Source organism: Pristis pectinata, chromosome 9 (genome assembly GCF_009764475.1).
Source record: "Pristis pectinata isolate sPriPec2 chromosome 9, sPriPec2.1.pri, whole genome shotgun sequence".
Taxonomy (NCBI): Eukaryota; Metazoa; Chordata; class Chondrichthyes; order Rhinopristiformes; family Pristidae; genus Pristis; species Pristis pectinata.
Window position 1 is genome coordinate 63,570,025 of NC_067413.1, and position 144,179 is coordinate 63,714,203.

The following is a 144,179-nucleotide window of genomic DNA, read 5'->3' on the forward strand; positions in this document are numbered from 1 at the left end:
GATATCCACTTTGATCTTTGAGGGGCCCTATTCCCTCTCTAGTTACTCTTTTTCAGTTATAAAATCTCTTTGGTATACATGGACTATAGCAAGGCTTTTGGCAAGGTTCCACATGGTAGGCTAGTCCAGGCAGCACAGTAGCATAGCGGTTAGCGCGACGCTATTACAGCGCCAGCGATCGGGGTTCAATTCCCCTCGCTGTCTGTAAGGAGTTTGTACATTCTCCCGTGTCCACGTGGGTTTCATCCGGGTGCTCCGGTTTCCTCCCACATTGCAAAGATGTATGGGTAGGTTAATTTGGGTTGAAAATGGGCAGCGCGGACTCGTTGGGCCGGAAGGGCCTGTTACAATGCTGTAAATAAAATTTTAAAAAAAGATTAAAGCACCTAGCATCTGAGATGGTTTGGCAAACTGGATCCAAAATTGGCTTGGTGGTAGGAGGCAGAAGGTAGTGGTGGAGGTTGTTTTTCTGACTGGAAGTCTGTAACCCAGTGGTGCACTGCAAGGATCGGTGCAGGGGCCTTTTTTGTTTGACATAGATGTAAGTGACTCAGATGAGAATATACGTGGGCTGATTAGTAACTTTGCTAATGACACATAAATTGGTAGAGTTGTAGATAGTGAATAAGGCTGTCTAAGGATACAGAAGGATGTAGATCAGCTGGACTCACAGCTTCCAAGTAATAAGTGACCTCCCTCTTCTTTTTACCAAAATGTACTATCTCCCACTTTATCTCTGTTATTTGCTTTTGATTCCAAAGTATTTGGGAAAATTGTGAGCAGCAGGGAACAGCAGGAATCCCAGCACTGATCCCTGTGGAACACCACGACCCACCTTCTTCAACTGCCACCCTTTACTCCCACTCTTTTATCAAAGAAGGCAAGTGAGGACTCCCTGGTGTCCTGAACCACAGGTATACCTGAGACAATATTACTGAACTATCACATTTCTTTTTCACTATCTTGTTCTGCGCAAATTGATTGTTGCATGCCTTAAAATAGTGACTTCACTTCAAAAGTATGTCTTTAGCTGCAAAGCACTCTGGGATGTCCTGGCAATGTGAATAGTGCCACACAAGTGCAATTCTTTTATATAGTTGTTAGCATTTTTGCTGCAACAAACAAAAATTCACAGCAGAAAGAGTGAAGGAAGCCCTCAGTAGGCCCAGCAGAATCTGTGAGGAGAAGCAGTTGACATTTCAAGTCAAAGGACCTTATTGAGAACAGGACGATAAGAAAACAAGTGTGCTTTAAGAGGCAAAGAAGGGGGAGGGTGGAGAGAACAGAGGGAGCATCTATGAAGGTTTGGAGATCAAAATTGTCAAGGTAACAACTGCTTTAAAAACTGGCAGCTAGAAACAAGAAAAACAAGAAATAAGTTAAAATGGAAAAGTGCAATAGCATATGTGGAGAGAGCTAAAAAAGGGAATGGTTACCTGAAGTTGTTAAATTCAATATTGAGTCCTCAGTGCTGGCAACATGCTCAGACAGAAGACGAGGTGCTGGTTTTCCAGCTTATGTTGGCATTGTTGGAGCAATGTAGGTGACTGAAGACAAGAGTGGTCAGTGGGATGGAGAATCAAAGTGACAGGGGACTTGGTGTTTGGGTCATCCCTTGGGGACTGAAAAGCAGTCACCCAATCTGCATTCGGTTTTTCTAATGTAGAGGAAGTTATATCAGGAGCACCAAATGCTATACACTAAATTAGAAGAAGTGCAAGTGATTTTCTGTTTCATCTCAAAGGACTTTTAAGGTCACTGGATGGTACGAAGGAAAGAGATAAAAAGGCAGGCAATGCATCTCTTCCATTATATAGGAGAGTACCAAGAAAAAGGGAGTGATTGGTGAAGATGGAAGAGTGTACCAGGAAGTCATAAAGAGGACGGTCCCTTCTCAATTTGTTTTCTTTTCTCATTGTTTCTAACTGCTGATTTTTAAAGTAGTTGTTACTTTGTAAGTTTTGGTCTACATCCTAACACAGACATTTCCTCTAATCTTTTCACAGACATCTCCTCTGATCTCTCCACCTGTCCTCATCTCTGCAATTTAAAGCAATCTGTTTTCACACTTATCCACTTCTGATGAAGGTACTTGACCTGAATTGTTAATTTTGTTCCTTCTCCCCTGAAGGTTGCTTGATCTGCAGAGTGTTTTCAGCATTCTCTGTTTCTGTTTCAGATTTGCAGCATCTGCAATCCTTTGCTCCAACACTAAAAACATGTCTTGATAGCTTTATAGGAGAGTGCCCAGATTCTCAAATGGAGCAGTGATCAATTTCACAGACCCCGACTACTGTGATCAATCAAAACAGAACAGAAGCAGATATGAGACCAATGATGTGATCTTTTCTGGTCCATCCTGGACTAACCATTTTCCTCCTGAACTCTGGGCGAGGACCAAGAGTTGTCTCTGTTCTTGTTTCATTGTTATTCAATCATTTTTAAACTAAAACAATTACTGTAGAGTTTATTTAAATTTGTCCTGAATTATTATTTGGAATAGAAATGCTCCATTATCAAACTATCTTGTGATTTCTTAAAAATAAAGCAGTAAGTTATGAATGTGGAAAGAAATATCTAAATTGCTGTCAGCAGACATCAAATGTGAATTCTGCACGGAGTGACATGGAGATCATATGTTACTGGTCTTACATTTCTCTCTTATCCAGACTGGTTTAAAATATGCCAGTGATTTATCTGAGTACCTGTCACAAATCTATCTAATGAGTTGCTTAACAAGTCTTTGTCTGAAAATAGCGCGGAACATTTGAGCCTTTATAGTCTAATCCTTGTAGCTCATTGGATAAATGAACATTCTGGGTGGAATGTTCCTACTGCTCTATTTTTTTCCGCTCACCATTTTTCCTATCCCCTCTACCTAGAAATGACAGCAACTTGCTATGTTACAGTTCATTGGGCACTGGTTGCCTTTAGCTCCATTCTCCAAAGGTCTATTTTAGTTAACAGTGAGTGTTGGTATGATACAATGTCTAGAGGTCACAGCCAACCTCAATGCTGTCCTCATGTGATCGATGTATGAGCATATAGAGCAATGGTTGCTTGTTTCTTCTTTAACCGAGGGATACTGAGGACAATTATATCTCAATATCAACAGATCTGGCAAAGTTCAGTATGGATCGGGATCAGAACTGGGATCTTTCTGACGTGAGCATAGCAACTGAATTCAATGATAAGCTCAGTGAACCATGAGGAAAAAGTTCTCTTCTTGTTCCTTTTTGAAGCTATAAGCCAACCAATACATATGTAGTCGGTATCATTGTTGTGTAATTTCAGGAAAGAAATATTATACTGTTAATGTATTTACAGACTATTTGAGTTTTAAGTTTTTCTGAGTTGGCAGCTATCTGTGTATTACTTATCTTTAAAGATCAGTATTAAAACTCTTATGGGGAAAGTTCATCATGGACAACGCTATATCTTGCACTATGGAAGATTAGTTTGCATCAATATTAAAACTGAATTCTCAAGATTAGGGTGATAACAATTCCTTCCCAAGTGATCTACTGTAGAAATGTCAGCAATAGAATATTAAATAGAAGGATGAAGGCATCATAAGAAATCATACCTCATCTACTCGATTCCTTGTGCTATGACACCTCTTTATCTTTTGTGGGATATTGAGAATAAATGGGATGCTTAATTTTATTATTTGTATCTTAATTGTATCTTTTCCTATTTCTGTTGAATTGGCCTGAAATGTCAACTGCACAGATACTGCCTGACCTGTTGAGCATTTTCTGTTTTCCTTTCACACAAAGGTTAATAATCATAACATATAGGTTACATGGGAAAGCCATTAAAGCATTTAGCACATATAAACTCAATAGCTAACAAAATCATTTTCTAGAGAAAAGGTATGGAAGTCCCAAAATAATAGCTTAACATATTTCCATGTGTTGTTGCCACTACTTGAATGAAGAGTTATCGATTTAGTTTAAAAGGAATTAGTTTATGGACAGAGCTTTCTTGATCTACTAACTAAGCACCAAGTAAAGATACCTTTAGATAGCTATTATCATTGGTGAAACAGGCTAATGTCAGTGGCAGCATCTAAATGTGAAAGAGGGAGCACATCAAGGTGTTTACTTAACAGAGCAATTAGAGAGTTTAAGGATGGCTTTAACACAAAGGATGAAGCAGTCTGTAGCCTGTGCTGCCCACAAGGTTTATTTGGACTTGTTATGAATAGAGAACATCAGCTGCTGATATTCTCACTGACAGCTGCAGTCACAAGGACAAATATACTGCATATAGAATAGCTAAGATATATTGAAATATTAGATACTGGTGAAGAAGTAAAAAGTAACAGTGAATCTTAGAAGTCAAATGCTAATTAAAATCTGATCAAAGTTCCTCTCACTGTTGTGGCCTATAAAGCACAAACTAGCATTAGCACAGTATTGTTCACTACCTTAGAACATCATGAGGTGTTCTAAATCCATTTTTTATCTTTGCTGTGCAATCACTGTTGTAATGTCTCCATTATACTTAATATAATTCAACAATTAATTTAAAATAAAGTTTACCCACCTGTGATAAAAATAAACACTAAACAAATTAGGAAGGATTCACAAGAATTTCAAGATGTTGCTAAAATTATTTTAAAAAGTCTTTTAAAAATGTGGTACAAATGAATTGCCAACACATTATCTTGAATTGGATGAGTACATGGAAAGTTACAAGCAGAAACCAAGTAATATCTCTGACCACTGTGGATGGGAATGATAGCACCAATTGTTAGGATTAAAATAGATTCCGGGAGACATTTGCCTATCATTGTAATTTATTATACTGTGCAGCAGGAACCATTAGATCACAACCTTCATCATACTGTGCTGGGAATGTGGCAGTGCTGGAAACAACACATTTTTGGCATGTAGCAGTGTGTCTGCAGATGAGTAAACCCAAACAGTTTAATCTGTGTTTATAGGAATCTTAATAACCTTCTGGTTTATTTTTAGGAAATGGAAAAAGGAAGGTGGAGTAAGAGAGGAGAAGAAGAAAGAAAACATAAATTAATGCATGTCCTACCTATTTTCTTTTGTATCTTAGTTATCTTTAACTTTGTATTTTAGGTACATGCTTTTCTGCCGTAGTTACCACAAAATCGCAACTGTAAAAATATCTGTCAATGAATTTCTAATAATTGCACAAAGGACTTTCTATAGAAATTATTCCTCTCTCTTAATGTGCCACTTCATTTATTAAGTTCAAGAGAGTACCACTTTCATTTCCTGGTACTTGCCTAGTTAAAACTGGCTGCAATTTGTGCAAGTGGGCTGGAAGATGCGCCTCGGCATCTCTGAGTTCAGGAAAATGTTATGCAAACTTTCAACTCCTGGCCATTATCTGTGCTGGAAATGAAGAAAAGATTAGGTTTGATCATGATAACCTGAAAAATTATGCATTTTTTTTGGGATCACCCCATCATCAAATAGAAAGCGGTTTCTCCAAAATCATTATTAAATGGCAGTAATACAATACTTATGTTTACAAATCTGTTATTGATAATATGTGAGATGCACTGCTTAAGAATTGTAACTGAGTACATCTTTATGGTGCAAGTATTGATGTGTTCACAGCTGGAGAAACATTCTAAAATTACATATCATAGCAACCATATGCAAAAGACCCTTGCTCCAACACGTCAGTATGACTCTGGTTGCCAGCATACCTTCTTTAAGGAGAGATCACCACCTGTCATTTAGTGTCAGTCTTGTCATTAAAAGCCTAATTTAGTGGATAATCTGCATGAATTTGCTTCCAAAATTTCTGTTGATTATCAGGATTTCTCAGTTTATTTTTCAATATGGCTAAATCAGCACAGATTAATACCATATAATGTAATAACCAGTCTTATTTACTTGGTTGAGTGAGGGAGATTGGCAAGGGGGCTATTGTAGCTAAGGGAGAGAGGGCATGAGACGAAGACAAAAGTGTTAAGGATTTTTTTCACTAGATTGTTATCATGCATCACCTGTAGGTTGTTCAAGGGCAGTACTGGAGCTGACTTAATGGTTTTATAAATCATAACAAAAAGAAAAGAGAATTAATAGCCACTCATGGTGAGTGTGACCTTCTGCCTTTGTTTCTGAAGGACTTGGTTGTGGAAGGTTTGGTAGGTGTAGGCATGCTCTTCCACTGAAAAAAGTCTGCTCCAGCAGATTTCTCTCAGTGGAAATCAAACTTCAGTGTGTGACTACAGGCCGAGTTCTTAGTGTTGCTTCCATGAACATGCCTCTGTAAATTTTGTAGTTCTAGTTAGGCATTGTTGCTCTTCAAAGCTTTGTTGCAATGTATAAACATGATAACCAAATGGTGATGGGATATCCTTCAAGTACATTTTCTTCATGGAGCACTGGCTTCCTCTCCCTAGTGCTGTTTCATCTGTGACTTAACTTTGTGTTGTTGTCATGAAAGCCAGAATGATTAAGGTACCCATGGAGGGATCAGAAGTCTACACAAATAGTTTTACTGAGGTGAGCCTCATTCTGGGTCCATCTTGGCACTTCTGGTTGTAGCAGATGCTCTCTGCATATCTTCCAACTTTAAACTCAATACTGATTGAAAAAAATTTCTACCCAATTTCATCCACTGATTCAGATCTTTCCCAGTCAGGCTTGTTGCTCCCTGGCTGCAGAAGATATAACATGAATTTTGATTTAAATTTTGGTTGCTTTGCTATTTTTCATAGCTTTTACTGTTATTATTTTTGTTAACTTTTTGAGTACCAAGTTTAACGTACATGGAACAAAATTCACCAGTGGTTATACCAGCTGTGCTCTTCTTTCCAACCATATCATCAGCTCAGCCCTTTCCGAAGATTTAAATGATGTGAGGGGGAGGTTAATTCACTTTCAAGGCATAAGATAGTAATGCAAAAAAATAAGAACTGTGAATTTTCTACTTCAGAGATGTGGTGCTCCCATGTCCACTTCATTCTCACCTGGTCAAAATTCCAAACTTGAACCTCCAAGTTTCTCTTTCAGCCTTTTAATATGGTTGCTGTCATTCATCTTCCCTGCACCTGATCTATCTGTCTGGTAATCATATTCATATTTGCTTCATACCCCAGCTTTAATAAAAGGTGATGTATGTTGATAGAGGGACATTTGTAATCCACAAGGAGGAAATAACAGACATGCAGGAGAAAGAAAAAGGGGGCAGCAGCAAAGGCTTAGGAACTGAATTGTATTCCTTACCAGCCATTTTTGAGAAGTTTTAGAGGCTTAAAATTTGCCTGTAGAGCAAGTGTGCACTGGTGACATGAGCTGCACCAAACAACAAACCATGAGTGGTTCCATGTATGCAATGAATTTCCTCAGGAAATATATAGAACAGGCAAATCATGCTGTCAATTGCTATCCAATACAGATTTGATGTCAGTGCTGCTATTTTGGAGCTCAACTTTCCACCTAATGCTCTTTCTTAAATATGAATGGCTGAATGTGGTTCAGCTGCAGAAAAGAACGGCTCCACCAAAGCTTTTCAAAAGAATCAACTACTACCAACAGATTAGGATGTTGGTTGATTTCTTCTTCCTTTTGCAATTATTCTACAGCAGAAAGGTGTCTTCTAGAGTTTATTCAGTTTTCAGATGTTCCACAGTGAAGAACTTTTGCTGACTTCCAGCTCCTGTTCAAATCATTATTCACAATCATGAATGCAATAAGAGGCTTTCCCTTGCAAATACAGGACGTCTGGAAATGAATAGAGGGCACACCTAATTGCAGCCATTGCTATCTCAGGAAAGGGCAACACCCAAACTATATTCTTTGCCCTCACTGATACTTTTTGACCTCCCACAACCTTATATGCAACCTCACATTTGTGCTTTTTTATTTTGCCTTTAGAGATAATAGTCGCTCTCGGCATCCTAGCCTCAGGATTATTTCAGGCTACTGCTACTAATCTCTGTCACATTTTACAGTTACTGCTCACTTCTGCATAACAAGGTTCAATCACTTCAACTCCATACTCAAGAAGAAGAGATTTTTGGCTATTTTCCTTTCAGCCCACAGGAACAGGCAGAGTGAGCACAGGCATTTGCCTACATTGCCAGCTTACCAGAGTGCAGGCATTCAGAAATTGCACTCATGACCTTACAAAGGCCTCCCAGGCCACTTGCTGCCACGAGCACCTGGGTGTAGCTCTGAAGGATCTCCATGGCTCACATGCCCAAAGAGCATGTGTCCTGCAGGCACTCTTCTTCATCAACCTGTTCAGATCCCTTTGAGAACTCTGTCCTTCCATCATTTCAGCATCAACTCTTTCAGTAACAACATTTTCCTGTTACTGGTATTGCAGTAAGTCCCTTTAAGAGTTGCTTGCAAAGATCACAGCTGCAAGCTGAGAGCTGTGGGAACTTGCAGCAGACCAGGAGGGAACACTGAGCTGCAACTGACACTGCCCATTTCATTGCTTGCTTACACAGGAAGCATGACAACTCTGTTACATGAGTTTTGCAATTGAAGTTCCTGTTTTTATGTGACAAACCACCTTGGGTTGACCCACAAAGCTGTTTTAATGCCAAAAGATATGTTTAGAGTTATTTCTAGGCAGTTATTTCTGTGCTTGAATGAGTACAACTCTTTTCATGCTGTTTGGTGGCAACTGTGATGTACAAAATTTATCTACTCTTGGGATCATGACAATTAATCCTGAGATACTGATTCAAATGATTCAACATTAAACCTGCATTGATGACAGCAATCATACTTTATTGTAAGCAACATAGAACATAACACCACAGTACAGGCCCTTCAGGCCACAATGTTGTGCCGACATTTTATCTTGCTCTAATATCTATCTAACCCTTCCCTCCCACATAGCTCCCCATTTCTCTATCATTCACATGGCTATCTAAGAGTCTCCTAAATGTCCCTAATGCATTTGCCCCAACAACCTCTGCTGACTACTCTCTGTGCAAAATCACCTCAAAAGGAATGAATGGGATCATCATGCTTAAGGCTCATGGCGGATCTAAAAAGAGAATGGATGGAGCTATTGCAGATTTGATATCAGCCTTATTGCTATTCCAAAGGTAGCTGGGTATGTTTCACCCTGACAAAAATCTTGACATTAACTTTTCCAAAGAGTAGATGGACTGCACTAGACCTTGTGGAGGCAGAAGCTTTTCCTGCCTTGTCTGCTAAGATTTTACAAAGAACCATGACTCGGGGCTTCTCCAAGCACAGTGGTAGCCAGAATGACCAAAATGCATTACTCTGGGCTAATCCTGAGCTTGCAGTTGTCTGTCATTTTAATTCTCCATCCCACTCCCACTTTGAACTTTATATATTTGGCCTACTCCAACAAAGTTCAAATAAGCTTGAGGAATGGCACCTTATTTCTGACTTGGTTTATTACAGCCTTCAGGACTCAATACTGAAGTCAACAATCCCCAAATTATCATGAACTCCAGTCTTACATCTCACATTCTCAGCATGCCTCATTCCTTCTTTTCTCTTTCCATTCCAGTATTTTGGATTTTATTCATGTCCTATTTACTTCCCTTTTTCAGATGGCACCATCATTACTTGTATTATTCAATCTTTCCTGTTCTCACTTTTTCACATTTGAAAATGAAGAAAACTGAAGTTACTGGAAATCTGAAATCCTGGAAATAAAATAGAAAACGTTGGAAATGCTTAACAGTTCAGGCAGCATCTGTAAAAAGAGTTAATGTTTCAGGTCAAAGACTTCTCATCAGAACTAGAAAACTAGTTAGTTTTAAGTTGTGGAGAGGATGGGGGAGGGATGAATAGGAATATCTCTGACAGGGTGATGCCAGTGTTGCCATAGTGATAAGTGGTTGGTTATGTCAATAGGGTGAGTCCACGGTTGCAGTAGTGATAATACCTTCAGCAAGACGCTGCCACCAGGTACACCCTCCCTCCCCCAGGCTTTCAGCATTCCGAAGGGACCATCCCTTTGTGACTCATTGACCCTGTCTTCTCTCTCCACCAATCACTTCCCTTCTCATGTCACTTTCCCACACAATCATAGGAGAGGCAACATGCAGCCTTTTGCCTCTTTCCTTGTCACCATTCAGGGACCCAGACAGTCCCTCCAGGTGAGAAAGCAATTCAGGTGCACTTTTTCCAGTCTATTATAATGCATTTGGTGTTCACAATGTGTTCTCCTCTATAATGAAGAAATCAAATGCAAAATAGGTGACCATTTCATGGAGTACCCACGTTTTGTCCACAGAGGCAGCTACCCACATTTTGTCCATGGAGGCAGCCCTGAGCTTCCCGTTGCCTGCCATTTTAATTATACTTCCAACTCCCACTCTGACCTGTCTGTCTCTTGTCTCAAGCAAAGTGGAAATGAGGCCCAGCGTTAGCTTGAGCAACAGCACTTAATCTCCCATCTGGGCACATTGCATCCTTCTGAACTCAGTACTGAATTCAACAACTTCAGGTAACTCACTTTTCTCTGTGGAATCTCTATGATGGTTATCAAAGGGAAGTGATTACACACTCTCTTATTGGACATAGTTATTGTTTGGCACTTTTATAGCATGAATGTTACTTATCACTTATCCACTGATTTTACTTTATAATAGCAAATAGAATGGAACATTGTGTGATCATCAGTGAATATCTCCATCTGGAACGTGAAACCTGAGCGGTTAGTGTAATGCTATTACTGTGCCAGCAATCGGGGTTCAATTCCTGTGGCTGTCTGTAAGGAGTTTGTATGTTAAACCCTGTGTGGGTTTCCTCCAGACGCTCTGGTTTCCTCCCACATTCCAAAGACATATGGGTTAGTAGGTTAACATGGGTGTAATTGGGCAGTGTGGGCTCATTGGCTGGAAGGGCCTGTTACCGTGCTGTATAAATAAAGAAAAGATGCTGTCTGACCTGATGAGTATTCCCAGCATATTATTTATTTATTTCAGATTTTCACCATCTGCAGTATTTTCACTTAGATTTAGAAGTGTATGCAGTAAGCTAAGTCTCACTGGTTTTACAAAAACTACAAAGGTGGCAAAAGCAAATCGATTTTCTAAGGTTGCAAGAAGTATGCAGCTTCAAAGATCACAAGATTGCTTAACAAGATGAAACTTGAGGACTTTGAGTACCAGGTTCCTAACGATATTTTCCTGAATGTAAATATTTCTGAGAAATACTGAAGGAAAATGAGCACTAAAACAAATTATTTAAAATGCTTAAACTCTGTTAAAAATAGAGAATACTGGAAATAGCAGGGGGTCAGGCAGCATCTGTTGAGAGTGTAACAGCATTAACATTTCAGGTCAAAGACCTTTCATTAGTTCTCAGAATACTTAGAGATAGATCAAGTATAGAAGACGCAGACAAAGTGGGAAGGTAAGACAGAACAAAAGGGAAAGTCTAATATGATGTGAAACAGGAGAGATTACATAACTGGATGATGGTGCAAGATGAAAGAAAATGATGAAAAAGAACATACTGTAAGTCTAGAAGAGGTGTAAATGCAGTCTATACTTATCAGAGAAGTAATTTCATGGTAGTTAATATTCTGTACTTATTGGCAAGTTAAAGGAATTTTATAGAAGTAAGATTTGAAAAAGTAATCAGTTTGTTGTATGCTATAGATTAGGCTTCCTTAATGCTGCAACTTTAAGTAGGTGCTGGCATACTGATTATGTTTCAGCAATTTGTCCAGCTTTCCTTCTGAGAACATTCCTACTGCTGAGTCTCTGCCACTCAAGCAACATTAACTCAAAGGTCAGATGGGAGACGTTTCATATTAACACTGGTGAGCCCTTCCAGGTATGTTCATCTTCCACTAGACATGGGGTGAATTTTTTCAAATTACCTCACTTATTGCTTCTTACAATTAACCTATTTTCTTCTACTCTTTCCTGTTTTTTTCATGCACAAATGACTTTATTGATTGGGCATGCTTTCAAAGACTGGAGTCTATGGAAATTAGAATGGTAATTGGGGCGTGTGTCACTTCTGTTAATAGACTATTGAAAATGTTTTTATTTACCTATCACTTTATGGATGATATTTGATTTTATTGTGTGGGCACTAATCTGACAGATAAGGTCACCCAGCCATTATGAAACCAAGCTGAATTTTAATTCCATTAGTGGTATAAACAATCAATAGAACACTTTTAAATGGCTTGCAAGGTAATATTAAGAACATCATCCAGCTACTACAAAGAAGGACAAGATATGAGAATGCCTTCACCAGCGAATGCCTTCACCAGCAAGGTTCTCCTCAATGCGCTAGCCACCCATTATTTCAGGTTGATGACATCATGGGAGGACTATCATCAAAAAGATTACAACAGTTGTAGAGGAAGCCCGTTACCACCTTCTTAGGGCAATAAATGCACATTTTTGAGTGTAACAAATTTTAAAAGGACAGGAAAGCCGAGTAATACTTGAAGTGGAGACCTTAGTTATGCGTCATAAGTACAGAAGTATCAGCTCTCATTAATGACTCTAGCGCTGCCAAGATTTTCAGGTTCACGATCTTAAGTTATAATCAGAATCAACTTCCATTTATTTGGAGTTGATTACCAGCAATCTTAAAGGAGGAACTCCAGTAGTTTGTGCGTGCCATTGTTTCCTGCTCAAATAAATCAATGAGGTTAAAGTCCCTACAAAGCCTTTTATTTAATGGTATAGAAGAAGACATTTGTAATTTATTTCAGTGGCAGTGAAATGATATTTAATACAATAATGATAGATCAGGTCTATGAGAGAAGAATCCTGGCATGAGGAACTCTGTGAGATATTATCGGGGCTACATCTGGAAGCACATTGCCCCCATAGCTTGTCAACTCTACAGCTCCAACTACTGTTGGGAATAGAGAGGAGTGCAGCACAGACACAACTAGCAATAGGAACCAGTTAGTGCCATCAAAACACATTAAGCAGGTCTATTACTACAACTGCACAATAAGATTAAATGAATCATTGATTATGCAAAAACAAAGCAATAACCAGTGAAGGTGTTTGATTCCAGAGTTGCTGATTTCATTTGTTAGAAAGTCCTATGGCATTAATGTGTTTTACCTTCACTATCATTGCTTGATCACTGAGTGCCTCTTAATGTCTCTGCAACTCCACGTCCTCTTCATCTCTTCATAGACAGTCCCTTAGGGATAAAAATGATTTGCCACAGATTTGGGTATTCCAAGATGACTTGTGAGTTCTATGTGGGATTGGCAGATTGCCACTAGTGGGGTAAGAGGAACTTAACAAAGCAAATCAATGGGTTATTTGGATTGCTGTGCTTCATTATTTTTGCTGGACCTTCTCACATTCTTGTTGGAGAGACTAAATGTGCTTGTCTCCTTCCCAGATTATTTTCTACCAGTTTGAGTGGTCATCAGCAGGGGTTGGTCAATTTCCTTATGAATGTTTTGAGAACATCCCTGAAGCCTTTTCTCTGTCACCCTGAAATTGCTTGCCATGACAGAACTCAGAACATAATGCTTGTTTCAGGAGTCTGGTGTCAGGCATGCAGTGGATGTTGTTTGAGCATGATCAGAGCCTCAGTGCTGGGGATGTTGGCCTAGGAGAAGAGGGTGACATTGGCTTGCATATCTTTCCAGAGGATTTGGATGATTTAGCAGAGACAGTACTGGTGTTACTTCTCCAGTGCTTTGAGGTGCCTACTGTAAATTGCTCATGTCTGGCATATACAGGAGGTGGGGATCTCTGCTGTTTGATAGATCATGAGCTTTGTGCCTGGCTTGACAACTTTTAAAACTTGTTTCCTCATCCAACCGGAACATTGGAGTCAGTAGTGGATTTTGTCATCAGTGTCTCATTGAAGGACCTTTGTCCTCTGGATGTTTAGTGTAAGGCCAATGCACTCATGTGCTTCATTGAAGGAATCAAGTATGACTTGGAGGTCAGAGGAAAATAGTCAGACATCAAGTATTGCCTGCAAATTACAGCTCAATGATTGAGCTGGAGTGGAAGCAACGAAGGCTGAACAGTTTCCCATCATCCTGTCGACTAGCTCCATTCCAGGGAGGAGTTGGTTGGAGTTGAGGTGGAATAATCCAGCAAAATGATTGAGAAGAGGGTTGGTACATTGATTTGATCCCAGTCTGCACTGAGATTACGTCTGAGATGCGTTTGTTGTGAGGATCACAACTTGCATGTTATCATGGAGCAGACAGGCAATTTAAAAAGTATCCTCCATAATGCCTCTCGGTTGACAGAGTCAAAGACCTCTGGTGAGGCTGAAAAAGGCCATAGAAGTTGATATTGGTTCCAATGTTTTTCTTTGATTTTTCTTGAGCAGTAAAAATCATGCACATTGTACCTCTTGATGGGCTCTGGGCAGAGCTCTTTGGCCACTGGAAGAATTGGTCGTAGAAGATTCTGGTAACGACTTTCCCAGAGGCAGGCAGTAAGGAGACCCCCCTGTAATTACCACAATCAGATTTCAGAATCAGAATTAGATTTATTATCACTGACTCATGACGAGAAATTTGTTGTTTTGCGGCAGCAGTACAGAGCAAAGACATAAAATTACTATAAATTAAAAATAAATAAGTAGTGAAAAAAAAATAATGAGGTAGTGTTCATGGGTTCATGGACCATTCAGAAATCTGATTACGAAGGGGAAGAAGCTGTTTCTAAATCATTGAGTGTGGGTCTTCAGGCTCCTGTACCTCCTCCCCGATGGTAGTAATGAGAAGAGGGCATATCCCAGATGGTGAGGGTTCTTAGTGATGGATGCTGCCTTCTTGAGGCACTGCCTCTCGAAGATGTCCTTGATGGTGGGGAGGGTTGGGCCTGTGATGGAGTTGGCAATCTCTGCAACCAGCTTTATCTCATTTATCTCATTCCTTGAAAGTGGTCACGATTACTACGTCTTTGAGATCCATTGAATTTATAAAAATAAAATTTCAGGATCAGGCTATTGCTGGCAGGGACATTTATTGCCCATCCCCAGTTACCCTTGAGAAGCTGGTAATGAGCTGCCTTCTTGAACTGCTGCAGTAATTTGGTGAAGGTACATCCACCATACCTTAGGGTAGGGAGTTCCAGGATTTAACCCCTGCAGCAATGAAAAACTGTTGATTAGCCTAACAACCAGCATGTCCTTGGAATTGGAGAGGAAATCGGGGCACCTAGGGAAAATCCATAGGACCACAGGGAGGACATGCAAACTCTGCACAGGCAGCTCTAAGAGTGAAATCAAACCCATGTTGCTGCAGCTTAAAAGCAGCTGCATTACCTGCAGTGCTATTGTGCCACAGTATTTAAAACTATTAAATTTGCTTTGAATAATTGAAAAAAAAATCACCAATACTTATAAAAGAAAATAGGAAGGTAAAGAGGAGCCACAAACTTTCAGTGGCAGATAGTATTAAGGAAAATCCCAAGGCAGTTTGTAAGTATATTAAGAGCAAGAGGGAAATCAGGGAACAAGTGGGTCAAATGAATACGCCTCATTTGTATTCATAGAGAAGAAATACCTTATTGTTACAGATTTCAGGGAGGATGATGGGGATACCCTTGTCCATGTTTACATTAAAAAGCAGGATAGATTAGATGCTTTAGCGGCATAATGAAGGATACGTGCCCAGGACATGATGAGATTTATCCCATTCTGCAATGAGGCAAGGAAGAAGGTGGCTGGGAGCTTGATATTTTTAAATCTTCGCAGATCACTGCTGAAGTGCCAGATGAATGGAGGGCAGCAAATGTGGTACTTTATTCAGGGAGAGCAGCAGGGATAAACCATTACAGGCCAGTGAGTCTAATGTCAGTGAGAGGGAAGTTATTGGAAACTATTCTGAGGGACAGGATTAATAAATTATATTTGGAGAGACAGGAATTGTTCAGGGATATTCAGCATGACTTTGTTGATGGGAGAACTTGTCTAACTAATTTGATTGAGTTATTTGAAGAGGTAACCAAAATATATCGATGAGGGCAATGCCCTTGATGTAGTCCACATGGACTTCAGTAGGGCCTTTGGCAGGGTGCCAAATGGAAAGCTGGAGCGGAAGGTTAGATCACATGGGATCCAAGGTGAGTTAGCCATTTGGATACAAAGCCTGCTTGGTGGTAGGAGTCAGAGGGTGGCAGATTGGAGGTTTGTGACCAGTGATGTTCTGCAAGGATCAGTGCTGGGTCCATTGTTTGTCACCTGTATTAATGATTTGGATGAGGATGTAGTTGGCATGGTTAGTAAATTTGCAGATGACACCAAAATTAGTGGCATAGTGAAGAACGTTATTCAAGATTACAACAGGATCTGGATCATCTGGGAAAGTGGGCTATGGAATGGCAGATGGAATTTAAAGCAGACAAATGCAAAGTGTTGCATTTTGGTCAGTTAAATCAGGGCAGGACTTACACAGTAAATGCCCCTGGAGAGAGTTGTAGAACAGAGACCTCGGGGTACAAGAAAATAGTTCCCTGAAAGTGGTGACACATATAGATAGGGTGTGAAGAAGACATTTGGCGTACTTGCCTTCATCAGTCAGGGCACTGAGTACAAGAATTGGGATATCATGTTACAACTGTATAAGGCATTGGCGAGAGCACACTTGGGATATTCTGTGCAGTTCTGATCACCCAGCAATAGGGAAGATGTCATTGAGCTAGAAAGGGTGCTGAAAAGATTCTCAAGGATGTTACTGGGACTGGAGGACTTAAGTTATAAGGAGAGACTGGATAGGCTAGGGCTTTTTTCCCTGGAGTGTGGGAGGCTGAGGGGGTTAGGGGAGTCTAAAACTAAAGGGCAAAGATTTTAGCTGAGAGGGAAAAAATTTAAAGGGGACCTGAGGGGAAATTTTTCCCACAGAGGATGGTGGGTATGTGGAATGTGCTGCCAGAGGAAGTGGTAGCAGTCGGTATAATTACAATGTTTAAAAGGCATATAGATAAGGTACATTGATAGGAAGGGTTCAGAGGGATAGGGCCAAATACAGGCAAATGAGACTAGCTCAGGTAGGCAACTTGGTCAGCATGGACGAGTTGAGCCAAAGAACCTGTTTCCTGTGCTGTATAACTCTGTACTCTATGGAAGGCTGGTCCAAAATTTGGAGCCCAAGGATCCAAGGCAAGTTGGCTTGGTAATAAGAGTCAGAGGATGATGGTGGAGGATTACTGTGAACAGTGGTGTACCACAGGAATCAGTACTACGACCCTTTGTCATTTACATGAACAATTAATATTAACAATAGTATTATGGCAGATAACATGAAAATTGGCCGTGTTGTTAATGGTGAGGATAGTCTTAGCTACAGAGAGACATTGATCAGCTGGTAAGTTGGGCGGAGCAATGGCAAATGGAATTTGATCCTAATAAATACAAGGTGATGCATTTTGGGAGGTCTATTAAGGGTAAGATATACACCATTAATGGTAGAGCTCCAGGTAGTATTGAGGAACAGAGGGACCTCTTTGTACAAGTCCATGGATCACTAAAAGTGGCAGCATGGTTGGGTAAGGTGGTGAAGAAGGCATAAGGGATGCTGGCCTGCATTGGCAGCTGTAAGAGCATGGAGGTCATGGTACAACATTTTATATGTTGATTAGTCCACTGCTGGAGTATTGTGTACTGTTGTGGTCTCCAGACAAGAGGAAGGACATGATTGCACTGGAGAGGGGCCAAAGGAAATTTACCAGGATGTTGCCTTGTATGGAATGCTTCAGAGATTGGATGGGCTGTGTTTGTTTTCTTTTGAGTGGAGGAGACTGAGGGGCAACCTGACAGAGGTGTACAAAATTATGAGATACATAGATACAGTGGATAGTGAGAAGTTTTCCCATAACAGAGACATTAAAATCCAGAGGGCGTAGATTAATGACAAGGAGTCAGAACTTTAGAGGGGATTGGAGGAAAAATATTTTCACCCAGAAGATGGTTGCAATCTAGAATGCACTGCCTGAGAAGGTAATGAACACAGGTACTAGTACAACATTTAAAACATTTCTGGACAAGCACTTGATTTGCTGAGGCATAGAAGGATACAGACCAAGTGCTGGTGTTAGTACTTGATGGTTAGTATGGTCATGGTGGCCTGAAGAGCCCGTTTCTATGCTTTATGATTCTATGACTCTCTATGGCTTTTAAAATTAATTAAAAGCATTAACATAAAGTAAAATAACTAAAAAGAAAACTGAAATGACCATTCTGTTCCTAATCTTAAGATCAGGAAAACCCATTCATATGAATAGGGTCTAGTTGGTTAATTATTGCAGGAGCAGCATAAGTTTGGGATGAGCTGAGTGCACCTATCCAATGATATGACTGTAAAGAGATAATGAACATAGAAGAGTGATTGAATGGATTTCCTTCCAAATAAAACAATACATTGTATTTTTGAAATTTAGAAGCTCACTTCCCTCAATATACCATTCATTTTAAAATGTTTTCTCTTTTTAAAGAAATGAATTTGCAGTTCCTATCATGCATACCCTTTGAATGTTCTACATTATGTCAATTTTGTTTTAATACATAGATGATTTCAGGAAATAATATGCTACAGTGTTGTTTAACTTTTCATTTGAATAATTTGTTTATTAATTTTTCAGCAGTTTTAATAAACAAATCTCAGTATCCTTTTGCAGCACATACTTAGAAAGAAGTAAAAAGTTTACTTTCTAACGTTAAGGGGTGTTATTGATATGCTTAAACAATTAATCTGGTATTTTTAGAAAAAAGGCTAAGTGAGAGTTAATACTGGAGACCTCCCCTATTCCATTTCCCTACTAAATATAGTTCAGTAAATTCCCTTTAAGACTCCAGTTGTCACTTGTTTCCATTTGCACTACTGCCGTTCTTTGTGTCTGCAAATAAACATTCTATAGTTAAACTGTGCTCTTGCCTGGCAGTGGTACTGAAAAGATTAAAAGCTGAATGGATCTTACATATTCCTTGCTTAGTGAGTGAGTATGAATAGGAGGTAGGAATGCTTTGAACCATATGCACAATAACACAAATGTGATGAAGCAACTCTCATTAGCAAAGGTAATGGAGAAAGATTTTACCATGATTACTGTCTATTCATTAAATTTATCTAATAAATGTAAAACATCAATCAGTAATCATGTTCAAGTACCATGTTAGAATTCACCATGAAGCCATTTTATCAAGTCAGAATAACTTGTTTTAACTTGGTGTCAATTATTGCAGAGTTATTTTATGTGTAAAGTTGGGCTGGCTCTCTGCAAAAATGATTTTCTAGAAAGAACTCAGAGGAGAACAACAAAGGTCTTAGGTTCTGTTGAGAAAAAGGCAAACAAAACTAGAGACAATGAGATTTAGGGTTTTAAAATATTGAGAATTATGGAAAAATTATGTCCAAAAAGATGATTTAACTTGATCTTAGAGGATGGATTTAAAAAGATTTAAGCAAAGAATGAAATATAAAAGATTTCCCACAGAGTAGTGGCTAGGCAGAATGAGTTTCCAGTCAACGGTATGCCTATTAATACACTTAAGAAAGGCTGGGTGTGAATGTTAGGTAATTAGGAATTGTTAAGGAACAAATTGACTTTTAAAAATTTCAATAAAATATAGTTCTAATTCATTTGTATTGGAAGGAGAGAAACCAGGGAAATGTCACCGAACCTTAAAGGATTAGTGTCAAGTCCCTGATAGAATATGTTGGACATGATCTCGGTCACTTGAATAACATTCTAGTTCAATATTTTCTAATATTTCTCCCTAGCTTTCAGGTTTAAATATATAATTAAATTTTACTCTGATGAGGCATAATTTTCCACAGGATAAGCAATCCTGTAGCAAGTGACATGGCATTCATCTGAACTTTCAATTTTATTATCTATTCAGAGAGAACTGGTGCCCACCCAAGGTAATAAAACAACAGCTTTCATAAAAAGAATTAGTGATAAGTTGAGTTATTAGATAAAAATATGAGGTGTTTATTGAAAAGAATATGACTTCAGATAAAAATAAATAATAAGATAAGGTATCTTTATTAGTCACATGTACATCGAAACACACAGTGAAATGTATCTTTTGCATAGAGTGTTCTGGGGGCAGCCGGCAAATGTCGCCACACTTCCAGCGCCAACATACCATGCCCACAACTTCCTAACCCATACGTCTTTGGAATGTGGGAGGAAACCGGAGCACCCAGAGGAAACCCACGCAGACACAGGGAGAATGTACAAACTCCTTACAGACAGTGGCTGGAATTGAACCCGGGTCGCTGGCGCTGTAATAGCATTACGCTAACCGCTACACTACCATGCCTGCCCAAACAAAACAAAATGACAAGTTTTATGGTGTTAGATAGCATATAAACAGAATGCAAGGTAGGTAAGACTGGGCTGGACAAACACGCCTGAAACCTATATTAAGTGATGAGGTCATCTTCTGCTGTACAATGAGTGGTTATATTCCAGTCCTCTGCATGGGACATTCTCTACAGAGAACAGTGTGTAATACAAAGGAAGATTAGATATTGGATAATAGTTTGTGGAGCCTTTTGAGGTTCGAGGCAAAAACTTTATTAAAATGGAGCAAAGTGGAGTTCTGCAAAGGAGTTGTCAATGACACTGGCTCATATTGGCAGAAGGAGAATAATTCAGAATTCAGATGTCTTATTAAAGACCTCATTAGGGATAGGAAGGAAATTAATGAAGAAATATTGAAATTTACTGTAAATAAGACAAATGCTTTTCTGGAGAGTCTCAACAAGTACACAGCTGAGAAGGATCCTAAACTGAATTATTCAAGTATAAATGATCTAGACCAGCCAATCAGGCAACTTATCCCAAACATCATAGGCATAATTGAAAGCAAGACAGAATAAATATTTATAGAGTCATAGCTGACCAAGGTGCCTTCCTGAGCTAGACCCATTTGCCCATATTTAGCCCACATCCCTCTAGACATTTCCTAGCCATGAATCTGTCAAAGAGTCATACAGCACAGAAACAGCCCCTTCGGCCCAACTGGTCCATGCTGACCAAGATTCCCATCTAAGCCAGTCCCATTTGTGTTTGGCCCATATCCCTGTAAACCTTTCCTATCCATGTATTTGTCCAAGTGCCTTTTAAATGTTGTTACTATACCTGCCTCAGCATCCTCTGACAGCTCATTCCATATACTGACCACTCTCTGGGTGAAAATGTTGCCCCTCAGGTTCCTACTAAATTTCTCTCCTCTCACCTTAAACCTGTGCCCTCTAGTTCTTGATTCTCCAACCCTGGGAAAAAGACCGTGTGCATTGACCTTATCTACACCCCTCATGATTTTATACACCTCTATATGATGACCCCTTATTCTCCTATGCTCCAATGAATGAAGTCCCAACCTGCCCAACCTCTCTCCATAACTCAGTCCCTCAGGTCCTGGCAACATCCTCTTAAATCTCTTCAGCACTGTTTTCAGCTTAATGACATCTTTCCTATAGCAGGATGACCAAAACTGAACACAGTATTCCAAATTCAGCTTCACCATTGTCTTGTACAACTGCAACATAACATCCCAACTTCTATACTCAATGCCCTGACAGATGAAGGCTGGCGTGCCAACAGCCTTCTTTGCCATCCTGTGTACCTGCAATGCTACTTTCATGGAACCATGTACTTCTACTCCTAGGTCCCTCTGTTCTACAACATTCCCCAGGGCCCTACCATTCACTGTGAAAGTCCTACCCTGATCTGTCTTCCCAAAATGCAACACCTCGCCCTTATCTGAATTAAACTCCATTTGCCCAGCTGCCTAAATGTCTTTTAAACGTTGTAATTGTACCTGTCTCTACCACTTCTTTTGGCAGCTCATTCCATATTCCCACCAGATCTGTCCCTCGGATCCCTTTCAACCTTTCCTCTCTCACCATAAATCTATGCCCTCTAGTTTTAGAACCCTTCACCTGGAAAAAAGACTGTGACCATCCACCTTATCTATTCCCCTCAAGATTTTATAAATTTCTACAAGGTCACCCCTCAGCCTCTTTCACTTCAGGGAAAACAATCCCAGCCACCCAGTCTCTCTGTATAGCTCAAGCCCTCCATTCCCAGCAACATCCTTGTGAAACTTTTCTGCACTCTCTCAAGCTTAATCACGTTCTTCCTATAGTATGGCATTCAGAACTGCACACATTATTCCAGGTGCAGTCTCATCATTGTCTTGTACAATGTAACGTGACGTCACAGCTCTATAACTCAATGTTCTGTCCCATGAAGGCATGCATGCCTTATGCTTTCTTCACCACCTTGTCTACCTATGTCACCACTTTCAGGGATTTTGGTACATGTCCCCCTAGGTCTCCCTATTCCAAACATTCCCCAGAGCCTTGTCATTCACTGTGTATGTCCTGCCCTGGTCTAACTTCCCAAAATGCATCGCTTCACAATTGTCTGTGTTAAATTCCATTTGGCCATTCCTTTGCCCATTTCCCCAGTTGATCTAGAACCTGTTGTAACCTTGAAGAACCTTCTTCACTGTTCACCACACCACTGGTTTTGGTATTATCTGCTGCAAACTTACTAATCACACCAACTACATTCTCATGCAAATTGACAATATATATGACAACAGGGGACCCAGCACCAATCCCTGCAGCACACCACTGGCCACAGTCCTCCCATTTGAAAAATAACCCTCTACCACTACCCTCTGACACGTTCCACCAAGCCAATTTTGTATCAAATTGGCTATCTCACCTTGGATCCCACATGATCTTGCCTTCTAGAGCAGCCTACCATGTAGGACCTTGTCAAAAGCTTTAATAAAATCCATGCAGACAACGTCTACTGCCTTGCCCTTTTCAACCTTCTTGGTCACCTCTCAGTCAAATTCATGAGACACCATTCCTCACATACAAAGCTATGCTGACTCTCCCTAATCAGTCCTTGCCTCTCCAAATGCAGATAGATCCTGTCTCTCAGAATCCCCTCCAGTAACTTTCCCACCACTGATATCAGCTCACTGGCCTGTAATCCCCTGTCTTGTTTAATATTTGTCTGATAAATGTGGGCATCAGTCTGAAGGAGAAAAGTACAATAATATTGATTGTCTAATATGAGGTGGGAAAGTTCAGCCAGGCCATGGGTTGGTCCATGTGATTTTAAAAACATTGTTTTTGTTAAAATAAATAGGAATTAATATGTGTAGTTCTTTTGAGTCAAGAAAACCTACAACAAAGTTGAGCAAGGGATTTACACCTTCAGTCACAAGGTGAGCTTGTTCAGCAATCTATTGATGCAACAACCCAATTTGAAATTAATACATATCACAATGTTGCTTTTAATTTTCATCAATTTTTGGCTGCACATAATGTTTAGTATTGCTCCTGCTATGGATTATTTGAAGTAGGAATACTTACACTGATCCCGTGATTGTGTGTGTGTGTGTGTGTGTGTGTGTGTGTGTGTGTTAGTTAAGTCTATGTAGCAGAGCCTAGTCCCTTGTCGTCTTCAACCTCTTTGCTTTGGACCAAGACCTCTTCATGTCAAAATAGTGTGCAACCATCATCTAATATAACAAATAAATCTTGCAATGACACTTATCGCTCCTCAAAACCTCAAATTTTCCATCTTCAACACCCCCCTCCCTATCCTCCATTAGGCACCATTCGTCCCATCTGTGACAGCCTGCGGATCCCACAAAGGATTCATCAGCCATTTCAGAACCCACCGAACTGGCGAGGAGGCAAGTTACCTCGAATCCGAGCAGCCGTCTAAGGAGATTGTGATCCCGGCACCTTTCAGACCACACCTCCACGTATGTGTATGCAATCATTGGATTAGCTATCAGAAATCAAATCTGTGATAGGGGCAGAGGGTGGCTAAGGTTAGTGAAATGTATCCAGATTTAAGAAGCGAGTGGATAAAAGGGGCCAGCGAATTGGAACTTGAACTCAAGTAATTACAGATTCTTATTTTGCTGTACATGAAATGTTAAACAGCTCTTTACCTGCATGCAACCCCTTGAGATTTCTAGCTGTGGGAGACTGATTGCTTGGTCTAGTGCTATATTTATCAATCCTTCAAGCCATAAAAGGTCGGGACTCTGGCTTTCACATTCCACTGACGGGAGGCATTATTTTTGTACTGAACTCTGGAGCCGAGTCTGCAGCCTTCTTCCTCCCATTGCTTTCCCCGATACATCACACCGAGTGTTCTCGCTGGTACATACAACAAAATCCCAGAAAACATTTGACATTTGGTAAGTGCTCTTGATTTTAAGCAGGTTTGGCAGGACTTGTGGCGGTTCTGTGACTTAAATGTTGTTTTTCTTTATTAAAAAGTTAAGGTCCCGTTGGTCGCTGACCGGTGCAGTTCTAAATGTGCACTCAACACATAGCTCAACTGGTGGGATAGGTCTGAATCAGAGTTTTATTAATTTGGTATTATGTCGAGGTTATCTGCAATAAAAGGACACACTTAGATACCAAGAATGAACCGAGATTATATTTCACTTGAATCCTATGTGGCTGGATGTTAACAATTCTGTCAGAATTATTTTAACGTTGATCTCGAAATAGAAAATTGAACGCAGAATGGGAAGGTGCATGTAAACATGGCCAAATGTAACGCACGAAGTTCAATTTGCAGCTAATTGTGTTTATTACAATGGATTATTAGCTCTTTCACATAAGGATTAGTTAAAACCATCAAAAGTAGTGCCAATTATTTAGAATTACATTTAATTTTGTTTAATATAATTGGTATTATATACAATATACACCATTTTCTGTACTGTTACCTCCCAAACATGTAAGTTACGCATTCCTTATCATCCATACTTCAAAATGATTTGTTACACTGAAACATTGTGGCAGATTGTTGGTTATAAGGATTTGAAGGCTTCTCTGCACCGTTCTAAGTGTTACTTACAACGACCAGCTATGGTTCAGACCAGAAAAGGAAATAAAATAAATCAGAACCTTGTTACCTATATCTTGGCACCAGCGCACTCTGCATTTCACTAACCAGCAATGACTTACATTCATTTTTGTCGGTTTATTCTGTTTTCATTCATGGAGCAGATTGTTGAACCCCTTACCTGACTTTTGTTTCTGCTTTATCTATGAACAGACTTCCGAGAGTATATCTAGCCGAGTGGGAACAGTTGGATATTACGTGACCAGCATGTCCTCGCTATCATTACCTTTTTACCAGAGACACCACCGGCACTATGACCGTGACTATCGTAGCAGCCAGTTGCAGTCCACTATGCAAGACTACCGCCTGGAGGAAAAGCGCAAAATTGCAACTCGCTCCCACGGGTAAGACACTGACTGTCAGGGTCACATACTGACGGGGCTACAACAGCGACCCAGATTTTGCAAACTTCTTCAATAGGTGAAGGGTGTTTACATTGTATTTTAATGTATGTCAGCAACAGATGCTCCCAAAATTATAATAATTTATCCAGGATTTGGTCTGGACATAAATTCTTGATAATCTGCTGGGATCTAGATTTCAACAACATAGAACATAGGCCCACAATGTTGTGCCGAACCAATTACATTAGTAATAAAATGCCCAACTACACTAATCCCTTCTGCCTACACAATGTCTATATCCTACCATTTCCCTCACATTCATGTGCCTATCTAAAAGCTCCTTGAACACTCCTATCATATTTGCCTCCACCACCACCCCAGGCAGCATATTCCAAGCACCCACCACTCTCTGTGTAAAAAAAAACTTGCCCCGTGCATCTCCTTTGAACTTTCCCCCTCACCTTAACTGTATGCCCCATTAACTATTAAATCTAGTTAGATTTTTGTTGGCAAACTATATTTCAACATTGACTTATTGCAATTAAAGTGAATTTTAATTGTTAGAGTACTTAGTAGATCAAAATCAGAAAAAAAATCCAGATGTTTGGAATCTGAAGTAAAAGAAAACAAGAAATGCTAGAAACACACAGTGGATCAGGCAGCACCTGTGGAAACAGAAACAGAGTTAATAGTTCAGGCTGAGAGACCCTTCAAGGGTCTTTGACCTGTAACATTAACCATTTCTCTTTCCAGAGATGCTGCCTCACCTACTGAGTTTCTTTTCAGCATTTTCAGTTTTTATTTGTGTACTTAGTTGGTTATCCTGCAAAAAACACATAATTAAAGCAATATTATAGTCATAAAAATGACTAGTGGCTTTAATGACTCTTTCTATCAATCTGCCTGGCTTTAGAAAATGTTGCTTTCTGATCCTGCAGACATATATACTGCTTCTTTTGCTGTTTTACTCTTTAAGGATGTCTAATTTGAAATTAATTGATTTAACAACTGCAGAAAATCTGAACAATCAATAGCAAATGTTAGAAATAAACATGAGTTTCTTCAAAATCAATGGGAATGCCACTTGATTGAGTTGATTCCCCACAAACTGGTCAGGTGAATGATCCCATTTAATAGACTAATCTCAATCTTTCAGGTGTTGACAAACTTCACTACTTGCTTCCAGTAGTGGTTGATTTGAATGTCTATTGTGTTTTTGTTTTATACTAGTCTATTGCAGGTTTCAGATTGAAACATCCAATTATACCTGTAACCCAGTCAGTCACAAGAAAAGAATGTAGCACAGCAAAGCAGGGAGAGGGTTCATCCCTCAGCTCTAACTCAACAATCTCCCAATCATAACAATAAAAATAAAAGCACCTTGCACTTATATTGCACCTTTAAGATAGCAAATTGGCACAGGTTGCTTCTGATTATAAATCAGGATTTAATGCCAATCCATAAACATAAGGCATATCATCAAAAGTTTGGTCAATAAGATAGGTTTTACAGATCTTCTTAGAGAAGAGAAGTGCAGAGGTTTAGAAGGGGATTACAGTGCCTTGGCAGCTGAAGGCACTACTTTCAGCTTGGGGAGCCTCCCTAGGTCAGAAATACAGGTGAATGGTTTGGTGCACATTATGATATGAACATGAAAGATTAGTAACAAGCTTTGAGGATTTATCACTCTTTTAACACCTGCTAAGACATCTGATACCTCTTCTTTTCAATGGTAATTTGCACTAGAATTCCACTGTCCTCTATCCTGAATTCTCCAATTTTAATGTCCTTCTCCACAGTGGATACAGATGATAACTATTCATTTAAGACCACACCTATATCCTCTGGCTCCATGCACATATTGCCACTTTGGTCCCTAATGGACCTTGTACATTCCCTGGTTACCCTCTTGCCTTTAATATACTTATTTTATTTATGCATTTTGCTTAATCTTACCCACCAGCACTATTTCCTGTCCCCTCTTTGTCCTCCTACTTTGTCCTCTACAGGGCTTTCTCTAGTGCTGTAGAGCCACCCCTATTTTCAGTTCCCTACAGCCACTACGATTTGTTAATTTATCCAACCCTCTGTATCCCATGACATGTAGGGTTCCTTGGACTTATCTTTCACCCTTCCAAGAATGCTTTGGCCGTGAACTCTCATTATTTTTAATGACTATTGCCTTCTCTGCTACGGGAAATAGATCATTTTGGTTTAGGAGAACAGGAGAAAAAAAATGTTAACAAGGGGATGTCAACAATTTTTAAATTTCAAGATCTATTATTTGAATCCATGTAAAGAGGGTCATTTTGAATGGTTAAGCAAACACAGCCATTACTGTTGTTCTGAGTTGCTTGACTGTAAATCTCACTATTCAGTTACGACATTATATTGAGAACATTAGTACTTACTACGCATGGGGAGTTTTCTATTCAAAGTATTCAGGATTTTGGGCATTTGAACTAGAAAAATTTCTATATTACTTTTACACATGATACATGAAGGTTTTTAACAGTGCACCACTATTGACATTGTAAAGTATTTTGCATGATTTTTTAATAGCAATTTGCCCAGCCACCATCAAACGTTGGTGTACTTGTAACCAAATCCTGTGTTGAAGTTGAAAGTATGCTGTGTTAGCACTTTTTCTATGGTAGTAGACTGAGTTGGGTCAAAGGACCTGTTTCTGTACTGTATTACCTTATGACTCTATGGACAGAAGGACTTCATTGTCATACTATTCTGCAAACCAATTTCAATTTAATGAATTTCCCAGAAAACTTGGGCTGGGTAGTATTCTGATAATGTAAGGGAATCTATACAGCTTGGATCTGATAAAAATGAATTTAGGTCCAGAATTTCCTTGAATTGCTGTCACTTAGCTGGAAGTATTTCAGAAATCCTGTTTAGCTGTGTAGATGAGGCTTCAGCCAGACTTTGGAGCAGAAACAGCTCCAAGGACATTTGTGGCCTTGAACACTGATATGGCTGTTCTTACAAGTTTGTCTTGCCACCAGGGATTGTGCTGTCCCACAACAGTTTTTAGAAACTTGGACAGGGACTGGTTGGCTGTTTGGTTAGTCAAATTTCCAAATCCTTTCCATTGCAGATGCTGCAGTCTTTCAAACATCCAAAGGTTTGGAGGGTTGCAAGTTGTACACCCCCCCTCCCCCACCTATAAAAAGGCAGAAAAATTAATTAATCAAGCTATCATTGGCAGTGGGAAGACTTCTAGAGACAATAGTCCAAGAGAGTGTTAGATTCCACTTGGGTAATAAATGACAGCCAGCAAAGATGTGATCAAGAAAAATTATGTCCGATTAACTTGATAGTGTTCTCTGATAAGATAAAGGCAATTCAGTTGCTGTTTTCATATGAACTTCAAGAAGTCTGTTGTTAATAATACCAGATAACAGAATTGCTAGCAAAATGAAAGTTGGTGCAATTACAGTGATGGTAATAACATGTATAAAATAGGTTGAGTGTCAGAAAGCAGAGTGATAATTATTTTCCAGTAACAGGCAGAATGTAAAGTGGGCCTTGGCTATTTTTGATGAGTTTTAATAATCCGCATTTGAGCATAGGAGGCACCATTTTAAAAATTGTGAATGAAACAAGGGTTAGAAATATCAAAAAGACATTCGGAGACATAGCTTGGTGGTGCAGAGGGTATCTGTGTGGCAGATGACATTTATTGCAACAAAGTGTGAAATTTATTTACAGCGTGGTAACAGGCCCTTCCGGCCCAACAAGTCTGCGCTGCCCATTTTAAACCCCAAATTAACCTACCCGTATGTCTTTAGAAAGTGGAATGAAACCAGAGCACCTGGCGGAAACCCACCCAGACATGGGAGAACGTACAAACTCCTTACAGACAGCGACGGGAATCGAACCCCGATCACTGGCGCTGTAATAGCGTCACGCTAACCGCTACACTACCGTGCTGCCAAATGATACATTTTGGAAGGAAAAAGAGGAGAAGTAAATGGTAACATTTTAAAAAGAGAACAGAGATTATGGTTTCACAGTTACATTGTCTTACAGTTGTCAGTCAAGTTGATAAAGTAACAAGTTTCTTGGTTTTATAAATGGAGGCATAGGGTACAAAAAGGAAGCTATGCTAATCTTCATAAATCATTGATTGGACCTCAGCTAGAGTACTGTATTCAATTAGACGTGATATGGAGCTACAGATGCCAGTAAGCAACACTTTTATAATCCCTGAAACAGCTTAGAAAGGATGTCAAGGCTTTGGAATGCAACAATAATAGACAATCAACAGAAAAGAAAGCAATTCTTAAAGTCTGTCAATGAGCATGAGCGAATCGGTTTGTGAAGTCCACAACCACTTAGTTCATTTTGATCTCTTGCAAGAGTTAGTTTAAATCCCTAACACACTCTTGTGAGACATAGTGGTAATCAGATAAAAAGCACAGGAGAAACCAGCATAATAATCCTTGAGCAAAATTTGTAAGAGTGAGAACAGGGCAATATGGCTAGTCAGTGCCATGTGTCAACATTGATAGCTTTGGTGAGTAAAATCAGGTGAGCTAGTCTTTCAATTCATACAATGAACACATGCAAATGTTTCTTGGAGCAAACAACATGGTGGAAATTGGCGATGAGAGTTTGGGGAAAATTATGCTTTAAAGGAGTGCAGGAAATATACACTCACTTAGTAAACTTTTAAGGCTATGGAAAGCAAAACAGTACTAATGTTCTAGGATGATTTCAGTCCTGAACTGGCAAAAATTTTGGAAGGCTACAGATTTGGAACTAGGAATCAGAAGTCAGATGAATGTATCAGCAAGTGCATTGTCTTTTTGAAGGACTTATCTTGGCACTGGAACATTGGTGGCTTTTTTGATTGCACACTGCATGGCAAGTCTGTTTGTGGTTTAATTGATGAACAAATTGAATCAAAGTTATTAAGCACACAGAATCTCACATTTAACTTTGCGTGCATAATTATGACACCTGTAGAAATGGCATTGATAGAGTCATAGAACAATACAACACAGAGTTAGGCCCTTCAGCCCAACGAGTCCATGCCAACCATGCTGCCCACCCATCTAGTCCCAATTTCCTACATAGGGCCCATATCCCTCTAAGCCCAGCCCCTGCATGTACCTATCCAAGTGCTTCTTAAATTATACTATTGTAGCTGCCTTAAGCACTTCCTCTGGCAGCTCGTTCCATATACTCACCACCCTCTGCATGAAAAAGTTGCCCCTCAAGTCCCTTTAAAACTTTTCCCTTCTCACCCTAAATCTATGCCCTCTAGTTTTGGACTCCCCTATTCTGGGGAAAAGACTACTACCATCCACCTTATCTATGCCCCTAATGATTTTATAAACTTCTATAAGATCACCCCTCATTCTCCTTTACTCCAAGGAATAAAGACTTAGCCTGGCCAACCTTTCCTTATAACTCAGGCCCCCTAGTCCTGGCAACATCCTCGTAAATCTTTTCTGTCCTCTTTCCAGTTTAACCACATCTTTCCTACAACAGGGTGGCCAAAATTGTACACAGTACTCCCAAGTGCGGCCTCACCAGCAACTTATACAACTGCAACATAATGTCCCAACTCCTATACTCAGTGCCCTGACTGCTGAAGGCCTGCATGCTAAATGCCTTTTTCACCACCTTGTCTACCTGTGGCACCACTTTCAATGAACTATGCACTTGTACTCCATGGTTCCTCTGTTCCAGTACATTTCCCAGTGCCCTACCATTCATAGTATAAGTCCTACTTTCCAAAATGCATCAACTCACACTTATCTGTATTGAAATTCATTTGCCACTCCTCGGCCCACTTCCCTAACTGATCAAGATCCCCCTGTAATACCACTAGTCACTGGCCTCCATTCCAAGAAACAACCTCCAACCTCTACCCTCTGCTTCCTACCTCTGAGCCAGTCTTGAATCCATCTAACCAGCTCTCACTGGATTCCATAGGACCTAACCTTCCAGACCAGCCTGCCATGCGGGATCTTGTTGTAGGCCTTGCTGAAGTCCCAATAGACAATATTGACTGCCCTACCCTCATCTACCTTTTTGGTTACCTCTTCAAAAAAACTCTAAGAGGTTCAAGCATGACTTTCCACGCACAAAGCTATGCTGACTCTTCCTAATCAGACTCTGTCTGTCCAAGTGCTGGTAGATACTGTCCCTCAGAATTCCCCCCAAGTAACTTCCCCACCACTGACATCAGGCTGACTGACCTGTAGATCCCTGGCTAGTCCTTGCTACCTTTCATAAACAACGGAACAACATTAGCCACCTTCCAATCTTCGGGAACTTCACCAGTGGCTAATGATGAAGCAAAGATCTCCGCAAGGGCCTCACAGTTTCTTCTCTATCCTCGCACAATGTCCTAAGATGCACTTGGTCAGGTCCTGGGCATTTAACCGCCTTAATGCGCTGTTAGGCTACAAATACCTCCACCTGGTAATATGAGCGTTCTCCAAAACAGCTCCACTCTGATGAATGCTAAAGATGTAAGATGCAATTTGTCACAGCAAGAAGCCACGGAAGAGGCATGTGCACAGTGTTGAAGCTAATGTGATTAATGGCAAATTGAACTTACCTAGCATTTACATCACCAATGACAATGGCAGAAAGCAGAATAAATTCAAGATAAAAGTATGATTGAATGGTCATTGCATCAACAGGAGCATCAACATGGCAGCAGATTGCTCATTTAAACTTTAAACTTTATTTATACACCACGGTAACAGGTCCTTCCAGCCCAACAAGACCATGCTGCCCATTTAAACCCATGTTAACTTTCTAATTTAAGTCAGCCAAGTCCCACTGACATAGAATGAACTTGAAAACATATTCAGGTGAATTATTCAAAACTTTAGACCAGATTGAAATGATTAGTAAGCCATGGTGGTCAGCAATTCAGAACGACAAATGGTTGTAGCTGATGGTACTAATTGACTAATTGGCAAAAATTGGATCAGAAAATTGAAAATAGACTGGAAAGAACTGTTCAGTATGGATTGTCAAAGGCATGCTTAGATTTACTACTGGGAAAGTATTCAAGGATACAAGTGTTAATGCTCATCCTTATCAATCCAGGTGCAAAACCAATCTATGGAAGTTTTGACCTGTTCCATCTGTGTTGAAGAATGGTTGGAGGAAGAGTTAAATAGATAAATTGATTAGAGTTAAATAGATTAGAGCTAAAGAGAACAATTGTAATAAAATGGAGTTCTAGTGAAGACAAACTAGAATGACCGTTCAACAGCAATTGCAGTAATATCTAAAGTGGACAAGACTGTTCGACTGTGTGGTGATTACAAGGTGACATTGAACCAGACAGTTGATGACAAGTACCCATTGCCTACTTCACAGGATTTATATGCAGATTTGGCAAGAGCCAATGTTTTCACCAAACTGGATGTGTCACATGCACCTGCTCAACTGAATTTGGATAAGGACAGCTGGAATATTTGACAATCAAAACTCTTTAACTCCACCTCAAAATAACCTTATGGTGTGTAGTTATTACAAGGTATAGATCATTGTCAATGAAATCAAAGAGGTGTATAAAAAGCCACAAGTACTGAAGAAGACATTTTACTATGAGATGAATTGTTGGCAGGCAGCAACACAAGAAGCATACAGAAAGGAGGGCAGCACATTGGCACAGCTAATAGAACGGCTGCCTCACAGCTCCAGCAACACAGGTTCAATCCTAATCTCCAGTGCTCTCTGTGTGACATTTTCACATTCTCCCTGTGACCACATAGGTTTTCCTTGAGTGTTTTGGTTTCCTCCCACATCCCAAAAATCTAGGGGTGGTTGATGGGAATGTGTGGAGAAAAACTTGGGATTAGTGTAGTTGGATGCTTGATATTTGAGCAGACTCGGTGGGCTGAAGGGCCTGTTTCAATGCTGTAGAACTCTATGACTCTAAGTAGTTTAGTCTTGGGCTAAAAGTAGATGCAAATGGATTGCAACCAAAGAAAAAAATGATTTTAAAGGCAAGGAAACCTGAAAAGATATCAAAACTCAGGTCCTTAACATATTCAGATCCTGCAAAAAAGATCACCTTTACAGCAGTTACTGAAGAAAGATGAAAAATGTAATTGGTGCAACGAATAGTATACAGCATAGGACTTTTACATGAAAATTCTGGGAACTGAGACTTTATTAGTTCACAATGATGCAACATGTACATTGAAACTTGCCTATAATGCTTTGAATTATAGATTGGGAACTGTAATTGCCTTGTAAACATTCAGACAAAGCGTGTGCAAAAATGATCTTTATGTTGAAAATAGAAGGTGATATTCATTTGTTACAGTAATGGAGATAGTGGAGAAGCACAAAAACAAGTTGTTCTAAAATGAGTAACCTTTACAAGAATAGAAAGATTCAGACACATTGACAGAATTAGATGAAGACATGGGACCCCACTATAACAAGTGATATGTCATTGCAATAAGTTTGTGGCAAAAGGGGACAGAGAGTTGTTATACCAAATGTATCATTGAAATGATAGACTTTTGAAATGCTTATAAGCATGAAAGCCATAGCCAGAAGTTTTCGTTATTAGCTGGGTTTTGATAAGGGTCTTGAAGAGTTAATGGATATAGATTCTATCCATAAAGAATGCAGAGAAAAGCAGTAGAAACATCTTCACACATTTGGAATTGGCCAACAAACCTTTCCATATAACACAGTTGTTATTGTGAGAAGGGTATTGGTAATCCTTTAGGATTGCAAAGTCATTCAAAATGGCCATAGGTAAAACATGTTTGACCCTGCACTATAACACAGTGTACAATCAAACAATTGTCATCCATTTTTTCATGTCATAAGAACACATCTATAATCTCCTCTAACACTATGATCGGCTCAGATATCTGCACAACTCCAGTTCTCACCTCTTAATCATTCTGAAATATAATTGCCTCATTTACTTGGCAAGGCCTTATGCTATAGAATCATAATATAACACTTGATGCAGACAAAGGAAACAAGTATGTGAACAGTGCAGGCTGTGGGCTTTATTTTGCATTGACATAACAGGATGATGGGTTCCCTTCAGCCGTTCGGTTCTTGAACCAACCGGCACAACCCTAATCACTACAGTTCAGCAACGCTACGTCCACTTTGATCACTTTGCACTAAAATGGGCTTTGGTTTTCTTGTTCTGATTGTGTTCTTTCTTGTAAAAATTGTGTATAATATATGTTTAATTTATGTTTTTCTTGTGAATGCTGCTTACATGATGCTATGTGGCTGTGATGCTGCTGCAAGTAAGTTTTTCATTGCACCTGTGCATCCATGTACTTGTGTCTATGACAATAAACTCTGATTTGACTTTGACAATGTGCTGCAAAGTTCCAAGGTTTCAATTTTAAGGCACTAAAGTTTAAGGGGAATACAGCAGCTGAGGATCAATGAGCAATGTACTGTGACTTTAAAGCTTGTCTTTAGTTACTGAAGAATGTGTCAGATGGCACACAGATAATAATGCAAGTAAGGTAACCAATTACAACGTGGAAGGGAAATATAATGAAATGTGGGAAAGCAATGCATAAAAACTAATGGATGATAAAGAATATTTTATTATGTGCTGCTTGTCTTTGTTTAGCCACGAGTATGTCAGCGGATTTACTGATATAAAAGATGAAAAACTCAAGCAGTCAGAAGGACACATTGGTGGTGAGTTTCATCTTGTCCAAAAGGATACTAGGGAAGAACACAACGTTGAGAAGACTGCAGTACATAAGTCAAGAAAAGTAGCCATCCGGGAGTCTGCTGAACGCATTTCACTGAATAAAAAGGTGAATATAAAAAGCAATATTCAATCCAGACTGCAGACATTAGATCTTTTTCTTCTTAGGCAGTTCTTTGGAATCAAGAATGACTTGCTTCCACTCCATTTCTGTGGGGTTTGAGGTGAATGTGGGACCCACAGACCCTGTAGCAGATGAAGCAGAAGGCCCATGGGTAATTGGGAGGTGGCTGCTCCTGCTGCTATCAGTGCTGGGCTACTGTGTGCTTTAAATGCATGGACATAAGATTCGCAATACCATCCTGAGTGTTCCTTCTCTTTCTGACTTTGGTGACTGGAGGGTCTGCTTTATATTGAAAATGGAGAGTAAAACCTCAAAATTAACTCAGGGAATCAAGTAGGAAGGTCTGAAATGTGCACTAAACATTCCCAGCATTGCTGTTGTGAAATCTTAGGCCGCTGGGCCTTACCTGTATGTCTCAGTTACTTAGCCACAGCCAACAGGAAGTGGCATTTGGACAGTGGGCCAGAGCAGAATGTCTGATAGCAGAACACTAATGGATGGGACCATGTGAATGGTCACCAATGATGAGGTAGGATGTACATGTAGGAATGATTAGAGTAAGGCACCACAATCAAGGGCAAATCAACGGAGAAATGAATTACTGGCTGAAGTTAGTAATGCTCTTTATTATTAATACTCTGTAACTTATACAGATGTGCAAATCAATATAAGAAAAATCCCAACAGTTAGAAATAAAGAGGCCATGCATACATTTCTTGTTCCTGGCTCCAACTCCATGTTAATGAGAAGAAAGCAGTTTTACAGTTCTTCATTTTACACTCTGTAAGCTGAGCAATCTCTCTTCTATAATTGAAAGAGTTAAAATTCTGAACTTAATGCTCCAGTCCTATTAAGAATGGCCTTTGTTACTTTATTTTAGCATTGTAGAAACATTAAGATGCCTTTATTATTTTTCAGCACTATGAAATGAATTATGCTTGACTCATGCCAGGCCTTGCATTTGGCTCCCCACGTGATCCCTGTGGCCAACAATATTATGGCCTTAGCAGTCCAATTGAGTTGGAATCTTGCTATCATGATTGCACTCCAAGCCATGTGGTCTGTGAGTGGTAACTAGACCTCAGGCAATGGATCCTGTATCCCTGTCCCTGGACCACTCTGGCAGGCATTTATCAGCTCTTGCTGTCAAAGGCCTTTTCTACTGTATGCAAGTGTCTCTGGATCAAAGACATAAAAAAATTTTAAAATTTAAATAATTTAACAAATTAATTTATTTCAGAATGCATTTAAGTGATAGGAAATTAGAAACATTAGCATTAATTAAGATAAAGATAAACCATTTAAATTTTCCATCCAGGTTGATAACCAGTAAAATGAAGGGGTAGTCCTAGATATGCCAGCCATGGCTACTGTAACACTGAGGAGTCAAACATGAAGTACATCGCACCCCCCAGATCTGTGTGACTGACCTCTTTCCCTGAAGCAGACCTGAGTTAAGTGGTGGTCCAGGAGGTCAGATGTGATCGCATCTGACCTCCAGTGCACTGATGACTTCTGTACTGTATTGCACAGGCAGGGATGTCAGGAATGAACTGACACGTGAACAGGACCTCAAGGGTGGTTCTCTTCCACACCGTGGACAAAAGGTAAATACAGCTGGGGAACAGCACTCTTTTCCTCAACTTACTTTAATATCATATTTTGAGAATCCAAAGCAGAAACAGGATGGAAATCAGCTGACGTGATAGCTGATCAGGCAGGTTTAAGGTGGGAAGAGATCCAAGGTTAAGGGGTCATGGGAGAGTACAAATCCTAAAGAATTGTGCATACCACCAATGGTAAGGCAACCATGAGTAACTGCAGAAGGAAGTGAATGCCAATGCAAGCTGAAATGCAGGGTTAGAAAAGATTAAAGGTAAGATGAAATTAAATTTTTAAGGATATAGATTTTGAAGTCGGTGTAACTGCAGAATAGGGAGAGAGTGAAGTCAACATGGATAAAGGGAAGAAAGGACGGGATTTGTATGGGAAATAACTTGGGTTGGAGAGGTCTGAATGAATTGGTGATTATAGAGTTAAGGAAAAGGACAATTAAGGCATTGAAAAATATTAAGTCTGCAGGTGACACAGGCATTAATGACATCTCCATAGACAATGGGTATTAGCCAGGGATGGAGGTGGATGAGAAATTCAAACACAATCTTGGATGGATGTGGGTTTGTAACCTCAGCTCAGCATTGAGTATGACACTGAGACCATGTATCTTTAGAAAGATTTTGAATGGATGTCCAAGAAAGGGGTGGAATTAGGATCAATGACATCGTGATTCTAACACTGAACAAGATAGCTTTGGACCTAGAGAAATGTCAGTTTCATCCATGACCTTATGCCAGGTGGTGAGTTGAATAGCAGACTGCCAGTCTTCAAATTGAAGTAGTGACTCAGAGATACATAGCTATGACATTGATGGGGATTCCCACAAGGAGGAAATATATAGGCAATACAAGGAGACACCAATGAAGCTTTCACAAGTGATGTGTTGAATGCAATGGAAAAGATAGAAATTGAACTTTATGTTGACGTGCATTGAAGGCTAACAACAAAGGAACTGCTGAAAGATAATGGTATGATATCCCACCTAGAATGCTGGAGAGGCATTGAATACACAATGACAGAAAATCTACCATAGTCACAATTGCACATTACAGTGACTTTTAAATAGAGCAGAATTGGCACTATGGGCATTTGGAGCCAAGAGTGAAGGTACTTGAACACAAATTGGAGGGGGAGCTGAATATTGTTGATGGGTCAGGGAGAACAGAAGAATTGTTCATCGCCAAAAGGATTGCACAGAGCAATGGAGGATAAAGAATTTTGTGCAGCTTCAAAAGAGAAAAGATGTCTTAAGCATAATCAGTTACAATAGGGACAACAACCTTGGAAATAAACCAGTCTACTTTTTACATTTTAAAACTCTTTGGTTGCTACAGTCAGTTTCCCAAATGTAAGCCTGGATCAAGGTAAAACGTTCTCTGTACTGACCTAAGGTGGGCACTCTCGATGTGTCGTGAATGCGATGGGAGATAGGCAGTGGTAATAAGGACAGGCTCGGCAGTGGTAATAAGGACAGGCTCAACCGTGGAAATAAGGGCAGGTTCAAAAGCATACCTTAGTGGAAGTGGGGAGAGGAGAGAAATTTTGCCCTATATGTCCTCTTTAAAATTTGTTCCTTTCCTGCCCCTGATATGTTTAGAATGCTCAGGGACTGTTAACAGAAAACATCCTATACTTTCTTTGTGTATTATATTGCTAACAACCAACCTCTGTGAGCCTGAATTCTGAGAATAGAATATGCAAGGATGGGAAGCAAGCACATTTTTCCACCTTGCTGCTAAAACAGTAAGGTTGAAGAAATATTCAAGTTTTTAGGGTCCTAAACACAGTTCTCCCACAATCAAACTTGCATCTAATGGGAAAATGGAAAATTTGGAAAGGTTTAACTAGATTTGGACAAGATTAGTGCCAAGAAGCTAATGCGTCAGAATTTCTATTTCCACTGATGGACCATGGAATCAACAAATTTCCATCAGCAGTACAGTAATTTGTATCTTTATTATCACATTGCAAGCAACCAGATCCTCTGGTTTTAATTTCATTGTAATAGGATCTGTAGGAGGTAACAATTTGACTTGGGCCAACGTTTTTTGCTGATCACAAACTAAACCCTATTTGTGCCAAGAAAACTTGAGAGAAGTCAGGTCAGCCATTATATTAAGAGCTTCTAAAATAGGAATCTCTGCAATACATGTATTCTAAAGCTTGTTTTAGTTGGCCAGCTAGGTATACTCAATAAAGTTTAAGCATGTAAAATTCTTTGCTGAGTGGGAGTAGTTTCATTGTTTTCTACCTGGTCACCTCACACAGGGTAAGTTAAAAATCCACACACACTGTTTGTCCTGCATCATGTTAACTTCTGCTTATCTGCAGACTGTAATTGTTTGCTGAGTACTTTTACAGAAAGAAATATAGAAGTACTGAATTGTGTATTCTAATATATTCCTTTTGAATGCATCTTTTGCCTGATTTTCAGTTAATCTGTAAAAATAGAGATTAAAACATTTAAATATTAGTGTTAGTAATGCTGAAACATTTTGCACTGGATAAGCCTCATGTTCTTATGCATCTTGCCTCAGATTCATGAAACTCAAGAATTTCACAAAAGACTGAAGGAGGATAGCCTGCTTCGTTTGCCTGAGTTTATAATCAAGCCTAGATCCCATACTGTCTGGGAGAAGCAAAATGTGAAGCTACATTGCACTGTCTCAGGATGGCCTGAACCCCGAGTCACATGGTAAATATCTCCATTATCAGGAGATCTCCATTCACATCTCCATTCACAGGACTTTGCACCTCCCTCACAACAGTCTTAATTGTTTACTAAATCTTGTTTTTATTTTAGTAATATGACATCCAACCTATTTAAAGGAAATATAACATGCAAGTGGAGTTTCTTTCTGGATATGTTCTTGAAGTAAAATAAGTTTAAAGGAATGGACTTTGTCTAAATATACTTCTATCTATATCTTCCACTGGTAGGGAAGCTAGTAACCAACCGCAAATCATGCAAAATGACTGACGAAATAAATCAAGTGACTTTTTTACACAGCGGGTTATTGTGATTACAGTGTTTGAAAGGGAAGTGAAAGCAGATTCAGTAGGAACTTTCAAAAAGAAATTGGATCTCTACTTAAAAGGGAGGGTTTGTGTGAGTCTCAGAAAAGAAAGGAAATTAGGGTAAATTGGTTAGCTCTTTCAGAGAGCTGGCACAATAGAAAGTGCTTCAGTACCTCCTTCTGTGCTGCATGATTCCATAATTCCATGTGGTTAATAATAGCTTGAGTTCTTTATGGAAAATGTGGGTCAACTGTATTTTATTCCACTTTTAGTACAATGCTATATATATTCTGTGACTGAGAAGGGTTTTAGTAAAAGGAGGTTCTTTAATTTCAAATTGTAGGAATTGCCTAAGCATTAATTTCAAAACTAATTTTCTATTGAACCATTTCATTCATGAACCCACATGAACGTAAGCACTTTGAGTTCTTCTTAGGTTTTTTTGTTCTCTTTTTTTCCCTCTCTGCTATTAGCCTTAGCTACTCAACTTGAGAATTTGTTGCATCTTAACATTTCACAAGTACTGTACCAAACAATGACAGAACATAACTTATTTTTTGCTATGCAATATCCTTATGGATCAATAATGTGTTCACTCTTAATTCAGGTACAGCAGCTTGAGGTATGGACTGAGGTTTAGAGCATCAGATATCACAGAGCAGAAATCATCGAGCAGAAGCCTTGGTTTGTGAGCTTGGTGTGAAGGCAGGCAAACTAAATTTGACAACAGATGTTTATTGATGTACTTTGTTATCTGAATCAGAATCAGAATAAGGTTTATTATTACTGACGTATGTAGTGAAATTTGTTGTTTTGCGGCAGCAGTACTCTGCAAGACATATAAATTAATATAAGTTACAAAAATGAATAAATAGTGCAAAAGAGGAATAAAGAGGTAATGTTCATGGGTTCATGGACCGTTCAGAAATCTGATGGCAGAGGAGAAGTTAGGCACTTTTTTATGCCCTGCAGGTGTATATTAGACTTATACTGGCTGTATAATTTTAATTGTACTTTCAACTTTGCAATACTAATGGAACACTGTTGTGGTGAGTTGCTGCTAAAGCAGTACTTCCTTTATTCTGATTCGTTCATTTAATGACAAAACTCGGGTGCTTCCTGAAGGAGACCAACCTAACCAGCTATATCCTGAGGTGAATTGGAAGATTAATGCATAAACAGGTTTCTATTGATTGCGAGCTGGCTGCAAGCCCCCAACTTCTGAACCCAGGGAGCAGTCAGCTTGTCCCAACAAGACTTAAAATAATGAACTACTTTCATTTCTATAATGCTTTTCACCACCTCAGAACATCCTAAAGCTCCTTGAAGCCAACAAAGTACTTCTGAAGTGTAGTCACTGTTGTAATATAGCCAATGTGAATGCAGCCAGTTCCTGCAAATGCCAATGTGATAATCACCAGATAATCTGTTCTAGTGATGTTGATTGAGGGATAAATATTGGCCAGGATACTGGAGATAAATTTGCTTCCCATCTTTCAAATAGTGCCAAAGGATCTTTTATTTCAACCTGAGAGCGCAGATAAGATCTTGGTTTTAATACCTCATCCAAAGGATAGCATCTGCAGCAGTGCAGCATTCCCTCAGTGCTGAATCTGGAGCAGCGGCCTAGATTCTAGTGGCCAAGGCTCTGGAGTAGGACTTGAACCCTCCACCTTCTGATTCAGAGACAGAAATGCCATTCACTGAGCTACCTCAATGAACAAAAATGAAATATAGTTTCCCATATCATATTACAGTACCATATTGAAGAACATCTTTACTTGATCTATATTTGGGAATCATTTTGTTTTGTATTTATTATACATATGAACATATGAATTAGAAGCAGGAGCAGGCCACTCAGCACCTCAGGCCTATTGCATCATTCAATAGCATCATGGTTGATCTGATTGTAATGTCAATTTCACTTTCCCATCTACCCCATTAAATTTTCATCCCCGAGCTCATCAAGAATCCATCTACCTCTGCTTTAAAAATATTCAACGACTCTATTTCTTCTGCTGTTTGAAGAAGAGTTTCAAAGATGCATGACCTTCTGAAAGAAAAGAAACACCTTGTCTTTGTCTTAAATTGGCATCTATTTATTTTTAAACAGCGACCTGTCCCTTGTCCTAGATTCTCCTACAAGAGGAAACATTTTCTCCACATCCACCCTGTCAAGAACCCCCAGGATTTTACATGTTTCCAATAAATCCTCTCTGTTCTTCTAAACTCTGGAGGATACAAGTCTAACTTGTCCAATCTTTCCTCATGTAACAACTTGCTCATTCCAGGTATTTGTCTAGTAGACCTTCTCTGAATCACTTCAAATGTACTTACATCTTTCCATAAATAAGGAGACCAATATTGGACACAATACTCTAGGTGTGGTGTCACCAGTCTCCTATATAACCAAAGCATAATCTCCTTACATTTGCATTCAGTTCCCCTCATAATAAATGGCAATAATCTGTTAGCTTTCCGAGTTACTCACTATACCCACCAACTTGCCTTTTGCAAATCATGCACTCGGTCACCATGATCCCACTGCATTTCAGAGCTTTGCAGTCTATCACTACTTAAATAAATACTTCCTTTTTGTTTCTCCTGCCAAAGTGGACATTTCACATTTTCACATATTATACTCCATTTGCCATTCACTTAATCCATCCACGGCGTTATAGCCTCCTTATGTCCTTTTCACTGCTTACTTTTCTATCGATGTTTGTGTCATCTGCAAATATAATAAACATACCTTTGATACATCCATCCACATCATTAATATAAATTGTAAAAAACAGAGGTCCCAGCATCAAGTCCTGTGGTACATCACTCATTACATCTTGGCAATCAAAGAAAGACACAATTATGTCTATTCTCAGTTTCCTGTTAGTCAGCCAATTTTCTATCCATGTCTTCTGTACCATGAGCTTTTATTTTCCACAATAAACTTTAATACAACACCTTATCAAATGTAGTACATCCTCTTATTCTCTATTATCCACTGTGCATGTTACTTCTTTGAAGAACTCCAATAAATTAGACAGGTATGATTTCCCTTTCACAAAACCCTGTTGACTTTGCCAGATTACCTTGAAACTTTCTAGGTACTCTTCAAAAATGTCTTTAATAATATATCTTAACATTTTCCCTCAGACCGACGTTAGGATAATTGACCTGTAGATTCCTGCTTTCTGTCTATAGATTACTGTTTAAGCATTGCATGCATGTTTTATGTTTGTTATTTAAAAAAATCATTGCTAAATAGCAGAAAAGCCTACATTTAAATATTTAACATAATTTTTATTTTTACTGCTCAGGTATAAAAACAATGTGCCCATCAACATCTACACTGAACCTGGGAAATACGTCACTGATAGTAAATATGGCGTTCATTCCTTGGAGATTAACAAGTGAGAGCTTTTTTCTTTCTTCCATCTGAGATCAACTTGTTTGAGTTAGAAGAGGAAATAATGTGCTTTTTTCAGTGAATCAGGAACACAACTGCAACAAGACAGCAAATAAATAAAGTGAAAAGAGTAATAATTTGTCTCTAATGTACAGTTAAGCTATCAGAGTTGGGTTTACAACTAAAAGATAAATTGACACAATTTCATTATCCAGATTGCTGTCTTATGTGAATTTTTCAAAGACTAAGCTAAAAGAAAAATTTAAGTCTTTAATTCTCTGAAAAGCAGCTTTTAGGTGTTGTGCCACAGAATAAGTGGGCCATATCTTGTTGGCATGGACCCACAGTCCACAGTTGTCACCTGTGAACATCCTACATCAATACTTATTTGATCTTGATGCAGAGGACTAATCTAGCTGGCCCCTAAATGTTCTGACTCCCACAGTGTCGCCTACGCAGCATCAGAGTCTCCAGCTGCACCTCTGAAATCCCACTTGGAAATGTCTTTGAAAACTTTGACAATGGGCAAACCTGTGGTCCCTTTAAATGAAATAAATAACTAACATTAAAAGAAATAAATAATTCAAAATAAAAACAATACCTAAAAATCCTACGATAATTAAAAATTAAACAAATTATTTAAAAATACATTCCTATCCTCTTTCGTATCTAAAACCCTACAATCCCTATAGAAATCAATGGGGCCATAGATCTGTGATACCCTATGATGATCATCGATGCTCTAGGTCTAACCTGACACAGGATCCAAGATGTGATTATTCCATTGCAAATGCAGAGCAATCTCAGTAAAATGAGGCTTTGCCATTGTATTCCATGTGGAATCCAGCAATAGAGTGAAGTGATAAATTCAGTGAGTTAATACAAGAGGAATGTTTAATTCAAATGTTGTTATGGCATCAATGTTATCAATACTACAACTTCAAGGAAAGTGGAAACTCTACTATATTCAGTTCTTATGGGACATTGCTGTTGTCAGAATTTGGATTCTTGGTATGATATTAATTGCAGTATGGAATTTTATTCTTTAATTTTTAATTAATGTGCTTTTGAACTGTGATTGATCACTGACATAAAACTATGGCGGCAATGAAGGCAAATGACTGAATGACCTCAATTCCATCTTATGAATAACAACTGTATGAAAAGGTGTATATGTACCACATTGAATGGCAAAGCAATGTTTAATAAGAGCAAATGCAGCATGTTAAGATTTTTGAAATGGATGCCTCATTAAATACATCAGGAATAAGATGTATCAGTAAAGACCTCAATATAACTCAAAGATTCAGTGGGGATTCTCCAATGTTCAGTGACTGTCTACTACTGGAAAGTCATATGAAACAGTAACAATTGTGAGACAGATCCTGAGTATTATTTTTCATATTCTAGAATTAACAATTCACCTTGCAGCATTTCCAATATTAAAGTTCATGTATTTTTGCTTGGACATTCAATTTAATTAGAACTGCTAAGCTAGCACCATCCAAACATATGGCATACAAATCTATTATCACCAGTTTATAAATAGCTGTTTGCTGCATTAAAACTACAGAACTGTCCAGTTTGTCTAATTATATGTGTTTCCATCAGAAACGCTTATTTAGCCATAAAATTATTACATTGAAATATGTTCCTTGATTTTCAGTTTTTCTCATTCTCTTTACAATATATCATTTGCAAATTACATCTATTTTCAATATGCTGTTTTATTGTGTTTATTACACAATGAATTTGTATTTATAAATTTTTGAAGCACCTCTGAAATGCAGATACTGCCATGATGAAAGGAAGCACAACATCAAACTTGCACAAAACAATGATATATATATATATATATATATATAAGCAAATAATTCTCTCTTGTAATGTTGATTGAGGAAATAATTTCTAGTTACGATACTAGGACAATCTCTTTATGTTCTTCAAATAGCACTATAGATTCATTTGGTTGATTTGAAAAGACTTAAACAGCCTAGATTTAATGTTTCATCTGAACGATGGCACCTCTGACAAAACATCTTTCCCTCAGTACTACACTCAGTTTTAGCCTAGATTATGTACTAGAGTCTCAGTGGAGATACGAGCATGCTATACTGATCTAAGGCTAACCCATGAAAAACTGTAGTAAAGCAGGTACATTTCTTAATTTTATTGCCACATCCAATTTTACATCTCATTTTCTTTCCTTACTTTTTGTGCACTACTGCCTGTAGCTTCACCTATAAGATTGACTCTCCTGCTATTTCGAATGTTCCACAGTCAATTTCTCTGATAAACTCAAAAGTCTGTGACAAGCAAATACAGAACCTATCCAACCATCAGGATCACAGAGTTTTCTGTGATTCTCGCGGGATGAACCCAGATAAAAAACATTGGTACAAAAAGAAGAAATTTTGAATTGACCATCTAGTACCCAGCATCCACAAGAATAAAGTAGGTCTTATTTCATATGGAAAGGACTAGTATCATCACTAAGTGGAAGATGATCATGAAATAACTCAGCAAAGAACAACAGTTAAACACTAAAACCAGGCAGTGCATTTACTGTATCAGCTGAAGCAGAAGGAGAGCATTACATTTAGATTCCATGGCAGATAAAATTACTGAAAGACCAAATGGTGGCTGCCCCAACAATGAGCCAGTGTTTTTGAGAGAGGAAAAATGGGATGACATTAAACAGTTGAAAAAGCTAGTTGTAGAGGTAACTTTAACAAATACGGTTTTTGTTTTTTTGTATCTAATTCTGCCATCTGGTTCCATTTCAGTTGTAACTTTGATGACACTGCCCAATATCATGCTTCAGCCATGAATGCCAAGGGAGAACTTTCAGCTTTTGCATCAATTGTGGTGAAGAGTATGTCCATGAAATGAATTTTAACGTTGCCCGTTTCGGTGACTTGTGTTATTTTTGGTGGATTGCACCAACAGACACCCTTCTGTTTCCCATTTGTTTCAGGATTCAAGGCTGAACATGATGATTTCTTATTCCATCCTGGAAGATATGCACTTCCTTCCTGTAGGTACCACTTTATCAGCATGGTCAGCTTATATGGGTATCCACTGCTGGATAAACTGATTTTCATTCTATTAATTGATTGCAAAAAAAAATTGCTCTATATTTTGACTGTATAATAGTTATTTCCATAATTTGTAATTTGTAGAATTTAAAACCTCAAACTTGGCATTACCCTAATTAACACTCAATGATATAACATCTTTCCTCTTTTCAACATTCTTTGTGACCTACACAATGGAACTTCCTTTGTTCTCAATTTAAAAAAATTAAACTGTAGTCAGAATCATAGAATCATAGAACAGTACAGCACAATACAGGCCCTTCAGCCCACCATGTTGTGCCAACCTTTAAACCTTGCCTAAGACTACCTAATCCCTTATTCCCACATATCCTTCTATTTTACATTCCTCCATATGCTTATCTAACAATCTCTTGAATTTGACCAATGTACCTGCCTCCACCACCGCCCCAGGCAGCGCATTCCACGCCCCAACCACTGGGTAAAAAACCTTCCCCTGATATCTCCCTTGAACTTCCCACCCATTACTTTAAAGCCATGCCCTCTTGTATTGAGCATTGGTGCCCTGGGAAAGAGGCGCTGGCTGTCTATCTATTCCTCTTAATATTTTGTACACCTCTATCATCTCTCCTCTCATCCTCCTTCTCTCCAAAGAGTAAAGCCTTAGCTCCCTTAGTCTCTCCTCATAGTGCATACTCACTAAACCAGGCAGCATCCTGGTAAATCTCCTCTGCACCCTTTCCAAGCCATTATAGGAAGGCTTCCAAATCCTTCCTATAATGAGGCGACCAGAACTGGACACAGTACTCTAAGTGTGGCCTAACCAGAGTTTTGTAGAGCTGCATCATTACCTCGCAGCTCTTAAACTCAATCCTGTGACTTATGAATGCTAACATCCCATAAGCTTCCTTAACTACCCTATCCACCTGTGAGGCAACTTTCAGTGATCTGTGGATATGAACCCCCAGATCCCTCTTCTTCTCCACACTACCCAGAATCCTGCCATTAACTTTGTATTCCGCCTTGGAGTTTGTCCTTCCAAAGTGTACCACCTCACACTTCTCTGGATTGAACTCCATCTGCCACTTCTCAGCCCAGCTCTGTATCCTATCAATGTCCCTCTTCAATCGTCAACAATCCTCTACACTATCCACAACACCACCAACCTTTGTGTCATCTGCAAACTTGCCAACCCATCCTTCTACCCCCTCATCTGAGTCATTAATAAAAATCACAAAAAGCAGAGGTCCCAGAACCAATCCTTGTGGGACAGGGCTAGTCGCAGCCCTCCAATCTGAATGCACTCCCTCCACCACAACCCTCTGCTTTCTACAGGCAAGCTAATTCTGAATCCACACGGCCAAGCTTCCCTGGACCCCCTGCCCTCTGACCTTCTGAAGAAGCTTACCATGTGGAACCTTGTCAAATGCCTTACTAAAATCCATGTAGACCACATCTACTGCATTACCCTCATCAATCTGCCTGGTCACCCCCTCAGAGAATGCTATCAGGCTTGTGAGACATGATCTGCCCTTCACAAAGCCATGCTGGCTGTCCCTGATCAGACCATTATTCTCTAAATGCTCGTAGATCCTGTCTCTAAGAATCCTTTCCAACAGCTTTGCCACCACAGACATAAGGCTCACTGGTCTATAATTCACTGGACTATCCCTACTACCTTTTTTGAATAAGGGGACAACATTTGCCACCCTCCATTCCTCCGGTACCATTCCTGTGGACAACGAGGACTCAAAGATCCTAGCCAATGGTTCAGCAATCTCCTCCCTCACCTATTGGAGCAGCCTGGGGAATATTCTGTCAGGCCCTGGGGACTTATCTGTCCTAATATTTTCTAACAGCTTCAACACATCCTCTCTCTTGATATCCACATGCTCTAGAACATTAACCTTACCAACACTGTCCTCAGCATCATCAAGGTCCCATTCCTTGGTGAATACTGAAGAGAAATATTCATTGAGGACCTCACCCACTTCCACAGCTTCCAGGCACATCTTCCCACCTTTGTCTCTAATTGGTCCTACCTTTACTCTCATCATCCTTCTGCTCTTCACATAAGTGAAAAATGCCTTGGGGTTTTCCTTGACCCTACTCGGCAAGGCCTTTTCATGTCCCCTTCTTGCTCTCCTCAGCCCCTTCTTAAGTTCCTTCCTTGCTACCCTATATTCCTCAAGAGCCCTATCTGATCCTTGCTCCTGAACCTTATGTATGCTGCCTTCTTCCTCCTAACTAGATGTTCCACCTCTCTTGTCACCCATGGTTCCTTCACCCTGTTATTCTTTCTCTGCCTCACCGGGATGAATTTATCCCTAACGTCCTGCAAGAGATCCCTGACCAATGATCACATCTCCATAGTACATTTCCCTTCAAAAATGTGATCCCAGTTTACACTTGCATTTATAATTAATCTGATTTAGTGACACTAGGCTTCATCTGATTTGATAAATTAACCAGGTAGATAGAATACAGCAGGAATCAGACTGCAGAATGACAATTTTGGGAATTGTACATAATGTAATAAAACAACAGCTCAGTTTAAAATAAATCTGAAAAGAGCAATAGCTTTTGTTTGCTAAATACAAGAATTGGTAACAAAGAATCAGTGATGCTAAACCACATAATATGACTACACATTCTCCAAATATAAAGAAAAAAAAATTGTGCATGAGTTAAAATGAAGTTAAGCTGGATCGGCATTTCAAAGAGCCAAGTATGTTAAATTGGCTGGATCTGACAGATTTTTAGCTCTTAGTGCCCTAGAAAATCATCCATTAGCTGCAGCATGCGTATTAATGCTTCTGCACCTGTGCAGTGCAGAGCCCAAATTTGGAATGGGCTGGAGGTCAGCTTTTGGCATATCTGACATCTCACTTTTTCCCTGAAATCACCACTGCGTCCAGGAGTGACTCCTAATTGTACTGAGCTGAGAGACCAAAAAACTTCATTCCTAGCCACCTGGCTTTATACCAGCCATAAATGCTGCCCTATTCATTTGAATGGGGTTGCCAATCTTCATTAGCATTGTTAGAAAAGGTAAATGTTTCATGTTTAATTAATTTTAATTTATATTAATGTTTCAATTAATTTACATTGAAATTGGTTCAAAATTAACTTATTATTTCTTAATATCTGATAATATTTCAAATTTTAAAAAATTATTAACTGTTAGAAGGCTATCAGAGCAGTTTGGGGCAGGGCCTTCATTTTTCCTGTCTGCAACTTACTCACCAGTCATGGACCATTCCACTACAGTGGCAGGATTAGACCACAAGAGCAGAATTAGGCAATTTTGGCCCACTCAGTCTACTCTGCCATTCAATTATGGCTGATTTTTTTTTCTTTTCTCAACCCCTTTCTCTCCACATTGGGCTGTATACAACTGCAAAAGAAAAGTGTGAATCTGTGCACCCTGTGAGATGCAAACAAAAGGCATGAGCTGGGTCCACTTTGATCCAATCCATGGCCTCTGGCATATGTTTATTTGGAATACAAGGAAATAGGAACAGGAGTAGGCCACCTGGCCTGCCCTGCCATTCAATCTGATCATGGCTGATCTGCCCCAGGCCTCAACTATATAAAATGAACAAGGCAAGTCATGACCAAAAGCATATTTAAATCCTCAGATTCCAGCTTATTATTCTCCCATAACTTACTTTGTTTGGATTGTCTTTATAGTCCCTGGGATCTGAGATAGGGATTTCCCTAACCTGTTTGTTATTTTTCAGACGTTGATAAATCTAGCATTACAACCCCAGCATTTTCTGTTTTTATATGGGACTTTTTCTAGGCCTTATAGATTTAGAACTGAAGATATCATAATAAGCTGGATTTCGTTTGTTTTTACAGTTTTCTTTGTTGTATCTGAATCTGCAGTACTTTTTGCATAATGTTGACTGAAGGGATCAAAATAAGTTTTCTGAATTTTATTCCACATGATAAATAGGTCAGCAGTCTGACTTCTTACCAGTGCCAGAGATGGCTTGGCAGGTTCTTGTGAAATGTGTCTATACTACATGGTACAATTGTTGCTGTCTCCGACTATTGCAAACTTACTGCAGTAGTGATCAAAGGCTGCATAAATATAAAATCAAGTAAAATAGTTATTTCCTACTGAATAAATCTGGGAACCTCTGTTACCCATTTGCAAACTTTCCTTGGGGCTGCTGGAGATCAGGGAAGGGAATATTTAGTCCTTGCAGCAGATCACAATTTGCATGGACTACTTGCAAGGGTAGTCTCAGAAGTTAGTTGCAAGGGTCAGTAGTGGAAGCATGAGAGTGAATGGAAGGTACTAAAAAAATATACTTTTCTGAACAGATGACTTTTTCCCTGGAGATTCTCACGTGAAGTTTGATGTGCACATTATTGAAAAGTTTAGCGTGTCATTTGGTAAGGAAGGAGAGACGATGAGCTTGGGCTGCACTGTCATTGTCCACCCCAGTCTAAAGCGATTTCAGCCAGAGATCCAGTGGTGGCGTGATGGTAAGTGTCTTTTCTGTGTTGGAGAAATCATTATGATACCACATTTACCAAGAAATTAAAGAGCAAACTGATGAAAACAAAAATATTCCTGAATTATCTCCCCTCCTTTCCAAATAGTGTTCAATTTTCCTGGCATATTGTTCAAAAGCACTGGTCAAACTTCCTTAACCTCCCCCTTCCCCATTCAACCCTAGTTCAGAATCAGAATCAGGTTTATTATCACTTATATATGTTGTGAAATTTGTTGTTTTGCAGCAGCAGTAGAGTGCAAGACATAAAGACATAAAAATCACTATAAGTTACAAAAATAAATAAATAGTACAAATGAGGAATAATGAGGTAGTGTTCATGGACCGTTCAGAAATCTGATGGCAGAAGCTGTTCCTGAAACATTGAGTGTGGGTCTTCAGGCTCCTGTACCTCCTTCCTGATGGTAGTAATGTGAAGAAGGCATATCTGGGTGGTGAGGGTCCTTAATGATGGATGCTGCCTTCTTGAGGCACTGCCTCTTGAAGATTTCCTTGATGGCAGCAGGGGGGTGCCCGTGATGGAGCTGGTTGAGTCTACAACCCTCTGCAGCCTCTTTCGATCCTGCACATTGGAACCTCCATACCAGGTAGTGATGCAACCAGTCAGAATGCTCTCCACCGTACATCTGTAGAAATTTGCAAGAGTCTTTGGTGACATACCAAGTCTCCTAATGAAATAGAGCCACTGGCGTGCCTTCTTCATGATTGCATCAATGTGTTAGGTCAAAGATAGATCCTCTGAGATGTTGATGCCCAGGAGCTTGAAGCTGCTCACCCTTTCCACCGCTGACCCCTCAATGATGACTGTTGTGCGTTCTCCCAACTTCCCCTTCCTGAAGTCCACAATCAATTCCTTGGTCTTACTGATGTTGAGTGCAATGTTGTTGTTGCGACACCTAACACTTATACAAAAAGCTAAACTTCATCTATGAAATTAGGTAATATCATACTGTGTGGTTCCTTGTAACAGTGCTGGCAAATTGTTAACTGGATATCAACCAGGTAAGAGAAATTTGGCTGATGATGGTAGCCTTTTGCTATCGTGACTCTGAGATCTGTAACTCACAGCCGTTATGTGGGTAAGATCAACTGGGCCAATTTCAGTCAAAGCTTGAGCACATGATGCTGCTTTTGGAAGAGCATGTTAAACAGACGTAGAACCATAGAACAATACAGCACAATACAGGCCCTTCGGCCCACCATGTTGTGCCGCCCTTCAAACCATACCTAAGACTATCTAACCCCTTCCTCCCACATATCCCTCTATCTTAAATTCCTCCAAATGCTTATCTAACAGTCTCTTGAACTTGTCCAATGTATCAGCCTCCAGCACCACCCCAGGCAGCACATTCCATGCACGAACCACTCTCTGGGTGAAAAACCTCCCTCTGACGTCTCCCTTGAACTTCCCACCCATTACCTTAAAGCCATGCCCTCTTGTTTTGAGCATTGGTGCCCTGGGAAAGAGGCTCTGGTTGTCCACTCTATCTATTCCTCTCAATATCTTGTATACCTCTATCATGTCTCCCCTCATCCTCCTTCTCTCCAATGAGAACAGCCCTAGCTCCTTTAGTCTCTCCTCATAATCCATACTCTCTAATCCAGGCAGCATCTTGGTAAATCTCCTCTGCACCCTTTCCAATGCCTCCACATCCTTCCTATAATGAGGCGAGCAGAACTGGACACAGTACTCTAAGTGTGGCCTAACCAGAGTTTTGTAAAGCTGTATCATCACTTCGCAGCTCTTAAACCTGATTCCCCCGACTTATGAAAGCTAACATCCCATAAGCTTTCTTAACTACCCTATCTACCTGTGAGGCGACTTTCAGTGATCTGTGGATATGAACCCCCAGATCCCTCTGCTCCTCCACACTGCCTAGAATCCTGCCATTTACCTTGTACTCCACCTTGGAGTTTGTCCTTCCAAAGTGTACTACCTCACACTTCTCTGGATTGAACACCATCTGCCACTTCTCAGCCCAGCTCTGCATCCTATCACTATCCCTCTGCAAGCTTCGACAGCCCTTCACACTATCCACAACACCGCCAATCTTTGTGTCATCTGTAAATTTGCTAACCCAGCCTTCCACCCCCTCATCTAAGTCGTTAATAAATATCACAAAAAGTAGAGGTCCCAGAACCGATCCCTGTGGGACACCACTAGTCACAGCCCTCCAATCCGAATGCACTCCATCCACCACAACCCTCTGCTTTCTACAGGCAAGCCAATTCTGAATCCACACTGCCAAGCCTCCCTGGATCCCTTGGCCTCTGACCTCCTGAAGAAGCCTACCATGCAGAACCTTGTCAAATGCCTTATTAAGATCCATGTAGACCACATCCACTGCACTATCCTCATCAATCTTCCTGGTCACTTCCTCAAAGAACCCTATCAGGCTTGTGAGGCAAGATCTTCCCTTCACAGAGCCATGCTGGCCGTCCCTAATCAGTCCATGATTCTCTAAATGCTCATAGATCCTATTTCTTAGAATCCTTTCTAACAGCTTACCCACCACAGATGTAAGGCATGATTTATATATGCGCATCATTAATGTCCCATATGCTAATTGCAAGTGTCAGTGTCCCTGCTGGCAACTCCTCTGCAAGCAAGCAATAGAGATTTGGGACTTTACTTCCTTAACTTCTCCTAATATTTTATACCTATGATTTCATGTTTTACTTAGCATTAGCAGAGATAAGCATGCCAAGTATATGCATAAAGATAAGAGAGTGCTGGAATTGTGACCTCATTGTCTTGATCTCGGTATCTGTCCCATACTTATATTTTGCATCTTTTTTATTTCCTTACCAGGTATTCAATTACATCCTTCCAAATGGGTTCAGATGCACTGGAGTGGTGAATGTGCCACATTAACCCTTACTCACTTAAACAAAGAGGATGAAGGACTGTACACAATGCGAGTGTTGACAAAATCTGGTTATGAACTCCATAGTGCCTATGTGTTTGTCAGAGGTATGTGTGCAAATAAACTTGCAGATCCAATGTTAACCAAATTCCTAAACAATGTCTGTCCATGGACTGCCCCACTATATCAAGCCCATTCAGCATCCACTTATCAGAAGGTATCTCCAAATAACATGGGTGTTTTTTGCACCATCGCCTCTCCTCCACTACCACTCCACCACCACTCTCTGATTCAGTAATCGTAGTCTTTTATCACCAGCATAAGTGCAACCAATTTAGCATGCGGCAGTGATCATTGTTGTATAGGTAGATTTCCTCCTATAGCTACTCTCCGAGTTTGGTATGAACCCATCCAGTTGGGGAAAATCAACTACAGGTCACAGAGCAGCACAACTCAGGATTTTTTAACCAGCTTTTAAAAATTTTATTGGTATGCAACCAAGTGCAATGAAGACAATATAAATACAAACATTACAAATGACATATGATGTTGCATGTATAAAATATCTCATTGGTATGTATAAAATATTACAAACTATTGTGTTCTGGTATGATTGCCGTATTCTGTACTTCAGACCACTCACACACTTAACTGTAACTGCTCTCCATTCTACACATGTGGTGACCCATGTTGCAGTTCCCTTGCAAGCTGCCCTTTAATTTTAAGTATTACTTAACCTTTAATTCTAGGTGATTTTATGCAGAACTCATATAGCAACCACTCAGGGTGTTGTCCCTTGATTCCTCACAAGTTTTTTTGTTCCTTGCTGAGCTTTTTACTTATAATCCAATAATCACACCTGTAATAATTTGATTTACAGAACCTTCCCTTTGTTTGTATCATCCATTAGTACAACTAAGATGCTTTGATGGAGAATAGTCTGAGTATACCAGCAGTCAAAAACTTAATGAATATTTCTCCTGATATTCACATTGCAAATATATGTTGAGGACGGAACTAGATAACACTGGAGCTATCTCGTTATTTGACTTGTTACTTTGCTGACATTGTCACACAGCAGAGTTTCAGAACAAAACATTGCCTTTGCATAAACAAATGCTTCAGGATTTCCTTTCTAGTTTATAGCAAGTTTGAAATGTTCAGCACTGACATTGAATTCCCCACAGTATCTTGAGATAGGAATTGCTTGCAATTTTTAGTCAGTTTCTGGTTCACCATGTTATACCTTCTTGCTGAAGGCATATGACTACAATTGGAGATATTCTAGTGTGTTGGAGAACCATGCCATAACAGTTACACATCTAACCACTTAGTAGACTTAAAGTATCTGCTAAACCCATTGTGGCATAGGGTTACCAACACAGGATGGAACCCAGTGAACCTGTAAAAAGGTCAGTCATTTTAAGAAGAGTACGATGAACACTACCAGATATACAGGTCACCTGTTCCTTTTGTCAAAACAGGCCAATGGCATTGCTGTGGGTCTGCCTCAGGGCAGATGGAGTGCACAAATCTCCATTTTGGTGGTAGTGTGAAAGAGGCTGGAGTGTGGATAGGGGCAAGGGAATGTGATAATTGCTGGTATCCTCTATTCAAACTTATTGGATTGCTTTGCCTTTTACTTGAGATTGATCAGGTGATTGTTATATTGTTGCTGCATATTCCAGGAACTAGAGAAGGTATTGCAAGTTGAGAAGTGGCAAGTTGATATGATGAAAGTAATCAGAAGGCTTGTGTCTAATTTACAGACAGTGATGCAGAGGTTGCCGGTGCCCCAGCAGCTCCCTTAGATGTCTATTGCTTGGATGCCAATAAGGATTATGTAATTGTCAACTGGAAACAGCCAGCGGTTGATGGCGGAAGCTCCATCGTTGGGTACTTTGTTGACAGGTGAGTAGCAAAAATTGACAACCGAGTTGCTTCTCATTATATCTAATTTATAAATTTATTTTCTAATTAAATCATGTTATACTGTAGGGTGAAATAAAAACAGAATCTGTTGGAATTACTCAAAGCATCTATAAAGAGAAAAACAGTTAACTCTTTGAGTCAATGACATTTTAAGGCTAAAGGTCATCAACCTGAAATATAAACTGTTTCCTTCTCCACAGATGCTGTTTGACCTGTCTGTAGCATTGTCTGTTTTTATTTCAGATTTTCAACATTTGTGATACTTTGCTTTTGTATTTTTTAAAAGCGGATTATTTTACATTGGGACAGATCTTCTGCTGTCCTGATATTGACTCTGGTTTCTTTTACATGGTCCAGGGTGCAGCCTTCCCTGTTCACTGGCAAGGCTCAAGGCACTCTGTGGCCCCTCCAAATGCAAAAGGTTAGCTACCCTGACATAGGACTATGGCAGCTGGTGGGACCCTGCCTTAGTCTCACCAACTGTTAAGATTTTCATTGCTGTGAATATTTTTGAATGTCACTTACAGAAAAAACCCTGTAAATATGTAATATTGTGATATTGCAATGAGAAAATGTTAGTTGATCTTTGATAACATTGCATGTTAAGTGTTTGGGAACATGGTCAGTCTTTTTTTCCTGACCTTGTGTTTCTGTTTCTCTCTCTCTCTCTATTCTTTTGTGAATTTATTTCCCTTTCCTCTTCCCACTTTTTGGCTCTTTGCTTCTTTTCAGTCACATTCTATTTCTCTCTATCTTACTGTTCTTTGCTTTGGTCCTTTGGTCAGAGGTAGTGGGTGCAAGGACAATGTTGGAGAGGAGATATTCACATCTTATTTGGGATGGGAGGTCCACCATCAATAAAACATGTTGAAGTTTGGGGTACTAGAGAAAGAATACTAGTATTATCAATTAGTGTCACACTTAATGGATAAGTTTAATGTGAAGCAAAATTACTGTATTAATTTTGTTAGCATTTTGAATATATCTCCTGATGTCAAAAATAATCACACATTTTAAAAAAACAAACATTAAAAAATTGTACTATTAATTCCTCCATATTGGATTCTGCACTCATGTGGTATGAATCCTGAGTACTAGTGGCTCCCTTTAGGTTCTAAACACTGTTCAAATATTTTAACCAAGGGTTTCATGTCATCCTAAACTCCACCATGTCAAACAGCTCATTACTTTAACCTGTCCTAATGAAGATGTATCTGATTTTCTGTTGCAGTATAATATTGCAATTAATTTCCCAGTGAATCAGGTTAAAAGGAAAAGGACCCTGGTCAGTTGAAAGAGAGCGGGGAACTGGAACCCCATTGAATGGGAAGGGAGCAAGGGAACTGGGGCCCTGGTAAATTGGAAGAGAGCATGGGAACACAACCCCTGGCAAGTCAGAAGAGAGCGCAGGAACTAGGGCCGTGTGATTGGAAGGGGACGCGGGAAATGGGGCCTTGGTGAGTCGGTAAGGAATGCAGCAGACATTACCTGGTGAACTAGACGCCGAATTATTGGGATTTCTGAATGGTCGGACAGTGGATTATCAGAGTTTTACTGTAAGGGGGGGGGGGGGAATCAACATGCAGAACAAAATCAAACTTTGTTTAGAAGCATTTAAATGTACTTACTTGTATAACATTAAACTATAACATTATTGTGTGATAGTGATGTCTGGATTAATTTACAAAAGTGGTAGATTTTTTGTTTGTGCCATAAAACAGCTCAAATTCTTTTCTTATAGATGTGAAGTTGGAACCACTCATTGGGTTCAGTGTAATGACACCCCAGTGAAGTTTGCTCGCTTCCCTGTCACTGGATTGGTAGAAGGCCGCTCTTACATCTTTCGTGTGCGTGCTGTCAATAATGTTGGAATTAGCAGACCTTCCCGTGTGTCCGATCCTGTGGCAGCCTTGGATCCTTCTGACAGAGATAGGCTAAAGAGTATGTCTGTTCGTCTTTTCTCAGACTAAATCTTTAGAGTGACTCCTTTGATATTATCTTTCCCTGCTCAGGATAAATCATTGTTGCATGTAAAATGATAGAAAAATAAAATACACCAAAATAAAGACAATTCTCTATGGTAAAATAACACATAAAGCTCCAAGATTTGGCCTCATGGAATGGTGGGACATGAGTACAAATTATCATGACCGTGAGATTGTGACTCAGATGAATCAGGTGAAGAACAGGCTCTCTCTCAGTGACACTTGGAAAGCTAGGAGGATGAATCTTTGTAATACTTGGTGGCTGCTTCAGTTTGTTAATGTCACTTTGCCTTTTTGGTTTCTTGAGGAAAAACAAGATCCACAAAATAGGCAAATATTGTGCTATCAATGCTACTTGATCTATCATTGAGCTACACAGAGGCAAGGGGTTGGGAAGGTGGCGTTGGCTGGGACTGATATTGTTCTCAATGAGAATTATGAGCCATACAAAGGTAAGTGGAATCTCACTGTGTTAGGTCTCTATCCATCTCTGGAGGTAGGAAGTGAAAACTGACCATTTCTGTGGCCCATTATGGTAAATTGGGGTCCAGTGCAGGGTCATGTCCATTGGCCCTATTTCTAATCAAATACCTTCACGTTTATGCTAATTAAAGGCACCTTTAGTTCAGCCACTGAAAAACTGCTCTATTTTCCATGACTTTGCCTCCAAGCATTTTTAATTCAATTTCCAACGCTTTCTCTTTTCCATAGCATATTACCTTCTTCTTCAGCATATTACCTTCATATTACCTTTTTCAATAATGTACCATAGCAAACCTTAGGTGGGGGTTTGCAGTATAATGGTTAGGTTACTGGAAAATAATCTGGAGATGAAGGAGTTCAAAACCTGATGTGGCAATTGAGTTAGCAAATAAACCTGGAATAAAATTATGACATTTGGTTGCTATCAAGAATTGACAATTTGGTTTGTTAATGTCCTTTTGGGAAAAAAAAGCTATCATCTCTACATGGCATATGTAACTCCAGACCTAGAATATAAAACAGTTGATACTGAGGCAAGTTGCATCAAAAAGTAGTACTGGTTCATCATTAATGATCAGAGGTGGCCAATTGATGCTATCCTTGCCAGTGATACTCAAATCCCGCAAGTGAACAATAAAAACTTGTCAAGGGTTTCTGAAAGTACATGTTTACCATGTCCACTGCACTTTTCCTAAGCCACGTTCTCTGTCATATCCTCCAAACAATACAAATTGCCATTGCTGATATGCTGTGTTAGATTAACACCCAATGGACTGGTAGGTATGTGTATGTTTACAAATTTGATTAACCCTTTTTTATGGCACAGAAGTAGAGTTTGAAATTTGTTTTTAACATTTTTTCGAAACAACATTTAAACTTTTCGTGTTATTTAATTATTAGGTATGCCATTAGCCCCCTGGACTGGCCAGATTATTGTTACAGAAGAAGAACCAGCAGGTAAAGAATATATTGCCTTCTACATGTATCAGTCTGCTGAGGCAAAGCTGAACCTGTACCAAGTGAAAATCAATCAAAAAGTTCTAGATCCATAAAATGTAATTTTTATCTCAGCAGGTTTTATGAAGCTTCTAAGACTGGGTGTTGTCAATCAAAATGGGAAGATTTTAATCTTTGGGTGGCTGACTTATGGAGCATGCCAGGCAACTGTTGTCCTAGATCCAAGAAGCCTGAGACACTTTGAGGCCTAGGGCCTCATTAAAGTAGAACAAAGGAGCTGGGGTGCCTAAAGGGCACAGAGTGTTCATGCTAGGTTACTTGCCTCACTCTGGCTGATGCTTTATTGGACAGCTTCCAGGTAATTCCTAAGGAAGGTTGTGATCATAAGGGGATTCAATATTATTTTTATGGGGCCTGAACAAGAATTCCTGCATCTGAGATTGCTGAAATTTGAAAGATCACTTTGCCAACTCTGTTGATAGCTAACTGTCAATGACCCTAATCAAAGCATCAATTGCAAAATTTTAAGATTTAACTAAATTTCTTAAATCTTTCAAATGTAACATGACAGATTTTTAACTTGGGCAGTCCAACACTACCTTAAGTGGTCTAACTTTCTCCATATGATCTTTATTAACCTTAAGAGATTAGCCAGGGCAGGAGTGCAAGTGATGTAGCAATGGGAATTCATCTCCACTGGTTTGTAGCCAGTTAAATGTAGCCCTAAATTTGTCCCTCGACACATCAAAGCCTGGGCTTCACCTAATGCTCATGCATTTAAATATACAGTAAGCATCTCTGTATAATCAATGGCACCTCATCCATCAATTCCTACCAACTCCAGCACACCATGGTTGCAGTGCTTACCATCTACAAAGAGCACTACAGTTACTTGCCAGAGTGACTTTGACAGCAGCCCCAAACCCGCAACCTCTAGCATACAAAGGATAAGGGTAGTAGGTGAATGGGAGCACACATGTAAGTTCTCCTCTAAGTCACCATTCTACCATCCTGCCTTGGAAGTATTTCACTGTTCCTTCATTATTGCTGAATAAAGATCCTGGAATATCCAAACCAACAACACTTGGATGAGTGTGGGGGGGGGGGGGGGGCGCATGGAAATGGTAGTCAGTGTGGCAGTGGAAGGCAGGACCCTTCACCAGAAACATTTCAAAAAAGTGGCTCACATTCTCTAGGGCAAGTTGGGATGAGCCATTAATGCTGGTTTTGGTAGCAATATCTGAATCCCATGAATAAAAATATAGATCTGCAGGAAAAACACTGAACAATTTTTTAATCTCTATGTAATACATTACTATTCCACTTTTGCCTCAACAGAAGGTATTGTGCCTGGAAAACCTACAGAACTTACTGTAACTGAAGCCACCAAGAATTATGTTGTCCTCAGCTGGAAACCTCCTGGTCAACGTGGCCATGAAGGTGTCATGTATTATGTGGAAAAGGTAAAGATCTCAAAACTCAAACTGTAAAATGCTATGTAGACTCATCAGATGAAAAAACAATTTAAATAATGTGTTTCAGTAGGTGAGGAGTGTATCATTCTTTTTCCTAAGATTCCTTAGTCTACTATTTTTATAAGACATTTGAGTAAAACTTGCATGATTGTTACTGACATGAAATTTAAATGTAGTTGAACAGGTACGTTTCTCTTTTCTCTGAGTATGGTTGATGCAATAAACTTTCTACAATGGCTTTAAATTGGTAAATTAAATTGGTAAATTGATTAATTGGTTTATTATTGTCACATGTACCGAGGTACAGTGAAAAACTTTGTTTTGCGTGCCATCCATACAGATCATTTCATTACAACAGGTCATTGAGGTAGTACAAGGGGAAACAATAACAGAATGCAGAATAAAGTATTACAGTTACAGAGAAAGTGCAGTGCAGGCAGACAATAAGGTGCAAGGCCATATCGAAGTAGATTGTGAGATCAAGAGCCCATCTTATCGTACTAGGGGACTGTTCAATAGTCTTATAACAGTGGCATAGAAGCTGTCCTTGAGCCCGGTGGTACATGCTTTCAGGCTTTTGTATCTTCTGCCCAGTGAGAGGAGGGAAAAGAGAGAATGTCTGAGGTGGATGGTGTCTTTGGTTATGTTGGCTGTTTTACCGAGGCAGCGAGATGTATAGACAGAGTCCATGGAGGGGAGGCTGGTTTCCATGATGTGCTGTGCTGTGTCCACAACTCTCTGCAGTTTCTTGCAGTCTCAGGCAGGGCAGTTGCCATACCAAGCCATGATAGATCTGGATAGGATGCTTTCTATGGTGCACTGACAAAAATTGGCGAGGTTCAAAGGGTACATGCCAAATTTCTTTAGACTCCTGAGGAAGTAGAGGTGCCGATGACCTTTCTTGGCTGTGGCATCTATGTGGTTGGACCAGAACAGGTGATGTTCACTCCTAGGAACTTGAACCTTGCAACCCTCTCAACCTCAGCACTGTTGATGTAAACAGGAGCGTGTGCACCACCCCCCTTCCTGAAGTCAATGACCAGCTCTTTTGTTGACATTGAAGGAAAGGTTGTTGTCATGACACAATGCCACTAGGCTCTCTCCCTCCTTCCTGTACTCTGACTCATCATTATTTGAGATCCGGCCCACTATGATGGTGCCATCTGCAAACTTGTCAATAGAGTTAGAGGTGAATTTGGTCATGCAGTCATGAGTGTGTAGGGACTAGAGTAGGGGGCCAAGGACACAGCCTTCTGGGACACCAGTGTTGAGGATAATCATGACAGAGATGTTGCTGCTGATCCTTACAGATTGTGGTCTATTGTTCAGGAAGTCAAGGATCCAGTTGCAAACTGAGGTGCTGAGTCCCAGGTCTAGGAGCTTGGAGATGAGTTTGTTTGGAATTATAGTACTGAAGGTGGAGCTGTAGTCAATAAACAATTTATAGAGGATAATAGTACTAATAATCCTTTTTATATCAACAAAACTAATTCTGACGATTATAAAATTTTCCACATAACAATAGCTCTTATCCTACATCCAAAGGGCTTTGCCCTGAAATATTAACAGTTATTTTTAAAGACACTTACAGGTAAGAGATATGTTGTCAAGCATGCCATTATTTGTCATTTTATCACTTGTACATGACTTCATCATTATGATGTCCTCCTCCTACAAAGAAACAAAAATATTATTTCTCCTGGTAGGACTACCATTTCCTCATCCAGCCCCAAAAGCAGGCAACTCAACAACAGTACAAGTATTAGCAAGAGCCTGCCAATGGCAATTAAATGTACCTAAAACATGGTAACTTGGTCCTTCATCATCACTGCATCTAAATCCCAGAAGCCCCCTTCAAAAACCACTGTAGCTCCACCAAAAGGACAGCAGTGGTTCAAGAGGTGGCTCACTGGAATCTCTCATGAGTAATTAGAGTTGGGCAATACATGTTGCCCTTGACAGCAGTGCCCACATCCCATAAATGAATAGTTAAAATATTAGTTTGCTAGACTCTTTGACTCATTTGCTGTCCTTACTCTTGTTTGCATGTGCTAGTGTGTGGCAGGCACCGAGGACTGGCAGAGAGTTAATCCAGAAATCCCTGTGAAGTCTCCACGCTTTGCATTGTTTGATCTGGCTGAGGGTAAATCATACCGTTTCCGTGTCCGCTCTGCTAACTCTGCTGGTATTGGTGAGCCTTCTGAAGCAACAGAATTTACTGAAGTAACAGATAAACTTGGTGAGTATGAACCACACATGCAAGTTTCCTCATGCTACCAATTCACCTGCTCTGCCTGCCCCTACAATGCCTCACAATAATTGTTGGCAGGATGTTACTATTGTTGGATAATGGTCTGAAATGTACTCCAGTAGGCTATGGGTCAGAGTTTGGGATGTTAATTATTCTGCCCTATGTTTTATGCTCTATCCCTCTGGCTGTATACCCAAAATCTTGTTTGTTTTTTTGTTCTGCTGCAACTTTGTTAAGGGTTTTCCAACTTGCATCAAGAAGCACAGTACATCTGGACAAGCAGAAAGCAAGGTTGCATCTTCCATACAAAGGACCATGTTGCCTACAAAACAACAAAATAGTGTTGAGAATGATTTTTAATCAATAACTAATCTTACAGACTAGCAGAGGTTTAAGGCTAGTTAAAGTTGCTCTATTGATACTATTTTTTGTTATGTGTTTTGTCTTTTTTTCTTCCAGATGTTCCAAAAGCACCTGGTCATGTTGTGCCTTCAAGGGACACAGACACTTCTATGGTTGTATGCTGGGAAGAATCAAAAGGTGCAAAGGAGTTGGTGGGATACTATATTGAAGGAAGCATCAGTGGATCTGGAAAATGGGAACCATGCAATAACAAACCAGTGAAAGGAAAAAGGTAGTGATCATGGCTTTTTGGGAGCCTGGGACAAATAAAGCAGTGGAAGGACTTGGATAGAATCAAAGTGAATGAGATAAAAGGGAGGGTGAGAGTGCATGAAGAGTTTGATCCAGGATTTGTCAGTAATGATTAACCCTGGCAGAAGGGTCATAAACATACCTGCAAGCAATTTGCTCTCATGTCTCTGGTAAATTGTGGTAGTTGTTCTGGTGATCTGGGCATGTCACCACAGTTGATTGCACAGCTTATTGTAATTATTTTCCCCCATCCCCCCACTACTAAATCCAAATGTTATCAAGTATTATTGTGGTACTCAGAGATGCTTGATGGATACTTCAGTACAGATGGCCACTGATAACATCATTAAAACAGAGGATCTTTATCTTGTTGTGGGCCTTGTGCTCAATAGAATTTTGCTGCCGTGCCCCACATGAAAGGGGCCTGAGCTTCCAAAGCATTGCCAGCTTAACATGTATTTTTGCTGGACAATTCTAACCCTAAATCTTTTGAGAGAAAAGCATTATTTTAAGTCTTGGACGTCAAGCATAATAACACAAAGTGGTGTCAGCCAGACTGGCAGACTGATGATCAGGCTAGAGACAAAGATGGTGTGGAGAAGAGTTGGGCACATATGCAACAAGGGGGGAGAGGAATATTTTTGAAGCAGCAAGGTGGTGGGGAAGTTTGGAAATGAACATTAAGAAAATTAGTTAAACGATGGACCTATTTGTAAATGATAGATGCCCTAAATGTTGCTTTAACTAATGCTGAACACTCCAAATTAGGCCTGTTTTAATCTGACGGTCCATGTAGTTCTTGTGTGCACACAAGGATTTTGTGCAAGTGATGTCAAAGTGCACATTTCATTAAGTTTGTTGCCCGATGGCTTCACATGGATCTGCTGGATCAAATCCGCAGAAGTGGGCTATGCTTGCACAAAGTACCTGATCCATTCTTGATAACATTCACTCACACAAAATGTATCATATGAGACGGTTTTTTGCCCACTATCTTTAGCTCTGAATCAAAAGAAAGGAACAAAATCTTCAATGAAGCACCCTTCACAAAGGATGTCACAATATACCTTACAACCAATGAATACACTTTTTAAAGTGTAGCCTCAGTTATAATGTAGGAAATGCAATTTATGCAAAATAAACTCCCATAAATAGCATCCTGTTAAAGACCAGATAATTTGCTTTGTAATGTTGATTGAATGCTAAACAATGTTCATTGCAAATAAATTCCTGACTTTTTTTGCAAAATGGTGTCGAGGTTTTTCTCATGACGGAGATGAAGCTTCAATTTTTATCTAAAAGATGCATCACTGACAGAATGATGACTAGTTCTGCGAAGTGCACCAAGTTGCTTGATATTTTTATTATATTCCTTTTAATTGTCTTATATTTTGGAAGAGCTCATGTTGAATTATCTGATGATAATGAATGAAGAAAGGCACAATTGCCCATCAATAGGCATTGAAAGCAGATCATTATCTGCTGCAGGCAATTTGAGATTAGTCTGTACCAAATCCAGAATATCATAACAATGAATGGAACTCTTTATAAACCTTAGCATCAATAAAGTGACCAGCAACCTCAGGGAAAGGAAACAGGAGGTTGAATAGTTTTGTCGAGTAGCAAATTTAAGTTCTCAACTAATATAAAATATTAAGACTGCAGTTTTTTTCAGGTGAATGTTGGTAGATTAAATCCAACCAGAATTACTTCATCTATTTTTCTTTCTCTGGTAGATTTTTACGAGATGACCTTTTTGTTAGGACTTGCAATATAATAATGCATCCCTTTAAAATACCATCCTGATGCCCTCAACTCTACCTTACATTGGTCCCAATTTAGGCTGTAACAGAAACAGGACAGGAATTTATTAGATTTGTCTTCAGCCCAAAATCCCAGTCAATTTTACCATTCTTTTCCAAACTATAAATTTCCACCCATTATCTTCGATGGGTTAACACTTTTGTAAAAGACAAAAGAAATTGATGTAAAAGAAAGTGTGTATGCCATCTTTCCTATTTACCCATTTGTTCCAGAGTGCTGAGGAGTAGAAGGTTCATCTTGTCAGAGAGAATTTGTGATGTGCATCATCATGCATCATTTCTGCGGCTTGTGCATACACCTCTCATCACATAACAGCTACAAATCGTGGTATCCTACTTCTCTCATTGTTTGTTGGAGGATTCACGAAGGGCTGCTCCTAACAGTATAAACATGTCCAGGCAGAGAAATAGGTTGGGATACACATCCATGGCTATAATCTGAATTGCCCAAGATCGGATAAGAAATGAAATACAATCACTAAATATTTTCAGCCACATAGGGCGAAAACATTAATTAATCAGAAAGCTCACCATGTCTCCCTCCAGCCAAATCCAGCAGAATAATAGAAATAGAAAGTGCTGGCAATACTCAGCCAAACAGGAAGTAAATGGAGAGAGAGAGGGAGAAAAAAGCAAATGTTTCAGATTGATGACTAGGAAAAGTTAGAAACCAAACATGTTTTATGTTGCAAAGAAGAGATAAGGTGTAGGCCAGGATAATCTGAATGACATAAGTGATGGTGCTGTGGCTGAGAGAAGGTGGAGAAGGCTTGTTAATTACTGCTGATGAGTCTGAAGGAGATGTAAATAGAAGGAGACAAATGAGAACAGAGGTATTGGAACTGTGAGATACAGAATACAGCAGTTACTGTAAGAGAACACTGGAGATACTCAGCAGGCCTGGCAGTCTATGGGGAGAGAGATAATGTTACAGCTTCATGACATTTCATCAGAATGGCTGGTTCTGTTACAAACTGGAAAGGCTGGTTTTCTGAAATTGTTGAATTCAATATTGACCATTGAGGGCTGTGAAGCGCCAGGTTGGAAGAAAAGATGTTGTACCTCAAGCTTATGTTAGGCTCTGTTAGTGGAACATAAGAGCCCAAAGACAGAAAGGTCAGAGTGAGAGTAGGTGGACAATAACATGGCCCAACAAGATTTTTAATACACCTCTGTATAAAGAAATGAAAATAAAACACTGAAAATAGCACTGTTTTGTGATTTTGATAAGAAATATTCACTAAGACAAATAAATAATCAGTGTCATGCACCTTTATAAATTTGCAATAAATTAATGATGTTGTAAATGACATTTTTGTTATAAAGGTTTATTTGTCATGGGCTACACACTGGGGAGTCATACAAGTTCCGAGTCAGGGCTGTCAATGCAGCTGGCCTCAGTGAATACTCACAAGAATCTGAGGCACTGGAAGTCAAGGCAGCTTTAGGTATGTAAAACACGCTCATTTTTGAAGGTGTATTTACTAATTTTAGAACAATCATTTACATATTTTTAAGTGCATAACTGTTTGCTTATTTTTGGAAGTATATTTACTTATTTTTGAAAGTAGATGTATTCATTTTTAGAAATGCATTGATTTCTGTTTGCTTCTTAATTGATCACAGACGATTTTCACAGTGCCACCTTTATCACTTTTCCACCCATGATGTCATAAGTCATTGTTCTGATCATGCACTGTGCCTGTATCACAAGGAAAGTGTATTCTTTCTCACTGTGCCCATCCATTAGCCACTGTATGAAATCTCACTTGAGTCTGCTTCACAGTCAAAAGTTACAAAACTTAACAGAATCATGGATTACCATCTTTGCTCCAGCACAATGTAATGTATAACATTTCAAGACCATCCTGTGCATATCTTGTTCACACATAAAAGCATCTAATATCTTTTCTAATCTGCATTTATCACCATTTTGCTTGCTACCTGTTTAACATCAATCTTTTAATGTGTGTTCCCATGACTGCTGATGCTTGCTTTAATAAATTATTTTGCCTCTTGTAAACAGCTATTGTGTGAAGTGTCTACCTACAAATATCAAAAACTAATCCATGCACCTCTTACTCATTATTATTTAGTATTTTCATGTTATGCTTAGATAAATTATTTTAGGTAAATAAGATTTCATAGATTTAAATGCAATTATAATGGCCCAGTTCTAGCTCAGATCAACAATTTATTCTGTGAGCAAGTTGTGACTTCTTGTCAGGCATTAGAGACAATTAGATTAATTGTGGAAATCAAAACACTGCAGATGCTGGAAATCTAAAATAAATACAGAAAATGCTGGAAACACTCAGCAGGTCAGACAGCATCTATGGAAGGAGAAAAGGATTTCAGGTCCAAAAAAAAATTGTAATGCTCAGATTATACTGTAAAAGTTTAATAAATCAGGATATTTAATAAGCCAAAGTGCTGACGAAATATCTTTTTTTCATTGACTGAGTACCTTATAATGGTCATGGGTATTTTTGGCATATGGAGTGTCATACATAATACCTGTGCTGAGCTGTGGCTGTTTGTTTCTGTTTAGGACATCATCTGTCAGGGTAACTGTAGAACTAGAAATTTTTAGAGTTGAGCTTCAGGCTGTGAAACTGGCAGGCAAGTTTTACTCAAGCTGTTTGGAGAGCACTTCATGATTTCTGAGGGGTTGGGGGTAAATTACTAATGGGTTCATGTGGCCCCATTTCAGGATACTTAGGCCTCATTGGTAGATTTGGTCCCTGGTCCTTTTGTGACTATATTACTTCCTCTTTTGCTCTCTATATATTTTGCTCTATATATTTTTCTTTTTGTTACTTCATACCATTCTCTCCTATATTAGTCCTCTCGTTTCCTACAAGTGAAATTTTGCCTGTAGCAGAAACTGTGCTTTGAAGTGAATATGGAGCTATGTTGTACAATACCTGATTTTCTTTTGTAAAGTCAATGGAAATGACAAACAGCCCTGGTTATCATGAGGACAACTTTTGCTGACTACCTAAAAATGCCAGTTTTCTCATGCACCTTTTATGCCAGATCTCTTCCTTTTTCTTCAATGCCTCTTATTACATTTTTTCTTTCTGTGTCCTATCTGTGTCTTTGTTCCTCTGACTCTCTTTGGGTTAAATTGGGTCACCCCAAAAATAGGCCAAGGCATTGCACTAACTTGTATCCATTGAAAGTAGCACTCCAAATTCACCATACCTGCTCATAGAGTCATAGAATCATACAGCATAGAGACAGGCCCTACTGCCCACCGTATCTGTGATGACCATCAAATCCCAATCCTATTTACCAGCACTTAGTCCATAACCTTCTATGCTGTGGCATTTCTTTAGTAAATTTCTTCAATTTCAGGGTGTAGGATACACCAACCTTGCTGATCATTGGCTTATTGCCCACAATTCTGCCTTTACATTTGTTGTTTGATAATAATGGGGTTCCATATGATGGATGAAACAAGCTAGTGCAGCACTGCTGATGTCAGGGCTTTACAGTGAGCTGTGCTTAGGAACAACAGGGACAACATGGAGTACCTAAAGAACACTAAGCATGATGATGGAGAATGGTAGAGGCATTAGCTTGAGCATGCTGTCGGTCTTTTGTCAGGATACGCTCCTGAAAAATACTTTGTCCTGTCTAACTGCATAAGAGCCACAATAAGTACAAGTTGTTGTAGTTGCACACATCTCTTCATGTTGGTCAAAGGATGTTGGGTAGTGAGGTAAAAAGGTGTGGCTGAATATGGCAATGCCTACTAACTGATGGGGTTAGGTCAAGCAGTTCATTTCCTGTAAGTAGAGGAAGACGCTGGGAGATGGGATGGAGAGCTTTATGGGAAAACTGAGATGCCTTTTGTTAATTTAAAAAAAATAGTTATGAGATGAAGTTCAAACTTAGAGGTTTCCAGAGGAGTCAGTGGATAACCATTGTGGTATCTGCATCTCAGAGCTTCTGTTGCAGGCCAATTGAACATGTCTTTTTGAAGGAAGGAAAGACTTAGGCCATAAGACTGATGAAGAATAAAAGTATAAAGTGATCACTGGAAATGAGAAAACAAAATAATTCATCCAATGAGAAAAATATAAACAAATATGAATATTCAAGAAATAAAGTTGAGTGCTGTTCAAGATTGAGTTGTGTCTGCAGTCAATATATGAGATCCAGTCAATCTCCTAGCTGTATTATCAAAATTAGTAAATTGATTTATTATTGTCACATGTACAGAGGTACGGTGAAAAACCTGTCTTGAATACTGTTCATACAGATCAATTCATTACAACAGTGCATTGAGGTAGTACAAGGTAAAACAATAACAGAATGCAGAATAAAGTGTTGCAGTTACAGAGAAAGTGCAGTGCAGGTAGACAATAAGGCGCAAGGTCATAACAAGGTATATTGTGTGGTCAAGAGTCCATCTTATTGTACTAGGGGACCGTTCAATATCTTATAACAGCGAGATAGAAGCTGTCCTTGAGCCTGGGGGTATGTGCTTTCAGGCTTTTGTATCTTCTTCCCAAAGGGAAAGGGGAGAAGAGAGAATCTCCAGGGTAGATGAGGTCTTTGATTATGTTGGCTGCATTACTGAGGAGCGAAAAGTGTAGACAGTCCATGGAGGGGAGGCTGGTTTCTGTGATGGGCTGAGCTGTATTCACAACTCTCTGCAGTTTCTTGCAGTCCCAGGTAGTTTGCCGTACCAAACAGTGATGCATCCAGATAGGATGCTTTCTATGGTGCATCAATAAAAATTGTGAGGGTCAAAGGGGACATGCCAAATTGCTTTAGCCTCCTGAGGAAGTAGAGGCATTAGTGAGCTTTCTTGGCCATGGCATTTATGTGGTTGGACCAGGACAGGCTATTGGTGATGTTCACTCCTAGGATCTTGAAACTCTCAACCCTCTCAATCTTAGCACTGCTGATGCAAACAGGAGCATGTGCGCTGCCCCCTTCCTAAAGTCAATGATCAGCTCTTTTGTTTTGATGACATTGAAGGAAAAGTTGTTGTCGTGACACCATGTCACTAGGCTCTCTATCTCCTTCCAGTACTCTGACTCATTGTTATTTGAGATACAGCCCACCACAGTGGTATCATCTGCAAACTTGTAGATGGAGTTACAGCAGAGTCAGACTCAGTTGTGAGTGTATACAGAGTAGAGTAGGGGACTGAGGATGCAGCCTTGTGGGGCACCAGTGTTGAGGATAATCATGGACGAGGTGTTGCTGCCTATCCTATCTATTAGGAACAGAATTCAACCTTATTCCCTAAATCTCCATGAATTTTTTTTTTATTGGTCAAATTACTGTGTTATAAGCATAGAAAGACATGCTGATACTAGTTAGCATTATTAGAGTGATTGTTGAAGGCTTTGAGATATTGCTAAACAAATCAAATAAAACTATATTCTGCCCAATGGAAATAAAAAAAACCTTCAGACACTGGAAATCTATAGTAAACCAAAAGAGAAACAGAGTTAGCATTTCAGGTCCCTTCATCAGAACAATCAAACGGTCTTCAACCCTGAAATGTTAATTCTGTTTCTGTTTATATAGTTACTGCCTGACCATTTTTTGTTTTTGTTTAATATTTGGCCTAACATATATCAATGCAAAACAATTGCTTACATAAAATTTTATGCTTTTCTGCTTTTGATGTTTGATGCTGCATATTCAAGGTCTAAGCTAAGCAATGCTGTTTTGTTTTTCTGTGTATTGTAGTAACAGCTGATTAGTATTCACTGATCTGCATCTGGTTTATTGCCATGTTAAATGTTGAGTAAAAACATGTTCTTGCATCTCCTTCCTTTTTTTTGTTAACTGTGTGTCTTCATTTCTTCATCCTTGAAAAAATGAAGTATCTTGTGGGCGGAGCTGTTCTTGAATGCCTGATTAATTACTTTATTTAACTCTAGGAGGAGGAGTGCCTCATGGTGTGTTTCCTGAACAAAGTGGTAACATTGACGGACTAACAGAAAGCCGTGCACGCTGGGATGGCAAGCATGAGGCATCTCAGCCCGCACGTGACACTTTACTAAGTTGTGATGCTGTGCTTAACAGACACCAGCTACCCACTGGCTATGATAATTTGCCATACACAGCACCAGGTACTTCAAAGGAGGTAAATGCAAAGTGGACAAGCAAGCCTAATCACAGAAGCTCAAAGGTACAAGATATGCACGAGGAGGGTATAAAGGTACCAGACATACATGAAAAGGGTCCAAAGATACAAGATAAACATGAAAAGGGCCTAAAGGTACAAGATATGCACAAGATTGGTTCTAAGGTACAAGATGAAAATGAGAAAGGCCCTAAAGTTCAAGATGTGCACTTGGACAACCTAGGTGAGAAATCAGGAAGTAATATTCAAGTTAAACATATAAATGGATGCAATTGTATTCTGAAAGGAACTTACCCTCCTGGTGAATGTGATCGAAGCACTTCATCAATATCTAAGAAAGTATGATGAATAACAACAAAAAAATGTATTTTGTTATCTTTCACATCAGATGAAGTCTCTAAACACTTTGCGAGGAGTGAGATGTACATTAAGCAAGAGGTGGAAGTAGATTGGAAACAGAGCCAAACCATGTTTTATGAAATATGTTTAGTGGAGACTTCAGGAAGAGGAAGGAGAGGGAGTGGATTCTCTTTGGGTAGTATTACAAGAACATGGACCCAGCAGAAGAAAGATTGAACCGAAATAATCTCATGAGACATAATTATAAGTTAATTTCAGGGGAATGATGACTTATGGGGAACCTTAGAAAGATATCATCAAATTTAAGAAAATCAGACAGTAAATTTGGCATTTAAAGATGGGGTTGCTGCAATGGAGCTGAGAAATGGAGATAAATCTTAAGGTGTTCATTGCTATTTTGTTGGGAATAAGCCTTGTTCCCACACACACATTTTCATGAAATTGGAATAGACCAATTTGACCAGAAATATGGTTGAATAGATTACCTTTCTCACATTGTGCTATTCATGAACCAAGGTTCCTATTCCTCATGGTATTAGATACAGAATTTCTTCAGAAGTTATGTTAAAGCCACCATGTAGAGTATTCTGGTATAATTTGCATTTTTTTTCTCTTTCAATATGAACAACATTGATTATACAGTGTTTATTGCCCATGTCAAGAGGGAATAAGAGAATAAAATCCTTAACTCTGCCTCATTTTTGAGAGTTGTTAGGAAGGGATAAAGAAAGGGACAAATATTCAAAAGCTATTCTTAATAGATTTGATAGAATGATGTGGCACAGAAGTAAGGCAATAGATCTCCCACATTAGACCCTTTCCCCAGCTCTTTTGCCATGGCACTGATTTTTTAATGAAATCATCCAATTCTCTATTGATAGTTACCGGTGAATCTAGTCCATGACTCTTACAGGCAATACATTCAGATTACTGTATAATGTCCTTTTCCCATCATCTTGAAAAATGAATCATATTAAATCTGCCTCAGCGAGTTTTGGTTGAGGGAGGTATGTTGACTAAGACACTGGGATAGCTCTCTAGTTTTATACAGTATAAGCAGGCAGACATTATCTCAATACTTCATCCCAAAGCAGCACCACTGACGTTGTAGCTGCCACTCAGATCAGCTTTAGTGTCAGCCTGAGATCTGTTATCAGTTTTGAAAGTATAATCAAATGAGCCAAGGTGATATTTAAACTGAAGGCAAGTAACTGGTTTAGCTTCCAAAAAAATACTTCCCGTTGTTTTCCCAAACAAGCTTATTAGCTTCTGCCATAAAGGTTCTCATAGGATTCTGGCCTGGAAATAAAAGGAAGATAGAGACATGTTAGAGAAATATATAAACGGACAAAAATATAATTTAATATAATAATTATGAAATAATACATTTTGATATTAATAAAACAATGCATTCTTAACAATAAAGATACAAAAGAGTGTGAATGAATAGGCAGACAAAATATATAATCCTTGCTAGTCAGTGTAAGTCATTAAAGCTGTGGAAAAAGTCCAGGAGGGAAATTTGCATTATATCAGTAGGATTGGCCCTGGGAAAAAATAAGCAAGATTTGATGGGTTATTTTTTACAAACTTTAGTTCAACCACAGAAGTGTGAACAGCTTTGGACACTCATTTATGGTAGATGAATATTCACAACATTTTAATTTCTTGTTTTCTTGTCATTGAAACCAATCACATGATAAAGTAATTGCTAATAATTGTACCATTTACCCAGAGGTGTGATTGGTTTGCATCGATTACAATTGATGGTTTCAACAGTTAGTCAGTTCAGCTTTAGTTAGAGATATGAGCAGGTTCCTGTGGGCTTCTACAGTTGATTATGACACTACCGTGGCATTTTGTAACATTGGCATCCAAACTAGTTCAGCTTTTCATCTTAAGTGTAAATTCTAGTTTTGTTTTATTATCCTTTGATAACCTAATATTTTTCTGTCTCCATCCCTCTGGTTGTTGACTGTCATTTGCCCTGGTCCAGTAATATTTCAAACTCAAAACTCTCATCATATGTCCAAAACTCCCATTCTGTAACCTTCTCCAGTCCTGCAACTCTCCAAGAACTCTGCATTCCTCTAACATTGCCTCCTGTGTATCCGTGAAATCCTCCACTTCAGTACAAGCTCTCGAATTTCATCTCTAACCTTTCCACTACTACTCCTCTCATTTCTCTTTTTGAAATAATCTTAAAACACTCTCCTTCCACCAAAATTTTTGTCACCTGTTCTAATCTCCCCTTCATTGTGTCATTGTCTAATTACTTTGCTGTGAATTATGTTTGAATATTTTCTATATTAAAGGCATTATTATTGTTACAAAATAACATCACTTTTTTAATTATTTTGTTCAAGAATCTGGTGACAATTGTCATGTGGGGATTCAAGCTGAAAGAAGATACCGAAAGTTGAGAAGACAAGTAAACAGAACATTAGATTTACAACTTGGGAACCTGGGAATAATTCAATATAATTGGATGCATTAATACTATTCCTGCAAATATGTCAGATTCAGAGTCATAGAAAGACGTAGCAAGGAAACAGGCCTTTTAGCCTCCGAGTCCAAGCTGACCACCAACCATTTACACTAATCCTACTTTAATCCCAATTTTTTTCTCCTCTCATTTTCATCAACTCTTCCCAGATTCTACCACACATTTGTAGAAGCAATTTATGGTGGCCAATTAGCCTACCAATCTGGAGGAAACTGGAGCACCTGGAGAAAACCAGGGAGGTAGCGCAAATTCTACACAGACAGCACCCGAGGTCAGGATTGAACCCTGGTCTTTGGTTCTGCTGCCGTGAGGCAGTGGCCCTACTGGCTGCACCACCGTACTGCCCTGTTTTCCCTATTTTCCCAATTATACCACTGGACCATCTTTTAAACAAAATTATTTTGGAATGTCAGCGACATGTTGCAACTGAATGAAAGATGATAAAGGTAGTCTGCACTACTTGAAGTGGGTTAAGTTCCATCATTGAGATATATATTTGTTAATGGTGTAGAAGTTAATTTCACCATGATAACTTACCAATGTGTTTTTTACCTCAGTGCCATTCTCTATGGAAGAAATCAAGTACTGAAGTTTTGTGAATGATTTATAGATGTTCTTTCACTGGTGTGAAACACTTTTGCCACTCATAAACACAAAATGAATGTTTGCCACTGTTAAATTCTAACCCACTATCACCAGAGTGGTGGCCTGGATCAATCTGTGTCATATTTTTCAATACATGTGCTTTTCTTGAATATATTAGTTTCCTCCAATTTTAAACATGCGCATTTTCCCCCTTTTTATATCCTTTTGTATTACCATTTCCTAAATTCCAAGCAAGACTCTTAAACTCTATAACTGTCCGGCAGAGGTGAGAGACTGCATCTCAGAACAGCTCTCTATATGGCGTTTCCTCATTCTCTGTGGAGAAGTACATTGACCTATTATGCCACTCTCTGGTCTCACTTCTGAGCTACAGTACTCACCATATGAAGAATTGATTCATTATTAACTCTCGTTAAACTAGTTTATGCCTCCTTTTATAGTGTGCACAGAGCTATGACATTGGAACCTCCAGAACATTCCATAGCTAGTAAAGCTCATAGTAATTGCTGGCTTCAGTTTACAACATGATACGTTAACTCCTTCAGATTAAAGCTCAAAGTTAAGTGGAATTTGATTCCCTGTATGATCTAATAAAAAACCTCTGGGTTTGAAGTTGGTCCAATATGTAAGAGAAAGTAATGCTAGTTGAGTGAAGGCAACAAGCAGGATAAACTTGATGAATAAATGACCAATTACTTAAAATGTAATTGAATCTTTTCCTCTGTCAATTTGGTAATCTCTTAGTGTGACAGACCTCAGTATAGATTGTCTACATCAGGATTATGGTGTCAGGTGTGCAAACAATGTGACCTGCCTACTGGCCGAATGTAATTAGAGCCTCAGTGCTGGATGTTGGCCTGAGAGAGGACTTGATATTGGTTTGCTTATCCTGCCAGTTGATTTGGAATATTTTGTGGAGGCAGCATTGGTGGTATCTGCCCAGTTTTTTGCACTGACTACTTAGGTATCTCAGAAGTGTACAAGAGGACAGGATCACATTTGCCTTGTAGACCATGAGCCAGGTTTGAGATCCAGAAATTGCAGAGAATATTCCATGCATCTTCTTCCATCCTTTCCAACTTGACATTGAGGAATATTTGAATGAAGTTGCACTACATGATATTAATAATGAATCTATTAATTAATTTGAATACACACTCTTAACAAAGGTGTTAACATATCTAGGAACAACCGTTTAACTGTTGCCCCTTTCTCTATAATAGATGACAAACTGAAGAGAGAATATGAGGTTGTTGTTGAATTTAAATTTCATTGGCACTTCCTCTTGTGATTCTACTATAATATAAAATTCCATGCCATTTGCAGTTTAAAGTCATAACCAGCACATTTATATGAGAAGGTCATTATACTGGTCAGATCCAAGATCACTTGAGGCATTACTTGTACATTTTACAGAATGCTTTCTTTATTAAAAGACACAAAAATGATCCATACAGCCAGATTTGTATTGAAAGAGTTGAACAGTCATGGAATCAATTATTAACTCAATATATTCTGCCTTTAAACAGCTGCTCCAGCTCCGCCTTATGGAATTACAGTGCTTGAAACTGTCCGTGACTCAATGGTGTTAGGATGGAAGCAACCCAAATTCCATGGTGGTTCTGACATCACTGGCTACTTTGTGGATTACCGTGAAATTATTAATGATATCCCTGGAAAATGGAAGGAAGCCCATATCAAAGCTATCAGTGAGCGAGCATACAGAGTAGGTGAAACAATGGCTTATTTCCCAGTCATGTTTTTGTAGTTGTAAAAGAGAGCTTGCTTTTGAATGTGGTTCTCAAATGTCTGTCTGAAAACACCAAAGGGATGAACCTATGTATCACATGCATTAAAATAATTTTAATTTTAAAATCTGAGGACCCACCAATTTGACTCTCCTTTCAACTAAATTTATTCCATCTGCTTCAGTTTTGCAGGCATGTCACCCTTGTCTCAGACTTGCATGTAAACATTTCATTGGAAATACACTGGCACTGGATTCTGGTGCCTATCAACAGGCCATGTGCATCTGCAAGGTCAAATGGAGTGATGCCGAATATTGTTTGGAATATGGCTCCATAGAATTGGACACATTTAATCTTTACTTTAACAATGAGTAATGCAATGGACATTGCTGGAAATTCTCAGCAACTTAGAAAGCATTTATGGAGAGAGGAACAGGGTTAACACTTTTTTAGAAATCAATGATATTAGAGATGATTGGATTATAAACAGATGCAGATCCCAGGAAAGGATTGCAGGGTGATGTAAGGTGGAAGACAAGAATGATTAAATAGCAAAAGGGATGATAACACCAGTCATAATAAAGTGATGATCACCTGTGTCAAATAAAATAAGATGGAAGGTGAGTGACTTATTATAGCAGAATAGCTGAGAGATTGGGAGAAATCACTTAAGTGAGATGGTTAAGGAAAGAAGAGGGGACACAGATGGAAAATCTGGAAAATATAGAATGGATTATGGTAATCTGGGACCTGAAATATTATCTCTTGTTTCTCTCTCCATAGATGCTCTCTGACATGCTGAGAGCCCCAATATTCTGTGCTTTTAATTTTGATTATCTGGCACCCAGTGCACTTATGTTAATCAATGTATCTATTGCATTGTCTTCCTCTAATTCTTGATCTTGTAAATTACTTCCTTTAGATCAATGACCTAAAGGAGAACATGACATATCAATTTCAAGTTCGTGCGAGCAACATGGCAGGGGTTGGTTTACCTTCTCAACCGAGTGACAAGTTTAAGTGTGAAGAATGGACCATTGCTGTTCCAGGCAGGTTTACTAATTTTCTAAATCAATATTACAGTGTTGAGACAGACTACTAAAGCAGGAATGAGAGACACTGTTGATTAGGAATTGGGCTGGGAATCGAGGCATGAGAACAGGTTGGCAGTAGACAGGAAGAGTTTTTTCTAATCTCAAGGAGTTTTTCTGCAGCCCATGGTCTCTCAAAGTCTTCCAACAAAAATATACAATATATACGTTTTTAGAGAGGCCTCCAGTGGTCCTGTTTAAGAGTCAGGCCTCCCAAGGCCTGGAGAAATGGAGCTAGCTGTGACATGCATGCTCCACCCATTTACGTTCATTGCGGGCAATCAAGCTTCTTGTAGCAGGCAGAAGATCTTGATTTGCAGAACTTAAATTTCATCATTAAAATGTTTCTTCAGATAAGCAAATAGATGCATGAGGCACTACCAAATTTTCAAATACTGGGTGTACATTTTTTGGGGAACAGCTAACTGTTGAATGTCTTTCCTTTGGTCTTCTGGACATTATGCATAAATTAAATAAAAAACAAACAGTTGTGTCATACTTTGTGGTAACCATTTTGTTTATCCATTTTGAGTTTCTGCATTGCCAGCACTTAGTACTAGCATCTGATGAACATGTCACACTGTTAACCATATGATTACTACACTGTGGTAGCGATGGATAACAAGGTCTTGTTTAGCATTCCAGCCACAGGTAAGATTTCCTCCAGTTGCTTTTTCCACAAGAAGATGTTTACAATTACATTAGAAACACACGACTGAATCCTGTAAGGATGTTCTGACACATAGGGATTTTATATTCACACATACTAGAATTTCTTGAATTACACTTGGAGAGGATCCTAGCTGGCATTGACTGTAAGTTTTTGATAATTACTGTCAGTTTCTGGACATGTTTTGTGTGAATAATGTATTTTCCATATCAATGCAGGGCCACCTTATGATCTTATGTACACTGAGGTCAGAAAGAACTCAGTGGTCCTCACCTGGAAAGCTCCAGTGTATACAGGGCGTAGTGAGGTGAGAGGCTACTATGCTGATGTCCGGGAGGCAGATGCAGATGAAGAAAAATGGTCAAGTATCAATGAAAAGGCAACATCAAATAGATTCATAAAGGTAAAGGGCATTCAATAATTCCTACTCCCAAAAATCAACTGTATGAACACAATTTTTCAGGTCAGATTTGTTAGATCAAATGAACAAAGTCATGGCAATGTTCCTAGTTTGCTAAAAGATTGACTTATAAATTACTAAAAAGTTGACATTTAATTCTGTTCTAAAGTTACTCTTGTATACTTAATTCTCATCAGGTAGTTTACAGTTGTTGACTTGGAAATTGACTGAGTGGTTTCTTAAGCTATTAATTTGGCAAATAGAAATTGCAGTTCACTGTAGGCCTGAAGTGTGATGCTGGCCATATTGATGGTCAAGATGTTGGTATATAGTACTCATAACTGAAAGAACTATTGGGATCTTTGTAACGGGAAATAAAGGGTTTAACACTTGATTGAAGCCCACACTGCAAGATTGTTGGGCCTTTTGATTCAAATGTATGGATGGTTTATAGATACAAAGATCTGATGGGCACGGGGGTGGGGGGGGAGGTGGTGAGGGGTAGGGAAAAATAATCAGATTTTTGTGACATGTACTGTGTTTCCAAATGCTAAATGTTGTCTATCATATTCATAATGGAGAGTTAATAAAAAGAGGTTTTACTTTTAAATTAGCTCAGTGTTTCACCAATACCCTAACAATGCCAATAGGTACAAGGACTAAAAGAAGGTGTGAGCTATGTTTTCCGTGTACGGGCTGTGAACATGGCAGGAGTTGGAAAACCATCTGATTTAACAGAGCCAGTCACCGCAGAAACAAGCCCAGGTTTGTTTTTATGGTTTGCAAAAAAAAACCTGAAAATGTAAAAATGTTCTCATTCACAGCGAGTGAATTGAATTTAAGTGAACTAAGTGGCTTTGATCATAATTACCACTCTCTATAATCACTTCCTTCTGTGCAATAAGGCAGCTCAATCTTTTACATCTGGTCTTACCTCATTCAGGTGCTATTTGTTCTTCTCCTAAAACTATAAACTGTAACAATATGCAGTTAAGACTCTGAGAGGGTACAACCACCATGTTCCATAATTGCTTAATTTGTATTAGGCAATTTACATACATTACTCCATGCTTTATTCCAACTGATTTACACTAAGTTGTAACACCTCATCTGTATTGAGATAACTAATTCCACTATGGCAGAATTTAACCCAAATGCTCCTCAGGAAAGAAATTTGATCAATATTCTCCTTACAGTTTACTGGCTGGAATGAATTTTTTGTGCAGGCTGGTTTCAGTTCTAATGTGCCATGGGATTAAGTAATTTGGTGACACCATCTAGCCTCCCATTTAAAGAATGTGCACTTGAGAAAAGCATCAGAGGTGCTTGGAACATCTGGTGTTAATCCAAGTTGGAATCACAGGCCATAACAAGAAAAGACATTGGCCTAAAGGCACCGAGGCCTTTTATAACATACTTTATAACCTTCTAATTGATATCATGTCAGTCATCACAAACCAAAAGCCAAATCTTGGACCTTCTGATTTATATAACTGAAATTAACCTCACTGACACTGCCAATGAGCAACAAACAATCTGCTGAAGGAACTCAGCGGGTTGAGCAGCATCTGTGGGGGGAAAAGGAATTGTCAACATTTTGGGTCAAAACCCTAAAATGTCAACAATTCCTATCACCCCACAGATGCTGCTCAACCTGCTGAGTTCCTCCAGCAGATTGTTTGTTGCTCCAGATTCCAGTGTCTGCAGTATCTTGTGTCAACACTACCAATGAGAAAGTTCTATCACATTTTTGTTTTTATTACAGATTTCAATTTTTTACCTACTTTTTGTTTACCTGACCTGTAGGTCTATCAAATTTGGACAACTACTAGTGCTAGGATTTCTAGTTGTGAGTCACATTCCTCAGCCATGACATCATGAAATAAAAACTTAAATATGCTTTAAAATTCTTTTATGTTACAATCAAAGAGACTAACAACTCATAATTTCTTCAGAAAAATGGCACATTTCAGAGAGAAGCAAATAAATTCTAAACTTGCTTGTTATATGAAAGCTCTGACTAATGTAGGTAACTGTCTGCTGGATCATGGAAGCAGGTGGATAATTGAGAACTCAGAAATCTTGGTTCACACACAAGGCGAGAAGGATACCCTTACACACCATATATATCCTTACATTCTATAAATAAACTGTTTTCATGGGTAAAGAAATACTACCAGATGCTGTCTAATGAAGTGACGTTTTGTGCATGGCTTCTTCCCACAAGTATCACAATGGATAATCAGCCAAGAGGATAATTGCAATGTGGCCAACAGGTGTTCCATCTGACAAATCTGTCCAATATGCTTAGAATCTGTTCAATTCCTGTGCACAATATTACAGAAGTTATCATTGAATTTACAGGAGCATATAAAAACAATCTCACTTAATCCATTGGTAGATCACTGGAACTTACTGTCTTCAAAGTATCAGCAAAATGCTGATACACACACTGGATAGAGAGAGGCAGCAGACCAGTGAGTCTCGAGTGCGCAGGGTGAGATAATAATAACTATTAATATTACATTAATAATATAGTTATTATTGTAAGTAACAAAATTATAAAGGATTGACAATAAATGCCAGTCTTGCCAACAATGAATAAAAATGTCAAAATATAACATTGGGACTCAGGCAGCAATTGGGAAGAATAAGCAGGACCATAGAGACCAATGGACTTAGCCCAATACCTCACAGGCACATCCCTCCCCACCATCGGTAGTATCTACATGAGGCACTGCTTCAAGAAAGCAACAGCTAACATCCAGGCTATGGCATCATCTTGCACTACTACCAGGCAGGAGGTAGTCCTACACCACCAGTTTCAAGAACAGCTGCTTCCCTCAACCATTCAGTTCTTGAAACAACCTGCACAACCCTAATCACTACCTCAGTGTAGCAACACTATGACCACTTTGCACTATAAAGGATTTTGTTTTTTTTTGTTCTAATTATGTTCTTTCTTGTAAAAATTGTGTATAATTTATGTTTAATTTCTATTTTCTTGTGAATGCTGCTTATCTGATGCTATGTGCCTGTGATGCTGCTGCAAGTAAGTTTTTCATTGCACCTGTGCATATATATACACTTGTGCATTTGACAATAAACTAAGACTTTAAGATGAATTTCTACTTTTAATAGCTAGCCACTTACTGTATGTAGCAACACACTCTATTTCCCTTAGACCTGAACAGTTCAAATATACAACATGAATATACAATTCTGTTATAACAAAAAAAATCCTCCTGGAAAAGTGTGGGACCTTAAGAATTGAGATCATCTCAGACTCCCACTGGATGCTGAAGAGATGGTGCACCTACTTAACTTTTAACAATACTTTAACAAAAATTCTAGCCTGAAAGCATGGACATTATCAACACTAAACATTTGGAAAATTGGAATTCAGCAGCCAATTCTTTCTGTCTTTTTTAGGTACCAAAGAGATTGTTGTAGATGTGGATGACGATGGAGTTATTTCCCTGATCTTTGAGTGCACTGATATGGCTGGAGGTTCGAAATTCATTTGGTCTAAGAATTATGAAGAACTTATTGACTCATCAAGAGTTACTCTGGAGACCAAAGGCGGAAAGTAATTACAGTTTTTCTGTCAATACAAGGACCCTTGTGGTCTCTCATTAGACTTTTTCCATAACCAAAGTGGAAAAGTTATAATTATTTTGCTAGAAATAACCTCATAAACATATGAAATATATATTTTCATATGGGCTCAACTCCACGTCAACTTCAACATATGACAAGAGATTTAATAAGGTGAAAGGATTATTGAGATATTTACTAATTCATCAATACTTTGACCTGAGGAAAATTCAACCTGATTGAAGCAATGATTATCTGATACCTGATACACTTGCCAACAGAAGGAGAATTGTTAATTTGATACCAAGGATTGAATGCTTCAACACCTTTGAAATGTCACATTGTACCACATTTAGTTATTACAGTAAGAACATTTTATTGAAGGGTCATACGGCAGACACTTGGCAGGACAGTAATTTGCTAGAATATCTATGCCAATTAGGTGCAATGCAGTCTGAAGTCAGCTTACACTGATGTAACTAGGTTTTTTGAGTTTGATAGGAAATTCTATTAGGATTTATTTTCACATTAACTTGATGAGCCATGTATTAAACTGGACCAAAATGTTGTTGGTCTCAGGGCATCAGAAATCTTTCAGCTCCTCATTTCCGCCCATACCCTCCAGCCTGTACCATGTGCTTACTGAGCATATCCTGCATAATAATAAAACAAGAAGAGGAGAGCTAATGGTCTGAGGCTGCTGTGGCATGGCACAAGACAGCAGTACATACTGTGTCACCCACTTTGCCCTTGCTTTATGCTGGATTTCCGGATTCAGTGTTGATGAATAAGCTCTGCAGGAAATTTTATCCTAAATTCTTGTCACAAGATCAGAGCAAAAGTGATTTCAAGTTTTGGCACAATTCTCTGCAAATTGTTTTCAGGAAACTTGGGATAATAATATTAAAGGAAAGCACAGAAAGATAGTACAGTACATTGACTTCCAGAAACGCATGCTGTGAATTGATAAGGAATATTTCCCATCATTTCCTATGTAATGACAGATCTCGGCTGTGCAGCACAAGAGGTACTAGGCAGGAATATTTCTTTTCAGGAAGTAAGAGAGTATCATAGTAAAAGTCATTCTGATATCCCTTGTAAATAGGTAAGTAGGTTGCTAAGCAATGTCTTTAAAGTCAATAACCTTTATAGCATGATCTACCTGACTGGCAGATCAAGGGAGAGAAAATAACCGAATTTAACAAATCTGAGATAATGCACAGAATATCCTGCTCAACAATGTGCTAAGATATCCTTTTCTACTTCTTCAAATAGGACAAGACTCACTTTCAAAGACCCAGGAAAGGAAGATTTGGGTACTTATTCTTGTGTGGTCACTGATACAGATGGAGTTTCTTCCAGCTATGCCATAGATGAAACAGGTATATTGTATGTTATTCCAAAAATTGTTTTTATAGAGAAAACTACCAAAAGGTTTAAAATAGTGATTTAAATCAGATCTGAATTTTTCCACTGGATTTTTGAACTATTGTTCACTGGTGTGAGTACTATTCACAGTGGTGAGCGTTAAACACTAAATCATTAGACATATCATTGCTGAAGTAGATAGATTATTGAAATCGAGGGGAATTGAGGTTAATGGGAATCTGAAGCCAAAGGTCAGATGAGCCATGATACTGAATGGCAGAGCAGGCTTGAAGGGCTTACTCCTGTTCCAAGTTCAAGTTCTAATGTTTTTATATACATATTGGATTAATAACAGGGAGTACAAAAGGGGTTCTGGTGGCATGATCAAGGCTTAACTGCAATTATAACCAATGACCTGTGTGGCAAAGACCTTGTGGCTATCTTGCCAGATAGGGCTCCTGGCAATAGGAATTGGGGACACAAATTTAAACCTTTACATAGTTAAAACATAAACTAAGGAGGAGCTGCAATGCTACTTCAGGCCCCACAAGGAAAACTAGGACTCCCGTTCTCCCTGACTAGTCCAAGCCCAATTCTGAGGTCATCTAAAAACAGGGCTATGAACAACTCCACTGACTCCTTCTATCTTATGATATCCCACTCCTGTCAGCCAGCCAGCTCCTATGTTCCACTGGTTTCAGTGAAGAAGGGTAGTTAAGTAATTCATCCCAATGTAAGAAACAGAGGAATTATGTACAGCCCTGTCACCAAATCTTATTAGTGCCTTCTTTAGTGAAAGAAGGTTGTGAAATGGGAAATGTTTTTTTTATTTAATGATAGGAACTGAGATTAGTCAGAGTTTTTGGATGGCATTAATTGTTGTGGTGTTTTAATGGAGCTGCATCTGTGAACTCTGCATCTGTAAAGTGTGGTCAAGTCATTGTAGAATAAGCTCTTTACAGCACTGTAATGTGATCATTTGCAAATTTTGATTATGTACAGTTCCTTCCAAATTTGAATTGAAACACAAAATGCATAACTTTACATTGTTGATCGGTGTCATTCTTAACATAGGTAAAAATATAATGTAGGATAGATTAATACTTCATTTGGAACAGAGTTGAGTAAATGTCATTTAGAACACATGATGTGCTGGACAAATAAATGAAAATGATAGCAGAATGCTACAACAAGGAGGCCAGTAAAATGAAGTCAATGAGATCAATGGAAAAATTCTCCAATGGCCATAGACATATCCGGTATGAAGGAAAATTGTTATGATCGTTTGAGGCTTATCATTATCAGCCCTACTTTTGCACTTCCTCAGATAATGAAATGGCCTGTACCCATTTGGGACAAAACATTGACAGCATTCAAACATCGGATGATGTGGAAATTAAGATTCATTCCAGACAAGTAATAGCTGATGCCCATTTCCAATAAAAGAGAATTTTAGCATCTCTCCCTACCTTTGACATTTAACATTGAAATCTCCATGATCAGATTCCAAGGAGGAGGGGTGAGAGTTACTGTTGTGTAAAACTTTAAATGAACCAGCCACATGAATATTGTGGCTGCAGTAGGTCAGAGGCTCAGTATTGTGTGGCGAGTGACCCATGACCTGATGCTCCTAAGCATTTCTACCAGCTGTAAGATACATCTCAGGAGCGTAATGGAATATTTTCCACTTTCCTGGATATTCAGCCCTAGTGGCACTCAAGATGTTCCTCTGTAATCCAAATAAAGCACCACCTTAAAAGTTATTTCTCTTCACCAGCAGTTCATAGTGAGTACCATCTCCAAAATGTACTGCAGCAATCTTCAAAGGTTCCTTGAATAGCTCTAACTTCTACCACCTAGAAAGACATGGCTAGTAGGTTCAGCCATCTGCAAGTTTATCTCCAAGTCACATACCACCCTGACTTTGATGAATGTCATTGTTCTTTCATCATCATTAATTCAAACTTCCTTTTGAACAGCACAGTGGGAAAAACTTCACCACAAAGACTCCTGTGATCCAAGGAGGTGGCTAACAACAGCTTCTTAAGGGCACTTAAGTATGGGCATTAAAATACTCTCCTTGCCAGCAACACTCAAATGTTGTGTATGAATAAAAAAAATAAACCTTTAAGGTTTTCATAGAGTTATACAGCATGGAATCAAGCCTTTCAGCCCAACTGGTCCATGCCAACCAAGATGCCCCATCCAAGCTAATCCTATTTGCCAGCATTTGGGCCATAACCTTCTAAGCCTTTCCAATCCATGTACCTGTCCAACTATCTTTAAAAGTTGTTATTGTACCTGCCTCAACCAGTTCCTCTGGCAGCTCATTCCACATAGATACCACCCTTTGAGTAAAAATGTTGCCCCTCAAGTTCTTATTAAATCTTTCCCCTCTCACCTTATACCTATGCCTTCTAGTTCTTGATTCTCCAACCCTGGGAAAAAAACTGAGTGCATTCACCCTATCTATGCGCCTCGTGATTTTATACACCTCTATAAGATCACCTCTCAGTCTCCTACACTCCAAGGAATAAACTCCTAGCCTGTCTAACCTCTCCCAATAACTCAGTCCCTCAAGTCCTGGCAACATCCTTGTGAATCTTTTCAGCACTCTTTCCAGTTTAATAACATCTTTCCTGTAGCAGGGCAACCAAAACTGACCACAATACTCCAAGTGCAGCCTCACCAGCATCCTGTACCTCCCAACTTTTATACTCAGTGCCCTGACTGATGAAGGCCAGTGTGCCAAAAGCCTTCTTCACCACCCTGTCTACCTGTGACTCCACTTTCAGGGAACCATGTACTTGTACTCCAAGATCACTCTGTTCTGCAACACTCCCCAAGGCCCTGCCATTCACTGTGAAAGCCCTACCTTGATTTGACTTTCCAAAATGCAACACCTTGCACTTATCTGAATTAAACTCTATCTGGCATTCCTCAGCCCACTTACGCAGCTGATCAAGCTCCCCCTGTAATTTTTGATAACCTTCTTCATTGTCCATTATACTACCTCTTTTAGTGTCATCTGCAAAGTTACTAAGCATGCCTTGTCCATTCTTATTCAAATCATTCATACATGAAGGAGAAGTTTAAAAATGGGAGAACCACAAGCCAGTTTAAGTCATAGTTGTGATGAATGATCAAAATTTGGTGAGAGTTAAGATATGAGGAACAGGATCATCTGAAATTTATGGGAGGAGGAGGATAGAAGACTAGAGAGGAGGACATTTGGAACAGTCATATTTGGAGGGTTCAAGTTCATGGATGAAGGCTTTGGCAGCAAATGGGCTGAGGCTGGAGCCACGAGAAGCAATATATTTATAAGCTTATGGGGTTGGAAGCACAATTTGGTGTCAAATAGGAGACTGGGATTTTGAATGGTCTGCTTCAACATGAAATGATGGCTGGAGGTGTGAGAGGAGTAAATCATAAGCAGGTCTTTAGCTCCTCTTAGAGCACCTTCTGCCCTGCCCCTATTCACTGCCTCTGCCATGTCCCATTCTGATGCTCTCATGGTCTCTAGAAGGGTTATGCAATCTACTCCAGGTTTCTCAATGTTCAGGTAGGAAACTGCCTGGTGAGCCTGCACCAAGCAGGATGGCTGTCTTCAAATGAATGGGGGATATCAGCTCTTGGGAGAAAGGTGAATAATCATGCCTTTATTTTTTTTTTACATTTGTTTTAATTTTATTATTGATTTTAAATACATTGACAAGCTTTTTAAATATTAAAAGATATTCACAATACCTTTTTTGTTTTACCTGCCCTGAGTGTTACTGAATATTTGTGAATGTCAAAGTCATTTGCAACCTTTCCATGACCCTGATCGTGCTGACAGCTTTAACATTTGTTCCAGTGTTCTCCTGGCTAGCTTTACATCCTCCTCTTCTTTGGGTTTGGTGGTTACAGAGTCTCCTCTCCTGTCACAGTGGTTCTGTGAGCCCAGCTGCCTGCCTATGTTGAGACGACCCCTATTATACATAGACCAGCCTCTCAGCAAAAGGTCATGTTGGGGGTGTGCTGGAACAAACAGCTTGGCATTGGGACAGGAGCCAGTGATTTCAGGACAACAGTAGATCTGCTCCAATATGGTAAAGGTAGAAGATGTTGCAACCTTGATCTGCCCAGTTTTGGTAAATACAAGTTTTTGTTGAATCCATTGCAACAGGTTATGACTCAGACTTACATTTTTCAGGTTAACAAGCTGGAAGGAAATTTACAGAAAAATTAATGGAACTGCATCATTAGTCATTAAGTTGTTTGAATCTGTCCTTTTGTCTTTGCAGAGCTCTTGCGTCTTCTTGAAATTAGTCACAATCATAAATTCCCAGGTAGGTATTCTGGACATTATCAGCTGGAGTAATGATGTTCCTAACATAGTTTGATAGAGTGACACATGATCACATTACTTGTGTTAACAGTTGTACCTCTGAAGTCAGAGCTAGCAGTTGAGCTCCTGGATAAGGGACAAGTGCGCTTCTGGTTGGAGGCTGAACGTCTCTCTCCAAATGGACAATGTAAATTTGTATTTAATGACAAGGAGATTAAAAACGATGAGGTGAGTTACTTTAATTTATGAAACTCCTATGAACTTATAGAATGGATTGAATTATTAAATTATTCCTTTTCACTGGTGATGAAGGCTAAAAATAGTGACACTGTAAATGGATTTTAAAGGAGTCATTAATAATTCTACCAGAAAACACAAAAAAACAAGAAATTGCCAATTACAATGCAGAGGCACATAAATCAAAGAAATTGTCACAGAGATTCCAAATGGTGTCTAGAAGCATCTCCTAATGTAATCATCTTTCATTTTCATATAGCATTAGAAGGTACTAACTGCAGGAAAAATTTTAGTCCCTGCTAGTCCTTCTCTTGTTTTTATTACAATGTCATTCACGAGAGGAGAAAGCAACAAGCGTCATTTGGATTATTTATCTATGATTAGGTTGGTAGAAGACATTCAAAACAGAAAATGGTTTGATTTTAGCTGATCCATCACTGTTTAGAGCTCTGGCTCATTACCTCGATAGGTAATTAAATCCATCTCTCTCCACTACCAACCAAACATTTCAACTCCCCCATTTATTGGGGAACCCATGTACATGATCACCCAAATCCATTTTGTTCTGCCTCAGCAGAAAGTGTTTAATGCTTGACAGAGAGACATGACGGTTTCCCTGGCTGGGATTACCACGGGTTACCATCTCAACATAAGGGGTTGTCCATTCGATAAAGAGATGAGAAGAAATTTCATCACCAGAGAAGGCAGTGAACCTTTGCACTGAATGTATTCAAGAAAGGTTAATAGGTTTTCAGGTGTTAATGGATGCAAGGCATAGGGGATTAGTGTAGGAGAATGGAATTGAGGTAAAATATCAGGCATGACTTAAGTGAATGGGGATCTGGGCACAGGGGGCGAGATGGTTTCCTCCTGCTATTTCTTCTGCTTCTATTGTTTAGATGGTGTAAATTGTGGTATCTTAATCATAATATAATGACACAATTCTTACAGCAGTAATGTCACAGCCAACCAGTTCAGTAGCCTCTAACTTTGTTTGCATTAAGTTAAAAGAATGTTAAATATTTTTTTTCCTTTGTCTGGCCATGAGGAGGGTGTTTTTTAAGTAACAGAATGACCTGCTTAAATTATATTATTGCTAATGATCAAGCAATCGAAGAGGTCAAATTTTAATGGTTGGCAGAGGTTCCACTGTCATTGGCTTTAAAGGCATGGTGGAGCAGAAATTAGTGCTGCCCAAGAGCTCCAGGTACCTGGTTTGAACTTCACCTTCAATGATGTGTCTGCAGAGTTTGCACATTCTCTCTGTGACTGCATAGATTTCCTCAAGGTGCTCCAGTTTCCTCCCACATCCAAAACACTTGCAAGTTAATTGGCTGCTATAAGTTACCACTTAGTATAGGTTAATGGCAAAAAGAAGCAAAGGAGAGTTGATGGGCATGTGTGAGAGAGAGTAAATTGCAGGAATACAGAGAAATAGGGAAATTGGGTATGCGACTAATGGGATTGCATCTCTGGGAGGCAACTTGGAGACAATGAGCCGAATTGCAGTCAGCTGTGTTGTTATCAGTATAAAATAAGATTAGTCAGACTAAATCAAGCCAAGCTAGATAAATAACCATGTACATGTTGGCCAGATTTCCTTCGAATGACAGCCACAAGCTGTGGAGTGACAGACACTACTGATATTCACACCATGAAACTATCTGTCCCAAAATACATCTATTTATTTTGGGAAAATTACATTGCAGTGTTGATACTTGAAGTATTTTTGAAGAAAGCAAGCCAGTAACTGATTTTAAAGTTAATTGACACTGCTGTTTCAAAAATATTTCCATGCTTTTAATTGTGATTTATTATGCAAGAAACTCAGACTGGGATTTGGAAGAATCCTTGAACATTTTGGTTGGGACTAAAGTTTCGCAGTCTCAGTGGTCTACTTCAAAGCCAGGCCAATTTTCTGAGGTCAGTTTATTTTGAACATGTTAGGTGGAGAATGCTTTGGCAAATGCCTGGCATTTGCTGTAATGTAACTTGGTATGGATTCTTGGAGCTGCCTATTTTAAACATAAGCAATTGATTATTTGGTGATTAACTCACAGGTCCTTCTTCCTCTATGGCAATTCTGGATGGCAGAAGCTTATAGGTGTGGCATGTATTTGCTGTTGGCAAAGTGCAAGTAATGGAAAATATATTAGAACATAGAACAGTGTAGCACAGGAACAGATCTTTTGGCCCACCACGTCTGTGCTGACAATGATGCCAATTTAACTCATCCTATCTGCCTGCACATAGTCTGTATCCCTCTATTCTCTCCTCGTTTATATGTCTGTCTAAGTGCCTCTTATATTGTTTACATCTTATAATGTTTATATCTTAAACGTTGCTCTCATATCTGGTTCTACCACCTCCCCTGGCAGCAGGTTCTAGGCCCTACAACTCTCTGTGTAAAAGACTTCCCTCGAACATCTCCTTTAAACTTTCCCCTTCTCACCTTAAAGCAATGCCTCTAGTATTTGACATTTTCATTCTGGGAAAATGACTATCTACCCTACCTATGCCTCTCATAATTTGAAATACTTTTATCAGATCACCCCTCAACCTCCAACACTCCAGAGAAAACAATCCAAACTTATCCAAACTCTCCTTATAGTTAATACACTCCAATCCAGGTAAAATCCCGAAGAACCTCTTCTACACTCTCTCCAAAGCTTCCACATCCTCCTTATAGTGTGGCAAGCAGGATTGCACACAATACTCCAACTGTTCTAACCAAAGTTTTATACAGCCTCAACGTGACTTCCCAACTTTTATATTCAATGCAGTCACCAATGAAAACAAACATGCTGTATGCCTTCTTTACCACCCTATCCAGTTGTGTTGCCATTTTTAGGGAGCTATGGACTTGCACCCAAAGATCCCTCTGTACATCAATGCTCCTAAGGGTCCTATTATTTACTGTTTAATTTTGTCTTGCATTTGACCTCCAAAGAGCATCACCTCACACCTGTATGGATTAAACTCCTTCTGCCATTTCTCTGCCCAAATTTTCAACTGATTACAGCCTGTGGTGTCCTTTGATATGATGTATTTCAGTCAGTTGATTATCATTAAAATACACTGATTCATGTCAGGGCAGAGATCTACCTTCTCACCTGCAGCACAAATACCTGAAAGTGGTGGAGGATGGCAAGGATCTCGTGTTCTGTATTGTGAAGAATTTTCTGCTTCATTTTGCTGGAGATATGCTGAGAAATTTCAGATAGAAAACTCTGAAGATCATAGCTGATCTAAAAAAATACTGCCAGAAGATGGTGAGGTATAGAGTGATGCCAGTGGTCTCCATGCATTAATTTTTCAGCCTCAGTGGATGAACTGGTGGTTGCACCAAGCATGGAGTGGATCAGAAAACCTAAAGGCAAATCACCACCCTGTAGACAGTTACAGAGCAGCACTGACTGAAATCAATGGAAAAAGTCCTTCCAACCACTGCCAGAGATTCACCTGTCAGCTCTTCAGTTCCCATCTCCAGTGACCTCACAGATCTATCCTGAGCAGCCAACTAGTTCTCACCTACATTGCTGCCCCTTGGCAACATTATTTGACAATAATTGGGAAAACCTTTCAGTGAAGATGTAGGAGGCCTGCTCAAATCTGTCAGGTTTTAACCATTAAACTGGGTGGAAACTCAGGACCACAAACTGCAGGGTGAAATCCAGCCATGCACTCCAGTTATGGAGCAATTACAGTGTACTGTTGTTCTCCTCAGTGAGTCCAACAGGGCAGTATAGGCTTCCTTAATTCACCCAGTTCTTAGGCTGAGAATTCTGCTCACTGAGTCTGTGTCAGGTTAAACAGTTCATGACTAGTGGTCAAACAGAATGGGAAGAAACAGCTACCCACTCAAGTGTAAGTAGTTGTTTTCATTAACTTTAAATTAAAGTTAATTGTTTTTAAGTGTGTTGGTGTTTTTAGTGTTTTGCCAGTCAGTGTAAGAATCTATCCATAGTGTTAGATTTCACATGTATGCTGACAACATCATCACCACCTGCCTCCACCCATCCACTGCCACTATCATCAGACTGCTTGTCCACGATACAGCACTAGATAAAAAACAACTTTCTCCAACTACATAATGAAAACCACAGCCACTCAAATTCTACATCTACCCCATACCATTTCCTAGTATACTTCTGAAACTGAACCAGACTGTTTGCAAGTTGGTGTTATGTTTAACCCTAAAAAGAGCTTCAGATAGCATTTCTGTGCTATCGCTCTCAAGTGTAACATTGCTCATTTCTGCCCCTGCCTCAGCTCATGTCTGCTGAAACCCTCACTTTGTCGCCTCTGGACTTGACACCCCCATCAAGCCTTCCTTCAAAACCTTCAGGTCATGAAAAGCCCTGTTGTCCATGTCCTAATTTGCACCAAAGCCTGTTCACCAATCAGCCCTGTGGTCACATCTATGTTGGCTATAAAGCATCAATTTCAAAATTTTTATCCTTGTTTTCTAATCCCTCTACGGCCTTTTCTCTCTGCTTCTGTTATCTCCACCATCTCTAAACATTCAAAGACTGGTCTCTTTTCTTTTGAGAAAAGAAAGCTGAGGGTTCAGCTAGTAGAAGTTCTTAAAATGATGAAAGGTTTTGATAGAGTAAATATAGAGAGGATGTTTTCACTTGTGGTGAAGAGCATAACTCGAGGCCATACGTATAAAATGATCACCAAGAAATCCAACAAGGAATTTAGAATAGCTTCTGCACCCAAAGAGTGGTGAGAATGTGGAACTGGTTGAGGCCACTGGTGTAAGTATATTTGAGGGGAAGCTGGAGAAGGAAACTGAAATGATGAAAGATGAGAAGAGACTTGAGTGCAACATAAATGCCAGCATGAATTAGTGGGCCAAATAACCCATTTCCCTACTGTATATCCTATGTAATCGTTTTTTTTGTTCTCAAAACCCAATTATTCAACCAAGTTTTTGGCTACTTTCTCTAATATCTATTTATATGGCTCAGTTTCATATTTTTAGTGGCATCTCTCCCGTATACAATTATGTCATTGGTAGTTGCTTTATTACTGTCACATGTACCAAGGTACGGTGAAAAACTTTGTCTTGCGTGCCATCCATACAGATCATCTCATAACATCACTACATTGAGGTAGTACAAAGGAAAAGTAATAACAGAATGTAGAAGATAGTGTTGCAGTTACAGAAAGAGTTCAGTGCAGGCAGACAGTAAGGTGCAAGGCCATGACAAGGTAGATTGTGAGGTCAAGAGTTCATCTTATCGTACAAAAGGTCCATTCAATAGTCTTATAACAGTAGGATAGAAGCTGACCTTGAGCCTGGTGGTACTTGCTTTCAGGCTTCTATATCTTCTGCACAATGGGAGAGAAGAAAGAGAGAATGCCTGGGGTGGGTGGGGACTTTGGTTATGTTGGCTGCTTTACCGAGGCAGCAAAAAATCCATGAGGGGAGGCTGGCTTTCGTAATGTGCTGAGTTGGGTCCACAACCCTCTGCAGTTTCTTGTGGTCTTGGGCAGAGCAGTTGCCATACCAAGCCATGATGCATCCAGATAGGATGCTTTCTATGGTGCATCCATAAAAGTTGTGATTGTTAAGTGCAAAATATTCCACAGAATGAGTAAAACTATTTTTGTTTCAAACTTCCTTTGTCCTTTTCAGAAATATAAAATAAAGGTTGATCATAAAACTGGTTTGGTGGAAGTGATAATGGAGAAATTGGAGGATATAGATGAAGGCACTTACACTGTGCAACTCCAAGATGGTAAAGCAAGTAACCAATCTAGTCTGGTTCTGATTGGAGATGGTGAGTTCTTATACTGTCAATTTTCATGTAGACAAATGCCAATCACAGTTAGTAGAACTAGAACACCAAGGATGCACTGAGCAATACAAAGATTCGAATTTTAAATGCAGGACTTATTAATAATACAACTTACAGGTCATCTCCTGATATATTTCTGAAAGAGTGTACTGACAGGCTTTGTTTTCACTGCACAATTTGTGACATTGAATAAATGCAGATGATTCCAGCACTTCATCCTACCTGCTGTATCCTTACCTGCAAAGTTAAGTATTTGTTCCCAGTTATCACCACATGACTCAGTTTGCCTTGCTCCTTTCCCCTGAGCACCATAGGTGTTCTGGTTAATGAGTGGCATGAGAATGAGGACAATGTTTCAGGTGGGAAAATGAAGCAGAGCAATGCAGCAACTGACTTTTCCACAACAACTACACCTGTCTCATCTAACATTAACAGCCTGGTCTTTGTAGGTAATAAAAATCAAAAGTAAAATTGCAAATGTTGGAAATCTGAAACAAAATCAGGAAATGCTGGTAAAATTCAGCAAATCAAGCAGCATATATGGAAAGAGAAACAGTCAATGCCTCAAGTCTGCAAAATAAATGGTATGATGAAGGATTGTAGATCTGAAACATTGACTACTTCTCTTTCCACAGATGTTCTCTAACGTGCTGAATTTTTCCAGCTTTGTAAATAACCTTTTCTTTAGGTGTCCAATTTTCTGCCTCTCTGTTCCACTCCAGATATAACCAATTCTCACATATGTTGTACTGTACATATGTATAGCATACCAGACCCTGGGTCAGATCTCACCACCACTCTGGAAGTTTGACCAGGCAACTCTGATTGAGAATTGCATTTGCATTGATGACACAATTTCTGTATTAGTTATGGATGGAATGATGCAATTCTCCATGCAATCCTTCTGTAGATCATTCCCTGGAAAGATCACAATATTCCAAGGAGCATCTATCTCTAAACTCTTAGATATAATCAAATTTTAAAAGCAATCAGAAAACAAAAAGTGTAGATGATAGAAATCTGAAATGAAAACCAAGCAGACTGGAAATGCTTAGCAGATTGTGTAGCATCTGTGGAGAGAGAAAAACAGTGTTGATGACCTTTCACCACATTTTCACAGCGCTGATTCCTGAGCAGTTCTCAGCCTGGGGCCAGGAACTCACTAAAGTACAAAGTACAAGAGCCCATGGGATATACCTGTATGCATGAACAGCTAAGTCTGGAAGTTGTCCTCAATGGCTCACTGCTGTTTATCCAACTGGAAGTGCAGCACACAGCCAGGACAGGGTGAAGTCCAGCATGTGAGCATGAAATTACACTGATTCCCCACTAATGGTGGGGAACACAAACATCTTGCACCATGCTGGAGCTGACACAGGGAGTTCTTTTACTACTAATTCAGTGAAGAAAAACTGCCATAATGGACTTCAGTAAATATTAAATAACCTAGATTTTTAAAAATTGTTTCAAGGTATTTAAATGTTTGTTTCTATTAAGTATCTTAGAATTTTTTTTAAAACATTTGAATATTTTTAGAATCTTCTTGTCTGTCAGAGACATTCAGTGTTTGACAGCTTTAAAAATCTGTGCATTTCAGAGAGCATGACAAAGTTATATGCTCCTATATTTCAAGCATGTTATTGTAGCCACATTGACCATCATCTTCAATAATGACACTCACCAAGGTCTCATGCCTCTGTGGTGTGAACTTCCTCTTTCCCAACATTGGTCCTGTCAGATATTAGTTAGAGGATCTTGGTGGACAGCAGTAGTGATGTCATCAAAATGGCTGAATAGCCAATCAAATTGAGGAATCATTACAGAAAACAAGCTAGGCAGGTAAATGTGAATTTTAGCTAATTTGTTAATTCTTTTTCAAAGCATAAAATATTATAAATAATGTTTTCAAGTTGAATTTTTCTTTATTTGTATAATCTATAGTCCCTGGTGGTATGGGCCACATACTTTCATCATTCAGCTCTTATAAGTTTGTACTTACATTGCACAGCTTCTCCAGGTAGATCCTCAGATAGAACTTGTTATCTAAGGAGTCCTGATCCTTATTAGTCGGGCAATGTACAATGCAGGGTCTTCTGCACATAACTGTCATCATATGGCGGGGCAGAGAAAACTTCAATAGTTATATCAGTCACACCACTGGCTCGGCCAGCTATCAAAGATCAAAAATAAAAACCTTAAATGTCTTTGAATTTAACATATCCAAAAACATTCAGAAACTTGTTAAAATTAAAAAATCATTGTTTAATTAAAAACATTAAACATTTAAAAATGTAATTATTTTAAACTGCTTAAACAAGGATTTACATAAACTTCCTTTATTGAAAAATCTGTATATTACCCAGTGATTATTTTGGTCCCTTAAACTTGTTCCTCTCCATTGAAGTGATAGGAGTTGCTGCTCCTTCACATGGTCTAACCTACCCTGGCTTCAGCAGACAGATTTCTATGGGTAAGTGCTGGGGAAATGACAGAAGCCAGTGCAGGGGGTAGAGGGTGGGGTTCAGGGGAAGATATTAGCCAGTAAAGCCTTGGAGGACACCTATCAGGAAGGTCAATAGACATCCATATTAACATACATGTCCTCTTGGGCTTCTCAAAGTTTCAGGTACCTGTGTGGCATAGATTTCAACAGTTCTATGCAAAACAGACACCATTTCTTCGGCCCATCATCCAGAGGGAATTACAGTCCACATATATAAAATTATACCTTTAGGACCAAAGGGTTTTCTATTAAAAATGTACTCACAAAATGTCTCACACAACAAAGTGTAACATTATCAGGGAATTTTACAGACTAATCTAGTTGACAGGTAAATATTGAAATTTTCATCCATCCACTGATTTCCCATGATTGTAATGGAGAAGGCTGCAAAAGAGCACAACCTGTGGAAGAGCACTGAATACCAAACATACATTTTCTGATTTCCACAATAATCTAAACATGCACAGAAATCCATTTCACAGTGTAACAAAGGCAAATGCTGGTAAATTTAATGTCATTGCTGTCACAACTTCTGGGTCAGAGTATAACTATTCTCATGTTTTATTCCTTTTTTCAGTCTTTAAGAATCTACAGAAAGAGGCAGAGTTGCAGAGGGGAGAGTGGCTCAGGAAACAAGGTAATATCATAATTTGACTAACATATGGTTGCCCAGAAACTGGAGTTTAATGTCTCTTGATGTGCTGAACATGGATTCCATACAGCACTAAAAGCCACACCAATCTCCTGAAAAATTTTGCAAAATTAGGCAAAAATATGTGAAAAGGGGTACTATGGCATATATGATGCTGACTCATATGCTAAAGAGACCTGTGCAGTTCCTGTCCGGAAACCACTTGGAAGTGACTTACAGAATTTAAATAATGTTCTGCCCCTGGCAGCATTAGAGGCTGTCGTGGACATGAAGGAAAACATTGGGAAGGATGGGGGCTGTGGTAAGAAGGGTAGGGTGGTAGAGGGTCACCACCCTCTTGTGAGTCTGGGAAACTCTTACATGATTACCTGGCTAAGTCTGTTTCAAAGCTCCAGTGATGTGAGCTCAGTTCTGGCTTCCAGTGCTATCTGTGTGCGGCATGCACTTCTCCCTGTGGCCATATGGGTTCTCCTGGTTTCCTCCAAATCTCAAAGACACGTTGGTAGGTTTAATTGGTTACTGTAAGGTCCCTGCAGGTGGGTGAGTGGTAAGAGAATCACAGTGGAGTTGATGGGCAATATGAGTCAGAATAAATTACAGGGAAATAAGTTGATGGGACTGCTCTGAGAGTTGACATTGTCTTCTATGATGTAAGAAAATATGAAATATGAGAATATATCAAGTCAAGTTGAGTTTATTGTCATATGCACAAGTACGGTGAGGTACAGGTACAATGAAAAACTTGCTTGCAGCAGCATCACAGGCACATAGGTACAGACAGCACAAAGAATATGAATTATACATAAATTATACAAGACAGTGAAGAGAAAAAAATGACTGTGCAAAACAAGACATCGGTGAAAAAAAAGACACAATTAGAGACAAGTCCATGGTAGTGCAAAGTGGTCCATTGTGGTCCATTGCTGAGGTAGGGTTAGGGTTGTGTGGGTTGGTTCAAGAACCTGAACCTGGTTAGTTGAAAGTAGCTGTTCCTGAACCTGGTGGTGTGGGACTCATGAATATCAACTTCCATTTGTTACTCGTCCCAAGCTACCACTTGCTGTAGGCTAATCAGCAGGCTCTGAATGAATGTAAAGAAAAGGCCTCAGTTAGCTTCAGTGGATTATCTAACATAATACTGGAAAAGTGAGGCTGGGATATACTGTGCATGAGATATCAATGTGACATTGCAGACTCTTTAATTGCATTTTAATTGCCTAATCTTGTGCAATGTGCTCCAAGTGTTTTTGTGAGTAAACAGTGAAGGTGATAGGTTTCTGCTGGAAGCTCCACTTTCTGCCAGTTATGAAGGAAACACACACTGCACAGCCTATGGCATTGTTAGCTATGCAACTGATGCTGGATAAATGTCAGCCTCACTTACGTGAATTGGGGCAGAGGTGCTGTACTATTGTGGCCTTCCTGAACATTCTTTCAAGTAACTGAGCAAAGGACCAGATTCATTTCTTTATCTGTGGTAACTATCTGCTGGGTAACATATTTCTTCCTCCAGCCGAGCAGCCACTTCCCACAGGTACATGACTGAGCCTATATTGATGCTAGTCAGGAGCTAATATCTCCTGGGACTCACACCATATCACTGGATTGCTGCTCCTCCTAGTCCCCATTCACATGAGTATCAGCCCAAGGTAAAGTGGGGTTTATTATCCCTTCCTTTCCTATATGAATACATTGTGACCTGGTTGGTGAAACCAATGATATAACATTGGTGTTTCTTTATGCAAAACCTTACTTACTGGCTATAAAAACAAAAATTTTAAGAAAATCACTGAACAGGACTTCTTGAAACTTTAAGGTAGATAATAAAATATGATAGGATGAAATCCATGTTAACTAAACTCAATATGATAAAGATGGGAAACTGACTTATTTTTAATTTATTATGCAAAATTGTTTTGTAGTGATAAATCTTCTGTACGAACAGGTCCTCATTTTGTTGATTATCTTGAATGGGAAGTTACAAGTGACTGCAATGTACTTTTTGAAATGCAAGGTAAAAGCAATCTTTTTTTATGTATATTCTTTGATTCTACAATTCCACAAAATACTTAATGATTTAAATATTTAGCGGGCAGTACCTTGTCCTGAAAAGAAGGGTAATAGCAGTGCTTTTCTTAAAAAAAGTTGCAAAGCTGCTAAACACAGGCAAGAACATTGTAGCTGGAGAATTTCCTAATTTGTACTGTTAGAAAATTACATATTGTTTGGGTAGGGAATATCCCTGTCCCATTTCTATTTCAGATGCGATGGTAATGGGGTCCATCCAATATGAAATTAATATATTTAAATAGAAACAATATTAATGCAAAACATTAGCAATGCTGGAAGTTAGCAATGCTTGTATGTTGTAGAAACTAGCATTGCTATTGGAGCCAGAACAACAAATATTATATAATAGTCAAAAAATGTGTAATGAGCACAATGCAGAACAATGAATTGACAGTCCTATAGCACTTCTCTAACTCACATGTGATTTGTATGAGATTTGTTAAGTACAATCATTTCTTTCGAATTCAGTATTAGCTACCATCTCAACATCTTTCCCCAAGATACTAGAAAACAGTTGGTAAATCAAATAGACAGTGTGCTTTATTAAACTAAACACTTACAAAGAGAGACAACATTTCTCTCCTGTTACTTGCTACCACACAGTCAAAACCAATTCAGCTCAGTTCTGCACATAGAGAGTTATTGGTTAACCTGCTACAATTCTTAAAATGAATACTAATATTACATAAATCACACTGGTAACAGTTACTTCTATTTCCTTTTTATTGAACTATATGGCAATTTCATCCTTAAAGACTCCAAAAATTTCCCTACTACAAATGTTAAGTTAACCAGTCTGTACTTATTTAGATTAACTCTGTCTCTTTTTTAAAAAATTGGGTGCCACAATAGCCATGCTCCAGTTACAGGTGTGCATCCATACATCAACAGAATGTAAAAATATAATTCCTGGGATGTCACCAGTTTCCTTCCTCATTCCTATCATAATTTTATTCACTGATATTCAGTTTGGGTAACCAACTTTTGCTGTAATCCATAAAATAAATGCTTGTCTGCACCTTCAAGGTTGCTGCAATCCCTGTCCATTGCTGCCCCCCCACAGCCCCTCCCCCCTCCCCCGCACCCTGTTCTGGTGAGTCTCAAATGTAGACTAAAAGTGAGAAATTTCAATGAGGGATGAATCCTAGAAATAGGATCAGTAATGGAATAAACCCAGTCAAAGGATCAGTAATGGAAGTAAACCCAGTCAAGAAAATAAGCTAGTCAGAGTAAAAACTCATCCATAGTTGAATACTATAACTATAGTACCTTGATTCTGAAATTTAATTTCAGTGAAATCAAATAGAACTACATTTCATAAACACTGTACACGCATAATCACTGCTGTATTGTGTGACTAAAACAAGCAAGTGTGGACAAGTTTTTTTTCCTGATCTCACAAAGTAGGTGACAATGTTGTTCTAATGCACAAGTTCTGGAGTTTGTCATAAAAGATTATAGTCCAGCTGATAGTTCACATGGATGGCTATGTCAGGATGATTAGAACTGCCCACACAAATAATATAGTGGTTTACATTATATATCAAAGTTAAACGTTTAGCATCCCAAAGGTACACTAAAGTCCCAAATCTTGAAAATTCAGTTCAAAGAACTTATGATCCATGTGAAACTACAAACAAGAAGCCTTTCTCACAGTTAGATCAGATGATTCAAATTCCTGTGCTGTAGTGTGTTGTGTAACCAATGGACACGGTAATGAAGCACGGTTAAATTAGAAAATTTTAAAACAACCTTTGTAAGTTGAAGCTATGTCTTTTAAGTCCCTCAGCTATGTCTTCCCCCACAACAATGGGCTAAAGCAGATGAATGCACTCACCTCCTACATCTAATTGAAAGTAGTTCATTGTTTTGCAACCTGATTTAGTGGCTGCTTTTGTTGAGATCTATTAATAGACAGGCTTGTTATTGCATCCAGATGAAGCTTCATTAATAGCTTCATTAAGCTACATTAATTAGACAGGAGGAATTAAATGTGCTCCTAATCACTCTCGCACTTTTGATGATAAGAAGTGTCCCTTCAAGTTGTATTAGAATAGGAACCAGGCTTGGCTTTACTGTTCACTATTGATTAATAACCTGCTGACAATCAGGCACCAAGATTGAATCTTCGGCAATCTTGACATTCAAACTGGAATTATATCTGCCAGAAATGTTCAGCACCAGTGGGAAGATCCTGTAACATAAGTTTAGCAGAAACACCTGACAGGAGGCAAGTAGCATGGCAATTAGTCCACACTGGCTAAAAAAGACTAGTACCCACTATCTTTCTTCCTCACTTCCCCTCTCCTACCCATTTAAGAGGCATTTAGACAGACAAAGAATAGAGGAATGTAGACCATGTGCAGGCAGATGGATTAGTTTGGATTGGCCATCATCGTTGATACAGACAATCATGGACCAAAGGGCCTGTTCCTGTGCTGTATGTTCTATGTGCCCATAATTCTGGGCAACCCCACCAAAAACAAGAATGAAATTAACTTTCAATATTCTTGAAACTAGGTACATTAGTAACCATAAAAACAAATGAAATCACCTCTAATCAAAAGCTCGTCTGGAACCCAAAGATGACTTGGCCAATCTTATGGAACAATGAACCTCACCTTATGGTTATCTGTAAATGAGTAAATCCTTTGAGAGTTGAGCACAATAACACTCACATCGGAAGTAATACTGTCTTTAATTACACATAAGTGGCCTCATTTTGTGTAAGTGGAGTCTCAGACAAATGAAATAGTAACTCGAGGAGTCCACTTGCATGAACCATACATCTTGGCCCCTGAGTGTTTTGGCATGCACATATAGAATGGGGACTTGCAAAGTAATTGAAAGATAAAACTTTTGTTTTTGGAACCATAAGATTGGTTTTGGAGATTAACAAGTCTCATTGAACCACAAGCCATCATGAAGCCCACCTTAAAGGAATTGTTTGAAGGGAAGTATTGTCAAGAGAGAGAAAAAGCAAATGGAAAAGTCCAATGCCCATACTTGTGAATTTATTGTGGAAAATTTCAGAATAAAGGAAGAACAAAACATATGTGCTGAAACTTCCCTTCTTTCTTTCAATGTAGGTGGGCTAATATGTAAAAAGGAGACATCAATCATCTGGTACAAAGATGACAGAGAGATAATGTTTGATGAAAAAGCATGACTTCAAGGGATGGTGTGTGTACTTTGTTGGTGCAACAGGTATGAAAATAATGTTCAGGTACCTTACGGAGACTTACACAAATTATACCTACCAGTAGGAGGCGTGGCCTTTATGGGCATGGTGGATTGCATTGGTGGAAAGAACCACAGTTGGGAAATGTGGACACAGGGTTCCCACACATGCTGTGGAGTTTTTAATACCACAAAGGTGCATTGTTTTTTTCTTGAATGGGTTCCACATTCAGACGGTTTGACTTCCAGCCAGGTGGGAGGACTCTGAGAACAGGCAGCAGGAGCATGTGGCTCCCAACCCTCGGCCCAGTAGGATATTCATACTGGGAATCCAAGTCAGTGATGCGGGAATGATCACAAAGATGGCCCAATCTAGGGATGCAGGAGTGGGCCTACTCCCAATACCCAGAAATGAACCCTGTAGGTGGGATCTGCTGAGAGGCAAGCTCGAGAGCTGGGGAAAAGCATATCCTTTTCCTTTCAGCTGATGTACAAGCAGTATAGTAAACACAATTACCTGTGCCTTGAAGATGTCCTTGTCCTTCCCTCAGCTGCAATATATATCCCAGGACTTGGGAATCCCAGTTGGTCAGGGTTGATCTCATGAAACAAGTTGAAGTATTAGCTGCTAACCTCATTGCCAGCTTCTGAGAAGAAACTATCTGCCTGCTTCTTGTCCAATCTGTTTTAAACCCAGAAGTTGATGGATTGGAAACCATTTGGGCCCTTTTCTTATATTTAAGATCTTGAATTGGAGCCTGGAATGGATAATGGCTGACCAGAAATCAGCACCTTCTTATGGTGAGGTGTGGGGAGAGAAGTGACGCAAAGATCAGTTACATCCATACGAAGCTTCTGGGTGGGTGGGGCAGTCAGCGTAATCAAGGAGGAGTTGGGTACATCAGCATCTGTGTGGTTGAACAAATTTGGGATCAGAGCCTGGTGCCATTTGTGGATTCAGAGATCACAGGTCATGATCTATGCGGATTGGAGGCAGTAAGGGCCAATTTGGGTTTCATGCCTGAGTGCGATGCCAGGAGACAAGCTTGGGCTGATTGCAGACTTGGGGGGTCAGGGCTGATTAGGGAACTGGGGGTGAACCAGGCCAATGACAAGTTGGGGTAGATTGGTGGGAGAATAGAGTTGGTACCGGTGAGGATGGTTTAGTTGGCAGTATGGAGGTGCAAGTAGAGGAGACAGATGATGACACTTACCTAATGAGGTCCACTCTGGAGTACTGCTGTGAAAGCCTGGCTGTCCCTGGAATGTTCAAATGTTTGGCACTCCCAGCGAATAGTGCACTAACTTCCCAGCAGGAATGTTGCATAGGGAATTCCATAGCTTGACACGCCTCTGATGCAGAAATCATATTGGGTATCCAAGAGTGAATTACAATTATAAACATTTTGTTGAATTTTCAGGGGTTGAGTGGCCCAACCTGAAGTGCACACAGTCATGTGCCACCCCAGACACAAACATCTATTTTTGATGCACTACATTAAATAAATTGTGCCACACATCAGTTTCTAGGAATAGATCAACTTATGAAAGAGCAGCTGCGGCCTCAGGTGGAAAGAGGTTCTGCTAATTGATGACAAAGGAACCTCATTTTGAAAGCAGAGATAACTCCCAGCACACATTTGACATAAATGACTGTGGACATATTTTTATCTCTCAGTCTTGCTTCCATAAATCAACAGACAATCAAAGGGTGCATCTGGAATATTAGCACCGCAATACGAAATAGCACTGCAATTCTATGCAGATGTTTAATCTGCTCATACATACTTCCTCAGTAATGTTACCACACCAAGAAATCTAATATAAACTCCACAAGATTTTATATGTGAATATTGTAGTTCAAAAAAACATAGGCCACTTTTTCAAACAGCTACTGACAACGCATACTTATGATAAACATAAACAGTTATGTTTGATGCAGCATTCCAATTTAATATTTGCCAATAGTTTTCAAAGAAGGACGCTGGTACTTACGAACTTGTGCTGAAAGATGACAGAGGAAGAGATTCAAGTGTGCTCCGACTGCTTGACAAAGGTATGGTTTTCAGACATTAACAAAGGCAATGTTTTTACATGGGTGAAAATGAAGGATTGGGTGCAAGTAAGGGGTTAAATCAAGAGCAATTCCGAATGCTTTAGGGCTATAATTCCAATATACCAACTACCAGGTCTCATGGTCAGGTTGCCAATATTGGTATCTTAATGAAGCAGGTGACCTGAGTTAACCTGCTTTACAGACTTTTCATGGCTGACCTGGGAAACCCAGCAGCAGCAGTGCTTTCCCACCAATCTCACCCACATCAGACCACAATCCCATAATAAGGCCTGCAGGGTTGGGAATCAGGTTGTACTCAAAATCTCCCCTCTCTCATGGATGTGGAATAGATAATCACCAGAGTGAGGATCAAACAGACTTGACTTTGGAGCCTTCTCCAGAGGGTTCCCTTCCGAATTGGAAGCCATCTAGGCTGATCACTGGCTAAGAAATCACCTCATCCAAAAGTCACACTTCATGGAGTATAATCTGATGTATATGACAAAAGCTTTAAGAATATTTATGAAGCCTATGGAAGTGAAACCTAGAATTTTGGAGTTTCTGCCTGAAACTCACTAAACCACATGCCAACATAACCACGTTCAATAGAGGTCCCCTGCAGGCCTTTACAGTCATCAGAGCCTGGGCCAGTTTATGTCCCTGACCTCCCCAGACCTACTGATAGCACTCCTTTCATTCACCCTCCATTCTTAATACCCCAACATGACCCTCAAGGTCCCAGTTTCTCCATGATTCTAGCTCTGATCCATTCCCACAGTCTCCTTCCTTTGTGGCTCATTTTTCACAAACTACCCGAGTTCCTCTGTTAGCACACCAATGGAGAAGTTCATGGGAGAAAGGCCTTTTGCGTATTTAGCTGTGCAAGTCTAATTCCATTCTGCATAACTCATCATTGTACCTTTGGAATTATTTCACCATCACCTCCCCTGTGCCACTCTGCCACTCCCTCCACCAACTATTTGAATGCTTCAAGGTATCTTCAGTCTCTTAATTCTGGGCTCTTTAGCAACTCTAATTGCTCCTCCAATGGCACCTTTACCTTGAGGTGCCAAGGCTCTAGCTCTGGGATTCCTTTGCTAAACCCATTCATCTTTCTTAAGGTCTTCCTTAAAACCTAGAGATACAAGAGAATGCAGATGATGGAATCTGGAGCAACAATTTGTCTGTTGGAGGAAGTCAGCGGTTCGAGTAGCATCTGTGAGGGGGAAAGGAATTGTTGATGTTTTGGGTCAAGATCCTGCATCAGGACTGGTGCAGGGTTGTGACCTGAAAGGTCAACGATTCCTTTCTTCACACAGATGCTGTTCGACTTGCTGACTTCCTCCAGCCGATTGTTTTTTTGTTTCCTTAAAACCTGCCACTTCAACCGAGCCATTGGTCATTGTCCTAGTATCTCCTTGTAACTCAGCATCAACTTTTGTTTGATAATGCTCCTGTGAAATTCTAAGGAAAATTTTGCTTCCTTTGTGTTTTATATGGTAAGAGAACCTAAAAATACAGGGTGTAAACTCAAATGGATGCCTAGATTATTCCAGATTGAAACACACAAAATTGTGCACTCCCTGAAGAATTAATAAAACACCAGATGCTGAAAATCCGAAATAAAAGCAGAAAATGCTCGAAATACTCAGCAGGCCAGGAAGCATTAAAGGTGACAGAGGGTTTTAGACACAGAAATGACAAAAGTTCTCAGACTGGAAACATTAACTCCTTCTCTTCATTGAGCACCTTTGCTCCATCTGCCATAACAGCCAGGATCTCCTGGTGGCCAACCATGTTAATTCCACTTCCCTTTCCCACACTGACATGTCTGTCCACGGCTTCCTCAACTACCAAGTTGAGGCAAGATGCAGATTAGAGGAACAGCACCTCATTCTGCCTTGGTAGTCTCCAACCTGATGGCATCAACATCGATTTTTCCAACTTCCAGTAACCACTCCCTTCTGTCCCCACCATTCGTTTTCCCTTATCCCACCGGCCCCATCACTCCTCCTCTGTCTCCTCCCCCAGACTGTCCATCTGCCCATCACCCACACAATCCTGCCTCTAGTTCCCCTTCTCACCTCCTTCCCTTTATTCTATGATCCACTGTCCTTTCCTATCAGATTCCATCTTCTTCAGCCCTTTGTCACTTCCACCTATCACCTCCCAGCTTCTTATATCATTTCCACTCTCCCCCCCCACCCCCCACCTGCCTATCATCCCCCTCACCTGGATCCACCTGTCACCATCCAGCTCTTGCTCTATGCCCCACCTACCCTTTTATGCTAGCTATCTCCCCTCTTTCTTTCCAGTCCTGATGAAGGGCCTCGACCCGAAATGTCAACTGTCCAGTTTCCTCCGTAGATGCTGGCTGACCCACTGAGTTCCTCCAGCATTTTGTGCGTAAATTTTTCATGTTGTTGCTTAACCTCCTGAGTGTTTCCAGCGTTTTCCTTTTTATTTCAGACTCCCTCAAGAAATTGACCAGATAACAAAAATTAAAAGGCATTTGGCTAGGTACTTGAGGGAATGTGAAATAGTAAAATATTAATTGCAAAAGATGCATAAAATTGCTCTACAAGCCTTCAATACTCTAGTCGATGCTACCCGCAGCCACTGCATCACACTGGCATTCCCATTTTGGGTAATCAGCTTTTATATAACAAACCTGTAATGCAGTTGGTTAAGTTACCAAAATTAACCAGCATTTTAACTGTAACCAGCACCTCAACAGAGAGTGGGGATATTATCAGCATGTGAAGCAGAATTTATTACTTCATCTTTCAATGTACGACTGAAATTGTGTAATCTATGGTAATTGTGACAGAAAGATCATTATACTGACATTAATCTCATTTAATCAATTTTACAGCTTTCGGTGATGTGATAAGTGAAGTTTGTCGTATGGCTGGTGAGTTTTTTTTGAGAACACAGTATACCAAATTTCTCTCTTTTCCAGATTGTCATTAATTGACTATAGAAACATAATGTTTATTTGTTAACATTGTAGCTCTGACTGCAACTGATGTGAAGGTACAGAGTACAGAGCATGGTATCAGACTCTACTCCTTTATTTCTTACTACCTGGAAGATTTGAAGATTATCTGGTACCACAAGTAAGAATTCACTTTCAGTACATTTAGCACCAGAAAGTTGGGAGCATTGTGGACTGGATGGATTGACCATGTCCAATTTGCCAAATGCGGCTTCCAACCAGTATGGCTCACCAAACTTTCCTCTTGTATTTGATTTTAACAGATAAGCATAAAAAAGTACAAAGTTTATTGCCTGCTCTTTGAACTGGCTTTTCATTATTTCAGTGGGGAGATCAATAAAAATGTAACCTAAGGTTTAAATTGCCTTTAAAATGCTTATTTTCTTTCTACAGAGACGTAAAACTTGCATCCACAGACAGAGTAAAGAGTGGTGTTACAGGGGAGCAGATCTGGCTGCAGATTAATGAGCCTACAGAGAAGGATCGGGGAAAATATACTCTGGAACTCTTTGATGGAAAAGAAGGTCACAGAAAATCAGTTGAATTGACCGGAACTGGTAAGAGTGACTGAGCTACTTCTATGCAGGCTAATTTAATTTTGATGCTGCTTCTGATCCATCTTCCTGCTGATAACCACTAGAAGTTCTGGGGGAGACCTTACCAGAGCAGATTTGAGGCAATGCTCCCCATGGCCATATCCCTGCTGGGATCAGGATTATTTATACATTGCTGCCAAACATCTGTGCCATCTATAGTGCCAATGAGGTCTTCTTGGATGGATGGGAACAATTTAACAGTCTACCCAACTTAAATAATGTTTGAAAGTGAGGGTTGTACTTAATAGGTACTAGCTCAAATCTATTCTGATTATTTTATTTAATTGACCCAGGACTCTGGGATTCCTGGAATAGATATGATTATGAACCAAGGTATCATCAAATCCGAGGTAATATGAAAACAAGGCACTCTATGATAAACTGTTATATATTTCCTTCATGTGGCACGTTTTGCTGATAAAAGTAATATCTGTCCTGATGTTTGCAAAATTCCTAAAGAAAATGTTTTGGAAAGAACTGAAGCATATTACCAGGTGAACATGTTATTCAGCAAGATGAAGAATCGAACAAGTATAATCACCATGTAGGTTTGAAACTGAGCTTCAGCAGGAAATAGTTTTTTCAAGGAAGCCTTTGGTTCATGTAATAATTGAACAGGAGTGCTTTATGTCAGTAGTGTATTGATTGCCAAGTTAGGTAAAAAAAAAATTCCATTATTCCCATTGAGGTCATTTATCATGATAACTAGAAAGAATTCCTAAGAATAAAATCTATTGAAAAGTAGAACATATGAAAACTAATTAGATGAACAGTCTTTTTTCATACAAATGCCTTTACTCAATGAATAACTCAATGAACTAAAATTTCATCCATTGATTATGAATGGTGAAAAATTGCCTTGTGTCAAGAAGCAACACGAACATAATAGACATTGTACAATGATTTCTGAAGCTGTTTCTTGGGTGATGATTAAATCTTAAACATTTAGTAACACCAATCTCAGAATGTGCCAACTAGTTAAACTAATAACATGTACAATGGCTAAAGTTTTAAATGCCTAGCAACTTCATCTATGAGAATATCTTTTTAAATTTTTTTTAACAACATATTAAAAATATTTTATTTCTATTGGAGGATATTTAATTGACTCTAACAAGCACAGCAAAGCACTGGAGTTTATATCTCTTTCAATTTGTTGGAGGTGGAACCCTTTGCTGAATCCTGTACACCACATATTGCCCTATGCATTCTAAAGTCCTGGACATCCAACACCTATTAACATCTTTGATGGAATGAAGACTTTAGAATCAGGATTTGACAACTCAGCCACCTGAGTTTGCTTTATAATTTTGTGGACAATGTTACACTAAAGCACTTTCCTTCATTTAGATCCCTCCATTCTTTAGCTCAGACCAAGAAAAAGGCCTGTTTCAAGGCCTCTCTAGCCAGCTGCATTAGAAAAATGCCTCAAAGGACAATGGTTCTTCATTAACCAGAGAGTCTTTAGATTCAATTTGGTTAATTCCATTTTCTCTACACTTTACATTATACGTAGGGAAGAAGTTATAACCTTGAATTTCATAACGTTTTATGTCGTGCTACAGAACTTGACAAAATTTTGTTCTTAAATAGAAAATGAGAGACAAGATCTGTGGAAAAAAAACCTGAAATGCCACAACAGTAGCAATGATAATGTAAACATTTGGTGTAGATTTTCATCTCGTTGCCCAAGTTAGGCAGCTTGTAAAAATAGCCAGAAAGTGAAAATTGATCAGTTTCCATGGCATCAACCAATTGTCAATACTGCTTTTGTGCAAGGCAGGAAATTGCAAATCTATTTTGTTGCAGTGTTTTAATACATGCAGTTGCTGAACTAATTGAAACACATTGTACCACCACTGTCTCTCTTCTTCTTAAAGTATTTGAAGAAGCATTTGCAGAATTCCAGAGGCTGAAGTAAGTACTGTAATTTTACTAAGTGCTTCATTTGTGCATTTTTAATGTATTTTTCAGTTCACCCACCCTTGCTGGAGTACAAATCCACTGGTGCAGATTTCCTGCACTGCTTTTCAATTTGCCTGTTCTTTAAGTACATGACAGGTGCACACATTGTCCACACTTTTACAGTGTCAGCTGCGGTTTAGTTGGTACTACTCTCATGGGTATGTCCCACTCTAGGATTTTGAAATCTAGGGAGATATTCCAGTGCAGTAGCGAGAGGGTTGGTACACTGTTGGAGGTATAGCATTTTGGATGAAACGTTAAACCTAGGCTTGAAAGATGTCATGGCATTATTTTGAAGAAGAAGAAAGTAGCTATGCTCTTGCTAGTATTTAACAATGAAAACAGATATCTGGACATTATTACTTCGCTGTTTGTGAGAGTATATATTTGCCATATTTTCAACAATACAACAGTGACTACGCTTCAAAAAATAATTAATTGGCTGTAATGAATGCATATTGCTGGGATTTCCTGAGGACTTGAAGACATTATATGAATGCAAGTCATTCATATACACTTTTTTCCTTGAGGTGAAAATGCACATGGGGTTTGACTACACATCTGTTTTTAAGTAGGCTATAGCATTGACCTGCTACATCTTCCATTAAATTTGCCTGCAGTGTCTGTTATGCCTGTATGTGGGGGATGTCAATAGTTTTCACTAACATTTGCAGCACATCACTATAGTAACTCTTTGTATTGCCAACTAGCAATTTTTGTCCTCCTTTGGAATCTGAAACTATGTAGCTTCTTGCAAGTGTTTTTGGAAAGTGTTAAATCTTGCCATCAAATCAGTGTATCACAACAACCTCCACTCAATCTCTACAGTACCTACTCAAGTTCTTAGAAACAGAAACATGACCTATACTATTGAGATAAAAACAGAAAATGCTAGTGTCCTTCAAACTTCACTGGTGTTCCAACTCAATTAAAACATGAGAAGTTCCCTGATAAAACCTGCTTCAGAAATTCCCTTTACCTCACTGGAAGAGTTTGCCACAATTTTCTTTTCCTCACCCACAATTCCCCTTCCTTCACCCTCTCACCCTCTGTCCATCTTTTATCTCCTTTGCAATCTTTATCTTCTTTCAGTCTTTCCCTACCCTTATTCCTTCTCTCCTCCCCACCACCCCTCTCCAAGCTATCTCAGTCTAGTTATCTCCCTGGCCTCATACTGCTTCCCTTATACTTGACCCTCCACATTCAGCCCCATATGAATAGTATTTCTGTTTATTTCAGATTTCCAGCATCTTAGAAGTTCCTTTTTCAAAATGGCTTGCCCATTATTCCTTTAAATTCCAATCAAATCAGCCACTATTTAGGGAACTGCACTTAATTAAGATAAGATTTCTTTATTATTCACATGTACATCGAAACACACAGTGAAATGCATCTTTTGCGTAGTGTTCTGAAGGCAGCCCACAAGTGTCGCCACGCTTCCAGCCCCAACATAGCATGCCCACAACTTCCTAACCCATACGTCTTTGGAATGTGGGAGGAAACCGGAGCACCCAGAGGAAACGCATGCAGACATGGGGAGAACATACAAACTCCTTACAGTCAGCGGCTGGAATTGAACCCGGGTCACTGGTGCTGTAATAGCTTTATGCTAACCGCTACACTACCATGCCTGCCCTACACTACTTTTACTAGGAATGGAAAGAAAGTGATAAGAGGGTAGATCACTGGCTGTTTTAAAATTTGCCCAATTTTATCTAATTGAGATCGGGACCCACTCCAACAAATTACCACTCAATGAGTTAAAGCAGAAGTAACTTCTGGTATCCGAAGATGAGGTATGAATGGAAATTGCAAAAGTATTGGTCATAATTTTATGAATATCCTTAGATATAAAGTAATAATCTGGTTGGGTTGTTAAAGTGAATTAAACCCAAGTGTCTTTTCTCTACTATTTTTAAAATAAACTAAAATCTGATAATTAAGAAGAAACAAGAGTCCTTTAAAGCTAATCATAATATTCCAATTTTAAGTAAACTTAATATTTTCCTGTGAAGCAAGCCTGCTGAGATAAAGGGTAAGGAGCGGTAGGGGGGTGGGGTGAAAAGGGATGCATTTGAATCAAACGGAGTTTGGATAAATAATAACTAGACTTCGTAACGATGACCTAGTGTGCTATGCTAAATTTGCAATTCATGAGATTAGACAGTGTTAGCAGTTTGTTCTATTCTGACCCCACCTGATGTTATGCATTTATATATAGGTATTGTGGTCAGCATGAAGGAGTTAGGCTGAAGGGTCTGTTTCCATGGGATAGCTCTATCTATGTGCAGGAGTTGTTAGATGATAATTCAAAGTAGCAACATGTTCAGTTTTCTGCTTTTTAATTTAATTTTTGTAAATGGCCCAGAGTAGAAAAAGATGACAGATTTACTCATTAGTGAATCAGCTGGGTTTTGCAACAATCCCTGGTTTAGTGATTATCATTACTGAGACTAGTTGTTGTTTTACCAAATTCCAGATTATTTACTGAATTTAAATTCCATTGATGCCTTGGTGGGATTGAATTTGGTTCTCTGGATTGTTGGTCCAAGGCCTCAGATTACACGTCTGATAATTTAAATGCTGTGCCACCACTGTACCCATCCTTTCGTATGATCTACTTACGGTAACAAACTCACAAAGCATCAAAAAAAGGACCAGTAATCTACCTAGCCTGTCCTGTTCAGTGAATGTGCCTTCAAGATATCACATCACAAAAAGATATTATAGATTCATAGAGTCAGACAGCATGGAAACAGGCCCTTCGGCCCAATTGGTCCATGCCAATCAAGATGCCCATCCAAACTGGTCCCATTTTTATTTGGCCTGTAACCTTCTAAACCTTTCCTATCCGTGTACCTGTCCAACTGTCTATTAGAAGTTGTGATTGTACCTGACTCAAATACTTCCTATGGCAGCTCATTGTACATACTACATACCACCACTTGTGTAAAAAAAAGTTGCTTCTCAAGTTCCTATTAAATCTTTTGCCTCTTACCTTAAACCTATGCCTTCTAGTTCTCGATTCCTCAACCCTGGGAAAAAGACTTAGTCGATTCACCCTATCTATACCCCTTACGATTTTATACACCTCTATAAAATCACCTCTCAGTCCCCTGTGCTCCAAGGAATAAAGTCCTAGCCTGTCCAGCCTCTCCCTATAACTCAGTCCCTCAAGCCCTGACAACATCCTTGTAAATCTTTTCTGCACTCTTTCCAGTTTAATAACATCTTTCCTATCGCAGGGTGACCAAAACTGAACACAATACTCCCAGTGCAGCCTCACCAGCGTCAACCACACCATGACCTCCCAACTTTTATATTCAGTGCTCTGACTGATGAAGGCCAGTGTGCCAAAAACCTTCTTCACCACTCTGTCTACCTGTGACTCTACTTTCAGGGAACCATGTACTTGAACTTCAAGGTCCCTCTGTTCTACAACACTCCCCAGGGCCCTGCCATTCACTGTGAAAGCCCTACCTTGATTTGACTTTCCAAAATGCAACACCTTGCACTTATCCGAATTAAACTCCATCTGCCGTTCCTTGGCCTACTTACTCAGCTGATCAAGATCCCCCGGTAATTTTTTATACTCTTTTTCACTGTCCATTATATCACCTATTTTAGTGTCATCTGCAGACTTACTGACCATGCCTTGTATATTCTTATCCAAATCATTGACAAACGACATAGATATAGATGACAAATAACAATGGGCCCAGCACCAACTCCTGAGGCACACCACTAGTCACGGGCCTCCAGTCTGAGAAACAACCTTCCACCATCATCCTCTGCTTCCTATCATCAAGCCGATTGTGTATCCAAATTAGCCAGCTCTCCCTAGATTCCATGCAATTTTCTATTATCCTATGGCACCATGTAGTTTCCTGGGAGAATTTAAAACTTGGAAAAAAGACACATGAACAATTAGAGAGGAAACTAGTACAGAGGTTTAAATTGAGTATAATTTATACTGTTCGGGATGTACCTCTTGTATAAATTGATCACTGTTAAACAGTTGTGCATTTATGGGGACACTATCTTTTAACTGGATTTAACTGGATTCTCATATTGGTAAATTGCAATAACTATAAGAAAGTAAAGCATTTAATTATATTCAGCTCAAAGAAATGTAATTTGTTAGCAAGTGTCTTTTGTACATATGATGGTTTGAAAATGCCTACGTTATTAGTCACAAGATTTTCTACCTTTGGTCAACCACAAGGGAATAAATAATATCAGCACATCGATTACTTCTCTTTCTAACAGCGTCCTATTTTTTAGAGCACCAATAGTGAAACAAGCACTTTTCTAAGGAATTATCACTCCTCTGATATGAAAACTGTTATATAATTCTACAACTATATGTTTGGAATCACTTCACATGTAGTGTAGCTAATTTTGCCTTAATTTCTTTTCTCTTAAACTTTCTAAACACAGGCAGGCTGCAATTGCTGAAAAAAGTGAGTATTGCATTCTCAGATATCTATTGACTACATACAAAATTGCAGTTTTAAATAAATGATTTACTGATAATTACCATAGATGTATTTAAAATCATACTTCATATGTGAGAATATAGAATTATTTATTTTTCTCTAAACACCAATGATTTTGCTGGACATTGCATCGAGTTATAGGTGCTGAGGGCAGTTCTTCACTGCCCTGAGCCTCTTCCAGCATTACTGAAACCATTTTGATTGCATGTCTGCACCTCTGCAATTTCTTCCCGAAATACCCAGTTAAGGACAGGAGAATGTCTTATGATTAATTTACCTTCTTATGTTTCAGTGTCCCGTACAGAGACAACATCAAATCCCCACCTGAGCTCTATCTATTCTTGGTCCAACTAGATTACTGTTACACCCATAATTTTAGTATTTGAGATTTGTGCTTTAATACATGTCTTCATTGGTGCAATGCCTAAGAAATTTTGACTTTTTTTCTATTAGATCGCGCTCGGGTTATCGGAGGTTTGCCTGATGTTGTCACAATCCAAGAAGGAAAGGTAAATACTGTCATACTTCTAGATGGCATGTGTGATACTGGCATTCTATATTTAATTGAATATTAATACTATATCAAACTTACCATGATAGATATTGAACCTCTAGTTTTCCAATGATTAACAAAAGAACTATTTGCAAGTGAATATGACTACAATTTAAGTGTACATGTCCACAGACAAATGAAATGTATTTTGAATTTGAGATAAATACATGTTATTTTGTAATAACTATCTTGAGGTTTGTTGAGAAAATCATTGAATATTATTATTTTTAATATCTTTTTAGTCACTTAACCTTAATTGTAATGTCTGGGGAGATCCAGTTCCTGCGGTTTCCTGGTTGAAGAATGACAGGGAACTGCTGGGAGATGCTCATCTGATACTTAAGTTTGAATCTGGAAAATTTGCTTCCTTCGTCATCACCGACGTCAGGACCACAGACTCTGGCAAATACAGCATCCTTGTGAAAAACAAGTATGGCACTGAGACAGGCGATTTTACAGTAAGTGTTTTCATACCTGAGGAAGAGGAGCAAGTTGCAAAGGAAAAAGCAACAAAGAAAAAGTGAGGCAATTGTGTTGAGGAAAATAAAAGAAAGCAAACAAGCTGAAGCTAACGTATATTATCAACAGTGTGTAAGTTTTGATGTGGAGGTTAGTTTGTCACTTGGTGAGACTGGAGGAATGACTTTCAAGAAGCAATTTTAAAGACTTTCAACAGGTCTACTAAACTAGTCACTGAGTGCATCTGAAGCATTGAGTTAGAGAAGTAGAATTCCATAAGATAGTTTTTTGGCCAACTGTTTTTTGTGTCGCAAATATCAATGTGAACACCAAATGATGTCACTGTTGTAATGAATAAAATCCCAGAACAATTCACTAATAAATGGTGCACAAATCCTTCACACCTACCTCCACCTTTTTGCACTGTGTCTTCATTTGAGGAATATTGTCACGTTTGTTTACTATTTCTTCCTGGTTCATTGGCTCCTATGTTGTGCTTAAAGTTGCAGCATCCTTTGTCCAAAATAACTTTATCAATTTGATAATTTGAATGGATAATGATAATTAATAATTATCAAATTAATACCCTGCCTTGCAAGACCGATACTGCAGTGAATCCTACACAGTTCCCATTCAAGGATGAGGATCATACTTGCACCTCTTTTGTAGTACTGTCATGCAATAGGATTTGTTTTTGATTCTGATTCTGTCTCTGAGCAACAACAATGTGACATTTTGAAATCACTTTATGCTGCCCTCATGAATGGATTTACATGTTTTCCTCTATGTTGGCATGCTTGAGCTCCAGATGATGAATTAGTTTCTGGAAGGGACTTACCAACAGGATAAAACACACACAACTAGACTACTGCAGCAAACTGCATATTACTTTCCAAAAGGAACAACTCATGAAATTCAGTGATAGAGATTCAAATATACTGATGGATTCCAGATGTCAGTAATAGCTCGATGCCAATTCCTAATAGGGATGCTGTAATTTTCAAATGTTCAATATGGGAGCAGCAATGACTTCTAACTGAAATAGGTTAACTCATGTTTGCCAATGGTATGAATACACTCAGTAATCTAACTGATCTGTCAATGGTTTCATGTGATGTCGTCAGGTGCTCCACATACAGAATCTAGTGTGTGTCTTTGTGCTAACTTGGCAAGCAATTTAATATTCAAGGGAGCATTGAAATATTAACTCATCTCTTGACATTAAAGCCATTACTAACTCCACACCCAAAACTCACTTGTGTGGATTATGACACACAAACACAGTTAAGATTTTCACTTAAATGCACATGTTTTAATTTGGTAATGAGGCAAACTTCAATTCATATAATATCAAATGGGCATTAAATGTGGGATGTCGGAAGTATTTCTTGACAAGAGTCAGAAAAAATAATTAATATAATAAGGCAGAAATGGAGCTTTGATTTAAATTAGTGTATCTACTGTGATAATCATGAATAAAAAATTAATCATAAATATGAATTCTACTATGTAATATTGACATAATACATACAAGCTTATGTAGGTATTATGTAAAACCAGAGTTGCCTTGAGGTGTGATGATCATGTCAGACAGAATTCATACTGATTTGTCTTACTATATTTAACAAGAAAATTGGGTATGATTGTAATAATTATTGGGCCCAAGACTCAAAGAGTGATTTCAAAAAAGCATGATTAATTCAAAGTCTGGCATATATAGCCTAGAAATTGCATGATTTACTGTGCAAGCCATTATTATTGCATAAAAAATCCTAAACCATAGTTAGAGATAGATGATGAATTGCAAATTGCAGGATGATTTGTGGTTAGCTTTGCAAAATCAGAAGTTTGCTGTCAATCTCCCTGTGAGTATCAAGAAATTGCTCGTAATCACAGATCAATCTCACTGTGATCATTTAGGGCTCTTGTTTCATGTTATGAGGACCCCATTAATGATGTGCTTTATATTCCTGATATTCTGCTAGACTTTGGAAACCCAGAAATGAAAACTGAAACTATAAAGCCTCATTACTACAGAACACAACTCTTTACATGTTTTCTTATTTATCTTTCCAATCTTTTTCCTTTCTCTTTATGAATCTAGTCTTCCTTTCTCTCCATTTATTTCTCACTGTATCTACTTTAATTCATCCAAGTTCTTTCTCTGTTTCTTTACTTTAAAGTTTCTTTACTTTAAAGGGTGGCACAGTAGCGTAGTGGTTAGCGTAACGCTATTACAGCGCCAGCGATCGGGGTTCAATTCCCATCGCTGTCTGTAAGGAGTTTGTATGTTCTCCCCGTGACTGTGTGGGTTTCCTCTGGGTGCTCCAGTTTCCTCCCACATTCCAAAGAGGTCCGGGTTTGTAGGTTAACATGGGTGTAATTGGGCGGTGCAGGCTCATTGGGCCAGAAGGGCCTGTTACCGTGCTGTATAAATAAAGTTTAAAGTTTCATAGTTTAAGGAGCTTAACATTCAGCAGGTAGGAAATACTTATTTACCTCACTAAACAATTATCAAGTTGCATCTCAAGCATTTTCATAGAATCATACAGCACAGAAACGGGTCCTATCAGCCTACCTCTTCCGTGCCGGCCATAATGCCTATCTATGCAAATCCCATTTGCTTATATTAGGCCCATATTCCCCCATTTTGTGGCAAAGCTAGGCCAGTGGCACCCAATAACCCTCATAACCCTTCCCAATGAAACTATTTTTGTTTGAAAGTGAGGTAATCCAATATAGCATGCGAGATGCAGCATGCCACTAAATCTGGCTTAGCAGTCACATTACTTATTTCTTGTTGCAATAGTTGCAATGTTACTTGTTGCAACTTAAAAGCAAAATACTGCAAATGCTGGAAACCAGAAACAGAAACAAAATGCTGGAAATAGCAAGTCTAGTAGCAGACATGGAGTAAGACAGTTAATATTTAAGGGCAATAACCTTTCCAGTTCTGATGAAAATGCATTGGCCTGAAAGAGTATTTCCAACATTTTCTGTGTCTAATTCCCATTGCAATTTTATATTTTACTCACTTACTGTTGTTAATATTCTCCTCTCTTGAGATAAACAGAATATTTAACAATAATGTAAATTATTGGATGATTTTTGAGCATCAATCCATATTTTCCTGGGAAATCTGTGTAGCAACAGGTAACTATAAACTAGACCTAAGTGACAATGTGGAGTATAATTTATGTCTGTTAATAAGGGTCCCACCTCTCCACAGGGGAGTATTCAGATGGTCATTAAAAACAACACTTGTTTAAGTCAAAGGGCTATTTAGAATGGAAGGCTTCCTTAACAAAGGAAACAATCTTCTGGTAGTATTTCCGGTGTAATTAGGCACTTCCATTTACTTAGATAGAAAAGGAAAGTAAGAAAACATGCATCCTGCAGTAATGAAATTTTGTGTTTTTAATTCCCAAGTCATTAAGTCATTGAAGTGCTCTGTAAACTTTTTAGGGAAATTTCAGTGGAGAAAAGTATGCAGAGGGATGTAGAGAGTACTCAGCTTTTCTTCTCTAATGGATACCTGAAATGAATTGCATGCTGGAGGTGATGGCAAAGTTCACCATATACACTGGAACATTTTTCTTTCAGTATTCTTTTTATACAAAAAAGATTAAAATATTGGAAACATCATATTGACAGATGAACAACAAGAGACATTCGTGGATTTTAGTCAAATGAACTGCCTGGTTATTCTTTATCTACCTTTGCAGGTATCTCAAGAGTGTGTAGGTCAGCTCATGCTGACATCATCCACCAATATCGTGCATGAGAGATCACCCTTCATGTATGGGCAATGAGTATTGCCAGGTGATTTCATTGTGGGGGACATGATCAAATAGCCCAATTTCATACACTCATGCCACCCAGCACAGGCCACCCCTAATATTTAGGAGTGATTGTCTCTGTCTTCATAATGCAATCTTTGGTCTTTGCTGAATCAGCTGATTGCGAGATGGGCAGTAGTTGGAATTCACTTAAGTTTTTTTATAGGCCACAAATTGATGACATGCCTTTTTTGAAGCACTTCTAAATGTTCAGCAGTTCAATTTATTTAAAGACACATCTAAAGCACATAACACCTTGCCAAACATTCACAGAAAAAGCTGCCAAATTTATGCTTAATAGTCTTCCAGTGAAATACTAGATCACTCAGGAGGAAACACATTCTATGATGAGAGATTGGAAAGGCAGGCAGTGAGTGTATTATTCTGCTGAAGTGTCCCCAGACAACGACCTTTGGGATCTGATGTATAGCAACACATTTTGCTCACTAAACTGTCCATAACCTCACTTCATAACATTCTTCTCACTTCCACGGTTCCATTGGGTGGCATCAGCAAAGGTCCATGACAGCAGATAATTTGGCAGGAGCAGTAAATTCTCCAGAGTATTTTAGACTGTAGAAGTCAGATTCTGACATTCCACACAGTGCAACACACTCTGCATCCATGGCTTTGCCAAGACATCTGTTCATAGAGCAACCCAAACCTCCTAATATTGGATGTCAACCAAATTATCTTAAGAGCTTAAAGTCCAAGTCAGTTACATAAAGTTGTTTTTGCTATTTAATGTTTTTATACAAGGATGTAGATTTACTAAATTCCTATCAAAGTACACAAACTAACTCTTGCACAGGGCTCATGCATTGAATTGCTTCGTTATTAGTTTATTATTGTCACATGTACCGAGATACAATGAAGAACTTTCTGTGCTATCCAGGCAGATCATGCCATACATAAGTATGTTGAGGTAGTTAAAAGAAAACAGAATATATTGTTGCAACTACAGAGAAAGTGCAGCGCAGGTAGACAAATAAAGTACAAGGGCTACGATGAAGTAGATTAGGAGATCAAGAATCCATCTGCAGCTTATGAGAGGTCTATTCAAGAGTCTGATAACAGGATAGAAGCTGTCCTTGAGTCTGGTGGTACATACTTTCAAGCTTTTGTATCAATTGCCTGATAGGAGAGGGGAGAAGAGAGAATGTCTGGAGTGGGTGGGGTCTTTAATTATGTTGGTTGCTTTCCTGAGGCAGCAGGAAGTGTAGCCAGGGTCAATGGAGGAGAGGTTGGTTTGCGTGATAGACTGGGCTGCATTCACAAATCTCCACAATTTTTTGCAGTCTTGGACAGGGCAGTTGCCATAACAGGTTGTAATGCATCTGGATAGGATACTTTCTATGGTGCATCTATAAAAATTGGTAAGACTCATCAGGGAAATGCCAAATTTCCTGAGCCTTCTGAGGAAGCAGAGGAGTTGGTATGCTTTTTTTGGCCACAGCGTCCACATGGTTAGCAAGTAAGTTTTTCATTGCATCTGTGCATACATGTACTTGTGCATATGACAATAAACTCGACTTTGACTTTGACTTTGGACAACTTGTTGGTGATATCTACACCTAGGAATTTGGCAGGGGAGTGAACTCCACTTGACTTCCTGAAGTAAATGACCAGCTCCTTTGTTTTGCTGACATTGAGGGAAAGGTTGTTGACTTGACACCATGTCACTAGGCTCTCTATCTGCTTCCTGTACTCCAACTCATTGTTGTTTGAGACCCAGCCCATTTACAGTGGTGTCATCTGCAAACTTGTAAATCGAGTTAGAGCAGAATTTAGCCACACTGTCATGAGTGTATACGCAGTACAGTGAGGGGCTGAGAACACAGCCCTGTGGGGCACCAGTGTTGAGGATAATTGTGGAGGAAGTGCTTTTGCCTATCCTTACTGATTGCGGTCTGTTGGTCAGGAGGAAGTAAGCAAAATGTCAATTGGGAGAGTACCTAACCCATTCATTAGTAAGCAAAATATAGCTCATACTGAATATTAAGTGGACTAAAGCATTCTGACAGTTGAATATGCTTTGAAAGCTGAAGCATAATGCAATTAATCAAATTTAAGAGTAGTTCAGTTATCCCTTTGACTCCACTCCACCATTCAATACAATCACCACTGATCTGTTTGTAATCTCAACTCCATATTCCCACCTATCTGCAGTAACCTCTCACTGCCTTGCTTATGTGTTTCCTTCTGAGTGTGGAGGAAGAGAGTTCCAAAAACTCACAACCTGCTGGGAGAAAATATAAATCACCTAATGGCCCCTAGTTCTAGATTTTTCACAGGAGGAAACATCCCCTCCATATCTACCTTGTCAAGACCCCTTAGGATTTTATGTTTCCTCTCACTCTTCTAAACACAAACAGATACAAACATAGTTAAAACTATGCTGAAAAGACAAACCACTCATTCCAGGTGTCAGTATAGTAAACTTCCTCTGAATTGCTTCAAACTGCATTTGTATCCTTTCTTAAATCAGACCAATATGGTGGTACTTCAGATGTTGCTTCACCAATGCCCTATATAGCTGAAGCATAACCTTTAAAATCAATTCCTCTACCAGCTCTAATAGCTTTCCTAATTACTCTTTTGTACCTCTCTTTTCCAAATCATACACACAGACATGCAGATTCCACTGTAATCACTCATTTGAATCATGAGCACTTTTATATTTCATGCCAAAATAGACCATTTCACATTTTTGTACATTACACTCCAGTTGCCAGATGTTTGCCCATTCACTTCACCCATCTATATTCCTCCGTGGATTACTTACTTCTTCTCAATGTACTTTCCTACATATCTTTGTCATCAGCAAATTTAGCAACCTGCTGTCTTCATCCAAGTTATATTAAAAGTTGTGAAAAGTTAAGGCCTGTGGTACACCAATTTCTTACATCTTGCCAACAAGAAGAAATTCTATTTTGCCTTCTGTCAGTACCTGTTTCGTCAGCCAATCTTCTTTCCACACCAATATTTGAACTCCTACACTGTGGGCTTTTATTTTCTGCAATTATTTGTCCCTTGACTCATCATGATGTGCGAAACCATTTATGCAGTTAAATCTCGTCACATAGCTGAAGATTTATTACAATGTATAACTTCCTTCATTGAGCTCCAAAGCAACTTTATCATTGTAGCTCTTTGTGTACACATCTATAGTTAATTAACAATATAAATTTCATATGCAATTTTAAAATTGATCAGTATTTATCAGAAACCAAGAATCTCTGAGCAGAACAGAAAGGATCTGGATTGACGCTGTGGATTGCAGGTAGCATGGATGCCATTTGCCGATAATGACTTTTACCTAATGAGGAGAGAAAATAATTGGCTGTTTATTCCCTTGGCGGCAACCATCATACTTGATGACAAGATCAAACTGAACTACAATGTGTTTCGTGGCAAAATAATACAGTGATAAAGAACAACTATCAGCAAAGCCATATTGTTGATAAGGGTGGGGTCAGGGAGGTTAGCATTTTCCATCACCTTCCTCACTAACCTCAGCACTGCTCATCCTCTATACCATCACCACCACCACTAGCCATCAAACAACTCCTAACGTTGCAGAAGATCTGCCTGTCCAAATTCCTTTATAGACAAAGCAGAACATCTGCCCACCAAACCATAATCAAAGTACAAGTAATCTCAATCTGACCTAATATCTGACAAATACTCTTGTGTGCAGAAACGGATGTCATTTGTGCATAAAAGTGATTTGATAGTGTGGAAGTGATGACTCACCAAATTTCACAAAGATAAGAGGTCATCTTGTTTTTAAACTAATCTAATGCAGATATCTGCATGATTATAAACACATCCTGGAGTCATTTTCCTTATGCACCCACTGTAAATCATGGCAGAGTTTTAAGAAGTAATTTTTGTAGATGGGAGTATTGTATTTTCTTTTTCAATGAACATACCAACAGGGAAGCATTTACATGGCAATGGGGATAAGGGTTGGGAAGGGAGAACTCTATTAAACACCTGAACAAATACAGTGGGTTAAATGTTCCTTCTGTGCCATTTTATGACTCCATCTACGTGTCCTTACCTTTACAATCCAATTCACAATGTCAGCTCAGACTCCCAGTAGTGTCTGCTTTAGTCACTTGACCGGTAGGCAGGGTAGTCAAAGCAAGACCCTCTGAGAGCCAAGAAAGCACGACCTCCTGATATATGGAGTCCTTTTGAACCCAGCCCATTGGAATTCAATGGAATTGTTTAGGATAGATGCAGCCACTGGAATCCAATTACAGCTATTATTATATCCCAGGTTAATATGTAGTCCTGCTAAGGCTTTGAGGCGCCAGGTTTTCAGTCTGAGTATTTTCCTCTCATATTCCATGGAGTCTTTTTCATCTAAAAGAGATGAACTACAATATTTTTCTTCAATTCTCAACTGATTTAGAATTTAGTTGAATTTAGTATTCAAAGAAATTAGAGAAATGTTGACATTTCTTGTATATTCATTTGCACCAACCAAAATCATATTCTATTGATGCACCAATCATAAGTGATAATAAGCAATCCTAAGGATTATGGCAAGCAAAGAACCTTCTTCACCAATATTGTTTATTTTATGATGTCTGTTCAAGGGAAAACCATGAAAGGAGAGTGTTCAACAAGTTTATTCAGGAAGGTTACTAACAAAACTGAATAAAATGGGAATATGAGCAAAAATCTGTTTAAATTTGGCTGAGGGAGATGTTGTGTAGACATTCGGTGTCGCGTTGGGGAACCAACTCAGTAAGCCTAGAAATGAGTTGTCAAACCAGATGCTACAATATAGGGCTATGTGCATGTTGAAAAGTGGAAGCATCAAGCTACAGACAGAGTTAAGTGATCCCATAATCAATAGACTTGATGAAATCTCTGCAGTCCTACTCCCATCCAGATGTGAATGATGGTGGACAATTAAGTATATTTAATGATCTGGGCTCCACTACCCTCAGGGGCAGAGAATTCCGAAGATTTACTATCCTCTGAGAGAAGAAATTTCCAAGCACCTCAGTTTTAAAAGACCAGCCCCTTATATTGTAGCTATTTCCCCTTGTTCATGACTCTCCCACTAGTGACAACATCTCAACGTATGCCGTGTCAAGCCTCCCGAGGACTTTACATGTTTGTATAAGGTTACCCCTCATTCCTCCAAACTCCAAGGAATACAGACCCAAACCGTCTAGGCTATCTTGATAGAACAACCCTCACATCCCAGGAATTAGACAGGTGAATCTCTTCTGGACTGCCTCCAATGCTATTATGTCCTTTTCAAGGTACAGGGAACAAAACTGTGTACAGTATTCCAGGTGTGGCCTCACTAACACCCTGTTCAACTGTAACAAAACCTCCCTATTCTTAAACTCCAACTGATTCTCAATAAAGGCCAACATTCTACTTGCCTTCTTAGCTACTGTTGGACCTGCCTGCTAACTTTTTGTGATTCGTGCACTAGAACGCTGAGATTCCTCCTGAACTTCACATATTTGCAGTCTCTCTCCATTTAGATAATAATCTACCTTCTGATACCTCACACTTCCCTGCTCAATTTTGCCAGGTTTTCACCCAATCATTGTATTCCGTTCATCTAATGCCGATCATCAAACTGATGGAAGGTTGCACTGACAGTTGTATCAAGCACCACATTCCAATAACAGGCTGTTCTACCAGCACTACTCCATTACAACCTTGGTCCAAATGTGGAATAAAAGGTGAATCCCAGAGGTAGGTTGAGGGTGACTGTCCTAGGGTGACATGGAAGCACCTGAATGACTGTGGCATCGATAAGGCTTCATGAAATTAAAGTCATTTGGAAACAAGGGGAAAACTCACCAATGTTGGAGCCATTCCAAGTCAAAAGAAAGATGGTTGTAATCACCTGAGGCCAATCAATCTCAGTTCTAGAACACAAATATGGAAGTTTCATAGAGCAGTATCACAGATTCAAAAAATCCAAATAAAATTTCAAATTGGTCTAAATAATTTGAATATTGCAAAGTACGTGCCCTCTGTGATTTTCTGATAGATGGAACATGGTTGATGAAGCTGCTGAAATTATTTGGTCCCAATTTACATCTGCTTAGATAATGAAACTGTTCCCCATCATATGCAGCAAGAGCTAGACAAAATTCAGACCTGGAATGCTACATGGCAAAGGACATCTGTTCCTCACAAAAGCCAACAAGAATGTGTCTAATTACTTATCCTTGACATTCAATAAAATAACCATCACCAAGTCCATCCTAGTATTTAGTGACCAATTCATCTTCTGACCCCAGAGCCTTTCCACCATCTACAATGTACAAATCAGGAATGTAATGGAATACTCTCCACTTGTCTGCATAAATGCAGCTTCAACAAGACTAAAGCAGGACAATACCATTCAGTATCAAGCAATACTCTCAACCACCCGGAATATTCACACCTTCCACCACGGTACACCATGGCTGCAATGCATATCATCTTGCTGTTTTATTTATCTTGTGGGATCTGGGTGAAGATGGCCAGGCCAATATTTGCTGTCCATCCCTCAGTGCCCTCAACAAGGCAGTGGTGAGGTGCCTTATTGAACTGCTGCGTTTCCCCTGCTGAAGAATGTTGTTTATTGTGTTCTGGGATTTAGATCCAGCAATGACCCATTCAGAAGACAGGATGGTATGCAACTTTGAAGGGAATATGCAGATGACAGTGTTCCATGAGGTTGCTACCTTAATCCTTCTTGGTGGTAGAGATCGTGGGTTAGAGAGAATCAGTCTGAATAACTAAAGCTGTGTACAGCGGAGTAGGGAATTAATGTTTATGGAGTGCCAAATAGGGTGCCATTCATGCAGGCTGCTTTGTTCCAGATGGTGTCCAGCTTCTTGAATTTGATTGGAGCAGCACTCATCCAGACAAGCAGAGAGTATTCCATCGTTCTCCTGACCTATGCTTTGTAGATGCTGGAAGGCTTTGCAATGTCTGGAGCTGAGTCATTCACCACAGGGATACCCAATCTCTGAACTGTTCTTGTTATCATAGTATTTATGTGGCGATTCTGGTTGAGAAACTGGACAATGGTGACAACCTGACTGTTGATGGTGAGGCTGTGGTGAAGGTAGTGGCAAGGACAGGTAGTTAAACTCTCTTGTTAGAGTTCGTAATTGCCTGGCACTTCTGTGGCATGAATATTACTTGCCACTAATCAGCCCATGCCTGAATGTTTGAATGTTGTCTAGGTCTTGCGGCATGCAGGCATGGACTGCTTGATTTGCTGAGAATCAGAATCAGGTTTATTATCACTGACATATGGCATGAAATTTGTTGTTTTGTGGCAGCAGTACAGTGCAATACATAAAGACATAAAAATGACTGTAAGTTACAAATATAAATAAATAGCGCAAAAGGGGAATAATGTAATGAACATTGTGCTACCATCAGTGAACATCCTCACTTCTGGCAGTATGATGGAAGGAAGGACGATAGCAACTAAAGATGATTGGACTTAGGACAGTGAACAGAGCCATAGTTCTGTGGATGGGAAGATTGACTTCTAGCAACTACAACCATCTTCCTTTGTATAAGGTATGACTCCAACCATTCCAATCACTCCAGCCACTCCAACCCACAAACTCACAGTGTTGCTCCCACACACACTCACCTGTCCATCTAGCTCTCTTCTCCCTTTGTTCGCCTTTCCCATCCCCTCCCCCTCCCGGTTCCATCTTCCCATCATTCCCCCCTCCCCCCCCCCCCATGTGGTTCCACCTTTAACCCACAAGCCTCTGCCCCACCCTTCCCTCGAACTGGCAATCTTCCCTTTCAGTCCTGATATAGGGTCTTGATCTGAAATGTTGAATACACCTTTTGCCTCCACAGATGCTGCTTGACCGGCTGAGTTCTTTCAGCGTTCTGTTTTTTGTTCCAGATTCCAGCATCTGCAGTCTCTTTTGTCTTTGACTTCTACCATTGGAGTGTTTTCCCCTTGATAACCATTCACTTCCAGAGCTCTTTGATACCGCACGCAGTCAAATGATGCCTTGATGTCAAGGGCAATCACACTCACCTCATAGATAGACTTCAGCTCTGGTCCATGTTTGGACATGCTATGGTGAGATCTGGATATCAGTAATCATATTATTGATGAGTAACTGCTGATTCATAGAGCTATCAACAGCATCTTCTACATTTTCACTGATGATTTAGAGTACACTAAATGGGCTGTTAAGTAGCCAGATTGGATTTGTCCTTTTTTTGCTATCTGGATATGTCTGAGTAATTTTCCATATTGTTGTGTAAACATCAGTATTTCTATGTACATTGATATCTCTTTTGCACAGTTTCTTGCAGTACTATTCTTCAAACTATACTAAAACATGAAAAATTAATCACATAAATTAATATTTTTATTTTAAATAAGTGCATTTATTATTGTAGCCAGTTTTTATAATGATTCACGTCAAGATGGTAACCCACCACGTAATTTCAATAATTAGAAAAAAAAACACAAACTTATTAGTTATGTTCCCTGTGTTTCATTATTTATACACAGGACATACCATTTTCTTGTAAACAATTAATTATTTTTCTGACTAGCTGATGATTGTCCAAGCCTCTGGAGAAATCTGTATGGCAATGTATGTTGCTGATGCTGCGGGCAATGTTCAGGAATCACTGACCAAAGACACTACAAAAACCACAAATGGAAAAAAAACTGTTGTCCATACAGATGAAGGTGAGTAATGTCTCCTGTTTTGGTTTAGTGAGATAGAGACTCTCTGTATTTTCTGAACTGGCACTTGCCGTAGCTCTGCTCAAAAACTTAGGATTGATTTCTGCAGTCAGCAGCAAAGCAATGGTGCTCTCTAGTGACCTCAAAGAAAGATGTCAATAAAAATCTAGAGATCTTCTTATTGTCAGCTGCTACCAGGTACCAGCTCTTTGAGCCTCATCTATCCAGTAACAGTGATGTTGTAATGCAAGCTCAGTACATTAATTTTCTCAGAGAGCAAATCAGTAAAAAAAAGACAAACTATAAACAACAAACTGTTTGAAATACTTCACTGAAAGGTAATTAAGGATTCAAAGAATCATGGGGTTATATAGCACAGAAACTGGCCCTTCTGCCTACCTTGTCCATGAGGTACCTATCTGTACTAAACTCATTTACTGCACTTGATCTTTAGCCTTCTAATCACTGGCCGATTCAAGTGCTCGTCCAGGTACTTTTTAAATGCTGTGAGAGTAACTGCCTCCCACCACCCACTCATACTGTGCATTCCAGATTCCAACCACCCTCTGGGTGAGAAAGTTCTTCCTCAAATCCCATTAAACCTTTTACCTCTTACCCTAGATCTATGCCCTCGAGTTTTAGAAACATCTACTATGGAGAAAAGTTTCTTACTATCTACCTTATCTGTGCCTGTCATAATTTTGTATACCACAGATAGGAGCCCCTCAACATCTTCCGCTCCAAGGAAAACAAACCCAGACTATCCAGTCTCTTCTCATTAGCAAAACACTCCATCCCAGGCAACATCCTGGTGAATCTCCTCTGTACCTTTTCCTCCCTTACTATGGAGACCAGACTGTACACAATATTGCAGCTGTGGCCTGAACCAGAATTGTTCCCCATAATCTCCCTACCACTGATGTTACACTCACAGGCTTGTAACTACCTGGCTTATCTCTGCTGCCCTTCTTGAACAAGGGTACCACATTTGTTGTCCTCTAGCTATCTGGAATCTGACCTGTGGCGGCAAAGATTTAACAATCTCTGTAAGGGCCCCAGCAATCTCCTCCCTTGCCTCCCTTAGCAGCATGGGATACATCTCATTAGGTCCTGGGGCTTTATCCATCTTTAAGCCTGTAAATACATCCAATACTCCCTCCTTTTTAATGATAATATGTTCTAGAATTTCACTGTCTTCCCCTCCCCCTCCCTGAATTCTCCAACTACAGCATCCTTCTGCTGAATGAATACAAATGAGAAGTATTAATTTAAGGCCTCACCTACCTCCCCTAGCCGTTTTAAATTGTTGCCATTTTAGATCCTAATGAACCCTGCTCTTTCCCCTGGTTACCCTCTTGCACTTAATATACTTATACAATACTTCATGATTTTCCATAATCTTGTCTGCCGGTGATATTTTGTGCCCCCACTTTGTCCTCCTAATTTCTTTGTTAAGTGCCCTCCCCACACTGTCTATACTGCTGAAGGACCTCTCCCATTTTCAGTTCTCTGTACCTGTCATTGCTTCTGTTTTTTATCCAGCCCTCAAGATTCCTTGACATCCAGGGGTCCTTGGACTTGCTGTCCATACCTTTCACCATTATTGGAACATGTTGGTCCTGAACTCTCATCATTTCATTTTCGAATGAGCCCTACTTGCAAGTAGCTGCTCCCAGTCTACTTTTGCCAGGTTCTATCTTATGATATTGAACTTGGCCTTAGCTCAATTCAGGACCTTAATTTCAGGACCATCCTTATCCCTTTCCATAACTATCTTGAAACTTATAGAATTCAAAATGATCTTCCACTGATACTTCAATCACTTGCTTAGCTGCATTCCCCAAGATTAGGACCAGAATTTCTCTTTCTCCAGTAGGATAATCAAAAGGCCCAAAAGCTCTCCGGGATGCACTTTAAAAATTCTACCCCCTCTATTCTTTCACACTAAAGTGGTCCCAGTTAATATAGTTGAAATGCCCTACTCTTGCATCTCTCTGTGATCTGTCTGCATATCTGCTCCTCTAACTCCTGCTGACTGTTAAGAGACCTGTAGTATAATCCAGCAGAGAGATTGCCCTCCTTTTCATTGCTAAGCACTACCCATATGGCCTCTTTTGATGTACTTCTTGGGTAGCCTCTCTCATCACTGCAGTAATGGATTTATTAATCAATATTGCAATGCCATCTCCTCTTTTACATTCCCCCTATCATGCTGAAATATTCTATTCCCTGGACTGTTGAGTTGCCTGTCCTGCCCTTCTTTCAACCATGTCTCTATAAGAGTAATAATATCAGATTCTCATGTTCTGATCAATGCTCTCAGTTCATCTGCCTTACTAGTCAGACTCCTTGCATTAAAATAGATGTAATTTAGCTTTGTATTACTCCCATATGCCTTATCATGCCCATGTATGCTCTGTCCACTAGACTGACATATTTTCATCTATATTTGACTGCATTTCCCCCAACTGTACATGTGTGTCCCAATTCCCCTGCCAAATAGTCAACCACAGTCCACTCCACCCCACAACATCACTGGCAAACTCCAATCATGAACCCATTCTGTTTCAGGTGCCATCTAGCTTGTCCTGGTCTACAGGTCCCATCTTCCTCAGTGATCCAGAATCTAAAGCTCTCCCTCTTAAACCATTTCTTTAGCTACACATTTATCTGATTCCAATATTTACTAGCATGTGGCAATATACACTGGAACCAGATACATGAGATGAAGGTAGAAGCTGAACTATCATAAATGCTTAAAAATATAGAATTTATTATTAAAAATACATTCTGAAATTGGGAACAACAGTCCACATATGAAAATCAGTTTTTTTGTAGCAGTAATAATTGCTTACTGGCCATAAAAACTCAGTTACATGGAAATTAGATACTAAAATAAAAGTGGTTTGTGTGACTTTGATAACTGTTGAATGGTAAGAATGGGGCAGGCATGGTAGTGTAGCGGTTAGCGTAACACTTTAGAGTGCCAGCGACCCGGGTTCAATTCTGGCCACTGTCTGTAAGGAGTTTGTATGTTCTCCCCGTGTCTGCATGGGTTTCCTCTGGGTGCTCCGGTTTCTTCCCACATTCCAAAAGACGTACAGGTTAGGATTTTGTGGGCATGCTATGTTGGCGCCGTAAGCGTGGTGACACTTGCGGGCTGCCCCCAGAACACTACGCAAAAGATGTATTTCACTGTGTGTTTCGATGTACATGTGACTAATAAAGACATCTTATCTTATCTTATCATTGGCAGTGCAGTAGGCTGTAGACAGGACTAACTTTACAGTGTAATTGATATAGTTCATGCATAATTGTTGACATAAACCTGATTCCCCATGGGATTCACTTTAATAAACACTGTAAGTTGATTTCCACTGATTACAATGAAAAGGCTGTACCTGCATCCTGAGGAAGAGTAGGTATTCACAGACAGCAGCTTCTGCTTTTCAATGATTAGCTTCACATGCACTTACCCCAAAAACTGTTGTCAATTTCATGGTGCGATGACAGTGAACACTGACTTTTTGCTATCATTAGAACTACAAAATTTGGCCTTATGTTGACAATAATACACAAACTACATCAAATGGGGAATTTAAATAAAGGGGAGAGTGATTGTAAAATCAGTTCTGCTTTGCAGCCTACTGCATTGGCAATGATCATTCTTGCCATTCAACAGTTATCAAGGTCATTCAAAACACTCTTACTTTCATATTTCCATAGCCATGCAAATCCTTTGTTTGGAGAGGAAGAATAATAATGCAATTTACATCAAATGCAAATAGCATGATTGTGGATTTCTCAAGGGACAGTAAAACTCCAATAATCTGCTATCTGACTATTTGGAAATCTCAATGGTTTGGCATCTGGTTCACTGGGTACCAATTCTTGTGCTCCTTTTCCCTCACCAGAGCCCCAGTTCCTGCGTTCCCAAACACTCACTGTGATGTGAGTTTTCCACATCCCTTGAAACTCGTGTGGCGCTGTTTCTCCTGGTCCCTTTAAAGTTACCAGTTCACTGGAAAGTGTATTATTCTATTGAATAACAGTTCATAAAAAATGATTTTTTTGCTGTATTATCCTGTGGAGCATTAACAGACTGACATCTCATTGTCCAGAAAATCTGCTGGTCCAGCACCAAAATCCTGAGTATACTGGATTAATGGAGTTTTACGGTACTTGTGAGATGGCTATTGCTAACAATGAGAAATACTGTTTCAATAAGCTCATTGTTACAAGTTTGGATCTACTACAAGATCTTTGAGTTTAATACTTTCAGTTGTTTCCTAAGAAGGCCACACATCCTTTCTGTTCCTGGCTTAATTCATTCTGTTCAGTACCTACTTCGGCTACAATGTATGTAAGGAAATGTGTCCCCTTATCCTATAAACTGGATATTGCAAACTGGTTCATGTTCTTCTGAAGACTTTCGATAGGTGGCAATGATGAACACTGTGACAAGAACTTGTTTTTTTTTCCTGCAGAATATATGTGACCGGAAAAAGAAGTATAATACTGATAATCTGCTATCTGAATAATTGGAAATTAGTCAGATAGCAGACTTAAGGGTGATTCTTCCTGGACTCCACTGAAACTGAATACATCCCTGATTCTCACACTCTCCTGAAACTCACCACGACTCTGATTCCTGCTCCCCTCAAACTCACTGAGAACCGCCCCCCTCCGAAGTCCCAGACTCCTAAACCAATGGAAATAATTTCTTACCATCTCCCTGTCAGTTCTCTTATCTAAAAAAACTTCAATCAATTCAGCTGTTAGCCTTTTAAATTTCAGTGAATACACACTTAGTTGGTGCACCACTGCTTGAAAACCAGGTTTCATTCTGGTAGATCTAAACTGCACTCTCTGTAAGGCCACTATATACTTCTAAAGATGTGGAACCCAGAGATGCCCACAGTACTCCATGTGTAGACTAGCCAAGGTTTTGTTTGACTATGTTATGGCTTTTACCAGTTTGTCTACCAGTTCTCTAGTTAGTTTCTCTGTACCTGGCCATATTTTGATGGTCTATGTACATGGATTTCCAAGGCTCTTTGCATCTCTGCTGCTTCTAGCTTTTGTTCTTTTGAGGTCCCAATGCTATAGGTAAATTATAGATGGCTCATTACTAAATTTAATACTAAAGCATAGAAAATAAGATCAGGAGTAGTCCCTTTGGCCCTTCACTCTTGCTCCACCATTCAAAATGATCATGGATGATCATTCACTTTACTATCAAGTTCCCGCTACCAATAATCAATCCAATCTCTCTTTATGCACCAGTCTTGCTATCCCAAGAATCAGTCAAGCAAATCTTCTTTCCTCAGGTAAGGAGACCAAAACTACATACAAGATTCCAGATGAGTCTCACCAAGGTGCTGTAGAGGGGCAGCAAACATTCTTCCTCCTGTAATAACCAGTTTCCTTAGTTATAAAATACTCCTGCAGCAAACTATCCTAAACACGATTTTACTTTTTACACATGAGCTACTCTTCTTATCCCAATCCATTAGGAAGTTAAAGTATGGGATTAAAACCAATCTGGTTTTACGACATGCTTATCTATTTCTTGTATTCTTCCACGTCACATGAGCTGTGAGGGGGCATACACACAGATCTATACAATTCTGATTAGTGTCCTTAATACTTGTCATTTTTCTTAATTGTACTCCTTTTTGTTCTTTCTTGCAGAATTTGTAAGCTAGAATATTTGGTACCCCATCCTGAAAATTTTGCAACCACTTGTTAGTAATGGCTACCATGTCATACTCTCCAAGTTGAATTTGGAGAATATTGAAGAAGATGCTAGAGGGATTGAGGGAGGAGTGGAGAAAGATAGGGTTAGGGCCAAAGAGACAAAGGGTGGATAGATCAAAGATGGTCAGAGACCTGAGGTGGCAAGATAATAGAGGACACTAAAGATGAGAGGAAGGGGAGAAGGTTGTGGATGCTAGTAGGATCAAGAGAGGAAAGAAAAGTGGAGGGCATATAAAATATTTGGGGTGGAAGGGGGCAGGAGGAGATTGTGAGCCATGAAAGTGGATTGGAGGTATGGGGTAGGTTTAATTGTTGGAGAGGTTAATAGTTTGGTAGGTAGGGTTGGGCAGGGGAAGGGGTGGCCCAGCTCTCCACAGTACAACATTGGTGCTGTAAAGGCATGCCTGCTCGTTCAATGTAGTAATCCTTGTCTCCTTTAGCTGCCAGGTTTCCCGGGACGAAGGAAGCATAGCTGACTGGGGTTATGCCTGGAATAGAGAAAAAGTCTGGTGCCCACAGCTTCCTCAAAATATTTAACTGAAGGTCCCATCATCCCTTCTCCTACCTCCAAAATTACCTGGTTAAAACCGGAAGTAGTTAGGGTTTGAAAAGAACTTGAAATGTTTGTCATTATTTCCATTTGTCCACATCCATTGATTTTTGTGGGTTTAATTTTACTGTTAGTTATTGACACTATTGTTGATCTGTAACATGAGCAGGTTTGAGAAAGCCACAGGTGGAAGAGTTTATTGCAACTGAAGAAACTCCTGATCCAATAACAATTCCTGGATCATATGAGCACACAACTCCAAACTCAACCACAAGCAAAGAACCAGTGGAGGGAATCAACGACTTGGAGAGAAATAAGCAGCCGTTACAAGTTTGTGCAATAGAAGCATCAGATTCAGCCATGTTCCAAAATCCAAATGACTGAAAGAAGTGATGTTTATTTAGAAAGGATATAGAAGGTATACTTGGAAATGTTGATAGCCAAGTTGCTCAAGAACTAGCTTGGCAAGACAATGGATGAACATATATTCAATATAACACATCAGTTTGAAATAATACATAATTTTAGTAAAAATAAAATGATACATTGATCAGAATGTGCTATAAAACAGCAATCTCTTAAAGGAAAGCAAAAAACTGCAGATGCTGGGAATCTGAAACAAAAATAGAAAATGCTGGGATACTCAACAGATCAGGCATCTGTGGAAAGAGAAAAAGAGTTTACATTTTAAGTCGACGACTTTTCATTTGTGAAAAAACAAGCATGTTTTAAGTTGCGGAGAAGGAGAGGGATAGAAATACCTAGGGGAACGTCTGTGAGAAGTGGAGAGCCAGTAGTAATGGTGCCATCCTCAAGAGAGTGATGAATGCCTTGTAATCAAAACTGATTAAATTACAGGAGTGTAAATAAGGGGAAAGAATATTGGTGGTAGTAGAGAGAAAAGCAAACAATGCTGGATCTGTGAGATGTAGAACACAGCAGTTGCAGGAAGTCTGAAATAAAAGAGAATGCTGGAAATATTAGCAGGCCAGGCTGCATTTAACTCTCATCAAATACTAGAGGTGGATAATCTTAATTAGAACTGGCCAGTTCTGACACAAACTGGAAAGGTTAATTATCTGAAAATGTTGAATTCAGCATTCAGACCTTAAGGCCGCAGTGTGTCAAGATGGAAGATGAGATACCATTCATTGAGTTTATATTGGGTCAGTGCAGGAGGCCAAAGACAAAGAAGTCAAAGTGGGAGTGGGATGGAGAATTAAAATGACAGGCAACAGGAAGCTCAGAATCATCCTTGCAAACTGAATGGAAATGTTCTGCCGTGGTCACAATCCATACTTGATTTATCCAATGTAGAGGAGCACATAGTAAGCATCAAATTGCTTCTTTACCTGGAAATACTGGGTCCCTAGATGGTGGGAAGAATGGAGGTAAATGGGAAGTTGTTGCGTCTCCCATGGAAGTGCCATGAGAAGCTCAGTGGTTGGTGGTTGAGGGCTGGACAAGGAGTCATGGAAACAACAGTCCTTTTGGAAAAGTGAACAGGAAATGGAAGGCATCTCAGGTGATGGAATCTCATTGAAGGTGGTGGAAATTATGGAGGATAATTCATCAAATGGTGAGTAGGAGAGGGCAGGGGGAACCCTATTCTTTCTCTGGCTTCAAGGAGAGATGAGAGCAGAAGTGCAGGAAATAGAACTAACACAGTCAAAAGCCCTGTCAACCATGGTAGAGGGAAGCAATAGTTAAGATAAAAAGAAGTCATCTCAGAAGTACTGGTATCGAAAATCTCAATATTAGAACAGATGAAGAAACTGGGAGAAATGAATGGAATCCTTACAAGAAGCAATTTGGAGGGAGTTATCACCAAGACAACTGTGGGAATCTGTGAGTTAGTAATATAAATAGATGGTAAATCATATGCTTTCTTGACTTCTCTCTTTCCATTTCACACAACAGGTAATTGGAACCTCAGGGTAATCCTTGCTGACTGAATGGAATAGTTGTGTAAAGCTATCATCTAATTTCCATTCAGCTGGCAAGGGTGATCCTGAATTTTCAGCTGTCTGCCACTTTAACTCTCCATCCCATTCCCACTCTGACCTCTAATGAATCCCAATGGAAGATCAAAACATCACATCTTCTCTCCTGGGACACTGCAGCCCCCAGGACTCAACAATTTCAGGTAACCAGCCTTACCCGTTTGTGTCAGAACCAGTAACTCAGGTTTTTCTCAGTCTACAGATGTACCTGATAAAAACATACAAAAACAAAGCAGTTGGCCTTTTGGAGCTGTGAAACTGCTCTGCCATTCGCCAAGGTCTTCTATCTCATTGATCTTCAAGATCTCATTGATCTCTCAAGATCTTCTATCTCTGATTTTTCTATCTCATTGTCAATTTCCTGCGATATCCACATTTAAATGATCCCCCTATTCCTCAGAAATTGATCAACCTCTGCTTTGAGTGAATTAAATGACTGCAGTTGTACAGGGTAGAGAATTCTGAAGATTTACCTCCCTCTACAGGAAGAAATCTCTCCTTATCACAGTCCTAAATGGCCTACCCATTATCCTGAGATTAGATCCAGCCTGTTGAGCCCGAAAAGAATTTTGTAAATTTCAGTGAGATCTCCTCTCATTCTTCTAAATGCTGGAGTATGCAGATCTAGTCACTGTGCTCCCTCTAAAGTATATCCTTTTTTTAGGCAAGGAGACCTCTTGAGGCCTCTTGACCTCCTCTTCCCTACATATAATCCCATCTAGTTTTATGTTGTCTCCATACTTGGAAGTCAGTTAGTTACCTCCCCCATCCACGCACCCCACCCCCTCCACCTCCAGCCAAATTGTGATTGGAGTTTATGAATAGCTGGGCCTAAGCACTGATCCCTGCTCACACCCTGCCAACCTGAGAATGATCCATTTAATCCCACGCTTTGCTTTCTGAATGATAAATACTTCTCAGTCCATGTCAGTATACTACCCCCAAGGCTGTGTGCTTTAACTATGTTTCTATGCTCCCGTGTTGGACCTTATCCAAATCCTTCTGAAAATCCACATTCACTCATTCCTCCTCATCCATTCACCAAGCCAAGAATCTTCAGTAGGTCAGTCAATCATGATTTTCCTTTCATATATCCATGGCGACTCTGCTCAGTCCTATTATTCCTTTCAAGGTGTTCTGTTATTCCATCCTTCAATTTCAATTCTACCATTTTCCCCTACCAGTGACATTACGCTAACAGGTCAATAGTTCCTTATTTTCCTGCTTCCTCTTTCCTTAAGTAGTGGGGTCCCATTTGCTACTCTCCAATCCACAGGAACAATTCTAGAATCAACATGATTTTGAAAGATAATAACCAGAGTATTCACTACCCCTACAGTCACCTGTTTTAAAACTCTGATCTTCTGGGTGTTTCTAGCATTCCCTTTTGTTTCGGATTTCCAGTAAGGTTGAGTTCTGCATCTCGCGGTTCCAGCATCTTGTTCCCTTTCTTCTGTACTCATCCATCTCCCCTTCCTTACAATCCTGCAAACAAATCAGCTATAATTAACAAACATTGATCATCCCCCCTCTTTGGTTACATTAACAACAATTCTGTCACCTGGACAATTTTGGCTTCTATTCCTTTTGACCTCTCTGCTCTCTGCAACTTAAAACATGTTCATTTTCTCAGTTTTCCAGTTCTGATGAAAGATTATTAAACTGAAATTTCAACCCTGTTTCTTTCCCCGTGGACACCGCCTAACCTGTTGAGTATCTCAACTACTTTTTGTAACGTATTAAGGAGGTCAGATGGGTAATAAACTAGTAAAAAAAATTAAGCATTTTATCATGTCACCTGAATCCTCTGAGGTACTGCTTCTTGAAATAGACTGCAATCTGCGTGTTATCTATTATAATGTATGTGAAGTCTGAAGTGGTGATTTTAGGTCAAATCCTGTGAGATTTAATAGAAAACCAGAGCATTTTCATTTTCACTATGTCTTCGATCTGCACTACTTTCTTGAAAAACTCTGATTGTAAAGAGATTGCCTCACAAAATTTGTCACCCCCACCCTTCTTTTGTGGTTACTCCCTCGAAGACACTGATTACCGTGAGTTGTGATTTAGAGTTATTGCATCAATACAATCTGCATGTTAAAGAGTATTGTATAAGGATAATTTTACAAAAATTATTTCTCTAAGTAAGCCTTACCCACAGGCAATATACAGCATGCAAAGTTTAATCAATGAATTTCTTATGTATTCTCAGCCAGTAAGGTTCCCCTGTGACAATGCAATGCTGCAAAATTGCCACTTATTATTACATGATTTATTATGTTGTTCGTTCAACTACTACAGGTTGAGGAAATAACCACCAGACAAAAATGGTACATCAACAAGTTAAAATAACATATGAAAAAATCTGATTGGAATATGCATAAAGCTGGAATTTCTGAGGAGTCTTTGTAACTTTGATGGAAGATCAGTAGAAACTTCAGAGAAAACACATCTTACCCATAGGAATTCCCTTAGCTTTCCATTAGAGTTTTAACAAGTTGTCAGGATAACCTTGTAGAATTTTGCCCCAACCCTCACCCCTCCTTTGAAAGCTGTTTGAGATTGGCCTGAAGAATATTGAAAAATATGGCAGGTAGGAAGTGTTCACAAATTAACATGAGGAAATATGCTGGTTGCTATACTGGGCAAAGATGGACTTTTGTAAATACAAATACAGGTCCCAACTCATGTGAGGTGCTACCTGCATGATTAATTTGCTGGAAGCAACGAGCACAATTTCAAGCTGTACCCAGAAAACAAAACTGGAATTGGCAGCAACACAAAAAAATTGCACAACTTACTCAACATGCTATGCATTAAAGAATCCAATTACTGTCAACACACTGCTGCCCTAATCCCTTTTCACTGCTGTTGTCATCTGATCCTGACTCCCAGCCTCATCTCTGCACCCTCCTAACCTGCATTATTGCTGGCTTCCTGAATCCTCTGAAGACATAGCCCCCTTACCCAATGTATTTTAGGTTCAATTTTTTTAACACCTGATCCCCAATTCAGCCAGTGGACCCACCCACTTGAGGGATGGAATCTGCATTTTTCCTATGCACAACTTGTTTCATGACTCTTCAGCAAACATAGCTCGACCATACCAAGCACCACCAGGCCCACTGTCTTTCCAAATTACTCACTATTTAAGGATGCTGTTAGGATGTTAAGGTACCCCTTGGCTTCTTTACTTCATTATTAACTGACTCATTAAATTCTTCTTCCATGCTCTTTAATGTCAATGGCAGTCGTGTACTTCCTTATCATCAAAATATTAGACCTTCCATTTAGTTGCCCCTACTGCGACCATGCCTTTGGCTTGCCCATAAATCTAAGGCTCTACCAAAGACCCCTTCTGTTCTAGCTTGTGTACACCCTATCCATTTTATTCAGCATTTGCTCTGCTAACTTTCCTTACTAGGCCTCTTGTTGGATGGTACTGTAAATGGTTCTTCCACCTCAGACACTGTCTTCTTCCATTTTAAATCAAATCTCTCAAAAATAACCATCCCTTGATTTTTCTGAACTTACAAATTGTTGCCCCATCATGAAACTCTTACCTCTCCAAGATCCACAGGCATGCTGTCATTTTCCAAATCTATGTTCATCTTTCATGAAACCATGTTCCAAACTCAGGGTCAGCAAAGGCCTTAAAGAAATCACAATTGATGTCCTCTATGACCTCAGCAGATTTACCTTCCAATTGCAACCCCCCCCCCCATTCACAACCATCAGCCACTTAAGTCTTTATAATATCACCAATGCCTTAACTCATCCATCACTGAATCCATCATCAATGATCAAAGCTTACTATTTTCCAGTGGTTTCCCATCTTGCATTTTCCATAAACATAAACAGAAGCAAAATTCTCCTGCCAAATCTATTTTTTTCATTCTGTGACCTAGAGTGGCTCCCGGGCTACCATCGTTTTGCTTTTAAAATTTTTATTCATGTTCACGATCCCTCTGTGGCCTTTTCTCCTCCATATCTCTGTTCAATTTTCCATCATTACAAACCTCCAAAAACTTCTTGTTGCTCCAACACTTCCCTCTCCTGCATCCCCTGCTTCTTTTGAGCCCACCATTGGCAGTTGTGCTTCAGCTACTGAGGCTCAAAGATCTGGAAAAAACCTGGAATTTCATTCCTAAATCACCCTCCATCACCCCCAACTTCTTTATTTTCCTTTATGGTAATCCTTAAAATATAATCCATTGACCAAGTTTTAGGTTATTTATCCCAATATCTCCTTTTGGTTTGGTGTCAATTTTTGCCTTATCATTCTTTTGTTGATTCTTTGGCATCTTTTCCCATCTTTAAAGGCATTATATAAATTCAAGTTGTTTTAATTATGGCTGTTTTCCCTTCCAGACCTGATTATCCCAATTCTATCTTCCATCATCCATCCAAAACCCTCTTGCCCATATTCTAATTCACATGAAGACCCATTCACCCATCACCCACTTGCTTGATAACTTACTTTGGCTCTTATTACAGAAACACTTCAAATTTAAAATTCTCATCCTAAAATTCAAATCCTATTACATCACTTTTGATAACCTGTTCAGGCACGGTAGTGTAGCGGTTAGCGTAATGCTATTACAGTGCCAGAGACCCAGGTTCAATTCCGGCCGCTGTCTGTAAGGAGCTTGTACGTTCTTCCCATGTGTGTGTGGGTTTCCTCCGGGTGCTCCGGTTTCCTCCCACATTCCAAAGATGTACAGGTTAGGAAGTTGTGGACATGCTATGTTGGCACCGGAAGTGTTACGAAACTTGCGGGCTGCCCCCAGAAAACTCAACACAAAAGATGCATTTCACTGTGTGCTTCGATGTACATGTGACTAATACAGATATCTTATCTTATCTTAAACATTTCCTTACTTAAACCAAAATCAATTTTTGTGTGATAATGCTCCTGTGATACTCTTGTGAAGCTATGCTGCATTAAAAGGAATATACAGAAGCTGACTTCTTTTTCTCTTGCTATAAGTAAGTAATTAGTTCCTAAATATTTTACGTTTAGTGGAGATAGACAAATTAGGAAATGAGAGGCAGGATGGGATGGTGGGTGCTAACTGTGATAAAGCTAGAATAAGACAAAGCATTGTAGCTGAAAAAATATTAAGTGATAGCATCAATTTGGGTTAAACTAAGAAACAAAAGGAGGTTGTGGGCTGAATTTTAGAAATCCCCAAATTTTGCTTATTCTTCCGTGCAGGATAATAATCATGAAACTAGAGGTGCATATAACAGCAATTAGGGAGTACTTTAATCTTCATGCAGATGGAACATAAATTTGCAGTAACAGAAAAATTCATGGAACATATTCAAGATACTTTCTAGATTGGAAAGTCAATTAACCCTTTATATCTAACATGTGCAATGAGATAGTGTTAATTAATAATCTTGTATTAAAGGAACCTCTTGGAAAAAGTGATCATAGAATGAAATAATTGTGTGTTGCAATTGAGAGGGATTTAGTTTCAGTCTAAAAAAATTTGAACAAAGGTATGAGGGTCAAGTTATCAGTTGGCATCCGGAAAGTGGTCAGGGAGCACGGGAACGGGAGGCCCATTGAGCAGGAAGGGAGCAGGAGAACCACAGCCTTGGTGAGGAGAAGGGAATGCAGGAACCGGGGATCTGGCAAATAAGCAGAGGACGCCCAAACTAGGGACACAGTGAGTGGAAATTGCAACATCACCTGGTGAGCCAGATGCTGAACCATTGGGATTCCTGAATGGTCAGAGAGCAGATTATCGGAATTTCACATTAGGCAGATTAAGGTGAAGGAGCAAGAATGTGGTAGATGGAATATAGTGAACAAATGCAAGGCCATCCAGTTTAGTAGCAAAGGTATAAAAGGAGAATATTTTTACATGGTCGAAGATGGGAGGATATTTGTAAGGTGGAGATAGATTCTCGATATGCGAGGGGGCTGAAAGGTTACTGCAGGTTAATGGGAGTGTGGAATTGAAGTTACAATCAGATCGGCTATGATCTTGTTAAGTGGCAAAGCAGGCTTGAGGGGGTGAGTCTCCTTTTTGTGCTCCTCATTGGTACATATATATAAATTACAGAAAGCTAACGTACAGGCAGTGCAAGCAATTAAGAATGCTGTTCTACAAATGGAAAGGGAGTAAGAAAGGCCATGTGCAAATATATGTCTTTGGTGAGTCCACATGGGACCAACATGTCTCCATACCCACAGAATTATATTTTTTGTAAGGAATGAGTGCACTATATTGCAGATGAGTGAAATCCAGCTGAATCTAAGTGTTCTTGTGCACGAATCATAAAAAGTTAGCCAACAGGGTGCAGCAAGTGGTTTGGAAGGCAGACGGCATATTGGTATTTGTTGCAAGTGCGCTGGAGTTTGGATAAAGAAAAGTATTATTAAAATACAACTGAGGCCACACCACAGTTTTGGTCCCCTTATTTAATGAAGAATGTACTGACATCAGAGGCAGCCCAAAAGAGATTCATTAGATGAATTACTGGGATGACAGTGTTGTCCTATCATGAGCAGCTAAAGAAATTAGATCTGTATTCTTTGGAGTTTAGAAGAATGAAGTGTGATCTTCATAGAGTCAAAGAGTTAAGCAGCATGGAAAAAGGCTCTTCGTCCCATCAAGTGTCCATTTACACTCCTCCCCCAGATTCTACCACTCACACTAGTGATAATTTGCAGCTTTGGGATATGGGAGCAAACCGGAGCAGCTGGAAGAAACCTATGTGATCTCAGGGAGAATGTGCAAACTGCACACGGACAGCATCAGAGGTCAGGATTGAGCCCGTGTTGCTGGAGCTGCGACGCAGCAGCTCTACTGGATGTGCCACTGTGTCTCCCTACTTTTTATCTTTTTATACTGAAATGTATTAGATACTTAGAGGCTATGACAGGGTAGATGTTGAGCTGTTTCCGCTAGAGAGAGAATCTTGAATGAAGGGGCATATTTACAATTTGGTCACTGAAAACCGAGGTACATAGGAACTTCTCCAAAAGGCCAAAGGGTAGTGGAAGTTTGATCATTGGGAGTAGTTAAAGAGAAAGTAGATAAACTTTTGAAAGAAGGATCAGGGAATGGAGGGCAATGGGGAATTAACACAGAGGAGCTGAGGCCTTGGGAAAATCAGCCATGGGACTGAATGGTCTACTCCTGATTCTGCTTTCTTATGATCTGTATGGATTCCTAAAATGGAGGAATTATCCCACAAGAAGAGATTAAAGATTATGGAGAATGGTGTAAACAGAGTGGGGCATGCTGATGTGCCAGGACATTTTGAGATTAAGGAGGAGATGGTGCTGGGTCTTCTGAAGAGCATTAAGATGGATAAGTCCCCAGGGCCTGATGCCATATATCCGAGAATATTGAAAGAAGCAAGTGAAGAGATTGCTGGGGATTTGACAAGGATCTTTGTGTCCTCACTAGCAACAGACAAGATCCTGGAGGACTGGAGAGTAGCAAATCTTGTGCCTTTGTTCAAGAAGGGAAATAGGGATAATCCAGGTAATTATAGGCCAGTGAGCCTCATGTCAGTGGTAGGGAAGCTATTGGGGAGGATACTAAGGGAGAGAATTTATGTGCATTTGGAAAGCATGGCCTGCTAGGGACAGTCAGCATGGCTTTGTGCAGGGCAGGTCATATCTAACAAACTTGATTGAGTTTTTTCAGGAGGTGACAAAGGTGAAGGTAAGGCAGTGGATGTTATCTACATGGACTTTAGTAAAGCATTTGATAAGGTCCCTCATGGTAGGTTGATTCATAAGATAAAGGTGCAGGGGATCCAGGGTGAATTGCAAGTTTGGATTCAGAACTGGCTTGCCTAAAGAAGAC

At 39.3% G+C, this 144,179-nt stretch overlaps 1 protein-coding gene across 1 annotated transcript; it reads left to right on the forward strand.

Annotated features, from left to right (window-relative positions):
* Positions 1–11,681: 11,681 nt before the first annotated feature.
* Positions 11,682–115,538, forward strand: myom1a (myomesin 1a (skelemin)). Its single transcript, XM_052022592.1, is given in 39 exon segments — positions 11,682–11,783; positions 25,028–25,218; positions 34,835–35,027; positions 39,197–39,354; positions 42,998–43,090; positions 45,873–45,961; positions 46,064–46,123; positions 47,546–47,563; positions 50,496–50,642; positions 53,484–53,645; positions 55,308–55,449; positions 57,212–57,411; positions 58,839–58,895; positions 60,234–60,358; positions 62,426–62,609; positions 63,081–63,255; positions 66,425–66,546; positions 71,011–71,439; positions 76,218–76,414; positions 77,359–77,485; positions 78,416–78,600; positions 79,248–79,362; positions 82,030–82,186; positions 83,470–83,576; positions 87,852–87,896; positions 87,987–88,123; positions 93,780–93,924; positions 97,023–97,082; positions 99,043–99,111; positions 102,257–102,330; positions 102,333–102,374; positions 104,316–104,403; positions 107,279–107,317; positions 107,417–107,522; positions 107,795–107,958; positions 109,878–109,914; positions 114,403–114,425; positions 114,915–114,970; positions 115,257–115,538. Coding segments are annotated over 38 exon segments (4,746 nt in total). The 5' UTR covers positions 11,682–11,783; positions 25,028–25,081.
* The last annotated feature ends 28,641 nt before the right edge of the window (positions 115,539–144,179 follow it).